This window comes from Vicugna pacos, chromosome 17 (assembly GCF_048564905.1).
Source record: "Vicugna pacos chromosome 17, VicPac4, whole genome shotgun sequence".
Lineage (NCBI taxonomy): Eukaryota > Metazoa > Chordata > Mammalia > Artiodactyla > Camelidae > Vicugna > Vicugna pacos.
Genome location: NC_133003.1, coordinates 3,043,326 through 3,187,504, shown reverse-complemented (window position 1 = coordinate 3,187,504; position 144,179 = coordinate 3,043,326). Strand labels below are relative to the sequence as shown.

The following is a 144,179-nucleotide window of genomic DNA, read 5'->3' as shown; positions in this document are numbered from 1 at the left end:
CAGATGCAGCTTTCTGTGCAGCTGCACGTCAGGACTTGTGAGAGAGGAGCTGTGGGTGGGCCACAGGGCTACCGCTCCCATGTCCATTTCAACGGGGCCAAAGAGATTAATGAAAGGAAAAACAAAACTACCTCAGCCACTCTCAATCATTTGGCCCCATGGCTTCCTTAAACACAGCCCAGCCAAAGCATTCCTTGCAGTCTCAGGGGGCCATTTCTCCCCTCGTGCACACCCCTGAGAGGGCAGGAAAGCATTTCAGATGTGCCAGCAGGAGAGCCCAGGTGCTGATGTCTACTTACCGTTGGACGTGCGTGAGTCATCCATGGCCGGAGAGACACCCGTCCGGCACAGAGGCTGCTGGCCAAATGCTGAGTTCCCGGGAGCACGGGCCTTATCAAGGGATCGGGCACGCCCCGCCCCTATTTATGGAAATCGCTGCCTCGGGATCTCAGCCCCCCCTTCCACCTTGAGAACGTTGAAGTCTTCCCATTTCCCATGTTTCCACGTTAGGGGACTTGGACTAAAAGGCCAATCCAGAGGCCAGCAAGGACCTTTATTTGGAAGCCTGGCATCCTCCGTTCCCCGGGCTGAATGGACTCCAGGGCTCTCTGGTTTTCCCACGTTTTCCCGTTCCACACAGTGTTTGCTCTCCCTGGCGTTCCCCGGCCCTGGCTTCGTGGTGACAAGGCTTGGCCCCACTCTTCTTTCCAGTGTGGAGGGACTAGCTTCCCGGTGCCTACTTCCCACTTCCCTCGGCATCTCCTGGACCTCATTGCATTCCAGGCCTGAGGCATTTCCTTGACTGGAGGCTGAGGTCCCGCTCATTCCAATAGGAAGGCTGAATGCGCCGACGGACACAGGATTCGACACACGGGTCATGCTCTTTGGTCACAAACTTGGGAAACTTTTCCAGCTGTCATGTGAAGCCCGCCCCCTTCCTCACGGGCCAGGGAGTGCCAGAAGACAGGGGCATACCCCACTACCACACAAGCTGGGCCACATGAGGTGGCTTCGACATGCGAAGCTTGTCCTGGGCGAATCCAACATGGCTAGTTGCCCCTCCTGTCTGCCAGCATCTTCAAAGCCTTTCCAGGGAGGCCTGATGAGGGTCCGGTCCCCTAAAGTCCATCCAGGCCAAAACGTGGCAGCTACACCCGGCTACGTCCAAGCAGTTCTCTTGGCAAGCCTGTCTCCCAGGGAAGCCAGGCCCAGTGCACCTTCCAACAGTGGGTGGGGGAGGGGAGAAGAGGGGGAGCGGTGGGGGAAGAGCGGGAGGGGGAGGGGAGCGGGGAGCAGCCCTCAGTCGCCTGGGGCCATCTCCCAGGTCAACCCAGGTCAGAAGCTCTCCAGCAGCCCCAAGGACGCATGCCCAACGGCATCGGGTGCTCCGCCGTCGGGAATCCGGCCCACGCAAACGGACGGAATGCATTCCTAAGCGAACTCCCCAGCCGATGCCACCAAACGGGAAGCAAGGCCAAATCGATTGATGGTGAAAAGACATGGAACCAGGCTACCTGCAGACCATCATTCCTTCTCTGGACGGCGCGAGTCCGGGAAAGTCAGGCAAGAAACCAGAGCTGAAAAGGAGGGCCCGGCACCAGCACTTGGGAGAAGAGACAGACAACGCAAATCATGTTGGGGAGTGCAACGGTAGGCCCGCCTCAGCCAAGATGGACCCAGTAGAATAGAGATGGCAAGCGAGGGTGTGTTTTCAAAAATCGAATACCTGGGCAGGAGGAGAGGGAAGGGAGGGGAGGGGGAGGGTTGGGACGTGGGGGAGGGGAGCGGGAACGGGGAGGGGAAGGGGAGTCGAGGACAAGCAGGAGGAGGAGGAGGAAGAGAAGGAGAAGGGGAATTCCAAAGCTTCCTTGAGAATGGTGGCAGAGCTGTGCTAGGAAGAAATATTTGGCTGGAACATACAAACCCATCTGACATTTGAGCTGAGCCTAGGCCCTAGATCCTTGAAACATGGAAACCCAAAACACATAATGGGCCATCTGAAGTGTACTGTTTTGCCACCCTTGATCATGAGACTCATCCATGTGCACTGAGATGGAGACTGCAAGCTTCTTCAGCAACAATTGGGGATGAGTCGAATTCTACCAGCACTTGGTTCAAACGATGCTTGTGTGTTTGTGTGTGTGTGTGTGTGTGTGTGTGCTGTAAGTATTTGTGGCCAAGAGACGATAAGAAAGGAAGAGAGAGCGAGAGTGAGAGAGAACAAGAGAGAGGCAGAAGGAGACACGCAATTGAGGGAGGTAGGGATGGAGGGCATGAGCGAGAGAGAGAGATTGATTGCCTGCCTGATATCCCCAGCACCTTGGTTAATTGGAGCCCTGCTGAGAATAATCTGTCTATAATCTGGGAACCAAGAGAAGTGCTAGGAGTGTTGAGTAACGGTGCTCCCCTGTACTGGCCCTAATGGAAGCTCTCTTGCTCCCAGAATCCCAGTGACGGTGGTTCATTGTTGTAGGAATTCCAAGAGAATCTAGTTTGCAAGTAGACGCTGGATTCTTATCAAGGGCCCCCAACCCCCTTCCCATCCATTCCCAGGCAACGGGGGACATGGTGAATCTCTGAGGAGTGGCATGGATGCTGGGGCCCAGACTACAAAGGGACCAAAATAGAGCCAAAGACTTTGCGTTGAGTTCAAAGCCAGGTTTATTGGATCAAGGAAATGTCAGAGAGAACCCGCAAATCCACCTCTAAGGCAAGAGGACTTGGGCCATCCTCTTGCTGGTTGGCATGCTAGCATCCCTTCCGACATCAGGGAGGATGCCCCTGCTAGTGCCCGTGCGTCCTGAGAGCGCCCGGGGAGCACGGCAGGGCTGAGGGAGGCCACGCAGTGGCGCCGGCAGTCTGGGCGCCTTGCCCTTGCTGCCGAGCCCTAGGAGTGTGGCTGGCTCCTCGTCCTTTGTTCTCAGCCGTGGCTCGGCATCCCAGGGAAAGAGGCCTGAATTGGGCTCGACCAAAGGCTTTCCTGAGGCCCTGGTGAGCCTGGCAGCATGTCCAGGAGGGCCTGGAATTCGTCATCACTGAGGGGTTCTTCCAGGGTTGGCCAGAGTCCCTCTTCCGGGGTGCCGTCGCTCAGGAAAGGTTGTGCCTTTTCCAGAAGGCTGGCGTCTGACAAGAGTTCATCTAAGAGGCTCCCTGAGCCTGTGGCGCCTGAGGGCTGGGGCTGCGGGTGGAGCGGAGGAGACGTGAGTTGATCCGATGGGGCCTGCTGCTGCCACAGGTGTGTCTCGGCCTGTTCGGGCTGCAGAATTGCCGCGTGGGGGCTGCGCGGCTGAGCCGGATGCTGCCCGGTCTGTGGAGGACCGCTGCGGGGGACAGGCTGAGGGGGTGCTGCCGCGCCAGGGTGCAGGCTGTCTTGCGGGCAGGGCCCTCCGTGGGCGGAGGGCGTGAGTGCCGCGTGCACGGGTGCGAGACCCCCTCCTGGACTCGGCCCTGCTGTGGTGCCGCTTGGGTCTGTTCCCGGATGTGGAGGGTTCTCAACTCCCTGCCAAGCCGGGGTGGGCTGGAGCACCAGGAGCATCAGTGGCTGGCCCACCCAGCCACCAGGGGGCGCACAAGGCACAAAGAAGCTGGGGGACAGAGGAGGGGCTGCCGCGGCAAGGGACCGGAAGCTGTCCAGTGGATCAGTTGGAGGCAAGTGATGAGCGCCGTGGTGGATGTTGGGCGGGGGCCGTTGGTCCGATGGGACAGTCGGGGCTGGTCTGGCATCGGGGTCTTCTGCCCGGGCCTTGGCAGGCGCCCCACTGCTCTGCTCCGGGTGCCGAGCTCTCCGGTTCTGAAACCATATCTAGGCAAGATGAGAGAAAGGGAGACAGGTTCATGAGAAGCAAGATCTTCCAAGTCGCCTAGCAACCGTCATGCCAGCACCCCTGGTCTAACAGGCTCCGGGCAAAAACACTGCCTTCGGCTATGTTTTGACCCAGGGTCATGTGACCTTTGCCGGTCTCCAGGTCCTTGCAAAATGAGGGGCAAAGTCAGGGCCACACTGGAAGCCTGGCTTCCATGAGAGATCCCTCGCCGACTGGCTAGAATGTCGGGACCCCTCCCAGGCTGTCCGGCACCTCCTCTGCCCCGTCCCCTTCAGGAAATGGATGCCTTCAGGTCAGGCACCTGAGTGAATGCCTATGGGGAAACTTACCCACCCCATCCCTCTCCCCAACCCCCCAATGACCCACCCACACATCCAAAACCATCTCAAGTGCCTACGTATATCCAGCACCAGCGCGGGAGGAAAACGGCCCTCCCACCTTGGGACAAACCGTCTTCCACCTGCTGAGACCTTACCTGGATCCGAGGTTCGGGAAGTCCCGTTTGACGAGCCAATTCTTCCCTGGTTGCAATGCCAGGAAAGCGGTCCCTCTCAAAGGCTTGCACGAGGATCCTTGTTTGAGAGGGTGAGATGAATGTGCGCTTTCTCCCGGCCTCTTTTGGGCGGCGATCTAAAGGAGCGCAAACAAACAAGAGAGGACAATGAAGCCCACTTCACATTCAGTGCACACAAAATCTGCCGTATGTAGGAAATGGCACATCAGATAGATACGTAGGTAGATAGAGAGATAGAGGGATTGATAGATAGATAGATTGATAGATAGATAGATAGATAGATCGATGATAGGTACAGAGAGAGACAGATAGATTGAGAGATAGGTAGGTATTGATTTTCATAGGTTGATAGATTGATAGATAGATTATAAATAGAGGGTTAGATAGATTATCTATACACATATATATTTATATACATATAACTATCTCGATGTCTATAGTGTATTATCATGTGTATGTATAATTATACACAGGCACAATGCATTCCCCCACCCACACAGACACATCCACACAGACACACCCACACAGACACACCCATACACACACACACACACACACACACACACACACACTCACGGTTTCCATTTTTCATTTTAATTATTCACTTTTAAAACTTTATTTATTGCTTGAATGTTTGTTTGCTTGTTTCTCTAGTTTGCTGTTTGGTTGTTTTCCCAGCATGTTTTCTGGTGTGCTCTGAAGCCCTGATGGGACAATGCTGGAACAAAGCTTGCTTAAGGACCAAAGGAGCCCGAGGATAATCTTTGTGAGTTGATAAGAGAAGGGAATTCTGCACTTCGGACAGCTTCAGGACCAGAGGATTTAAAGCCTTCCTGGCCATGCAAGACCCCACCCTCCACACAGGGCCACGATGCTCATGGTCTGAGCACCAGCAGTGCAAGGGCCAAGAAGGCTCGTTTCCTCTCCTAAGGCTTCTCTGCTGACTCCTTGTCACCCACGTTCAGAGATGAATCTGTCTCCAGGAACCCTTCTGGGAAAATGCCTTTGGAAAGCCAGGGACTCACCTTGAGTCAGAGCCTGAGGCTCGTGCATTGGATGCGATTGCCCGTCTGGTAAGATGTTCTCCGATGGCGGACGGCTCTGCCTTAGGCTTCTTCTTCGTTGGTTTTGGAACCAAACCTAAGTAGAAGGAGAAAAACCCTTGTCACTCAAATGCTTAGGGATAGATCTCAAGAGCTATCACAGTGATTCACAACGGAACAAACAGACAAGCCAAGAATGGACAAACTGTAGACTCCATGTGCCCCCAGGGGAAGGATTTAGCCCCCAAAGGGACTGAACTTGCCACAGATTATGGCTTTCACCTCGGAAGAACTGCACAGGAGTCCAGAAAACACAATCCGCACGGAAGAAAATCAGCATTTCCCCTGCCATCCTCCCTCTGGAATCCAAAGACTAAAACCCGTGAGGCAGGAGGCAATGTTTCCCTTCCCAATGTCAGTCTGAAGGAGCTTGCTAATATTCTCTCTCTCTCTCCTCCTCTCACTTTCCCTCATTTCCTCCCCCGACCCACTCTCCCTGATCATCTCTCTCTCTCTCTCTGTTTCTTTCTCCCTCTGGTTAGCTCTCTGTCTCTCTTGACATTTTCCATTCTTGTCAAACCTGCCACGGTCCCTGTTGGCCTGGTAGCCTCACTCTCCGCTCCTATCAGTCTACCTGTTTATGCCTGTTTGTCTTTTCCTTTGTCTCAGTCCCTGTCTCTGACCCTGTGTCCATTTCTCTCTCTTGTTTCTCTCACTTGCTTCCTCTGAGTCTTTGTGCCTCCTTTTTGGCCATGCTCAGTGCCCGAGGAATGTTCCTCTGTTCTCCCTTCTAGCCCCATGGACAGCACGCTTTCCTAACACACCACGCATAGGTGAGTGCTCTTATCCAAAATTCACTGAACGCGGGCGACCTCGTGAAAACCCCATGCTGCCTGGAAATGACTCCTTGCCAGGGAGCTCTTAGGAGCACAAGGTCCTGCCACTTCCAGGTCTGGAGGCTCTTAGGTACCCGATCCCCACCTTTGAAATCTGTGTCACTGTCTTCAACTGTGAAGCCACATGTTGCCTTCCTCGTTCCCCAAGAAACAAGTGCAGAGTTAGGTGTGGATGGAGTGAAGTGGAGTGGAGTGGAGTGGCGTGGAGAAGGGTAGGGTGCAGCGGAGTGAGGTTGGGTGAGGTCGGGTGAGGCTTGGGGGATGGCCGGGTGGCAGGGGGATGGGGTTAGGGATAGTGAAGATGAGGCCATCGGGGTAGGTATGGTGTCGGTGAGAGTGTTGGCGTGTGTGTTTGCATTTTTAGGCAACTCTGATGGGGCTGGGTGGGCAGTTTGTTGAACCTGCCAGTCAGTTCAGTAAGGGAAGCCTGCGCGTGTTATTGCCCCTTGAAATATCACAGGCACTGTGCTCCTGCTCCTGCGGTTCTCCCCTTTCAGAACTCCTCTCCCAGCTGACCAGGCAGGATGTCTTGAGCAGCGGTAGTGCCTCGGGGGTGAGACACAAGGGACCGAACTCCCTGGCACAAGCAGCCTCACGCACCCTCGTTCCCTGGGCTTGGATTCCTGCCCACACGTTGGCATAGGACCCAGGGCCACTCAGCTCCCCCTGGCCCTGTTCTCCCAAGGGACAGCCATTCCTTCTCGGGAGTGGAGTCCAGGCTTGCCTCAAGCACCCAGACCAGGAGCACCAAGGGTAGGAGACGGGTCCTCTCCCTAGCGTGCCCTCCACCACCAAGTGTCTGTAGCCAATTGCATATTGGGCTCGGAAGCCACGTACAAACCCTGCAGCACAGACGCTCATTAGAGGACCCCCCTTTTCCTGATGCTGGCTGGCTTATCTTCGGGTCCCTCCCAACGTACGAGAGACAAAGCCAGGCTAAGCCTCGGCAGCCAGCTTCCCGACCTGGAAGTGGGACTCCACACGGCTCGGGTCGGGGTGGGGGGCGTCCGGACACAGACCCCGAGAGAGGAGGAATTCAGAGACTGAGATTTACCTGAATTCTGCTTTCGGGAATGCCCAGGTCTCGGGCCAGGCTTTCTCGGGCCTTGATGCCAGGGTAGGGGTTCCGTTGAAAGAGGGCTTGCAGAGCGTCCTTTTGACTGAGCTTCAGAACCAGCCTCCTTCTCCGCTGTCCACTTGGGCGTGGGCCTGCCAAAGACAAGAGGAGGAAACGTCTGAGAGGGAATCCGTTCAGCCGCACCAACGGTGGTGCCGGGTGGTTACGGGTGGGGCCACGCCAGCCTGCCTTTTGTGTCCGGGAGGCCGGGGGGAGTAGACCCAAGTGTACAGATGAACATCCCTTTCTATCTAACGGAAGCACACACAAAGCCCTGCTGAAGGGGAGACCCTCGGCCTTCCATCTTTGCCAAGTAGCAAAGATGAGAAGGTGCATGCTCTTGGGATCTACCCCCACCCAGCGGCAGCCCACAGAGCTACGAAGCATGCAGCTGGGAAGGCCTAGGACAACAGGCTCACGTTCCAAATGGGTGGAAGTTAATCCCACCCAGGGGACGCGGCCGCCGTCTGCCGGCCGTGGAATGTGTGGATGGCCCCTGGCAGGATGGACCTCGAACTTTAGGCCAGCTAGAAGAGCCCGCCTTGCGGCTCCTCACACATCCATGGCACACCTGCTTGAACTACCTGAAAATCAAGCCAAGCACGGCCACATGTGGGTAGGTTGTGTCGGATACCAACATTGCGGCCCTCGTGCCCCGACCCTGATTCTGACGGTGCCCGCGCTGGGACACCACAGAGGAGGAGCACCCCATCCTGGACGTCAACATGTCATGTGGACTGGCTGCGTACATGCAATTCTTTCTCTGTGGAAAGCTTGGTGTGATGGAGCCCTGTCCTAGTGGACACTTGTTTTTGTGATGCAGAGGAATAGGACTGTGCTTGTTTCACACGTTCTGTGGAAAGCCCGACGTGGTATCGGGCACGTCCCGGGCTTCGGGACGACTTGGATTTCCTGAAGTGTATTCAAACTCTAGAACATCAGCCCTCCTGAGAAAGGAATTCCCTGCTAGCCGCTGTCAGATGCCAAACTAGGGTGTCAAGATGTCTGCCTGGAAGGACGCAAGGCATGGCTTGCGCACAGCAAGCGACGCTTCCTTCACGAGCACCCTTTCTGCTTGCCTGCTCCAGTGAGATTTCTTCGGACAGAAGTCATGGAGCACACGGTAGCCTGGCCTTGGGGGCTTCCCCTTCAGAAAGCCCCACCCCCACAAGTGCCCCCAGTCGCCCCTACCCCCAGGCCCCACTCCCTACTTTGGAGTCGAGTGGGAGGCAATTCAAGGGCTTCTGGAATCAGTGCCTCCCGAGCCCTAGTGTGGAGTTTGGTGGCAAGGGAACCTATGCTCCTGCTGTGCTTCTTGGGAATTCTGCGTGTGGATTATTTCCTGGGACAGCAGAGAAACGGACCCTTTCCCATGGAACTCAAGCCGAGAGAGAGCTGCTAAACCACCATGAGAAAGAACCAGCGACACCAACTCAAATGTCCAAACGTGGTCCACTAGAAATGCGCTTCCTGCAGTCGGAAGCCTTGGACAACAGATGCAGCTTTCTGTGCAGCTGCACGTCAGGACTTGTGAGAGAGGAGCTGTGGGTGGGCCACAGGGCTACCGCTCCCATGTCCATTTCAACGGGGCCAAAGAGATTAATGAAAGGAAAAACAAAACTACCTCAGCCACTCTCAATCATTTGGCCCCATGGCTTCCTTAAACACAGCCCAGCCAAAGCATTCCTTGCAGTCTCAGGGGGCCGTTTCTCCCCTCGTGCACACCCAGGAGAGGGCAGGAAAGCATTTCAGATGTGCCAGCAGGAGAGCCCAGGTGCTGATGTCTACTTACCGTTGGACGTGCGTGAGTCATCCATGGCCGGAGAGACACCCGTCCGGAACAGAGGCTGCTGGCCAAATGCTGAGTTCCCGGGAGCACGGGCCTTATCAAGGGATCGGGCACGCCCCGCCCCTATTTATGGAAATCGCTGCCTCGGGATCTCAGCCCCCCCTTCCACCTTGAGAACGTTGAAGTCTTCCCATTTCCCATGTTTCCACGTTAGGGGACTTGGACTAAAAGGCCAATCCAGAGGCCAGCAAGGACCTTTATTTGGAAGCCTGGCATCCTCCGTTCCCCGGGCTGAATGGACTCCAGGGCTCTCTGGTTTTCCCACGTTTTCCCGTTCCACACAGTGTTTGCTCTCCCTGGCGTTCCCCGGCCCTGGCTTCGTGGTGACAAGGCTTGGCCCCACACTTCTTTCCAGTGTGGAGGGACTAGCTTCCTGGTGCCTACTTCCCACTTCCCTCGGCATCTCCTGGACCTCATTGCATTCCAGGCCTGAGGCATTTCCTTGACTGGAGGCTGAGGTCCCGCTCATTCCAATAGGAAGGCTGAATGCGCCGACGGACACAGGATTCGACACACGGGTCATGCTCTTTGGTCACAAACTTGGGAAACTTTTCCAGCTGTCATGTGAAGCCCGCCCCCTTCCTCACGGGCCAGGGAGTGCCAGAAGACAGGGGCATACCCCACTACCACACAAGCTGGGCCACATGAGGTGGCTTCGACATGCGAAGCTTGTCCTGGGCGAATCCAACATGGCTAGTTGCCCCTCCTGTCTGCCAGCATCTTCAAAGCCTTTCCAGGGAGGCCTGATGAGGGTCCGGTCCCCTAAAGTCCATCCAGGCCAAAACGTGGCAGCTACACCCGGCTACGTCCAAGCAGTTCTCTTGGCAAGCCTGTCTCCCAGGGAAGCCAGGCCCAGTGCACCTTCCAACAGTGGGTGGGGGAGGGGAGAAGAGGGGGAGCGGTGGGGGAAGAGCGGGAGGGGGAGGGGAGCGGGGAGCAGCCCTCAGTCGCCTGGGGCCATCTCCCAGGTCAACCCAGGTCAGAAGCTCTCCAGCAGCCCCAAGGACGCATGCCCAACGGCATCGGGTGCTCCGCCGTCGGGAATCCGGCCCACGCAAACGGACGGAATGCATTCCTAAGCGAACTCCCCAGCCGATGCCACCAAACGGGAAGCAAGGCCAAATCGATTGATGGTGAAAAGACATGGAACCAGGCTACCTGCAGACCATCATTCCTTCTCTGGACGGCGCGAGTCCGGGAAAGTCAGGCAAGAAACCAGAGCTGAAAAGGAGGGCCCGGCACCAGCACTTGGGAGAAGAGACAGACAACGCAAATCATGTTGGGGAGTGCAACGGTAGGCCCGCCTCAGCCAAGATGGACCCAGTAGAATAGAGATGGCAAGCGAGGGTGTGTTTTCAAAAATCGAATACCTGGGCAGGAGGAGAGGGAAGGGAGGGGAGGGGGAGGGTTGGGACGTGGGGGAGGGGAGCGGGAACGGGGAGGGGAAGGGGAGTCGAGGACAAGCAGGAGGAGGAGGAGGAAGAGAAGGAGAAGGGGAATTCCAAAGCTTCCTTGAGAATGGTGGCAGAGCTGTGCTAGGAAGAAATATTTGGCTGGAACATACAAACCCATCTGACATTTGAGCTGAGCCTAGGCCCTAGATCCTTGAAACATGGAAACCCAAAACACATAATGGGCCATCTGAAGTGTACTGTTTTGCCACCCTTGATCATGAGACTCATCCATGTGCACTGAGACGGAGACTGCAAGCTTCTTCAGCAACAATTGGGGATGAGTCGAATTCTACCAGCACTTGGTTCAAACGATGCTTGTGTGTTTGTGTGTGTGTGTGTGTGTGTGTGTGCTGTAAGTATTTGTGGCCAAGAGACCATAAGAAAGGAAGAGAGAGCGAGAGTGAGAGAGAACAAGAAAGAGGCAGAAGGAGACACGCAATTGAGGGAGGTAGGGATGGAGGGCATGAGCGAGAGAGAGAGATTGATTGCCTGCCTGATATCCCCAGCACCTTGGTTAATTGGAGCCCTGCTGAGAATAATCTGTCTATAATCTGGGAACCAAGAGAAGTGCTAGGAGTGTTGAGTAACGGTGCTCCCCTGTACTGGCCCTAATGGAAGCTCTCTTGCTCCCAGAATCCCAGTGACGGTGGTTCATTGTTGTAGGAATTCCAAGAGAATCTAGTTTGCAAGTAGACGCTGGATTCTTATCAAGGGCCCCCGACCCCCTTCCCATCCATTCCCAGGCAACGGGGGACATGGTGAATCTCTGAGGAGTGGCATGGATGCTGGGGCCCAGACTACAAAGGGACCAAAACAGAGCCAAAGACTTTGCGTTGAGTTCAAAGCCAGGTTTATTGGATCAAGGAAATGTCAGAGAGAACCCGCAAATCCACCTCTAAGGCAAGAGGACTTGGGCCATCCTCTTGCTGGTTGGCATGCTAGCATCCCTTCCGACATCAGGGAGGATGCCCCTGCTAGTGCCCGTGCGTCCTGAGAGCGCCCGGGGAGCACGGCAGGGCTGAGGGAGGCCACGCAGTGGCGCCGGCAGTCTGGGCGCCTTGCCCTTGCTGCCGAGCCCTAGGAGTGTGGCTGGCTCCTCGTCCTTTGTTCTCAGCCGTGGCTCGGCATCCCAGGGAAAGAGGCCTGAATTGGGCTCGACCAAAGGCTTTCCTGAGGCCCTGGTGAGCCTGGCAGCATGTCCAGGAGGGCCTGGAATTCGTCATCACTGAGGGGTTCTTCCAGGGTTGGCCAGAGTCCCTCTTCCGGGGTGCCGTCGCTCAGGAAAGGTTGTGCCTTTTCCAGAAGGCTGGCGTCTGACAAGAGTTCATCTAAGAGGCTCCCTGAGCCTGTGGCGCCTGAGGGCTGGGGCTGCGGGTGGAGCGGAGGAGACGTGAGTTGATCGGATGGGGCCTGCTGCTGCCACAGGTGTGTCTCGGCCTGTTCGGGCTGCAGAATTGCCGCGTGGGGGCTGCGCGGCTGAGCCGGATGCTGCCCGGTCTGTGGAGGACCGCTGCGGGGGACAGGCTGAGGGGGTGCTGCCGCGCCAGGGTGCAGGCTGTCGTGCGGGCAGGGCCCTCCGTGGGCGGAGGGCGTGAGTGCCGCGTGCACGGGTGCGAGACCCCCTCTTGGACTCGGCCCTGCTGTGGTGCCGCTTGGGTCTGTTCCCGGATGTGGAGGGTTCTCAACTCCCTGCCAAGCCGGGGTGGGCTGGAGCACCAGGAGCATCAGTGGCTGGCCCACCCAGCCACCAGGGGGCGCACAAGGCACAAAGAAGCTGGGGGACAGAGGAGGGGCTGCCGCGGCAAGGGACCGGAAGCTGTCCAGTGGATCAGTTGGAGGCAAGTGATGAGCGCCGTGGTGGATGTTGGGCGGGGGCCGTTGGTCCGATGGGACAGTCGGGGCTGGTCTGGCATCGGGGTCTTCTGCCCGGGCCTTGGCAGGCGCCCCACTGCTCTGCTCCGGGTGCCGAGCTCTCCGGTTCTGAAACCATATCTAGGCAAGATGAGAGAAAGGGAGACAGGTTCATGAGAAGCAAGATCTTCCAAGTCGCCTAGCAACCGTCATGCCAGCACCCCTGGTCTAACAGGCTCCGGGCAAAAACACTGCCTTCGGCTATGTTTTGACCCAGGGTCATGTGACCTTTGCCGGTCTCCAGGTCCTTGCAAAATGAGGGGCAAAGTCAGGGCCACACTGGAAGCCTGGCTTCCATGAGAGATCCCTCGCCGACTGGCTAGAATGTCGGGACCCCTCCCAGGCTGTCCGGCACCTCCTCTGCCCCGTCCCCTTCAGGAAATGGATGCCTTCAGGTCAGGCACCTGAGTGAATGCCTATGGGGAAACTTACCCACCCCATCCCTCTCCCCAACCCCCCAATGACCCACCCACACATCCAAAACCATCTCAAGTGCCTACGTATATCCAGCACCAGCGCGGGAGGAAAACGGCCCTCCCACCTTGGGACAAACCGTCTTCCACCTGCTGAGACCTTACCTGGATCCGAGGTTCGGGAAGTCCCGTTTGACGAGCCAATTCTTCCCTGGTTGCAATGCCAGGAAAGCGGTCCCTCTCAAAGGCTTGCACGAGGATCCTTGTTTGAGAGGGTGAGATGAATGTGCGCTTTCTCCCGGCCTCTTTTGGGCGGCGATCTAAAGGAGCGCAAACAAACAAGAGAGGACAATGAAGCCCACTTCACATTCAGTGCACACAAAATCTGCCGTATGTAGGAAATGGCACATCAGATAGATACGTAGGTAGATAGAGAGATAGAGGGATTGATAGATAGATAGATTGATAGATAGATAGATAGATAGATCGATGATAGGTACAGAGAGAGACAGATAGATTGAGAGATAGGTAGGTATTGATTTTCATAGGTTGATAGATTGATAGATAGATTATAAATAGAGGGTTAGATAGATTATCTATACACATATATATTTATATACATATAACTATCTCGATGTCTATAGTGTATTATCATGTGTATGTATAATTATACACAGGCACAATGCATTCCCCCACCCACACAGACACATCCACACAGACACACCCACACAGACACACCCATACACACACACACACACACACACACTCACGGTTTCCATTTTTCATTTTAATTATTCACTTTTAAAACTTTATTTATTGCTTGAATGTTTGTTTGCTTGTTTCTCTAGTTTGCTGTTTGGTTGTTTTCCCAGCATGTTTTCTGGTGTGCTCTGAAGCCCTGATGGGACAATGCTGGAACAAAGCTTGCTTAAGGACCAAAGGAGCCCGAGGATAATCTTTGTGAGTTGATAAGAGAAGGGAATTCTGCACTTCGGACAGCTTCAGGACCAGAGGATTTAAAGCCTTCCTGGCCATGCAAGACCCCACCCTCCACACAGGGCCACGATGCTCATGGTCTGAGCACCAGCAGTGCAAGGGCCAAGAAGGCTCGTTTCCTCTCCTAAGGCTTCTCTGCTGACTCCTTGTCACCCACGTTCAGAGATGAATCTGTCTCCAGGAACCCTTCTGGGAAAATGCCTTTGGAAAGCCAGGGACTCACCTTGAGTCAGAGCCTGAGGCTCGTGCATTGGATGCGATTGCCCGTCTGGTAAGATGTTCTCCGATGGCGGACGGCTCTGCCTTAGGCTTCTTCTTCGTTGGTTTTGGAACCAAACCTAAGTAGAAGGAGAAAAACCCTTGTCACTCAAATGCTTAGGGATAGATCTCAAGAGCTATCACAGTGATTCACAACGGAACAAACAGACAAGCCAAGAATGGACAAACTGTAGACTCCATGTGCCCCCAGGGGAAGGATTTAGCCCCCAAAGGGACTGAACTTGCCACAGATTATGGCTTTCACCTCGGAAGAACTGCACAGGAGTCCAGAAAACACAATCCGCACGGAAGAAAATCAGCATTTCCCCTGCCATCCTCCCTCTGGAATCCAAAGACTAAAACCCGTGAGGCAGGAGGCAATGTTTCCCTTCCCAATGTCAGTCTGAAGGAGCTTGCTAATATTCTCTCTCTCTCTCCTCCTCTCACTTTCCCTCATTTCCTCCCCCGACCCACTCTCCCTGATCATCTCTCTCTCTCTCTCTGTTTCTTTCTCCCTCTGGTTAGCTCTCTGTCTCTCTTGACATTTTCCATTCTTGTCAAACCTGCCACGGTCCCTGTTGGCCTGGTAGCCTCACTCTCCGCTCCTATCAGTCTACCTGTTTATGCCTGTTTGTCTTTTCCTTTGTCTCAGTCCCTGTCTCTGACCCTGTGTCCATTTCTCTCTCTTGTTTCTCTCACTTGCTTCCTCTGAGTCTTTGTGCCTCCTTTTTGGCCATGCTCAGTGCCCGAGGAATGTTCCTCTGTTCTCCCTTCTAGCCCCATGGACAGCACGCTTTCCTAACACACCACGCATAGGTGAGTGCTCTTATCCAAAATTCACTGAACGCGGGCGACCTCGTGAAAACCCCATGCTGCCTGGAAATGACTCCTTGCCAGGGAGCTCTTAGGAGCACAAGGTCCTGCCACTTCCAGGTCTGGAGGCTCTTAGGTACCCGATCCCCACCTTTGAAATCTGTGTCACTGTCTTCAACTGTGAAGCCACATGTTGCCTTCCTCGTTCCCCAAGAAACAAGTGCAGAGTTAGGTGTGGATGGAGTGAAGTGGAGTGGAGTGGAGTGGCGTGGAGAAGGGTAGGGTGCAGCGGAGTGAGGTTGGGTGAGGTCGGGTGAGGCTTGGGGGATGGCCGGGTGGCAGGGGGATGGGGTTAGGGATAGTGAAGATGAGGCCATCGGGGTAGGTATGGTGTCGGTGAGAGTGTTGGCGTGTGTGTTTGCATTTTTAGGCAACTCTGATGGGGCTGGGTGGGCAGTTTGTTGAACCTGCCAGTCAGTTCAGTAAGGGAAGCCTGCGCGTGTTATTGCCCCTTGAAATATCACAGGCACTGTGCTCCTGCTCCTGCGGTTCTCCCCTTTCAGAACTCCTCTCCCAGCTGACCAGGCAGGATGTCTTGAGCAGCGGTAGTGCCTCGGGGGTGAGACACAAGGGACCGAACTCCCTGGCACAAGCAGCCTCACGCACCCTCGTTCCCTGGGCTTGGATTCCTGCCCACACGTTGGCATAGGACCCAGGGCCACTCAGCTCCCCCTGGCCCTGTTCTCCCAAGGGACAGCCATTCCTTCTCGGGAGTGGAGTCCAGGCTGGCCTCAAGCACCCAGACCAGGAGCACCAAGGGTAGGAGACGGGTCCTCTCCCTAGCGTGCCCTCCACCACCAAGTGTCTGTAGCCAATTGCATATTGGGCTCGGAAGCCACGTACAAACCCTGCAGCACAGACGCTCATTAGAGGACCCCCCTTTTCCTGATGCTGGCTGGCTTATCTTCGGGTCCCTCCCAACGTACGAGAGACAAAGCCAGGCTAAGCCTCGGCAGCCAGCTTCCCGACCTGGAAGTGGGACTCCACACGGCTCGGGTCGGGGTGGGGGGCGTCCGGACACAGACCCCGAGAGAGGAGGAATTCAGAGACTGAGATTTACCTGAATTCTGCTTTCGGGAATGCCCAGGTCTCGGGCCAGGCTTTCTCGGGCCTTGATGCCAGGGTAGGGGTTCCGTTGAAAGAGGGCTTGCAGAGCGTCCTTTTGACTGAGCTTCAGAACCAGCCTCCTTCTCCGCTGTCCACTTGGGCGTGGGCCTGCCAAAGACAAGAGGAGGAAACGTCTGAGAGGGAATCCGTTCAGCCGCACCAACGGTGGTGCCGGGTGGTTACGGGTGGGGCCACGCCAGCCTGCCTTTTGTGTCCGGGAGGCCGGGGGGAGTAGACCCAAGTGTACAGATGAACATCCCTTTCTATCTAACGGAAGCACACACAAAGCCCTGCTGAAGGGGAGACCCTCGGCCTTCCATCTTTGCCAAGTAGCAAAGATGAGAAGGTGCATGCTCTTGGGATCTACCCCCACCCAGCGGCAGCCCACAGAGCTACGAAGCATGCAGCTGGGAAGGCCTAGGACAACAGGCTCACGTTCCAAATGGGTGGAAGTTAATCCCACCCAGGGGACGCGGCCGCCGTCTGCCGGCCGTGGAATGTGTGGATGGCCCCTGGCAGGATGGACCTCGAACTTTAGGCCAGCTAGAAGAGCCCGCCTTGCGGCTCCTCACACATCCATGGCACACCTGCTTGAACTACCTGAAAATCAAGCCAAGCACGGCCACATGTGGGTAGGTTGTGTCGGATACCAACATTGCGGCCCTCGTGCCCCGACCCTGATTCTGACGGTGCCCGCGCTGGGACACCACAGAGGAGGAGCACCCCATCCTGGACGTCAACATGTCATGTGGACTGGCTGCGTACATGCAATTCTTTCTCTGTGGAAAGCTTGGTGTGATGGAGCCCTGTCCTAGTGGACACTTGTTTTTGTGATGCAGAGGAATAGGACTGTGCTTGTTTCACACGTTCTGTGGAAAGCCCGACGTGGTATCGAGCACGTCCCGGGCTTCGGGACGACTTGGATTTCCTGAAGTGTATTCAAACTCTAGAACATCAGCCCTCCTGAGAAAGGAATTCCCTGCTAGCCGCTGTCAGATGCCAAACTAGGGTGTCAAGATGTCTGCCTGGAAGGACGCAAGGCATGGCTTGCGCACCGCAAGCGACGCTTCCTTCACGAGCACCCTTTCTGCTTGCCTGCTCCAGTGAGATTTCTTCGGACAGAAGTCATGGAGCACACGGTAGCCTGGCCTTGGGGGCTTCCCCTTCAGAAAGCCCCACCCCCACATGTGCCCCCAGCCGCCCCTGCCCCCAGGCCCCACTCCCTACTTTGGAGTCGAGTGGGAGGCAATTCAAGGGCTTCTGGGATCAGTGCCTCCCGAGCCCTAGTGTGGAGTTTGGTGGCAAGGGAACCTATGCTCCTGCTGTGCTTCTTGGGAATTCTGCGTGTGGATTATTTCCTGGGACAGCAGAGAAACGGACCCTTTCCCATGGAACTCAAGCCGAGAGAGAGCTGCTAAACCACCATGAGAAAGAACCAGCGACACCAACTCAAATGTCCAAACGTGGTCCACTAGAAATGCGCTTCCTGCAGTCGGAAGCCTTGGACAACAGATGCAGCTTTCTGTGCAGCTGCACGTCAGGACTTGTGAGAGAGGAGCTGTGGGTGGGCCACAGGGCTACCGCTCCCATGTCCATTTCAACGGGGCCAAAGAGATTAATGAAAGGAAAAACAAAACTACCTCAGCCACTCTCAATCATTTGGCCCCATGGCTTCCTTAAACACAGCCCAGCCAAAGCATTCCTTGCAGTCTCAGGGGGCCATTTCTCCCCTCGTGCACACCCCTGAGAGGGCAGGAAAGCATTTCAGATGTGCCAGCAGGAGAGCCCAGGTGCTGATGTCTACTTACCGTTGGACGTGCGTGAGTCATCCATGGCCGGAGAGACACCCGTCCGGCACAGAGGCTGCTGGCCAAATGCTGAGTTCCCGGGAGCACGGGCCTTATCAAGGGATCGGGCACGCCCCGCCCCTATTTATGGAAATCGCTGCCTCGGGATCTCAGCCCCCCCTTCCACCTTGAGAACGTTGAAGTCTTCCCATTTCCCATGTTTCCACGTTAGGGGACTTGGACTAAAAGGCCAATCCAGAGGCCAGCAAGGACCTTTATTTGGAAGCCTGGCATCCTCCGTTCCCCGGGCTGAATGGACTCCAGGGCTCTCTGGTTTTCCCACGTTTTCCCGTTCCACACAGTGTTTGCTCTCCCTGGCGTTCCCCGGCCCTGGCTTCGTGGTGACAAGGCTTGGCCCCACTCTTCTTTCCAGTGTGGAGGGACTAGCTTCCCGGTGCCTACTTCCCACTTCCCTCGGCATCTCCTGGACCTCATTGCATTCCAGGCCTGAGGCATTTCCTTGACTGGAGGCTGAGGTCCCGCTCATTCCAATAGGAAGGCTGAATGCGCCGACGGACACAGGATTCGACACACGGGTCATGCTCTTTGGTCACAAACTTGGGAAACTTTTCCAGCTGTCATGTGAAGCCCGCCCCCTTCCTCACGGGCCAGGGAGTGCCAGAAGACAGGGGCATACCCCACTACCACACAAGCTGGGCCACATGAGGTGGCTTCGACATGCGAAGCTTGTCCTGGGCGAATCCAACATGGCTAGTTGCCCCTCCTGTCTGCCAGCATCTTCAAAGCCTTTCCAGGGAGGCCTGATGAGGGTCCGGTCCCCTAAAGTCCATCCAGGCCAAAACGTGGCAGCTACACCCGGCTACGTCCAAGCAGTTCTCTTGGCAAGCCTGTCTCCCAGGGAAGCCAGGCCCAGTGCACCTTCCAACAGTGGGTGGGGGAGGGGAGAAGAGGGGGAGCGGTGGGGGAAGAGCGGGAGGGGGAGGGGAGCGGGGAGCAGCCCTCAGTCGCCTGGGGCCATCTCCCAGGTCAACCCAGGTCAGAAGCTCTCCAGCAGCCCCAAGGACGCATGCCCAACGGCATCGGGTGCTCCGCCGTCGGGAATCCGGCCCACGCAAACGGACGGAATGCATTCCTAAGCGAACTCCCCAGCCGATGCCACCAAACGGGAAGCAAGGCCAAATCGATTGATGGTGAAAAGACATGGAACCAGGCTACCTGCAGACCATCATTCCTTCTCTGGACGGCGCGAGTCCGGGAAAGTCAGGCAAGAAACCAGAGCTGAAAAGGAGGGCCCGGCACCAGCACTTGGGAGAAGAGACAGACAACGCAAATCATGTTGGGGAGTGCAACGGTAGGCCCGCCTCAGCCAAGATGGACCCAGTAGAATAGAGATGGCAAGCGAGGGTGTGTTTTCAAAAATCGAATACCTGGGCAGGAGGAGAGGGAAGGGAGGGGAGGGGGAGGGTTGGGACGTGGGGGAGGGGAGCGGGAACGGGGAGGGGAAGGGGAGTCGAGGACAAGCAGGAGGAGGAGGAGGAAGAGAAGGAGAAGGGGAATTCCAAAGCTTCCTTGAGAATGGTGGCAGAGCTGTGCTAGGAAGAAATATTTGGCTGGAACATACAAACCCATCTGACATTTGAGCTGAGCCTAGGCCCTAGATCCTTGAAACATGGAAACCCAAAACACATAATGGGCCATCTGAAGTGTACTGTTTTGCCACCCTTGATCATGAGACTCATCCATGTGCACTGAGATGGAGACTGCAAGCTTCTTCAGCAACAATTGGGGATGAGTCGAATTCTACCAGCACTTGGTTCAAACGATGCTTGTGTGTTTGTGTGTGTGTGTGTGTGTGTGTGTGCTGTAAGTATTTGTGGCCAAGAGACCATAAGAAAGGAAGAGAGAGCGAGAGTGAGAGAGAACAAGAGAGAGGCAGAAGGAGACACGCAATTGAGGGAGGTAGGGATGGAGGGCATGAGCGAGAGAGAGAGATTGATTGCCTGCCTGATATCCCCAGCACCTTGGTTAATTGGAGCCCTGCTGAGAATAATCTGTCTATAATCTGGGAACCAAGAGAAGTGCTAGGAGTGTTGAGTAACGGTGCTCCCCTGTACTGGCCCTAATGGAAGCTCTCTTGCTCCCAGAATCCCAGTGACGGTGGTTCATTGTTGTAGGAATTCCAAGAGAATCTAGTTTGCAAGTAGACGCTGGATTCTTATCAAGGGCCCCCGACCCCCTTCCCATCCATTCCCAGGCAACGGGGGACATGGTGAATCTCTGAGGAGTGGCATGGATGCTGGGGCCCAGACTACAAAGGGACCAAAATAGAGCCAAAGACTTTGCGTTGAGTTCAAAGCCAGGTTTATTGGATCAAGGAAATGTCAGAGAGAACCCGCAAATCCACCTCTAAGGCAAGAGGACTTGGGCCATCCTCTTGCTGGTTGGCATGCTAGCATCCCTTCCGACATCAGGGAGGATGCCCCTGCTAGTGCCCGTGCGTCCTGAGAGCGCCCGGGGAGCACGGCAGGGCTGAGGGAGGCCACGCAGTGGCGCCGGCAGTCTGGGCGCCTTGCCCTTGCTGCCGAGCCCTAGGAGTGTGGCTGGCTCCTCGTCCTTTGTTCTCAGCCGTGGCTCGGCATCCCAGGGAAAGAGGCCTGAATTGGGCTCGACCAAAGGCTTTCCTGAGGCCCTGGTGAGCCTGGCAGCATGTCCAGGAGGGCCTGGAATTCGTCATCACTGAGGGGTTCTTCCAGGGTTGGCCAGAGTCCCTCTTCCGGGGTGCCGTCGCTCAGGAAAGGTTGTGCCTTTTCCAGAAGGCTGGCGTCTGACAAGAGTTCATCTAAGAGGCTCCCTGAGCCTGTGGCGCCTGAGGGCTGGGGCTGCGGGTGGAGCGGAGGAGACGTGAGTTGATCCGATGGGGCCTGCTGCTGCCACAGGTGTGTCTCGGCCTGTTCGGGCTGCAGAATTGCCGCGTGGGGGCTGCGCGGCTGAGCCGGATGCTGCCCGGTCTGTGGAGGACCGCTGCGGGGGACAGGCTGAGGGGGTGCTGCCGCGCCAGGGTGCAGGCTGTCTTGCGGGCAGGGCCCTCCGTGGGCGGAGGGCGTGAGTGCCGCGTGCACGGGTGCGAGACCCCCTCCTGGACTCGGCCCTGCTGTGGTGCCGCTTGGGTCTGTTCCCGGATGTGGAGGGTTCTCAACTCCCTGCCAAGCCGGGGTGGGCTGGAGCACCAGGAGCATCAGTGGCTGGCCCACCCAGCCACCAGGGGGCGCACAAGGCACAAAGAAGCTGGGGGACAGAGGAGGGGCTGCCGCGGCAAGGGACCGGAAGCTGTCCAGTGGATCAGTTGGAGGCAAGTGATGAGCGCCGTGGTGGATGTTGGGCGGGGGCCGTTGGTCCGATGGGACAGTCGGGGCTGGTCTGGCATCGGGGTCTTCTGCCCGGGCCTTGGCAGGCGCCCCACTGCTCTGCTCCGGGTGCCGAGCTCTCCGGTTCTGAAACCATATCTAGGCAAGATGAGAGAAAGGGAGACAGGTTCATGAGAAGCAAGATCTTCCAAGTCGCCTAGCAACCGTCATGCCAGCACCCCTGGTCTAACAGGCTCCGGGCAAAAACACTGCCTTCGGCTATGTTTTGACCCAGGGTCATGTGACCTTTGCCGGTCTCCAGGTCCTTGCAAAATGAGGGGCAAAGTCAGGGCCACACTGGAAGCCTGGCTTCCATGAGAGATCCCTCGCCGACTGGCTAGAATGTCGGGACCCCTCCCAGGCTGTCCGGCACCTCCTCTGCCCCGTCCCCTTCAGGAAATGGATGCCTTCAGGTCAGGCACCTGAGTGAATGCCTATGGGGAAACTTACCCACCCCATCCCTCTCCCCAACCCCCCAATGACCCACCCACACATCCAAAACCATCTCAAGTGCCTACGTATATCCAGCACCAGCGCGGGAGGAAAACGGCCCTCCCACCTTGGGACAAACCGTCTTCCACCTGCTGAGACCTTACCTGGATCCGAGGTTCGGGAAGTCCCGTTTGACGAGCCAATTCTTCCCTGGTTGCAATGCCAGGAAAGCGGTCCCTCTCAAAGGCTTGCACGAGGATCCTTGTTTGAGAGGGTGAGATGAATGTGCGCTTTCTCCCGGCCTCTTTTGGGCGGCGATCTAAAGGAGCGCAAACAAACAAGAGAGGACAATGAAGCCCACTTCACATTCAGTGCACACAAAATCTGCCGTATGTAGGAAATGGCACATCAGATAGATACGTAGGTAGATAGAGAGATAGAGGGATTGATAGATAGATAGATTGATAGATAGATAGATAGATAGATCGATGATAGGTACAGAGAGAGACAGATAGATTGAGAGATAGGTAGGTATTGATTTTCATAGGTTGATAGATTGATAGATAGATTATAAATAGAGGGTTAGATAGATTATCTATACACATATATATTTATATACATATAACTATCTCGATGTCTATAGTGTATTATCATGTGTATGTATAATTATACACAGGCACAATGCATTCCCCCACCCACACAGACACATCCACACAGACACACCCACACAGACACACCCATACACACACACACACACACACACACACACACACACTCACGGTTTCCATTTTTCATTTTAATTATTCACTTTTAAAACTTTATTTATTGCTTGAATGTTTGTTTGCTTGTTTCTCTAGTTTGCTGTTTGGTTGTTTTCCCAGCATGTTTTCTGGTGTGCTCTGAAGCCCTGATGGGACAATGCTGGAACAAAGCTTGCTTAAGGACCAAAGGAGCCCGAGGATAATCTTTGTGAGTTGATAAGAGAAGGGAATTCTGCACTTCGGACAGCTTCAGGACCAGAGGATTTAAAGCCTTCCTGGCCATGCAAGACCCCACCCTCCACACAGGGCCACGATGCTCATGGTCTGAGCACCAGCAGTGCAAGGGCCAAGAAGGCTCGTTTCCTCTCCTAAGGCTTCTCTGCTGACTCCTTGTCACCCACGTTCAGAGATGAATCTGTCTCCAGGAACCCTTCTGGGAAAATGCCTTTGGAAAGCCAGGGACTCACCTTGAGTCAGAGCCTGAGGCTCGTGCATTGGATGCGATTGCCCGTCTGGTAAGATGTTCTCCGATGGCGGACGGCTCTGCCTTAGGCTTCTTCTTCGTTGGTTTTGGAACCAAACCTAAGTAGAAGGAGAAAAACCCTTGTCACTCAAATGCTTAGGGATAGATCTCAAGAGCTATCACAGTGATTCACAACGGAACAAACAGACAAGCCAAGAATGGACAAACTGTAGACTCCATGTGCCCCCAGGGGAAGGATTTAGCCCCCAAAGGGACTGAACTTGCCACAGATTATGGCTTTCACCTCGGAAGAACTGCACAGGAGTCCAGAAAACACAATCCGCACGGAAGAAAATCAGCATTTCCCCTGCCATCCTCCCTCTGGAATCCAAAGACTAAAACCCGTGAGGCAGGAGGCAATGTTTCCCTTCCCAATGTCAGTCTGAAGGAGCTTGCTAATATTCTCTCTCTCTCTCCTCCTCTCACTTTCCCTCATTTCCTCCCCCGACCCACTCTCCCTGATCATCTCTCTCTCTCTCTCTGTTTCTTTCTCCCTCTGGTTAGCTCTCTGTCTCTCTTGACATTTTCCATTCTTGTCAAACCTGCCACGGTCCCTGTTGGCCTGGTAGCCTCACTCTCCGCTCCTATCAGTCTACCTGTTTATGCCTGTTTGTCTTTTCCTTTGTCTCAGTCCCTGTCTCTGACCCTGTGTCCATTTCTCTCTCTTGTTTCTCTCACTTGCTTCCTCTGAGTCTTTGTGCCTCCTTTTTGGCCATGCTCAGTGCCCGAGGAATGTTCCTCTGTTCTCCCTTCTAGCCCCATGGACAGCACGCTTTCCTAACACACCACGCATAGGTGAGTGCTCTTATCCAAAATTCACTGAACGCGGGCGACCTCGTGAAAACCCCATGCTGCCTGGAAATGACTCCTTGCCAGGGAGCTCTTAGGAGCACAAGGTCCTGCCACTTCCAGGTCTGGAGGCTCTTAGGTACCCGATCCCCACCTTTGAAATCTGTGTCACTGTCTTCAACTGTGAAGCCACATGTTGCCTTCCTCGTTCCCCAAGAAACAAGTGCAGAGTTAGGTGTGGATGGAGTGAAGTGGAGTGGAGTGGAGTGGCGTGGAGAAGGGTAGGGTGCAGCGGAGTGAGGTCGAGTGAGGTCGGGTGAGGCTTAGGGGAGGGCAGGGTGGCGGGGGTTGGGGTTGGGATTGGTGAAGGTGTGGCCATTGGGGTGGGTATGGGTGTCGGTGAGGGTGTGGGCGTGTTTGTTTGCATTTTTAGGCATCTCTGATGGGGCTGGGTGGGCAGTTTGTTGAACCTGCCAGTCAGTTCAGTAAGGGAAGCCTGCGCGTGTTAGTGCCCCTTGAAATGTCGCAGGCACTGTGCTCCTGCTCCTGCGGTTCTCCCCTTTCAGGACTCCTCTCCCAGCTGACCAGAAAGGACGCCTTGAGCAGTGGTAGTGCCTCGGGGGTGAGCCACAAAGGACCGAACTCCCTGGCACAAGCAGCCTCACGCACCCACGTTCCCTGGGCTTGGATTCCTGCCCACACGTTGGCATAGGACCCAGGGCCACTCAGCTCCCCCTGGCCCTGTTCTCCCAAGGGACAGCCATTCCTTCTCGGGAGTGGAGTCCAGGCTGGCCTCAAGCACCCAGACCAGGAGCACCAAGGCTAGGAGACGGGTCCTCTCCCTAGCGTGCCCTCCACCACCAAGTGTCTGTAGCCAATTGCATATTGGGCTCGGAAGCCACGTACAAACCCTGCAGCACAGACGCTCATTAGAGGACCCCCCTTTTCCTGATGCTGGCTGGCTTATCTTCGGGTCCCTCCCAACGTACGAGAGACAAAGCCAGGCTAAGCCTCGGCAGCCAGCTTCCCGACCTGGAAGTGGGACTCCACACGGCTCGGGTCGGGGTGGGGGGCGTCCGGACACAGACCCCGAGAGAGGAGGAATTCAGAGACTGAGATTTACCTGAATTCTGCTTTCGGGAATGCCCAGGTCTCGGGCCAGGCTTTCTCGGGCCTTGATGCCAGGGTAGGGGTTCCGTTGAAAGAGGGCTTGCAGAGCGTCCTTTTGACTGAGCTTCAGAACCAGCCTCCTTCTCCGCTGTCCACTTGGGCGTGGGCCTGCCAAAGACAAGAGGAGGAAACGTCTGAGAGGGAATCCGTTCAGCCGCACCAACGGTGGTGCCGGGTGGTTACGGGTGGGGCCACGCCAGCCTGCCTTTTGTGTCCGGGAGGCCGGGGGGAGTAGACCCAAGTGTACAGATGAACATCCCTTTCTATCTAACGGAAGCACACACAAAGCCCTGCTGAAGGGGAGACCCTCGGCCTTCCATCTTTGCCAAGTAGCAAAGATGAGAAGGTGCATGCTCTTGGGATCTACCCCCACCCAGCGGCAGCCCACAGAGCTACGAAGCATGCAGCTGGGAAGGCCTAGGACAACAGGCTCACGTTCCAAATGGGTGGAAGTTAATCCCACCCAGGGGACGCGGCCGCCGTCTGCCGGCCGTGGAATGTGTGGATGGCCCCTGGCAGGATGGACCTCGAACTTTAGGCCAGCTAGAAGAGCCCGCCTTGCGGCTCCTCACACATCCATGGCACACCTGCTTGAACTACCTGAAAATCAAGCCAAGCACGGCCACATGTGGGTAGGTTGTGTCGGATACCAACATTGCGGCCCTCGTGCCCCGACCCTGATTCTGACGGTGCCCGCGCTGGGACACCACAGAGGAGGAGCACCCCATCCTGGACGTCAACATGTCATGTGGACTGGCTGCGTACATGCAATTCTTTCTCTGTGGAAAGCTTGGTGTGATGGAGCCCTGTCCTAGTGGACACTTGTTTTTGTGATGCAGAGGAATAGGACTGTGCTTGTTTCACACGTTCTGTGGAAAGCCCGACGTGGTATCGGGCACGTCCCGGGCTTCGGGACGACTTGGATTTCCTGAAGTGTATTCAAACTCTAGAACATCAGCCCTCCTGAGAAAGGAATTCCCTGCTAGCCGCTGTCAGATGCCAAACTAGGGTGTCAAGATGTCTGCCTGGAAGGACGCAAGGCATGGCTTGCGCACAGCAAGCGACGCTTCCTTCACGAGCACCCTTTCTGCTTGCCTGCTCCAGTGAGATTTCTTCGGACAGAAGTCATGGAGCACACGGTAGCCTGGCCTTGGGGGCTTCCCCTTCAGAAAGCCCCACCCCCACAAGTGCCCCCAGCCGCCCCTACCCCCAGGCCCCACTCCCTACTTTGGAGTCGAGTGGGAGGCAATTCAAGGGCTTCTGGAATCAGTGCCTCCCGAGCCCTAGTGTGGAGTTTGGTGGCAAGGGAACCTATGCTCCTGCTGTGCTTCTTGGGAATTCTGCGTGTGGATTATTTCCTGGGACAGCAGAGAAACGGACCCTTTCCCATGGAACTCAAGCCGAGAGAGAGCTGCTAAACCACCATGAGAAAGAACCAGCGACACCAACTCAAATGTCCAAACGTGGTCCACTAGAAATGCGCTTCCTGCAGTCGGAAGCCTTGGACAACAGATGCAGCTTTCTGTGCAGCTGCACGTCAGGACTTGTGAGAGAGGAGCTGTGGGTGGGCCACAGGGCTACCGCTCCCATGTCCATTTCAACGGGGCCAAAGAGATTAATGAAAGGAAAAACAAAACTACCTCAGCCACTCTCAATCATTTGGCCCCATGGCTTCCTTAAACACAGCCCAGCCAAAGCATTCCTTGCAGTCTCAGGGGGCCGTTTCTCCCCTCGTGCACACCCAGGAGAGGGCAGGAAAGCATTTCAGATGTGCCAGCAGGAGAGCCCAGGTGCTGATGTCTACTTACCGTTGGACGTGCGTGAGTCATCCATGGCCGGAGAGACACCCGTCCGGAACAGAGGCTGCTGGCCAAATGCTGAGTTCCCGGGAGCACGGGCCTTATCAAGGGATCGGGCACGCCCCGCCCCTATTTATGGAAATCGCTGCCTCGGGATCTCAGCCCCCCCTTCCACCTTGAGAACGTTGAAGTCTTCCCATTTCCCATGTTTCCACGTTAGGGGACTTGGACTAAAAGGCCAATCCAGAGGCCAGCAAGGACCTTTATTTGGAAGCCTGGCATCCTCCGTTCCCCGGGCTGAATGGACTCCAGGGCTCTCTGGTTTTCCCACGTTTTCCCGTTCCACACAGTGTTTGCTCTCCCTGGCGTTCCCCGGCCCTGGCTTCGTGGTGACAAGGCTTGGCCCCACACTTCTTTCCAGTGTGGAGGGACTAGCTTCCTGGTGCCTACTTCCCACTTCCCTCGGCATCTCCTGGACCTCATTGCATTCCAGGCCTGAGGCATTTCCTTGACTGGAGGCTGAGGTCCCGCTCATTCCAATAGGAAGGCTGAATGCGCCGACGGACACAGGATTCGACACACGGGTCATGCTCTTTGGTCACAAACTTGGGAAACTTTTCCAGCTGTCATGTGAAGCCCGCCCCCTTCCTCACGGGCCAGGGAGTGCCAGAAGACAGGGGCATACCCCACTACCACACAAGCTGGGCCACATGAGGTGGCTTCGACATGCGAAGCTTGTCCTGGGCGAATCCAACATGGCTAGTTGCCCCTCCTGTCTGCCAGCATCTTCAAAGCCTTTCCAGGGAGGCCTGATGAGGGTCCGGTCCCCTAAAGTCCATCCAGGCCAAAACGTGGCAGCTACACCCGGCTACGTCCAAGCAGTTCTCTTGGCAAGCCTGTCTCCCAGGGAAGCCTGGCCCAGTGCACCTTCCAACAGTGGGTGGGGGAGGGGAGAAGAGGGGGAGCGGTGGGGGAAGAGCGGGAGGGGGAGGGGAGCGGGGAGCAGCCCTCAGTCGCCTGGGGCCATCTCCCAGGTCAACCCAGGTCAGAAGCTCTCCAGCAGCCCCAAGGACGCATGCCCAACGGCATCGGGTGCTCCGCCGTCGGGAATCCGGCCCACGCAAACGGACGGAATGCATTCCTAAGCGAACTCCCCAGCCGATGCCACCAAACGGGAAGCAAGGCCAAATCGATTGATGGTGAAAAGACATGGAACCAGGCTACCTGCAGACCATCATTCCTTCTCTGGACGGCGCGAGTCCGGGAAAGTCAGGCAAGAAACCAGAGCTGAAAAGGAGGGCCCGGCACCAGCACTTGGGAGAAGAGACAGACAACGCAAATCATGTTGGGGAGTGCAACGGTAGGCCCGCCTCAGCCAAGATGGACCCAGTAGAATAGAGATGGCAAGCGAGGGTGTGTTTTCAAAAATCGAATACCTGGGCAGGAGGAGAGGGAAGGGAGGGGAGGGGGAGGGTTGGGACGTGGGGGAGGGGAGCGGGAACGGGGAGGGGAAGGGGAGTCGAGGACAAGCAGGAGGAGGAGGAGGAAGAGAAGGAGAAGGGGAATTCCAAAGCTTCCTTGAGAATGGTGGCAGAGCTGTGCTAGGAAGAAATATTTGGCTGGAACATACAAACCCATCTGACATTTGAGCTGAGCCTAGGCCCTAGATCCTTGAAACATGGAAACCCAAAACACATAATGGGCCATCTGAAGTGTACTGTTTTGCCACCCTTGATCATGAGACTCATCCATGTGCACTGAGACGGAGACTGCAAGCTTCTTCAGCAACAATTGGGGATGAGTCGAATTCTACCAGCACTTGGTTCAAACGATGCTTGTGTGTTTGTGTGTGTGTGTGTGTGTGTGTGTGCTGTAAGTATTTGTGGCCAAGAGACCATAAGAAAGGAAGAGAGAGCGAGAGTGAGAGAGAACAAGAGAGAGGCAGAAGGAGACACGCAATTGAGGGAGGTAGGGATGGAGGGCATGAGCGAGAGAGAGAGATTGATTGCCTGCCTGATATCCCCAGCACCTTGGTTAATTGGAGCCCTGCTGAGAATAATCTGTCTATAATCTGGGAACCAAGAGAAGTGCTAGGAGTGTTGAGTAACGGTGCTCCCCTGTACTGGCCCTAATGGAAGCTCTCTTGCTCCCAGAATCCCAGTGACGGTGGTTCATTGTTGTAGGAATTCCAAGAGAATCTAGTTTGCAAGTAGACGCTGGATTCTTATCAAGGGCCCCCGACCCCCTTCCCATCCATTCCCAGGCAACGGGGGACATGGTGAATCTCTGAGGAGTGGCATGGATGCTGGGGCCCAGACTACAAAGGGACCAAAACAGAGCCAAAGACTTTGCGTTGAGTTCAAAGCCAGGTTTATTGGATCAAGGAAATGTCAGAGAGAACCCGCAAATCCACCTCTAAGGCAAGAGGACTTGGGCCATCCTCTTGCTGGTTGGCATGCTAGCATCCCTTCCGACATCAGGGAGGATGCCCCTGCTAGTGCCCGTGCGTCCTGAGAGCGCCCGGGGAGCACGGCAGGGCTGAGGGAGGCCACGCAGTGGCGCCGGCAGTCTGGGCGCCTTGCCCTTGCTGCCGAGCCCTAGGAGTGTGGCTGGCTCCTCGTCCTTTGTTCTCAGCCGTGGCTCGGCATCCCAGGGAAAGAGGCCTGAATTGGGCTCGACCAAAGGCTTTCCTGAGGCCCTGGTGAGCCTGGCAGCATGTCCAGGAGGGCCTGGAATTCGTCATCACTGAGGGGTTCTTCCAGGGTTGGCCAGAGTCCCTCTTCCGGGGTGCCGTCGCTCAGGAAAGGTTGTGCCTTTTCCAGAAGGCTGGCGTCTGACAAGAGTTCATCTAAGAGGCTCCCTGAGCCTGTGGCGCCTGAGGGCTGGGGCTGCGGGTGGAGCGGAGGAGACGTGAGTTGATCGGATGGGGCCTGCTGCTGCCACAGGTGTGTCTCGGCCTGTTCGGGCTGCAGAATTGCCGCGTGGGGGCTGCGCGGCTGAGCCGGATGCTGCCCGGTCTGTGGAGGACCGCTGCGGGGGACAGGCTGAGGGGGTGCTGCCGCGCCAGGGTGCAGGCTGTCGTGCGGGCAGGGCCCTCCGTGGGCAGAGGGCGTGAGTGCCGCGTGCACGGGTGCGAGACCCCCTCTTGGACTCGGCCCTGCTGTGGTGCCGCTTGGGTCTGTTCCCGGATGTGGAGGGTTCTCAACTCCCTGCCAAGCCGGGGTGGGCTGGAGCACCAGGAGCATCAGTGGCTGGCCCACCCAGCCACCAGGGGGCGCACAAGGCACAAAGAAGCTGGGGGACAGAGGAGGGGCTGCCGCGGCAAGGGACCGGAAGCTGTCCAGTGGATCAGTTGGAGGCAAGTGATGAGCGCCGTGGTGGATGTTGGGCGGGGGCCGTTGGTCCGATGGGACAGTCGGGGCTGGTCTGGCATCGGGGTCTTCTGCCCGGGCCTTGGCAGGCGCCCCACTGCTCTGCTCTGGGTGCCGAGCTCTCCGGTTCTGAAACCATATCTAGGCAAGATGAGAGAAAGGGAGACAGGTTCATGAGAAGCAAGATCTTCCAAGTCGCCTAGCAACCGTCATGCCAGCACCCCTGGTCTAACAGGCTCCGGGCAAAAACACTGCCTTCGGCTATGTTTTGACCCAGGGTCATGTGACCTTTGCCGGTCTCCAGGTCCTTGCAAAATGAGGGGCAAAGTCAGGGCCACACTGGAAGCCTGGCTTCCATGAGAGATCCCTCGCCGACTGGCTAGAATGTCGGGACCCCTCCCAGGCTGTCCGGCACCTCCTCTGCCCCGTCCCCTTCAGGAAATGGATGCCTTCAGGTCAGGCACCTGAGTGAATGCCTATGGGGAAACTTACCCACCCCATCCCTCTCCCCAACCCCCCAATGACCCACCCACACATCCAAAACCATCTCAAGTGCCTACGTATATCCAGCACCAGCGCGGGAGGAAAACGGCCCTCCCACCTTGGGACAAACCGTCTTCCACCTGCTGAGACCTTACCTGGATCCGAGGTTCGGGAAGTCCCGTTTGACGAGCCAATTCTTCCCTGGTTGCAATGCCAGGAAAGCGGTCCCTCTCAAAGGCTTGCACGAGGATCCTTGTTTGAGAGGGTGAGATGAATGTGCGCTTTCTCCCGGCCTCTTTTGGGCGGCGATCTAAAGGAGCGCAAACAAACAAGAGAGGACAATGAAGCCCACTTCACATTCAGTGCACACAAAATCTGCCGTATGTAGGAAATGGCACATCAGATAGATACGTAGGTAGATAGAGAGATAGAGGGATTGATAGATAGATAGATTGATAGATAGATAGATAGATAGATCGATGATAGGTACAGAGAGAGACAGATAGATTGAGAGATAGGTAGGTATTGATTTTCATAGGTTGATAGATTGATAGATAGATTATAAATAGAGGGTTAGATAGATTATCTATACACATATATATTTATATACATATAACTATCTCGATGTCTATAGTGTATTATCATGTGTATGTATAATTATACACAGGCACAATGCATTCCCCCACCCACACAGACACATCCACACAGACACACCCACACAGACACACCCATACACACACACACACACACACACACTCACGGTTTCCATTTTTCATTTTAATTATTCACTTTTAAAACTTTATTTATTGCTTGAATGTTTGTTTGCTTGTTTCTCTAGTTTGCTGTTTGGTTGTTTTCCCAGCATGTTTTCTGGTGTGCTCTGAAGCCCTGATGGGACAATGCTGGAACAAAGCTTGCTTAAGGACCAAAGGAGCCCGAGGATAATCTTTGTGAGTTGATAAGAGAAGGGAATTCTGCACTTCGGACAGTTTCAGGACCAGAGGATTTAAAGCCTTCCTGGCCATGCAAGACCCCACCCTCCACACAGGGCCACGATGCTCATGGTCTGAGCACCAGCAGTGCAAGGGCCAAGAAGGCTCGTTTCCTCTCCTAAGGCTTCTCTGCTGACTCCTTGTCACCCACGTTCAGAGATGAATCTGTCTCCAGGAACCCTTCTGGGAAAATGCCTTTGGAAAGCCAGGGACTCACCTTGAGTCAGAGCCTGAGGCTCGTGCATTGGATGCGATTGCCCGTCTGGTAAGATGTTCTCCGATGGCGGACGGCTCTGCCTTAGGCTTCTTCTTCGTTGGTTTTGGAACCAAACCTAAGTAGAAGGAGAAAAACCCTTGTCACTCAAATGCTTAGGGATAGATCTCAAGAGCTATCACAGTGATTCACAACGGAACAAACAGACAAGCCAAGAATGGACAAACTGTAGACTCCATGTGCCCCCAGGGGAAGGATTTAGCCCCCAAAGGGACTGAACTTGCCACAGATTATGGCTTTCACCTCGGAAGAACTGCACAGGAGTCCAGAAAACACAATCCGCACGGAAGAAAATCAGCATTTCCCCTGCCATCCTCCCTCTGGAATCCAAAGACTAAAACCCGTGAGGCAGGAGGCAATGTTTCCCTTCCCAATGTCAGTCTGAAGGAGCTTGCTAATATTCTCTCTCTCTCTCCTCCTCTCACTTTCCCTCATTTCCTCCCCCGACCCACTCTCCCTGATCATCTCTCTCTCTCTCTCTGTTTCTTTCTCCCTCTGGTTAGCTCTCTGTCTCTCTTGACATTTTCCATTCTTGTCAAACCTGCCACGGTCCCTGTTGGCCTGGTAGCCTCACTCTCCGCTCCTATCAGTCTACCTGTTTATGCCTGTTTGTCTTTTCCTTTGTCTCAGTCCCTGTCTCTGACCCTGTGTCCATTTCTCTCTCTTGTTTCTCTCACTTGCTTCCTCTGAGTCTTTGTGCCTCCTTTTTGGCCATGCTCAGTGCCCGAGGAATGTTCCTCTGTTCTCCCTTCTAGCCCCATGGACAGCACGCTTTCCTAACACACCACGCATAGGTGAGTGCTCTTATCCAAAATTCACTGAACGCGGGTGACCTCGTGAAAACCCCATGCTGCCTGGAAATGACTCCTTGCCAGGGAGCTCTTAGGAGCACAAGGTCCTGCCACTTCCAGGTCTGGAGGCTCTTAGGTACCCGATCCCCACCTTTGAAATCTGTGTCACTGTCTTCAACTGTGAAGCCACATGTTGCCTTCCTCGTTCCCCAAGAAACAAGTGCAGAGTTAGGTTTGGATGGAGTGGAGTGGAGTGGAGTGGCGTGGAGAAGGGTAGGGTGCAGTGGAGTGAGGTCGAGTGAGGTCGGGTGAGGCTTAGGGGAGGGCAGGGTGGCGGGGGTTGGGGTTGGGATTGGTGAAGGTGTGGCCATTGGGGTGGGTATGGGTGTCGGTGAGGGTGTGGGCATGTTTGTTTGCATTTTTAGGCATCTCTGATGGGGCTGGGTGGGCAGTTTGTTGAACCTGCCAGTCAGTTCAGTAAGGGAAGCCTGCGCGTGTTAGTGCCCCTTGAAATGTCGCAGGCACTGTGCTCCTGCTCCTGCGGTTCTCCCCTTTCAGGACTCCTCTCCCAGCTGACCAGACAGGACGCCTTGAGCAGCGGTAGTGCCTCGGGGGTGAGCCACAAAGGACCGAACTCCCTGGCACAAGCAGCCTCACGCAGCCTCGTTCCCTGGGCTTGGATTCCTGCCCACCCGTTGGCATAGGACCCAGGGCCACTCAGCTCCCCCTGGCCCTGTTCTCCCAAGGGACAGCCATTCCTTCTCGGGAGTGGAGTCCAGGCTTGCCTCAAGCACCCAGACCAGGAGCACCAAGGGGAGGAGACGGGTCCTCTCCCTAGCGTGCCCTCCACCACCAAGTGTCTGTAGCCAATTGCATATTGGGCTCAGAAGCCACGTACAAACCCTGCAGCACAGAGGCTCATTAGAGGACCCCCCTTTTCCTGATGCTGGCTGGCTTATCTTCGGGTCCCTCCCAACGTACGAGAGACAAAGCCAGGCTAAGCCTCGGCAGCCAGCTTCCCGACCTGGAAGTGGGACTCCACACGGCTTGGGCCGGGGTGGGGGGCGTCCGGACACGGACCCCGAGAGAGGAGGAATTCAGAGACTGAGATTTACCTGAATTCTGCTTTCGGGAATGCCCAGATCTCGGGCCAGGCTTTCTCGGGCCTTGATGCCAGGGTAGGGGTTCCGTTGAAAGAGGGCTTGCAGAGCGTCCTTTTGACTGAGCTTCAGAACCAGCCTCCTTCTCCGCTGTCCACTTGGGCGTGGGCCTGCCAAAGACAAGAGGAGGAAACGTCTGAGAGGGAATCCGTTCAGCCGCACCAACGGTGGTGCTGGGTGGTTACGGGTGGGGCCACGCCAGCCTGCCTTTTGTGTCCGGGAGGCCGGGGGGAGTAGACCCAAGTGTACAGATGAACATCCCTTTCTATCTAACGGAAGCACACACAAAGCCCTGCTGAATGGGAGACCCTGGGCCTTCCATCTTTCCCAAGTAGCAAAGATGAGAAGGTGCATGCTCTTGGGATCTACCCCCACCCAGCGGCAGCCCACAGAGCTACGAAGCATGCAGCTGGGAAGGCCTAGGACAACAGGCTCACGTTCCAAATGGGTGGAAGTTAATCCCACCCAGGGGACGCGGCCGCCGTCTGCCGGCCGTGGAATGTGTGGATGGCCCATGGCAGGATGGACCTCGAACTTTAGGCCAGCTAGAAGAGCCCGCCTTGCGGCTCCTCACACATCCATGGCACACCTGCTTGAACTACCTGAAAATCAAGCCAAGCACGGCCACATGTGGGTAGGTTGTGTCGGATACCAACATTGCGGCCCTCGTGCCCCGACCCTGATTCTGACGGTGCCCGCGCTGGGACACCACAGAGGAGGAGCACCCCATCCTGGACGTCAACATGTCATGTGGACTGGCTGCGTACTTGCAATTCTTTCTCTGTGGAAAGCTTGGTGTGATGGAGCCCTGTCCTAATGGACACTTGTTTTTGTGATGCAGAGGAATAGGACTGTGCTTGTTTCACACGTTCTGTGGAAAGCCCGACGTGGTATCGGGCACGTCCCGGGCTTCGGGACGACTTGGATTTCCTGAAGTGTATTCAAACTCTAGAACATCAGCCCTCCTGAGAAAGGAATTCCCTGCTAGCCGCTGTCAGATGCCAAACTAGGGTGTCAAGGTGTCTGCCTGGAAGGACGCAAGGCATGGCTTGCGCACCGCAAGCGACGCTTCCTTCATAAGCACCCTTTCTGCTTGCCTGCTCCAGTGAGATTTCTTCGGACAGAAGTCATGGAGCACACGGTAGCCTGGCCTTGGGGGCTTCCCCTTCAGAAAGCCCCACCCCCACAAGTGCCCCCAGTCGCCCCTGCCCCCAGGCCCCACTCCCTACTTTGGAGTCAAGTGGGAGGCAATTCAAGGGCTTCTGGGATCAGTGCCTCCCGAGCCCTAGTGTGGAGTTTGGTGGCAAGGGAACCTATGCTCCTGCCGCGCTTCTTGGGAATTCTGCGTGTGGACTATTTCCTGGGACAGCAGAGAAACGGACCCTTTCCCATGGAACTCAAGCCGAAAGAGAGCTGCTAAACCACCATGAGAATGAACCAGCGACACCAACTCAAATGTCCAAACGTGGTCCAGTAGAAATGCGCTTCCTGCAGTCGGAAGCCTTGGACAACAGATGCAGCTTTCTGTGCAGCTGCACGTCAGGACTTGTGAGAGAGGAGCTGTGGGTGGGCCACAGGGCTACCGCTTCCATGTCCATTTCAACGGGGCCAAAGAAATTAATGAAAGGAAAAACAAAACTACCTCAGCCACTCTCAATCATTTGGCCCCATGGCTTCCTTAAACACAGCCCAGCCAAAGCCTTCCCTGCAGTCTCAGGGGGCCGTTTCTCCCCTCGTCCACACCCCTGAGAGGGCAGGAAAGCATTTCAGATGAGCCAGCAGGTGAGCCCAGATGCTGATGTCTACTTACCGTTGGACGTGCGTGAGTCATCCATGGCCGGAGAGACACCCGTCCAGCACAGAGGCTGCTGGCCAAATGCTGAGTTCCCGGGAGCACGGGCCTTATCAAGGGATCGGGCACGCCCCGCCCCTATTTATGGAAATCGCTGTCTCGGATCCCAGCCCCCTCTTCCACCTTGAGAACGTTGAATTGTTCCCATTTCCCATGTTTCCACGTTAGGGGACTTGGACTAAAAGGCCAATCCAGAGGCCAGCAAGGACCTTTATTTGGAAGCCTGGCATCCTCCGTTCCCCGGGCTGAATGGACTCCAGGGCTCTCTGGTTTTCCCACGTTTTCCCGTTCCACACAGTGTTTGCTCTCCCTGGCGTTCCCCGGCCCTGGCTTCGTGGTGACAAGGCTTGGCCCCACTCTTCTTTCCAGTGTGGAGGGACTAGCTTCCCGGTGCCTACTTCCCACTTCCCTCGGCATCTCCTGGACCTCATTGCATTCCAGGCCTGAGGCATTTCCTTGACTGGAGGCTGAGGTCCCGCTCATTCCAATAGGAAGGCTGAATGCGCCGACGGACACAGGATTAGACACACGGGTCATGCTCTTTGGTCACAAACTTGGGAAACTTTTCCAGCTGTCATGTGAAGCCCGCCCCCTTCCTCACGGGCCAGGGAGTGCCAGAAGACAGGGGCAGACCCCACTACCACACAAGCTGGGCCACATGTGGTGGCTTCGACGTACGAGGCTTGTCCTGGGCGAATCCAACATGGCTAGTTGCCCCTCCTGTCTGCCAGCATCTTCAAAGCCTTTCCAGGGAGGCCTGATGAGGGTCCGGTCCCCTAAAGTACATCCAGGCCAAAACGTGGCAGCTACACCCGGCTACGTCCAAGCAGTTCTCTTGGCAAGCCTGTCTCCCAGGGAAGCCTGGCCCAGTGCACCTTCCAACAGTGGGTGGGGGAGGGGAGAAGAGGGGGAGCGGTGGGGGAAGAGCGGGAGGGGGAGGGGAGCAGGGAGCAGCCCTCAGTCGCCTGGGGCCATCTCCCAGGTCAACCCAGGTCAGAAGCTCTCCAGCAGCCCCAAGGACGCATGCCCAACGGCATCGGGTGCTCCGCCGTCGGGAATCCGGCCCACGCAAACGGACGGAATGCATTCCTAAGCGAACTCCCCAGCCGAAGCCGCCAAACGGGAAGCAAGGCCAAATCGTTTGATGGTGAAAAGACATGGAACCAGGCTACCTGCAGACCATCATTCCTTCTCTGGACGGCGCGAGTCCGGGAAAGTCAGGCAAGAAACCAGAGCTGAAAAGGAGGGCCCGGCACCAGCACTTGGGAAAAGAGACAGACAACTCAAATCACGTTGGGGAGTGCAACGGTAGCCCCGCCTCAGCCAAGATGGACCCAGTAGGACAGAGATGGAAAGCGAGGGTGTGTTTTCAAAAATCGAATACCTGGGGAGGAGGAGAGGGAATGGAGGGGGAGGGGAGGTGGAACGGGAGGTTTGGGGTGTGGGGGAGGTGTAAGGTGAGGGGCGGCGGAAGGGGAATCGAGGACAAGCAGGAGGAGGGTGAGGAAGAGAAGGATAAGGGGAATTCCAAAGCTTCCTAGAGAATGGTGGCAGAGCTGTGCTAGGAAGGAATATTGGCTGCAACATACAAACCCATCTGACATTTGAGCTGAGCCTAGGCCCTAGACCCTTGAAACATGGAAACCCCAAACACATAATGGGCCGTCTTTAGTGTACTCTTTACAACCCTTGTTCATGAGACTCAGCCATGTGCACTGAAATCGAGACTGCGAACTTCTTCAGCAACAACTGGGGTGAGCCTAATTCAACCAGCACTTGGTTCAAACGATGCTTCTGTGTTTCTGTGTGTGTGTGTGTGCGCGCTGTATGTATTTGTGGCCAAGAGACCATAAGAAAGGGAGAGAGAGAGAGAGAGAGGGAGAGAGAGAGAACAAGAGAGAGGCAGAAGGAGACACGTGAGAGAGGGAGGTTGGGATGGAGGGCGTGAGGGAGAGAGAGAGATTGATTGCCTGCCTGATATCCCCAGCACCTTGGTTAATTGGAGCCCTGCTGAGAATAATCTGGCTATAATCTGGGAACCAAGAGAAGTGCTAGGAGTGTTGAGTAACAGTGCTCCCCTGTACTGGCCCTAATGGAAGCTCTCTTGCTCCCAGAATCCCCGTGACGGTGGTTCATTGTTGTAGGAATTCCAAGAGAATCTAGTTTGCAAGTAGACGCTGGATTCTTATCAAGGGCCCCCGACCCCCTTCCCATCCATTCCCAGGCAACGGGGGACATGGTGAATCTCTGAGGAGTGGCATGGATGCTGGGGCCCAGACTACAAAGGGACCAAAACAGAGCCAAAGACTTTGCGTTGAGTTCAAAGCCAGGTTTATTGGATCAAGGAAATGTCAGAGAGAACCCGCAAATCCACCTCTAAGGCAAGAGGACTTGGGCCATCCTCTTGCTGGTTGGCATGCTAGCATCCCTTCCGACATCAGGGAGGATGCCCCTGCTAGTGCCCGTGCGTCCTGAGAGCGCCCGGGGAGCACGGCAGGGCTGAGGGAGGCCACGCAGTGGCGCCGGCAGTCTGGGCGCCTTGCCCTTGCTGCCGAGCCCTAGGAGTGTGGCTGGCTCCTCGTCCTTTGTTCTCAGCCGTGGCTCGGCATCCCAGGGAAAGAGGCCTGAATTGGGCTCGACCAAAGGCTTTCCTGAGGCCCTGGTGAGCCTGGCAGCATGTCCAGGAGGGCCTGGAATTCGTCATCACTGAGGGGTTCTTCCAGGGTTGGCCAGAGTCCCTCTTCCGGGGTGCCGTCGCTCAGGAAAGGTTGTGCCTTTTCCAGAAGGCTGGCGTCTGACAAGAGTTCATCTAAGAGGCTCCCTGAGCCTGTGGCGCCTGAGGGCTGGGGCTGCGGGTGGAGCGGAGGAGATGTGAGTTGATCCGATGGGGCCTGCTGCTGCCACAGGTGTGTCTCGGCCTGTTCGGGCTGCAGAATTGCCGCGTGGGGGCTGCGCGGCTGAGCCGGATGCTGCCCGGTCTGTGGAGGACCGCTGCGGGGGACAGGCTGAGGGGGTGCTGCTGCGCAGGGTGTAGGCTGTGGTGCGGGCAGGGCCCTCCGTGGGCAGAGGGCGTGAGTGCCGCGTGCACGGGTGCGAGACTCCCTCTTGGACTCGGCCCTGCTGTGGTGCCGCTTGGGTCTGTTCCCGGATGTGGAGGGTTCTCAACTCCCTGCCAAGCCGGGGTGGGCTGGAGCACCAGGAGCATCAGTGGCTGGCCCACCCAGCCACCAGGGGGCTCACAAGGCACAAAGAAGCTGCGGGACAGAGGAGGGGCTGCCGCGGCAAGGGACCGGAAGCTGTCCAGTGGATCAGTTGGTGGCAAGTGATGAGCGCCGTGGTGGATGTTGGGCGGGGCCCGTTGTTCCGATGGAACAGTCGGGGCTGGTCTGGCATCGGGGTCTTCTGCCCGGGCCATTGCAGGCGCCCCACTGCTCTGCTCCGGGTGCCGAGCTCTCCGGTTCTGAAACCATGTCTAGGCAAGATGAGAGAAAGTGAGACTGGTATATCAGAAGCAAGATCTTCCAAGTCGCCTTGCAACCGCCATGCCAGCACCTTTGGTTTGACAGGCTCCGGGGAAATACACTGCCTTCGGCTAGGCCTTGTCCCAGGCTGATGTGACCTTTGCCGGTCCCCAGGTCCTTTCAACATGAGGGGCAACGTGAGGGCAACACTGGAAGCCTGGCTTCCATGAGACATCCCTCGCCATCTGGCTAGACTGTCGGGACCCTTCCCAGGCTGTCCAGCACCTCCTCTGTCCCGTCCCCTTCAGGAAATGTATGCCTTCAGGTCAGGCACCTGAGTGAATTCGTATAATTAAACTTAAAATCGCACATTCCTCACCCCTAACCCCTCAATGAACTCTCACACTTCCAAAATCTTCATAAGTGCCAAGGAATCTGAACTCCTAGTCGGGGAATTGTAAAATGTCCAAGGGAGAAGCAGGGAGAACAGTGAAGTATTGTCCAAGAAAGATGAGAGCATGTTAGTTGGGGTGAGAATGAAAGGTTCTAGACATGGACCAGCACATGCTATGATGAAGGCTAGGCAAATTGGGGGGGAACGGGAGTTCTGGGAAACAGCAATGGTCCTTTTCCCTGCTGTGCTCCTGTCCATCACTGATGGCTCCTCTTATCTATATGAAAGGGTCGTTTCCCCTGCTGTGACACCGTGGACTCTAGGCCAGCTCCGAAGGGCGGAGACTGGAACACCCACTCCCCTCAGCCTGGATCTCATGTCCTACCCACTCCTGGGGAACACAGATATCTCACCAAATGCTGTCGCTACAGGGCGAGCTGTTCTTGAGAAAAAGGCTCATGTTAGCAAGAACTCTTAGGCGAGAATGCAAATCAGGGGGTATACCAGTTCGCACACGTGTCTTGGCCCTGAGCGCGCAACCCCGCCCCCTGTCGGAAGGAGCCGCTCCCCATGCACGCAGCCCGTCCCTGCCCCCATGCCCTCCTCGGCCACGCCCTTGGCCCGAGCGCCGGCCCGCCCCTTTATCAGGCAGGCAGGCAGGCAGGAGGCAGTCCTTCCCAGCAGCCCGGGGCTCATCTGAGCGCCTTTGTCCCTCCTCAGCCTGCCAGCGGCAGTGGCTGCACAGGCAGCGGCGCGGTCCCTTTAGCAGGCGCAGCTTGAGCCTAGTGACAGCCGCGGAGGGGCCAGCCAAGAGCGTTGGCGGCGCCGGTGGCGTCGGCGTCGGTTTCCATTGAGGAGGTATCGGTGGTTGCGGTGGTGGCGGCGGCGGCGGCGAAGGCGACGGTGTTGGCTGCGGAGGGGGACACGGTCTCCGACATGGTCCGCGGGCAGGCGTGCGACGTGGGGCCGCCCTACAGCAACCTCTGGTACATCGGGGAAGGATCCTGAGGCATGATGTCGTGATTGTCCGCCCCCCGTGTGCCGGCCGTGCACCCCCGCGTAGCTTCCCACCCGACCTAGGTGTTCGCAGCCACGGCCTTGGCCTAGGACCCTCGACCCTGATTCCAGCGCAGACCCCGACCCCGCCAAGCTGACCCGTCTTCTTTGCACCAGGAGTCTGGGGCAGGGCCTGGCCACTCTTGCTGGGGCTTTGTTCCCGCAGCTTCCAGGTCGGCCCTCGCTCTGCGTGGGGAGTTGGGGAGGGGCTCAGGTCGTGGGAGCCGCGCCCCCGTGGGGCCCTTCGTGACCCCCAGGAAGGGAACTTGAGCCACCGCCCCAGGGTTCACCCGTCGCGGCCTTCCCTTTACCACCCCGAGTGAAGCCGCCAATTCCTTCAGATGTTCAAGGCGGTTGCGGCCATCGTAAGGAAATTGGTTGTCAGAGGCGTGTGTGTAGAAACCCGGGATCATCGTCTCGTTTCGGCCCCTCGCTTGTGTTTCCCGCTGACGGCTTAGCTTCAGCATCTTCTGAGGTGTCAGTGGTGCACTCCTGAGTAAGCTTCCTTGAAAGCATGAAGTGGCAGCAGTGTTGGTGTGGAAAGATTCAAACCTGAAGTTCCTAAATGGATTCTGCTATGGTACTGTTCGCAGTTCAGGAAGGGTAAGTCAGCAACCCTGTCTTGATTTCTTCAAGAGTCATTTGGTTTTCGACCTCAGTTGACGCTCCCCCCGCCACCGCCCCGCTTTGAGCCAGACTCAGCATTCCTAGTAGCAGATAGGTATGCAGATGTCTTTGCACAATGACTGCGGGCTTTTCCTTCTAAGGCTTTTGCGCTCACTGTGTATGCAGCCCAGATGGAGTTTTTGGAGAAGTAAGTACAGGATCCCAGGTCTGGCTTGAGATACCTCAGTAGAGTCCATGGAATGGGGGTGACGGTGTTGTTATTGATTTGTTGTTTTAAGTAGAACCAAGCACCTGTCGTCTTATGTGATGACGGAGACTTGTGGATTTGGAGGCTCCCTTCCACAACAGCCTTCATGGGAGTCTGTGTCTTGTGTTGAATGAAGGAAGCAAACCATTTGTGAACACTGTATGTTAGATACTGTGCTTGGTAAGTTATCTCATGTTACCTGAACTTCCACCTGCATAGAAGAAAGGAGCGAGACAGCTGTCTTTCAGAGAAGAAGCTTTTGCAAGGTGAAGCCAGTATTTATCGTCATCCAAATACTCAGACTTGAGATTGGAGGTTGAGATCCTCTTTTGGTTGCTGTAGCCCTTTTGATTGCTCCCTGTTTTCCTTAAATAGTGTTGGCAATAATTTTGGAATTGTAGCCTATTTTACCCTTACAAGCAAATTGATTTCAGAAATGTATTCAAATTTGAATGTTCAAAACTTTAGGAATGCATAGTGGTAATGTTTTACCGTGTTTGCTAGATAAGTACGAAGAGAATATATAATGTGTAAGAAAAACTTTTTAATATGTCCTTCCAGTTTGTGTAACCTTTTGTTAATGAATATCTGGACTTGAAAACCATTCTAAGTGAAAGAAGACAAGCATTGGTAATCACATTCTCTATGAATCCATTGAATTGGAAGTCAAGAATATGCAAAACTCAATTTCATAGACATGAAATCCATCCCAGTTCACAGGTTAGTGGCTGTCCATTTTCTCTCAGTCCTATTTTTGCTTACAACATCTTTATATGAATATGAACTTCATACTGGTCATATTCCTTAATATGTCATGCATTCATTCTTTATGTATGGCATGTAAGAGTGTATCAGAAACTATTTATCCCTTCTTATAATAATAGACATTTGGTTTAGTACATTTTCCATTAGTATGAATTCACATTTTGAACATTTATGCATGCATCTTTTTTGTAATAATCTGTTGTTTTAACATGTGTGAAGAATATTTGCTAGCAGTGATACTGGGTTGTTGTGTCTTAAATACACCTTAACTGCCTTTTGAGTATTTCCTTTTTTATTACCTTGGTTTCTGTTTGGTTTTTGTGAGTCCATTGTGTGCTTTTGGTCTGTGGTCACCCTGATTCTCAAATACATTAACCCATTTCTCTCTCTGTTGTCTTTAAACAGATGATTATATAATTTCAAACACTTCCTGAAAAGAATGGAAACAAATCCGTATATCCTGGCTTCCCTCTCCCATCCTTAATGATTTTGATGCTGTGTTTTACAACTTTATGTTTATTCTTTTGCAAATTCTTGCCGTTATTGCCTTTCCAATGATGGTTTTCTCATTTCTAGATCATCCTGCTTCTTTTCTCATCAGGGTCTAAAATTCTCAATCTTTCTTGCAGGGTAAGTTTCTTCTTGCAATATTCTTTCCGTGTTTGCATGTCTGTGAAACTTTTGATCTCTCCGGATATTCTAACTTATTGTCTTGTGGCATAGGTTATGCTAGATTGCACGTTCTTCTCATTCATGGATTTGTCTCTCTCTGTGAAGTCCCTTCTTGGCCTGCAAGGTTTGTGTTGAGAAATCTGCTGAAAGCCTGATGGAGATTCTCTTGTGATTGACGTGTTTTAATTTTGGTGTAATTAGAATCGTTTCTTTATCATGAAATTAGGTCCTTTTCATGACAACATGTCTTGTTTTAGGTCTCTTTGTGTTTATCTTGTTTGGATCCCACTGTGTTTCCTGTAATGGTAGAGCTGATTCTTTCTTCAGTTTGGGAAATTTTAGTCAGATTCCTTCAGTTCCCGTTTCCAAACCCTTTTCTCTTTTTTTTTTTTTTTATCTGGGGCCCCTTTGATTCATAGAATGGCATACTTCTTATTATCTCAGGATTGAAATACATGGCTTCCATTGGTTTTCACTTGCTTCTGTAAGTCATGTTCAGATTGTGTGATTTCCCTTATCCTGTCTTTGTTTTTTTAGCCTTTTTTATTGATTCATAATCATTTTCCAATATCCTGTCAAATTCGAGTGTAGAGCATAATTTTTCAGTTATACGTGAACATGCATATATTCATTGTCACATTTGTATTCTCTGTGAGCTAAGACCTTGTATATATTTCCCTGTGCTATACAGTATACAATCTTGTTTATCTATTCTACAGTTCTGAAATCCCAGTCTATGTTTTCCCACCCCCCACCCCCTTGGGAACCACAAGTTTATATTCTATGTCTGTGAATGTATTTCGATTTTGTATTTATGCTTTGTTTGTTTGTTTGTTTGTTTGTTTGTTTAGATTCCACATATGAGCGATCTCATATGGTATTTTTTTTTGTCTTTCTGGCTTACTTCACTTAGAATGACATTCTCCAGGAGCATCCATGTTGCTGGAAATGGCATTATGTTGTTGGTTTTTAAGGCTGAGTAGTATTCCATTGTATAAAAATACCAGTTCTTCATGCAGTCATCTATTGATGGACATTTAAGCTGTTTCCATGTCTTGTCTATTGTAAATAATACTGCTACGGACATTGGGGTTCAGGTGTCCTCCTGAAGTAGGTTTCCTTCTGGATATATGCCCAGGAGCGGGGTTCCTGGGTCATATGGTAAGTCTATTCCTAGTCTTTTGAGGATTCTCCATACTGTTTTCCACAGTGGCTGCACCAAACTGCAATCCCACAACCAGTGTAGGAGGGTTCCCTTTTCTCCACAGCCTCTCCAGCATTTGTCATTTGTGGACGTTTGAATGATGGCCATTCTGCCTGATGTGAGGTGATACCTGATTGTAATTTTGATTCACATTTCTCTGATAATTAGTGATACTGAGCATTTTTTCATGATCATTGATCATTTGTATGTCTTCTTCGGAGAATTGCTTGCTTAGGTCTTTTGCCCACTTTTGGATTGGATTGCTTCTTTGTTTCTTATTAATTCATATGAGTTGCTTCTATATTCTGGAGATCAAGCCTTTGTCAGTTTCACTTGTAAAAATTTTCTCCCATTATGTATGTTGCCGTTTCATTCTCCTTATGTTTTCCTTTGCTGTGCAGAAGCTTGTAAGTTTCATTAGGTCCCATTTGTTTATTCTTGCTTTTATTTGTTTTGCTTGAGTCGAGTGCCATAGGAGAACAGTTTTGAGATGTATGTCAGATAAAGTTTTGCCTATATTTTCTTCTAGGGATTTTATTGTGTCTTGTCTTATGTTTAAGTCTTTGATCCATTTGGAATTTGTTTCTGTGTATAGTGTGATGGACTGTTTTAGCTTCATTGATTTACAGGCTGCTGTCTAGTATTCCCAACACCATTTGCTGAAGAGACTGTCTTTATTCCATTGTCTTTTCTTGCCTCCTTTTTTGAAGATTTGTTGACCAAAACTTTGTGGGATCATTTCTGAGCTCTTTATTTTTTCCATTGGTCCATATGTGTGATTTTGAATGAATACCATGCTCTTTTGATGCCTGTAACTCTATAGGATTGTCTGAAGTCTGGGAGGAGTTTTCTTCCATCCTCTTACTTTTTCTTAAGTAATTCTTTGGAAATTCTAGGTTTTCTATGGTTCCATATAAATTTGATTATGATTTGTTCTACTTCTATGAACTATGTCCTAGGTAATTTGATAGGGATTGCATTAAATCTGTAGATTGCCCTCTGTAGTACAGGTCTGGGGGTGGGGCTCAGCACCCCATGGCAAGGGCATGGAGCAGGGGCCAGCCAGCTTCCACACTGGTACAAGGCTGTCAGGGTCTGAGGGCCACAGGAGGATGGGGAGCGAGTCCAGGCACTGCAGAAGCGGGAGGCTTCCAGATGTGCAGTCTGTGCAGGGGCTCTGGTTTCTGGGAGGGGGCGGGGTTGAGGGCGCGCTGGTGGGTGGCACTGCAGACAGGTGATCGCCAGCTGAGGCTGCTGAGTGGCTTAGGCACAGCGTTCTGGGCCTGTGGCTGGGACAGGCGCCACAGGCTAGTCTCACGAATACTATACTGCCTCCCTGTGGCCTATGGCCAAAATTGCAGGATAACTCTTCCTCCCGCCGTGTTTCCACAGGACTCTCTCAGCTTAACATGGTACTCACTTTAGAAGAGAAATACTTAAAGAAATTGTGTTGTTTGTTGAATGGTCCCTGGGGAGCTAGGAGGCGTTAAATTGCTAAGTGACAGAGTTTGGCGTAGCAGCGCAAGAACGATGCTTTGGCAAAACGGCCACACCACTGCGGTCAGGAGGCCAGTGCCCTCATTTCCTCCACTCAGTGTTTTATTTCTCTGCCCACACATTGGTACATCTTCAGAGTGCCCTTCTGAACTGTGAGAATGTAATCTTCCCTCAGTTCAGTTCTGAGTAGACTCAGCATGCTTAAGGGAGAGCAGGAGCTGTAGTTTGGCTGTGTGGGGATTTACACTGGGATCATGGGAGACCTGGAGTTTTCCCCTCAGTACTACCGAGCCCTGGGTATCCCTCAGCCTGGCAGTCACTGAATGGAAGTGCTGTTTTTCAGAAATCTGCAGAATGAAGCCAGGGAAAGGGAAGGGAAGAGAGACATATGTGCTCACCCGTTTACCTGTCCCTGGCTTAGATGTCCCAGCACCTAGCTGTCAGGTGGCTAAGTTGACTTGGTCCTTTTCCATGAGGATAATTCAGCTGAATTTGGGGAGACACAGACAGCAATCAAGGGTAGAAGGATCAAGGGTTGGAAAACCTTGTGATAACTTATAAGAGCCTCCACCAGGAGCATATAGACAGGGCCTGCCTGTGCTGCTGAACTCGAGGGAGAGGCCCACGGGGGTGGGCTGGCATGGCACCTGTCCACATAGTGGTTGTGCCACGCCCTGTGGACCGTGTAAACCATACGGAGTGGCATCTATTTCTCCCATCAGACATTATGACGGTACTTGCTTGGAAGTGCATCTTGCTGACTGACGGTCAGAAGGGAAGAAGAGATGACAGTGATGAGGACAGACAGAGAAAGGAAAGAGTAGGGGAATTCAGAGAATTGATTCTTTAATTTTTAATTAATTTTTTTGTTTTTATTTATTTGTTTTGTTTTGGGGGATAGGTAATGAGGTTTATTTATTTATTTTTCGATGGAGGAACTGGGGATTGAACCCAGGACCTCGTGGATGCTAAGCATGTGCTGTACCCCTGAGCTGTACCCTGCCCCCTTGATCATTTAAACAGCTGGGAAATATGAAGGCCGAGTTACTCTATCAGAAGTGGAGGAATTAAGGAAGCATTTTGTTATTCAGCTTAACTCTTAGGAATGTTACCCCAGTGACCCTACCAATCTCACATCCTTTGCATCAATTTATTTCATAACTCCTTCAGCTGATATTAACACTCTACACTATTTTTCGTTTTTTAAACTTAATTTTAATTATTCATTTTTTAATCTGGTGTTTTGGAATATACGTAGCAGTCCTAGGAGAGACAGTGGCACGATGCCAATAAAAGAAAACCTTTTCTGAGATACTGTTTTCTCTATAATAGTAACATAAGAGTTACGAGTCCTATACTCTGAAATTCAAGCTGCCCTTTGGGGGAAGATTTCCTAAAAATGCACGTAAAAACAGAACTTCATAATAAAGCTGTGGCAATATTGTGATCTGTAATAAACTGCCAAAATAATGATTTGAAAATGTGACTTTGATACACATTGTATCGTATGTAACTTTGTAGGTAACTTTGAGACACATTGGCAACAGTCAACTGGTACAAAACCTTCATTTTCACAGAAAGGGATACTAACCACGTTTGGTGGTTATATTCTGCAGATTTTGTATATAGTACCTCACCTCCTCTTAGTGCCTTAGGGATTCAAGAGGGCTTTGCTCCTCAAAATGTACGTGCCTCTTGGTCTAACCAGCTCCCCTCACCTCCTTCCTCTGAATCTGTCTCCAGTTTTTATGACAGCCTGCTTCATCCCTAAGCTTAGCAAGCAGTGCCCCAAACATTAGCAGTGAGGGAAGTTTTGAAATGTCACTGGGTTTGCCAGCAGGGCCGTCCCTTATGTTCCCATATGACACAGTGCAGACTCGAGAACTGGACAGCCTGGGTTTGTTCCTGGCTCTCCACGTAACTGTCTGAATTTGGGCAAGTACTTTAGTCTTTATGAGCTTCTATTTACTTATCTGAAATGTGAGAGCTGATGGTAATAATGGTACAGTTCTTGCCTCATAGGGTTGTTATGAGTATTAGAAAGATAGATGGATAGATGTAGATGGATGGATGGATGGATGGATGGATAGATGATAGATTAGATAGATGGGTGGATGATAGATTGATTAGATAGACAGACAGACTGACAGATGATGGATGATAGAGACAGGTAGACAGACAGACAGACAGGTAGATGGATGACCCACTATTGCAATTGCACCTGGAGTATAGCAGGGATTCAATAAAGATTAATTGCTATTATGCAGGGAGCAATGGCCTCATTCCTTAGGAAAATCCCTCTTCCCCTCCTCTGCTCCGAGTGAGTCCCATGCTTGAGAGACCTTGTCTCCCGGGTCATGTTTGCTCTGGCCGGAGTTGGCGCTTGTCCCCAGACTGGCCAGTCCTAGCATTCCTGCTCCAGTTGGCAGAAGTGATTGGAGCGTTTCCTTCATTCAAGCTGCTCTAATTAGAATTCTTCCCTGGGGATGCGGACTCAGTGGGGACTCAGTAAACAGATGAAGCTGGGAGGTGAAAGGCCCAGGGCGCTGGGTGGTCATGCTTGTAGCCAGGAAGAGGTCGGTCTGAGAGGATGAGTCTGGCCCCCGGAGGGAATGTGACAGGGAGTCTGGCCACGTGCAGCCCTCGATTCCATTCTCCCAGAGACCCCTCTGCAGCTTGCTGCTTCCCACGGACAGATTCCTCTATTTGCCTGACCTTGCTGGGTTCCTTCTACTTGTCTCTTAGTTCGGGTTGCTCCTAAAAGCACACCCTGAGACAAAGATTCAGGAGCAAGTGCTTTATTTTGGAGGAGATCCTAGGGAACAAGGGTAGGGGAGTGGGAACGTGAGACAGGGAAGGGAAGGCAGCGGGCAAAGATCTCTCCGGGTGAGCTGCACTGGAGTGCCAACCTGTGGCCAGTTTTAATGCATCACTCAGTGAACCCACCTATTAGGAGAAAGTGGGGTGATTATACGACAGCTCATAGCCCCTCCCTGGTGAAGGGCTGTTCCTGGGGTACATGAATTTACTGATACCTCAGGCCAGTCGCACTGCAGGCAGAGAAGGTCCAAGGGATCAAAGAAACTCCTCAGGCAAAAATGCAAATGGCTGGAATTCAGGCCAGAGTGCTCTGAAGAAGTAAGGGTAGGGGATGTGGGCAGGACACCTGCAGCATCTGCATCGACTGACAGGGTAAAAAGCTCTGATCGGGTGCAGTACAGTCACCCTGACAGCGTGGCCTGATCCTCTTCTGTTCTCTGAAATGTTTTTTTCTTTTTCTGGAGATGCTGGGGATTGAACCTGGGATGTTGTACATGTTAGGCGTGTGCTCTATCACTGAGCTGTACCCACCCCTACAGAATACACAGTTTTGTGTGACTATACTCAGAGAAAGGCACTTGTATAATGATGTAATTGAGGTATTGTATTCCATGAAATAACCATAATTGTATATTTATGTACTTGAATTTTAAAAGCTGGTGATATTTGGCTAGAATACAAATACAAAATGTGAAATGTCAACTATAGGCCAGCTATTTTTTTAAACATCAGTAGAGAAAAAGCAAATAGCAGTTAATGAACCATGAGAAATTTCAAGGCTGTTCTATGTGAATTTGTCTTTGTGATTCAAAGTAGGCAGTGCTTAATAATCCTTTGATGGCTATAGCATCATAACTGGGTGAACTTTATCCATTTCTTTTTTTTAAATTGAAGTGTAGTTGATTTATAATGATATATTAGTTTCAGGTGTACAACATAGTGATTCAGTGTTTTTATAGATTACACTCCATTGAAACTTACTATAAGGTATTTGCTATATTCCCTGTGTGGTGTATTGCATATTTATATATTTATTTGTTTTATACTTAGCAGTTTGTACTGATTAATCACCTAGCTGAATCTTTCCCCTTCACTGACCCCTCTCACCACTGGTGAAAACTAGTTTGTTCTGTGTCTGTCAATCTGTCTCTGCTTTGTTATATTCATTTTTAAAATTTTTTCTAGATTTCACATATAAGTGAAGACATACAATATCTATTTTTCTCTGTCTCACTTGTTTGACTAAGCATAATACCCTCCAGGTGAATCACGTTGTTACAAATGGCAGATTTTCATTTTTATGGCCGAGTAATATTCCATTATATATATATATATATATGTATATGTGTATATATATACACACACACACACATACATACTTACACCATATGTTTATCCATTCATCTGTTGATGGACACTTATGTTCCTTTTATATCTTGTCTTTGGAAATAATGCTGCTGTTAACACTGATGTGCATGTAGTTCTTCAAATTCAAATTTTCATTTTCTTCTGGTATAAACCGAAATGGGCTTGTGCTGGATCATATTGTAGTTGTATTTTTAACTTTTTGAGGAACCTCCATCATAGTTTCCATAGTGGTCGTAACAACTTACCTTCCCACCATGTTCTTGGGCTCCCTTTTCTCCACATCTTTGCCAACATGTATTATTTTTTGTCTTGTTGACAATAGCCATTCTAACAGGTTTGAGGGGATTTCTCATTGTGGACTTGGTGTGCATTTCCCTAATGATTAGAGATGTTGAGCATCATTTTTCATATGCCTGTTGGCCATCTGTGTGCCTTGTTTTGAAAACTGCCGGTTGTGATCTTCTGCCCATTTTTTGATTGGGTTGTTTGTTTTGTTGTTACTGCTATATGAGCTCTTTATGTATTTTCATATCAAGCCCTTATCAGACATGTCATTTGCAAACATATTCTCTCATTCCGTAGGTTGTCTTTTCAATTTGTTGAGTATTTCCTTCACTGTGTGAAAGCTTTTAGGTTTAATTAGGTCTGATTTGTTTATTTTTTTCTTACTGTTTCTGTCTCCTGAGGTGACAAATTTAAAAAATATTGCTAAGACTTACGTCAAAGAGGATACTGCCTATGTTTTCTTCTAGGAATATTATGGTTTCTGGTCTTACATTTAGGTCTTTAAACTATTTTTGTTTATTTTTGAATATAGTGTAAGAAAATATTCTAATTTTATTCTTTCACACCTAACCAGTATTCCCAGCACCACTTATTGAAAAGACTTTCCCCCATTGTGTGTTCTTGCCTACTTTGTCATAGATTAATTGCCCATACATACATAGGTTTATTTCTGGGCTCTCTGCTCTGTTCCATTGATCTGTGTGTCTGTTTTTGTGCCAGTACCATACTGTTTTGATTACTGTAGCTTTGTAGTATAGTGTGAAGTTAGCACGTGTCATACCTCCAGCTTTGTTCTTTTTTCACAAGATTGTTTTGGCTTTTTGGGGTCTTTTGTGGTTCCATGCAAATTTTAGGATTATTTGTTCTAGTTCTATGAAAAATGTCATTGGTATTTTGATGGGTATTACACTTAATCTGTAGATTGCTTTGGATAGAATGAACATTTAAAACATGTTAATTCTTCCAATCCATGAACATGTGATCTCTTTCCATTTATTTGGTTCAGATTCCTTCATCAGTTTTAGTTTTCAGAGTGTGAATCTTTCATCTCCTTGGTTAAGTTTATTCCTGGTATTTTATTCTTTTTGATGCAATTGTAAATGGCATTATTTGTTTATTTTCTCTTTATACTAGTTCCTTATTAGTTAGTGTTATTAATAGTTCTGTGTATACAAAAGCAACAGATTTCTGTCTATTAATCTTTTATCCTGCAATTTCATTGAATTCATTTATTAGCTCTAATACTTTTCTGCTGGAGACTTCATGGTTTGCTAGGTATAATACCATGTTATCTGAAAATAGTGACAGTTTTCCTTCTTCCCTTCCAACTGGGATGCCTTTTATTTCTTTTTCTTTTCTATTTGCTGTAGCTAGGACATCCAATATTATGCTAAATAGAAATGGTGAAATAGAAATACTTGTCTTGTTTCAGTTTTTCACCATTATGCTTGATGTTAGCTGTGGGTTCTTCATAAATGGATTTATTATGTTGTGGTATGTTCTCTTTATCTCAATTTTGTTCAGAGTTTTTATCATAAATAGGTGTTAAATTTTTTTCAGATACTTTTTCTGCATCTGGTGAGATGATTATGTGATTTTTACTCCTTCAGTTTGTTAATATGGTGTGTAACACTGATTAATTTGTAGATGTTGAACCATCCTTGCATCCCTGCTCTAAATCATGTCGGATCATGGTGAATGGCCTTCTTTATGTTGTGTTGAATTCTATTTGCTAATAATTTGTTGAGGATCATTGCATCTTTATTAATCAGAGATATTGGTTTTAATTTTTTTTTGTAGTGTCTGTATGGTTTTTGTATCAGGCTAATGGTGGCCTTGAAGAATGAATTTGGGAATGTTCCCTCCTCTTAAAATTTTTTGAATAGTTTGAGAGGATACATGTTAACTCTTCTTTATATGTTTGTAGAATAACCCTGTGAAGCTTTTGGTCCTGGACTTTTGTTTGGTGGGAGTTTTTTTAAATTACATATTTAATTTCACTACTACTGATTGATCTTGTTCAGATTGTCTGTTTTCCCCTGATTCAATCTTGGAAGGCTGTATGTTCCTAGAAATTTTTCCATTTATTCTAGTTGTCCAGTTTGTTGGCATATAACTGACCATAATATTCTTTTATAATTTCTTTTTAATCTCTGTGGTATTGGCTGCCATTTCTCCTCTTTCAGTTCTTATTTTCTTTATTTGGGTCCTTGCTCTTTTGTTCTTAATGAACATGGCTAATGGCTTATGAATTTTGTTTGTCTTTTAAAACAATTAGCCCTTTGTTTCTTATATGGATTTTTTTTGTCTCAATTTTGTTTCCATTTTGATCTTTTTAAGTCCTTTCTTTTGCTGACTTTGGACTTAGTTTGTTCTTCTTTTGCTAAGATTAGGCTGTTAATACTTGAAATTTTTCTTATTTCTTGATGTAGGCCTGTATTATTATAGACTTCCCTCTGAGAACTGCTTTTGTTGCTTCCCAGAGATGTTGGAAAGTTTTGTTTTTATTTTCATTTGTTTCATTTGTTTTCTTATTTTCTATTTGAATTCTTCATTGACCCATTTTATTTTGGTTTTTGATTTTTTTCAGAAGCACGTTGTTTAGTCACCACATGCTTGTTTTTCCTACATTCCTCCTGTAACTGATTTCTAGTTTCATATCACTGTGTTTAGAAAAATGCTTGACATGAATTCCAAACACTTAAATTTGTTGAGGCTTGTTTTGCAGGCTAGCATGTTATCTATCCTGGAGCACATTCTGTGTGCACTTGAAAAGAATGTGTATTCTGCCTTTTTTGGGTGCAGTGTCCTGTGGATATGTATTAAGTCCAGCTGATCTAATGTGCCATGTAAGGCCAGTGTTTCCTTACTGACTTTCTGTCTGGATGATCTGTCCCTTGATGTAAGTGGAGTGTTAAAGTCCCCCGTTATTAATGTATTAGTGTTGTTTTCTCCTTTAATGTCCGTTAGCACTTGCTTAATACATTTAGGTGCTCCTGTACTAGGAGCATACATCTTATGCATGTTCTGTTCTCTTCTTGTGTCGATCCTTTCTCATTATGTAATGCCCTTCTTTGTCCTTTATTACAGACTTTAAAAAAATTTTTAAAGTCTCCTTTGTCTGATACGAGTATTGTTGCACAGCTTTCTTTTTGTTCCCATTTGCATGGAATATCTTCTTTCATCCTCTCTCTTTCACTCTGCATGTGTCTTTAGCTCTGAAGTGAGTTTCTTGTAGGCATCATATAAAGGTCTTGTTTTTTATCCAATCAGCCATCCTATGTACTTGGATTGGATCATTTAGTCCAAGTGATTATTGATAATTATGTACTTATTTCCATTTTGTTAATCGTCTTCTTATCTTTCTGTAGTTCTTCTCTTTTTTCATCATCTCTTAGTCTCTTATGTTGTATTTTGATAATTTTCATTAGTTTTAAGTTTCTATTCTTTCCTCTCTGTTTGTGTTACTATTGTAGGTTTTGATTTGTGGTTACCATGGAGTTCATTTTTATTGATCTGTAAACTATATCTACTTATTTTAAACTGATGGTCATTTAAAATCAAACACAGTCTAAAAGCTTTACATTTTGTACTCCCCCTCACAAAATTTGTGTTTTTCATGTCATATTTAAAATCATCGTGTCTATCACTTAATTATTTATTGTAGTTATATTTTGATTTTACACTTTTTGTCTTTTAATATTTTAACCTATGTATTAGGTTATTTAATAGTTGATCCACAGCCTTTACCAGTGGGATTTTTCCCTTCTTATACTATATTCATTCTTACTGTAGCCTTTTCTTTTTCACTTAAAGAATATCCATTAATATTTCTTATAAGCTCTGTTTAGTAGTCATGAACTCTTTTAGCTTTGGTCTGACAACCTCTATCTCTCCATCAGTTGTGCATAATAGCCTTGCTGGGTAGAGTATTCAACTTTGCAGGGCTTTTCCCCACTTTCAGCATTTTAAACATATCATGCCGCCCTCTTCTGGCCTGCGATGTTTCTGCAGAAAAATCAGCTGACAGTCTTATGGGGATTCCCTGTAACTGACTCTTTGTTTTCCTCTTTCTGCCTTTAGAAGTCTCTCTTTATCTTTAACTTCTGCCGTTTCACTTATGGGACGTCCGGGTGTGAGTCTCTTTGTATTCGCTTGTTTGGAACCCTCTGTGCTTCCTGAATGTCTGTTTCCTTCTTCAGCATTAGGGAGTTTTCAGTCATCATTTCATCAAATATGTTTTGACCCCTTTCTCTCTCTCCTCTTCTTCTGGGGTCCCTATAATTTGAATGTTGGTATGCACGATGTCCTAGAGGTCCCTTAAACTACTCTCCTTTTTAAAAATTTGTTGGTTGTTTTGTTTTGTTTTTGCTGTTCTGATAGGGTGGTTTCCATTACTGTACCACCCACATCACTGATACATTCTCCCGTGTCACCAAATCTGCTATTATTTCCGTCCACCGTATTTTTCATTTCAGTTATTTTATTCTTTAGCTCTGTTGGGTCCTTTTTACTATTTCCCAGTTCCTTCTTAAAGTTCTCACTGTGTTCATTTATTCTTTTACCAAGTTCAGTTAGAATTCTCTTACCATTGCTTTCAACTCTTTATCAGGTAAATGATTTATCTGGGTCATTAGGATTTTTTTCAGGGTGTATCCTTGATATTTCTTTTGAAACATATTCTCCTCTTCTCATTTTGTTTACCTTTCTCTGTCTCTCTGAATTTAGGACTAACAGTTACCTGCTCTGGTCTTGCATGCGTGCCTTGTTTGGGAACAACCCTGTGCAACTGCGTGTGCTCAGGGGCCTTGGTGGGAGCTGGATCTGACAGCAGCACCGGCCGTATCTTCTCCCACGTGTGCTGGTGGCCGCCACCCTGGTGGGAGGTAGGGGTGGAGCTGGAGGCGCCAGAGCCAGGGCCAGGGCCAAGCTGGGGCTTCTCTGCTCAGTGGCTGTCACTGCCCTGTCAAAGGAGGGATCAGGGCCACAGGGGCTGGAGCAGGAGCCCTGAGGGAAGTAGGTTTCTCTCAGGGGTGCAGGCAGTCTCCGCCTTGGTGGGGGTGTGGGCTCAGGGCCTGAGGCCAGGGGGCTGCACTTCTGTGCTGGTGTCACTGTGTCCCCGGTGTGCTCGCGCGGCTAGAGGCTGGGCGTGACGGGAGGGGTAGCGCCGCGCAGCCGAGCTATCTTTGCTCCCTCCCACGGGTGAGCAGTGACACGCGCTGGCGGTGGTGCCTGCGCCCTGGTCCGAGGCAGGGGTGGGGTCCAAGCCGGCTCCGTCCCCTCCAGGCGTGCACGCTGTCGTGGGCAGTGGCCGCCTCTGCCTCAGTGGGGAGCAGCGCCGGAGCCGGGGTTGCTGGGGCAGGAGCCCGGTGGGGGCCGGGGGGCGGGGATGCAGCAGTCCCGGCGGGCCAGCCGGAGCCCCTGGCAGTTCTCAGCCTGCTGCCTCCACACTGCGGCTGGAAGAGAGCCGGTCCGGGCCCTTCAGGAGCAGAGTCTCAGTTTCTTACAGCCCCCTGGTGAGCCTCACTGGTTTTCACACAGGCTGAGGGGTCTCTCTTCCCGGTGTCTTCCCCCAGGGCTGGGGTGCCCAGTGCGGAGCCTGGACCCCTCGCTCCCCAAGGAGACGCTGAGCCTGTGATGTCCCCTCCTCTTCTGTGTGCGGGTCCCGACCAGGTCCCTTCCCCCTTCCTTCCAGACTCCGTGTGGACCTTTCTTCACAGCCCCAGCTGCAGGGGAGCTGTTCTGCGGGTCCCCAGGCTGATGTCAGTGAGAGTCCCTCTGTGTAGTTGTAGTTTCGATGTGTTCATGAGGGGAGGGGAGCCAGTGTCCTCTGAATACTTCGTCTCGATCCCACCTCCCATTATCCATTTGTTTAATTACCCAGGCTCCTCAGTGTGTTTATATTTAATGGGTCCCCATTATTGGCTGCTTAATAGAATCCAGAAAGTATTAGAATTAGAGAATCCTGAAATAGACCATGTAATGTGTGCCCTTTCTTGAAGCCAAGAACTGTAAGTGCTTATCTCTTTTATTTTTCATCATGTTCATGACAGGTTAAGAGGAAAACAGCCTTTAAAAAAGGTGGTTTATAATTTCTTTACTTTTTGTTACTGGAAATTTCTATACCCAGAAAGACAAAAGCCAAAGTGTTCTTATGCCAAGTTGAAGTTCTTTTCTTATGACTTGAAATTCTTTTCGGGTTTTAGTGGCCATGTGACACACCTCGCCAGTACTTACCATTTAATAATTTAATAATTCTTCATATAGTGAAAGATTCTTTTCAGTCTTTTCTTCTAAATTTGTTTCCTATTTATTCATACTTATAACCCTTTTAATCAGACATACAGATGTTCCACGAAAGAATCTGTTCATTCAAAACTTCCATGTCTAGGAAGGTTGTATGAGTTAATCTGATAAGGAGGAATCTCAGTTCTTTTTTTAAAGTGCAGTCTCAGTGTAGCATTTTTCACTTAAATATATATTTTTCCTTGAAGACTGATGAAGCATGTAAAATTCTAGACGCCCTTCCAAGGATTTTCCTGTCTTCTTTCTTTTCTCTTCCTCCTTCCTGTGACTCCCCTGTCCTCAAAACCTGGGGTTCCCTACATCACTTGGGCTTAGGCAATGTAGAAAGAATTTGGATGAATGTAAATTGGCTGTGGTGATAATATGATCAAAATAAAGGAATTACTATAAATGAAACTTTTTCTTCACTGATTTTTAAAAAATTTACTGGTAATTTTCAGGAATTTTTACATTGGTTTTTGTTTGTACAAGCATTTTAACATATTTAAAATTTTTTCCTTTTGTTCCCCTGTTTATTTGATATTTTATTTAATTCATTCTCAGCTATTGTAGCTATTTTACAGTAAAATGGGGCTGGTTAGGTTGTTTAGGTAAATAATAGTAAGTGGTGGTACAGTAATTGTTGACCTAGAAGCATATCTCCAGTATGGTAAATAAAAAGTTAATTACTATATATATATACACACACACACACACACACACACACACACACATACACACACATATATATAACGATCCTATTCAAAATAGAATATCTGAAAAAATTGTCAAATTGGGCAAGCTTCGTGGACTAAAAATTAACTAGAGATTCAAGGATGGTGAAGAGAGATAAACAAAAAAACCACAACAAAACCCCTTATCTTGGAAGATTTCAAAACTTGTGTGTTGTTTTGCTTTTTTTTTATTGTAGTATAGTCTATTTACAATGTGTTAGTTTCTGGTGTACAATGTAGTGATTCCGTTATACATATATATGTATATGTATATATTCTTTTCATATTCTTTTTAAAAAGCTTACTGATTAAAGTTTTCTTCTTTTTTTCTTTATTACAAAAGCAGTGTGTTCTGTTGACTTGAAATAGACTGCCAGATATTAAAGTTTTCTTCTATTGTTTCTTTATTACAAAAGCAGTGTGTTCTGTTGACCTGAAATAGACTGCCAGATATTTCTGCATCAAAGATGTGTTTATTCTGGATCAGCAGAGAATTGCACTTTTGGGTCCACAAGCATGGTGGGTCACGTGCTAGTCCCAGCATACCAAGGGAAGGAGAATGCTTTTACAGAGTGGAAAGGGAGGTGGGAGGGCTGTGGTATACAGAGCCCAGGGCTTTTCATGGGCTGAGTCCTTGCCTGGAAGGAGGAGAAGTCTTTCTTCCTCCTGTTGGGCTCTGCTGTCCTCACAGGGTGTGAGAGCTCACCCTTGTGATCGCTCAGCTCTATTTAATTATGGTTTCTGTATATTAATTTTTACATTTTTCCCTTTTGATCAAAGTACCATTGTGGTCCTGAAAGTACCACTAATTGAGTCAGGTTTTCTAGTTTCACTTTTTTATTTGGCCCTCAAAGTCAGGAAGGACTTTTCTTGGTGTGATTTCTCATGTCAGAGGGAAAGTACACAGATCGGAAACTCATTAAGTTCGTGTTCGAGTAACAAGGAGGGGCAGGAAGGAGAATTTGCAGCCACCTTTTAGTCTAAAGCCCGTATGTCATCAAGACCATGGACACTGGAGATAATCTGATACATGTTGATTTTCAGTATCCTCTGTGTATGCTTTTGTTATATGAGTAAAATTACTGTATTTCCTTAGCTATGGTATCACTTAGTGATGTATATTTTCAAGTTTTGTACTGTCGACTAAGAAAAGACGCACAACCTGAAAGTTGACAATTATGTTTTATTCGGCAGACAAAAACTGAGGACTTTAACCCAAGAGACAGCCTCTAAGACAGCTCTGAGGAACTGCTCCAAAGATTTAAGGGGGAGTCAGGGTCTGTGGGGGTTTTTGTGGCAAAGACCAGGTAGTGGGGACATCAAAAGATGACTGTTAATTAAAGCAAACCAGACACCTCAAATTAAGGAATTCAGCACTTTTCTATGTATGGGAGGATGAAAGAGTCTGCGCTCATTGAAATCATTCCTTTGACATGCACCGTAGCTGTCTAGGGCCAGTGTCCTGTCCTTTCCCATCCTGCCTCCCCTCGGGGAACACTGTTGGGGGTGGTGCAGTGGCTGAGGGCTTGGCAGTGGCAACCTGTTTGCCTCCATCCCTCAGGGCTCCCGTGGGGTGGGAGGGCAAGGATAGTGGCTGATGACTTGATGACCACAGCATCCTTTGTTTGCTGATGTGGCTGCAACATCTTTCATTCATAATTAACACATTTTGGTGGAATCCAGTGTTTATCATGACTCCCTCTGCTGCCCCTCGGTGGGGTACAGCAGGGCAAGCCTGGTGAAGGACACAGGTCGTTGAAGGGGTGTCAAGAGATTAGTGAAGTGGGGGATCAGTGTCTGCGGAGGCTTGTGTAGAGGAGGTGTTTGAGTAAGGTTTGGGTTAATAGCAAGAGTTTGATCTCCATCTTCTACAACAGCGACTCTGCTGCCTGCTTCCCTGAGAAACTAGGAGCCATCATGGAGGCACTTCCACAAGCTTTGCTTCCATGTCTTCCCAGCTCCCTGTGCTCCAGGAGAAGGGGGTGCAAGAGGATGGTCATGCCCCAAGTCTTGGACGAGTCCCTGGGATAGGCCGCCGAGTCAGGGTCCTTGGCTATGTCCAGGAAAGAATTCAAGAGCGGGCCACAGGAGAGCGAAAGTAGCTTTATTCAGGGAGAGGCACACTCCGTACACAGAGTGTGGGCCATTTCAGAAGGTCAGAGAGGCTGCCCCCGTGTATGGGGTGGTTAGTTTTCATGGGCTGGGTAATTTCATGGGCTGACACGTGGGAGGATTACTCCAACTATTTGGGGGAAAGAGTGGGTGGATTTCCAGGAATTGGACCACCGTCCATCTTTTGGCCTTCGGGCACCCTCGGAACTGTCATGGCACCTGTGGGAGTGTCATTTAGCATGTTAATGTACTACAGTGAGTGTCTAATGAGGCTCAAGGTCACTCAGAGTCAAATCTTCCACCATCTTGGGCCCGGTTGGTTCTGGCCAGTGTTCGTCGTGTCCTCAATGGCTGTGTCGTTCCTTTAGTGATCGTGCCCTGCCCCCTTCCCCCGTCCCACCTGCACCCATGACCCTGTATGACGTGTGCTCCTGCAGTCCTCATGGAGGCCAGTCCCCTGCTGTGTCTCCATGTCCTGCAGGCCAGCCCTCTTCATGCTGCATCACTAGTTTCTCCACCTCCACTGACTCATGCCTGTGCATCAGCCATTTGTCCCTATCTTAAAAAACAAGCACACTCAACATTCTTCTCTTTCTTTTCCAGCTACTAACCCACTTTTCTCTGTTCTTTCATAGCAAAACTGTCTGGAAGATAGGACTTGGCACATAGTAGATGCTCAGGAAATAGTTGCTCAGTAACTGAACATGTGAAGGCACTTAACAGAAGAAGGCTTCTGTGATAATCCGGGGGTGGGCTGATACGAGCCTTGCATTAACGACAATAAAAAAGAAAGGGGCTGTGGAGGGGAAGGGGGTATATGGAAAATCTCCATAATTTCCTCAGTGTTGCTGTAAACTTAAAGGGCTCTAAAAAACGAATAAGTCTTCAAAATGTGAGAGGTAGTCTATAAACTTCAAAGGAAAACTTAAATTCTTGGTGACTTCGTTCACATACAGCTGACCCTTGAACAACACGTGTTTGAACTGTGTGAGTCCACTTACAGTCAGGTTTTATTCACTCCATGCATACCCCAGTACTGCCCACCTGGTACGCTGAGCCCCAGTGTGCGGACCTGCGGGTACTGAGGACTGACTATAAATTAAATACAGATTTTGGACTGTGCAGAGGGCTGTACTCCTAAGCCCTGTGTTGTTCAAGGGACACCAGTATGAGTAACATAAGAGAGGAAGTAGCCTGTAATTGTAATTGATGGGACAATGGATGGATATACTTAATAGAAGTGATTCATTGTCTTGCTTCAGATATTTTAATTTTCAATCTATCATGTATCTTTTCTTCTAAGAAAAAGAGACTCTGTCATCTGAGTATTACATCTCCTTGTTGACGGGGTAATTGTCTAAGATTTCCTCCTGAGGGTTGATGAGTAATACTAGGCTTGAGTAGAACTTGTTCATGTTCACTTTGAGTTCTAATTACAATGGCAAGTTGTCTGAGGGCTAGAAAGAGGCGACCCCGAGTATAAGCTTGTGTAGAGGAGAACCCCAGTGCTATGGTGGCCCCAGCAGCAGCTCACAAAACAGCGTGAGCTCCCCCCAGGCCCTAAGCATCACAGATGACCTGGACACGAGGCACACTTTTCAGGAATCCCCTCAGTAGGTAGGTTGTAAATCCAGCCCTCCCTTCTTATTCTTTCTTTTTAATTTGGAACCGTATTTTATTTGATTTGGGTTGATTCCTCAAACAGCTTTGGAGTGGGCATTTGTCATATTTTTGGCTGTCCTGAAGACCTTTGAATGCCTTTTCTGTATTTGGGGAGCTTCCTACTTTTTGAATGTCCTCTCATTAAAGAAGGCACCAGAAAGAAAAGTGCTCTTTTAGCTGCCCTTGCAGCTGTACCAGGTGGCTACCATGTGGCCTCAGCAAGTCTTGGATCTGCAGGTGGTGAATGGGAGACAGCATGCACTTGGCAGAGTCCAGTTTGGAGGCAGGGCAAGGGCGGTGGTGGAAGACGGTATTGGCGTCCTGGTGTCTGCTGTCCAGTGTCAGTGGTGAAGGCTGTGCCGGGGAGACGTTCTCACTGAAAAGCCCCCAAGGCTGGCTCTTGGGTCCTCCCAGAAACCCTGTGAGTCTCCTAACGGCATTTAGTAAGTGCCTTTTCTGCATACATGAGCTTCCATGCCTCTGTGGCATAAGGTGCAGTAGTAATAGCTTTTAATTACAAAAAGAACAAAAGAAAAGAAGATGCATCAGGAATACACACAGTCTCTGACTCCCTCCTCCCCAACCCCAGTGGGAGGGAAATGCAGAAATGCTGGTGGCTCTCTCTGTATTTATTACTAATTTTAACAAGTAGTGTTTTCTGAGCATGAGACCTCCTCTGACATAATACTTTCAGTAGTCGTATGAGAAGGACTGTCATTGTCCCATCTGTTAGATGGGACAGAAGGAAGTTAAATACCTAGTCTTATCCTGAGTTCCACAGAAAATGGAGCATAAATGCTAGCCCTTTTGTGGGAGGTGGTGGTCCCAGGGCATTGAGAGTGAGATGAATTGAGAAACACGGAAGGGAAGGGAGGTCAAAATACAGTGTGGTGCGTTGCCAAGCTGGCCACAGCTTCAGTAGAAACCACCAGTTACTTGGTCAAGGGGCATGTCTCTGGGTGGATCTTAAGGCACCTGTGTGCATTAGAAGAGTCCATTGGGGGAAATAAGGGGGGAGAATTCATCTCTGTTTCTCATTGGTCAGAGTTTGTCCGTAGGCCCTAACTTCTCCATACTTCCGGGTTGTGTTCCCCACCCCTCCTGGTAGTGTTATGGGGCAGGGTCACCTATGGCCAGAGTCACCCTGTAGAGCAGGTGGCCTCCACCTGGGTGCAGAAGCTGCTGGAGCTTTCATCAGGGCTACCAAGAGGAAATCCAGAATTCACCCCGGGGAGTCAGACAGCTGTCCTTGTTAGGAAACGGGGCTCTCTACTGGATAAGCTGGGGGGCATCCAGGAGGCAGCTGGACCAGGACAGATCGGGAATGGACATGCAGGTACATCCCTCTCATCTCTGTCTCCATCACCATACGGTATTTTCCCCACTTGTCTATGGCTGTGACTCTGTTTCCTCTTCTCATTAAGACACTGGTCATCTGATTAGGGCCCACCTCAATCAAGTATGAACTCTTCTTAACCCAATTACATCTGCAAAGACCCTATCTCCAAATGAGGACACATTCATAGGTATCAGGGTTAAGGACTTCAACATATATTATGGGTCCCAGTTCAACCCACAGCAGCATCTCCATAACGTTCGGGTTGTTTTCGAGGCAATAAGGCTGTCATGCCCAATAAGCAACCCAAATATGTTGTGGGAGCCCCGGGGTAGGGAGGCTCGTGGGCGTCTAGGCGGGACTGGCTGTGAAGCAGACAAGTACTGAGCTAGGGGCCACAGCGCTTCAGGGGCAGACTCAGAGGGAGCAAGCCCTGCGGAAATTTGGGAGGAGCAGGCAAAGAGGAGGGAGAAGAAAGAGAGCCAAGAGAAACTAGAGTCAAACAAGACATGAGAAAGTGTCCGAGGAGGAGCACAGTGCTTTTCCTAGGTCACAGCATCCTGTATGCAGAAGGGCCAAGCATTGAGAATTGTTGCTTCCATGGGATGATTTCATGACTCAATGGAAAGGACCAAAGGACACCCCTTAGATCTGCAGATAGGCAGTGATTACTAGGAGTGGTTTTGGGGGAATGGTAAGGGCTTTGGGGTGGGGGGGAGGTGACAAGCTGTCACAGGTAGAACCAGCAACAGCTCGTGGAGAAGTGTGCTGTGAACTGTGAGAATGAGGGTGGTGGTGAGAGGCCAGCAGAGCTGAGGATGCTGGTGTCCAGAGCAGAAGAAGCCACTGATGGGGAGAGGTAAAGAGGGGAGAGAGGGCATGTATCTGTGGAGCAAGTGAGAAATCAAGACCCCTGCTTCAACAAAGTGCCTTCGTTCTGATGTCGTCTGAACAGTGAGGGGGCTTTTACACATTATTTAATATGAAGAGAGTTTTAGAATATTTTTGAAAACTATTGAATTATATATTCCAGCTCTTTTAAAAAATCTGTTATTAGCTGTAGCTCTACACAGAGTTATTTTTAGGAAAAGATTGAATAAACACATTCAGAGAATCCAGATTTATTTAGAGTCATGTTTTCAAAAGGACATCGACAGGAATAATGATTATAGCTGTAATTTATTTGCATTTCAGGTTCCTAAGTATCCCTTAAAATTTGGATACATCTAAATTTCGCCTTTAAATATTGACTTGCATTAGAAAAAGTTTCTCAGCACTGGCCTAGTAAAAACACTTGTTTAGGGTTTTTACACCAAAATGAGATTTTTAATACTGGTTAGTTTTTTCAAGCTCTCTGCGTAAGTAAATTTACTGATCATGATAGATTTTTGAAAAAATACATGTGCTGTTTATCATTATGAAATAAATTCATGACGGTTGGAAGAATTTGAAAAATATATAAATGTATCACGAATTTAGAATCATATTATTCTGCCACCTATCCCTAACCATTATTTTGGTTTTTTTTTAATTCTTTTTTATTGTGAAATATTTCATTAGTTAATAAACATCCATTTATACACACTGGTTTCAATATATTCTAGCTATATTATATCTACTTAGGAAAAATGTTTTGAAGAAGTTATGCTATGTATTCATTCAATTGAAGACCCCTCCCCATTCTATTTCCTCTTCCTCCCCAGAGGTGATCACTACCCTGAAGTTGACGTATACCATTTCTGTCTGGGTTTTCATGCTTCTGTAATGTGCGTAACCATTCATTAACAGCACGCAGAAGTGTCACCAGCAGTTGAATGGTCTGCCTCAGCCAGAACCTCACAAGTTGGTCTCAGCCCAGGCTGTGGCGGGTGGCCCTGCCAAGGCCTCCAGGCACCGATCGGAGGTGCCTGGTCTGGGAGCGCAGCTGTGACTGTGCACGTGGCTGACTGGGGTTGACGGGGAAGCCGAGTTCGTTACTGCAACTCCCTCTGGGACCTGTGGGACACTGGTAGAGTGCCACGTCTGGTGTGGAGAGGGCAGGTCCCTCCCGGGAGATCTGCCAGGCAAAGCCTGTGGTTGGACCCGAAAGATCACACACAGGATTTGGCCCGGAGCTGTATCCCTTAATATGGCAACTCTGTGTTCAACTTTTTAAGAACTGCCTAACTGTTTTCCAATAGGCTGCACCATTTTACATTCCCATCAGCAGTGTATGAGGATTCCAATCTCTCATCTTTTTTTTTAAACAACTTTATTCTGGTATGATTCCTGTACAGTAAACTACACATATTTCAGATGTACAGCTTGATGAATTTTGATAGATGTCTACACCTATGAAACCATTGCCACAATCAAGATAGTTAACATTTCCATCACTCCTCTAGAGGTGTTTATGAAGTTCATTTTTATTTGTGGCTTAAAATAAAATTGCTTAGTTGTGCTGCTCAACTCATCTAGTCTGAGAGTATTCAAAGACACTTTTTAGTATGTTATTTGAATTAGTGACCCAGAGTTTTTTTTTTTTTTGCGTCTCCAACTATAGCTTGAAAGTGGAACTTTTTCCCGTGCTGACTTCTTCCTTTTTCACTGTTCATGACCATCGTCATTTTCCTGCAGCCCCAAGGTGCTGAAGAGTGAGCTGTATGGGGAGAAGGCGGACATCTGGGCAGCAGGCTGCATCCTTTATCAGATGGCGACTCTGAGCCCTCCCTTCTACAGCACCAACATGCTCTCCCTGGCTACAAAGGTAAGCAACGTTGGGAGGCAGGCAGGATCTCATGTTGCCAAATCTACCATTCCTTTTCTTCTCAGATAGAACCTTTGTGATTTGAATGCAACTGTCGATGAAAAGAGGCATTGTTTTATTAGCCGCTTGACCCAGTTTATTTTTTGTTTCTTCCAAATCTGCATCTTGTGCTGTGGCCCACATTCCCCTATAATTGTCTTCAATTTATCCTAGAAAATTATCAAAATAAATATACCACTTTGCTTTTATTCTTAATTGTGTTTTGGACTACCCTCAACCCAGCATATTATATTATCCTGCACATCATTATGAACGTGAATTTAACTTTAAGTCAGCTTGAAAAATCCAATTTTTTGCTCAGAAACTTTCAATTTATGTGAATTTTTCTGTTTTGTTTCTGATGAAAATGTGTGCATGAGTTTATGATGCTTGTTGAGTAACTCTAGTTTTGTGGCCATAGAGGCACCGTAGGTCCTTTACGTACATCACTCTCCTCTGTTTGGCAGATCGTGGAGGCGGTGTATGAACCAGTGCCGGAAGGCATCTACTCTGAAAAGGTGACCACCACCATCAGCAGGTAATTTTGTCTCACAACTGCGAACCTGTCGGGATTACCAAGAAATACCTCACAAAGTCACTATGTAAATATTTACAAAGAGGAAGGGATCCCAAAGAACCCAAGCCTAGAAAAACATTTGTGCATCACCAGTCACGGGGACCAATTGGAAGTCACCTAAGTGTCCAAGAAGATGTAGGACATTGACTTGACATACTGCGACCATTAGATTGATGATTCAGAAGACTTTGTATCAGCCTGTGAAACAAGTGTGATCTGAAGCTTAGGAAAACAAACAAAGACAAAAATACGTGTAGATGTGAAAAAAGGCTGGGCAAGAACACTGGAAACTAAAAAAGACCACGTCAGATGATAAAATTACAAGCATTTTTTTTATTCCTTTTTTTAAGTTGGTAATATTCTATTTTGAAGTTGATAATGTTATATAATAATTTCTCAAAGAAAGTCAGAAAGAAGTGCTCCAGCTAGCCAGGTAGGAGGAGTGTAATGAAAGTCCTTATCCCTTTGGAATCTCAAAGTTCTGTCCCCACAGGGCTTGTCCCAGCTGACCTCTCCCGTGCTCTCTGCCCCCTCTGCCCCATCCAAAGGGAGCCCCTGTGCGTCTCAGTAAGCACCCTCCATTTGGCCCGTCTCTCCTCCCCTTCCCCTCCACCCCATTCTCTTCCCTCTGATACACGTGTGGCAGAGGCCCTCCCTTCCTCTGGGTCACTGCTGAGATTGGAGCTCTGTGTTACCGGGGCACCCTGAGGCCCCCCAGCCTCCCAGCACTTGCCCGCTTTGCAGAGTTCATGGACCTCACCACCCCTAACATAATGCATGTGCCTGCGGCCTTGTTTCTTTGTTGTCTCTCTTCCCCACCAAAAGGAAAACTCCACAAAAGTAGGGGCTTTTTAAGCTAACTTTACAGCTGTTCAGTGCCCATAGCGATGCCCAGTGCAAAGCAGACGCTTAACAATTGTCTGGTTGTATGCATAAGTGACCTTTACCTGTCTGACTGTTACTTCTGGACCATCTTCTGTTCTAAAGTTGGCCCCAGAGTATTACTCCGCCCCATCAAGCCGAGTCAGATCCTTATTATTGTAATAGAAATCTGAGGGTCGCCTCAGATAGAATCTTCATCGTCCCCCTGGCCAGTTCCCTTCAGACTCAGTTCTGTGTCTTTCCTCGCTCAGCGCCGTCTCTGACGGAATGGAATAGACACGCTGCCATGACTGCGCCCCTTCTCTCTGGCTTCCCCTCCCAGCCCATTGTTCAGGCATAATGGATACTCCTCATGTGTTTGTAGGATTGTATCTTGAATCCTTCCTCACTCAGCACGATGCTGCCCTACGTCCTAAGCACCTCAGGCCCAGCAGTGGCTGAGTTTCACTAACTGTGGACTCTGAGCAAACAGTCTGACTATTTTCTCTGCACCTGTTTCCTCATCTGATAAAGTGGGGATCACAGCAGTACCAGCCTCATCAGGCTGGTGTGGTGATTATACAAAGTAACACGTGCAAATCACTTAGCACAGAGCGTGGCTGCGGATAATCTGGAGCCATGCTGGCAGTTCTCATTGTTAATGTCCCGGCCAGTGAGCTCACATCCCTTTCTAAATCATCTGAATTCCATGTTTACCAGATCTGCCCTCTTGCTGATGAATCCAGACAAACGTATTTAAAATGCTCATCTGCTGTTCTCTGCTATTTGCTTTCTGGGAAATGCCTTAAAAATTCAGGAAGTCTCCAGAGATGTCAAAACAGGAGAACCAAACTGACTCATTGAAGCTCTCCTTTTCTTAGGTATTTGATTGCCACAAAGTCTGGGGGACGTAGTGTGGAGAAAAAGTACAGAGACTTTGTTCTGACCTTGTAGCACTGGGCAGACAGGGACTTCACTTGCTCCTGATCGTCCCCTTGGCTGTTGGTATCCACACCTCTTAGTAGCAGAGTCAGCGTTAGATCCCAGCATTATCATGAAAAGCTTAAGAACCTTAGTAGGTTCTAGAATCAAGTGGATTCTAATCCCCTCGTCCACTCACCTTAACCTTCCCGAGCCCCACTCTTCCCGTCTGTCATGTATGGGTAGCAGTAGTAACCACTCACAGGCTTGCTTTGAAGCTGGAATAAGATCGGGCTTCTGATGCTCTTAGCACGGTACCCAGCACATAGTAAGTCCTCCATAAAATTAGGTATTGGCATTATTAATAATATTATTTATGGAATGAAGCATATAAAAATTAAGATGTATTTGATGAAGGATGGTAAAGGGGGAAATGAGATTACAGAAGGACTTGGTCTAGTCTGGGGATCGGGGAAAGTTTCTCTGAAGAAAGGACATATAATCTGAGAGCCAGACATTCAGTAACTTTCAGTGAGCAGAGCAGAGAAAGCACTTCACAGACCCGCGTCTCTGAAGGCTTCCCTCAGCGGGACAGCTTGTTGGTCTGAAGAACTGGAAGAAACTGGAGATGCAGCACAGCAAGCAAAGGAGAAAACAGACAGTGAGTGGGTCTGGGAAGCTGCCAGGGGCCAGGGTTGACTATCTGCTGTAGGCCACATCGAGGGCTTGAATTTTTATCTCCAGCACTGAGAAGTGGACTGAAGGGCTATTAATGGGTTGAGACATAGTGAAGATTTCTTCTTCAGCAAGGACCATTCCTCTAGGGAATAGAGCAGGGGGTGTGAGAAGGGAGGGAAAAGCAGGTCCACCTGTGCTGAGTGGTGACGGTGGCTTTGACTGGACTGGTGGTGGTGTTGATGGAGAGAAGTGGGGTTGTTTCGCTGTGTGTTGAAAGTTGAGTCAACAAATGTTGGAGTTCAGTTATACGAGGATGAAAAAATACTTAAGTTAACTGGGAAAATGGAATGACACTGAGAATATTAAAACAACTGGATTTGTGATGTGGAACTTCAGCAAATGGAACCAAGCCCATGGAGTAGAAGTTCTGGGGAGGCCAGGGTTAGCTCACCGTTAGGAAGTGTGTGTCAGAATTAGAGAGTTTCCACAGTGGAGCAGGCTGCTGGGTGGGTGGTGAGTCCCCTGTCAACCAGGTTGTTTAAGAGGATGGACGATCACCAGTAGGGGACAATGCAGTATATGTTTTGAGTACACTTCTAATTCAAAATATTAGGAAGCCCATAATTAGTAGGAACTGAGCCTGAAATTTTATGACTGACTACAAATTCAGATTGCAGCATGCAGCCTGTAACAGATACAGTGTTCACTGAAAGTTGTTCAAGACTCAGTGCCTGGGTTCATATCCCAAATTTTATCTTTAGAAAATTTGACATACAACCAAAATCCATTGTGAGTTGCATGCAGTTACATATTCCAATTGCTTTGGATTTGTAGTCTTTAAAAATTAAATTTAAAAAGAACTAGGGAACAAATTCAATATCCTGTTTTCTTAGTTTCTAAGCAGGCTTTTAAATTGGGAGAATAGCTTGGTAGCCCAGAAGAGTCTGGGGCAGAAAATACGATTTTTGTTGCTCTACCCAACACCAGCATTGCTGTTTTTGCCTTCCAGTCCACTGTTAAGAGAGTGTTTACTTTTTAAAAAGGAAGAACATTTCCTTTTATGCACAAAATATCCCAGTTGCCTAAGTTTTCTCTTTCTACGCCTGGTTGCATAAGCTGTCTGGTGCTTTGTGTCAAAGGCAATCATAATGACAAGGCAGTGAATGCCTTCAGCTTGTTCTAAGGACACGTGGATCTTTACATTTTCACCCTCCCCTCAACTCTTTGTTTCTTAGAATATGAAATGTTTACAGTTGAACATTATTTCCACCTGGTCTCTCACCACAGAGCGGAGACAAAGTGGGTAGGATGAGTGCAACATCCCAGATTTTTTTTTAGAACATGACATTTTATTTGATTAGAGCGTCATTAAAGCATTCGGTTGCTCCTCAGAATTCCTCTGAAATATCCAAGCAGGGAGGCATTTCAGAACAATGAGGCTGAACTGGACCTTTCGGTAGGAGATGCCCTGAGATTCCAAAACGGTGTGCCCAAATATTTTAGATTAGGGACAGGTAAATTCTTAGATGCTCACTCATCGGTTTGTTCATTTGTTCATTCATTCATTCACTTGCTGAATACCCATCAGGACCCAGACTCCATTTTACATGCTGGGGGGTCCACGGTGAAGGAGACAGGCCCCTCCTCTCCAGAAGTTTCCAGTTTCTGATGGTGAAACAGACCAAACTATACAATGATTGTAGTAGTTTTAAGGACTTAAATATACACAGACAATGAGAACGTGAAAGGGGGACAGTAAGTCTGTCTGAAGATGGTCCAAGAAGCCTTCCTGATGAGGTTTGGAAGAGAGGGATGAGCAGATATGGCATGTCTTTTGTGAAAGAATAGATACAGTCAGCAAAACACAAATTTAAGCAGAGGTGGGCACACAGGGCGGTGCTAGGCTGGTCGGCAAAGGACGTGGAGGAGCTTTCGGTGTGTTGCTGGTAGGGGGAAGCGGGGCTCAGGCTGTGGAAGGAGGTCAGGCCAGCTGAAGAGGGGCTGAGATGGCATGCCAGGAATTTTCTTTTTGTCCTCTTGGGCCCTGAGGGGCTGCTGAGGAGTTCTGAGTTGAGGAGTATGGTGGTCAGTTTTGGAGTATTCAGTTTACAGTATGAGTCAGAGGTGGACAAGAGGCGTGTCTGTCATCTAGCAGATGGTGTCAGTGTTCCAAACAGGTGATGATGAAATGGGCCATAGCTGTGGGATCAGAGGGAAGGACCCGGATCCCAGAAACACTGAGGAGGCAGAAGCGACCGAAGCTGGTGTGGGTTCAGTGAGGGATGGGATGGAAGAGAAAGGAAGTTATGTATTTTCTTTTTAACTTATTGAGTGTTTACAGCGTGCCAGCACTTTACAGAGATGACTTGATGTTGTAGATACTACGATTATCCCATTTTGCTGATAGGCTCTCTGAGACACAGAAGCTAAAGCTTCCCCAAGATCAGAGTGAATAAAGGGGAACTGAGATTTAACCCCCAGCTCTCTGGCTCAGAGCCTGCAGGCCTAACTGTGAGCTAACCTGTATCTCTTGGGTGGCGCCTTTTCCAACGCCAGTGACTGCAAACACAGGAAGGGAGTGACTTTGGGAGGGGAGATGACTGAATGCCAGAACAGAGGTCATTCTGGTTCCCATTTACCATAATATGTAACTGCATAATGTGTAACACTAGCTTACATTTCCTTTTTTATTAACAAAATAAAGCTCAGATGATAATTCAACTGATATGTCCACGAATCAGTTTAAAAACTCACGGACTAAGACTTGAGAATATCTGCACTGATGAAGGCTTACATGCTGGGCTTTTTGCTCACATGTTATTCATGTGCAACACTTGGGCAGCCAGGCATTTTTTATCAGTTTTCTTCTTCTTTTTTTTTATCAGCTTTAATCTCTTTTGCCCATAAGTGAAGGTAGATGAGGAACCTGATTTAATTCGAAAGTGAAGTTCAACACTTAGCTTATCTTGAGATTATGAGCAAAAAATAAGAAGCTTGAATACTCGAAATTCTTAGTAGGATTGTCTTTGAATGTGTGAATATGTGGGAAGTGAAGTCTGATGGGGGAGGAACTTACAAGTTGGGGGCTTGGACCCTAGCTCATGTATGGTCTGGCCAGATCCCTGCACTCAGCTTAGACTCAGCAATCTGCCCACAGCCCTCCGGGCCTCCGCCTGGCCTCCAGTTCCACCTCCCTCTCCCTGTCCCATCGCTGCTGCCCTCTGCCCAGGGTGGGTATTGGATGTGTCAGCACGGGAGGACTGTGCCATTTGCTTCCTGTTGGCATGGAGGTTGCAATCTCGTCGGGGTCTCTTGTCTACCAGCAGTTCGGATGCTGGACTGTGGGAAGGGTGATTGACCTCTCCACTCCAGAAGTTAAAGATAAAGAGAGACTTCTAAAGGCAGCAAGAGGAAAACAAAGAGTCAGTTATAGGGAATCCCCATAAGATTGTCAGCTGATTTTTCTGCAGAAACATCGCAGGCCAGAAGAGGGCGGCATGATATGTTTAAAATGCTGAAAGGGGGAAAATACCCTACAAAGTTGAATACTCTACCCAGCAAGGCTGTTATGCACAATTGAAGGAGAGATAGAGGTTCTCAGACAAAAGCTAAAAGAGTTTGTGTCTACTAAAAAGACTTTACAAAAAGTATTAAAGGATCTTCTTTAAGTGGAAAGAAAAGGCTACAATAAGAAGGAAGAAATTATAAGAAGGGGAAAATCCCACTGGTAAAGGCTGTAGATCAAATGCAGAAAAGCTTTTGAAAAATTCAACACCCATTCATATTAAATAATCTAAAGAAGAATGATTTATAGAGGGTGCGTATCTCAACCTAATACAGGTGATTTATAATAAACCCACAGCTAACATCATATACAATGTTGGAAAACTGAAAACTTTTCCTCTAAAATCAGGTACAAGTATCTGCACCTTCTACATTTCTACTTAACATAGCATTGGAAGTCCTAGCCACAGCAATCAGAAAAGAAAAAGAAATAAAAGGAATCTATATCAGAAGGAAAAAAGTAAAATTGTCACTATTTGCAGATGACATGACACTGTACTTAGAAAACCCTGAAATCTCCACCAAAAGACTGTTAGAACCAATAGCTTGCTATTGAGTTGCTAATAGTTGCTTTCAGTTATAGTTGCTATTTGCATCTTGGCTTCAGGTCAGATCAAATTACATGTACATATATACATAACTTTATATAAACAAGCACACATAATTGTATCCAATGAGAACAAATGCAGAGCATCTGTTAGGAAACCATAATGGAGCCACATAGATTATGCAGCGCCTGCCCATGGCTCTGTTACCATGGAGACACGTGCACATTCGCACCTGATTTGCAGAGCAAGAGGACCGCGCGCTTCTCGTTACATGGGCTGTAGTGATGTGTAGCTCCAGAGATCCGTCTGGTTTGCATTTCTGGATTTCTGAAGTAAGCACTTTGTGGTGGTTATTTCAGAAAAACACGCCACGCCTAGAATTTGAAATTAAATCAGCGAGAACCAACTGTTTGCATTCTCCATCTTTCCTTTGCTCTACCCTCTTTAAATTGTTAACCCGAATAATTTCAAAGTGCATCCAGTGAAGAAATGAACATTAAAATACTCTGAAATCTCCAAAAAGATGAATACACAGGACTCTGTTGCTTTTCTATACACAGCAAATACTAATGAACTATCAGAAAGAGAATGTAAGAAAACGATGCTCTTTACAATTGCATCAGAAAGAGTCAAATAGCTAGGAATAATCTCAGCCATCGAAAAGAATGAAATTTTGCCATTAGCACGCACGAGGATGGACCTGGACCTGTAATGCTTAGTGAAATAAGTCAGAGAAAGACAAATACTGTATGTTATCACTTATAGGTAGAATTTAAAAAGTAAAACGAAGGAATATAATAAAATAGGACAGACTCACAGATACAGTGAACAAACTAGTGGTTACCAGTGGGTAGAGGGGTGAAGAGGTACGGACTGTAAATATGTGTATACAAATATACAAGAATGTATTGTACAGCATGTGGACTATAGCTGATACTTTGTAATAACTTTACATGGAATATAATCTATAAAAAAATCAGTATGTTGTATACCTGAAGCTATTTTAACATCGTAAATCATCTATCATTTAAAATAGAAAAAGAAAAGAAAAAAAACCTCAAATAAATAAATACAAGAAAGAATAATAAGGAAAATTATAAATTAGAGTGTTATTTTTACTTCTGTTACTGATAGCAATTTTGTGTAGTAATTCCTGTGCATTGCCTGGAGACATCGTTATAGGTGAAAGTTGTGTTAACTATGGGTTGCTAAATCAAATACAAGGTGTGAAAATTAGATCTTTTTCTCCAAGTCCAAATAAGTTAAAATTTATTGAGAAGTACACATGATTCAGTGAAATTAGAGCTTTTGATTTTTTAAAAAATAGACTAAATAGTACAGTGAGTGCCAGAAGGATTTAAATTATGCTAAGCAGTGATCTTGATAACCGGTTCCCTGGGCATCTGGAGTAGCCTTCTGCTGGGGGTTGGCTGTGACGGGAGCAGTCCTCACTTTAGTGGGCTGATTGGTGTTTCCTACCTCCAAAATCTGAGAAAGTTTCGGCATGCAGTGTGTCAGATTAGCTGCTTTAAAAAAGAGCACTCCACACACCTTAAACCACCAAGTAACTTGGTTGAATTTTGTTTTTATGAAGTCGTGTTTTGTAAGACTCACTCATCAAGACGTGTTGACATTACCCCCACACAGCTGGGAAAGTCACTAAGCTGTGACGCCCCACCCCACCCCACCACCAGAATCCTTCCTTCCTTGTGGTGCATCACGTGTGATGTTATTGGGACCCCTGTTTGTTTCACTGGCCAGCGAGGCTGTGTGGTTTTGGAAAAGAGCCACTTACCCAGGAAAAGCAGACCCCGCCCACCCCTCCTGAGACCGAGGAGCAGCTTCCTGTGTGTCCTCTGACCCTTGCCCACCAGCCCCCCTGCAAGGAGAACAGTGCTGTCCCCTTCTCCTTCCCAGACTTTCCAGATGTCTTCTGAGAAGTCTCAGACTGAACGCTGTGCTCGAGGTCTGTCTCACCCCAGGTTCTCTTGGGTGCAGACGCCGTGGTGGACACACAGCGGCATTTACCCTTGACCCTCCAGACCCCGCGGCCTGGTCCTGACTGTGATTAGCTTATGTTTTCTTAGATGCCTCACGCTGGATGTAGAAGCCCGCCCAGATATTGTAGAAGTCAGCTCCATGATAGCCGATGTCATGATGAAATATTTAGACAGTTTATCCACATCCCAGCTGGCCCTGGAGAAGAAGCTGGAACGGGAACGGAGGCGCACACAGCGGTATTTTATGGAAGCCAACCGGAACGCCGTCACCTGTCAGCCTGAGCCTGCCCTGCTGTCTCACGTAAGTGACAAACTTTCACTCTCTTCAGGATGCTTTCTGCTACACTCTTTGAGGCCTATCATGCTTGTGCTAAGGAAGATTCGTCTTAAGTTAGAAAAATATTCATTGCTACATATAATATTTCACCATTATATAGTTATATATTTGCATATATTTTGATACCTTAAAATAAGTCACTATAATTGATGTTCCAAAGGTGTAATGCATAATTTGTTGTAAATTATAAAACCAGAGTTATCAAAAAGATCTCTTAGAAATTCTTCATTTATAATCTTTATATAAATAGCAGAGACTGCTTATAATTAACTTCTTCAGCAATCTGGAAATATGGATGAAAATGCTGTATGTTGATTTAGAGAAGGAAATCGTATTTGTCTTAAAATGTTTTTTATTAGTCTATGTAATTGCTTTCATTAGTCTTGGTGATGGTAATAATTTTGCCATGGTATAAATCAGAATGTGCGCTGTTATTTGACTTGCCAGTAATCTTTAAATTATTTACATACATAAGTTTATTTCTGAGTGTTGTTTGAAAAGGGATGCCAGAGCTACAAATACCCAGAAGGGCAAGTGGTGGTGCCGGTGACCCCCTTGTTGGTGTCCCTTATCTTCCTTCCTCTGTGCCTTTGTTCTGTCATGACCTGTAATCCATCCTTCGCTCATGCTCTGGGGTCCCCGAAAGTAGGGGTTTAGTAAGGGACCCTTCAACCTGTAAGTGTTCTTTAATACCCTCCTGGAGGTGGGCCCAGCTCAGTAGGGTCATAAGGCATCCTTGATCAGGATACCTGGCCATCCAATTCCTTTCCAGAGTCCAAAGGACCTGCTGTGCCTCAGCTGGGAAAATGAAGTGGCAAATCCATCTCAAGGAAGAGACAATTTTGGTTTCTCAAATAACAGCATTTCCAGCAAACTCTTTTGTTTATTTTTTTCCCACAAGAAGGAAAGCACTGCTGTTTGATGGGTTTCTCTTTCCATACTTGGTATCCAGAAGTTAAACTTCCATTGTTGGTTTCTTTTTTATGGATTTTATTTTATTTTTAAATTTTTCTTAGTACAGCCATGCCTTTCATTTTCACTTTTCATGTTTTTATATAATTGAGGTATAGTTGATTTACAATATTATATTGGTTTCAGGTGTACAACTAAGTGATTTGGTATTTTTATAGATTGTGGTCCATTTAAAGTTGTTATAAAATCCTGGCTGTAGTCTCTGTGCTTTACATTACATTCTTGTGTCTTACTCAAATTATACCTAGTAGTTTGTGCCTTCTAATTCCCCACCCTATCTTGCCCCTCCTCCTTCTGTCTCCCCATTGGAAACCACTGGTTTGTTCTCTATATTTGTGAGTCTGTTTCTATTTATTATATTCATTTGTTTGTTTAATTTTTTGAGATTCCACATGTAAGTGATGACATACAATACTTGTCTTTCTCTGTCTGGGTCATTTCACTAAGCATAATACCCCCGGGTCCATCCATGTGGTTGCAAATGGCAGGATTTCATTCTTTGTTTATGTCTGAGTAGTATTTCATTGTGTATATATACCACCTCTTCTTTACAATTCTGCTTATGTTATCCTCTAGGAGTTTTATGGATTCCAGTGTTAGATTTAGATCTTTCATCCATTTTGATTTTATTTTTGTATATGATGTGGGAAAATGTTCTAGTCTCATTGTTTTTTGACATGGAGCTGTCCTGTATTTCCAGCACCACTTATTGAAGACAGTATCTTTTTCCCTTTGTTGTAGAGTAATTGACAATAAGTGCATGGGTTTATTTCCTTGCTCGATTCTGTTCCATTAATTTATGTGTCTGTTTTTGTGGCAAAACATAATGTTTTGGTGACTGTAGTTTTTCATTATAGCCTGAAGGAAACATGAGTGCTCTGACCTTCTTTCTCAAGGTTGCGTTAGCTACTTGAGGTCTTTTGTGTTTCCATACAAACTTCAGAATTATCTCTTCTGCCTCTGTGACAAATGCCGCTGGTATTTTAATAGGGATTGCATTGCATGTGTAGACTGCCTTGAGTTGGTATGGTCATTTTCACAATATTAATTCTTCCAATCCATGAATGCTGTATATTTGTCCATTGTTTTGTGTCCTCTTCAATTTTTGTTTATTATTTTGTTATTTTATTTTAGTGAAGAGAGGAGGTAATTAGGTTTATTTATTTTTATAAGAGGGGCTGAGAACTGAACCCAAGACGTCATACATGCTAAGCATATACTCTACCACTGAGTTACACCCTCCTCTCTCTCAATTCTTTTCATCAGTATCTTATAGTTTTCCAAGTACAGGTTTTTTTGCCATCTTAATTAGATTTATTCCTAGGTATTCTATTCTTTTTGATGGATGATAAATGGATTTGATTTCTTAATTTCTCCTTCTGATAGTTTGTTCTTAATGTACAGAAATGTAACAGATTTTTGAATATTAATTTTGCATCCTGAAACTTTACTGAATTCATTGATGAGTTATAGTAGTCTTTTGGTGGCATCTTTATGATTTTCTATTTTTAATATCATCTGCAAGTAGTGAGTTTTACTTCTTTCTTTCTAATTTGGATTTCTTATATTTCTTTTTGTGATCAGTGTGGGTAGGACTTCCAACATTATGTTGGATAAAAAGGATAAGACTGGACATTCTTCTCTTGTTCCTGATCCAAGAGGAGATGCTTTTAGCTTTTCACTGTTCAGTAGGATGTGAACTGTGGATTTATTATATATGGCCTTTATTTTGATGAAGTATGTTCCCCCTTATACCCACATTCTGAAGGTTTTTTTTATTATAAATATATGTTTTTAATATATGTTTATTGAAGTATAGTCAGTTTGCAATGTTGTGTCAATTTCTGGTGTACAACACAATCCTTCAGTCATACAGGAACATACATATATTCCTTTTCATATTCTTTTTAATCTTAAGTTACTACAAGATATTGAATATAGTTCCCTATGCTATATGGTATAAACTTGTTGTTTATCTATTTTGTATAATACTAGATAGTATTTGCAAATTTCAAACTCCCAATTTACCCCTTTCTACCCCCTTTATCCCCTGGTAACTATGTTTATTTTCTGTCAGTGAGTCTGTTTCTGTTTTATAAATAGGTTTGTTTGTCTTTTTTTTTTTTAGATTCCACATATAAGTGATATCATATGATATTTTCTGTTCTCTTTCTGGCTTACTTCACTTAGAATGACATTCTTCAGGAACATCCATGTTGCTGCAAATAGCATATTCATTATTTTTTATGGCCGATTAATATTCCATTGTATAAATATACCACATCTTCTTTATCCAGTCCTCAGTCAATGGACATTTAGGTTGTTTCCATGTCTTGACTACTGCAAATAGTGCTTCTATGAACATTGGGAGTCCATGAATCTTTTTGAATTAAGGTTCCCTCTGGATACAAGCCCAGGAGTGGGATTCCTGGGTCATATGATAAGTCTATTCCTAGTATTTTGAGGAATCTCCATACTGCTTTCCACAGTGGTTGCAGCAAACTGCGTTCCCACCAGCAGTGTAGGAGGGTTCCCCTTTCTCCACAGCCTCTCCAGCATTTATCATTTGTGGACTTTTGAATGATGGGCATTCTGACTGGTGTGAGGTGATACCTCATTGTAGTTTTGTTCTGCATTTCTCTGATAATTAGCAATATTGAGCATTTTTCATCTGCCTATTGGCCATTTGTATGTCTTCACTGGAAAATTGTTTGTTTAGGTCTTCTGCCCATTTTTGGACTGGGTTGTTTCCTTTTTTTTATTAAGATGCGTGAGCTATTTATATATTCTGGAAATTAAGCCCTTGTCAGTCTCATCTTTTGCAAATATTTTCTCCCATTCCATAGGTTGTCTTTTTGTTTCACTTATGATTTCCTTCGCTGTGCAAAAGCTTATACATTTAATTAGGTCCCATTTGTTTATATTTGCCTTTATTTCTATTGCTTGAGGAGACGGCCCTAGGAGAACATTGCTGAGATTTGTGTCCAATAATGTTTTGCCTGTATTTTCTTCTAAGAGGTTTATAGTATCTTGTCTTATATTTAGGTCTTTAAGCCATTTCGAGTTTATTTTTGTGTATGGTGTAAGGGAGTATTCTAATTTCTTGATTTACATGCAGCTGTCCAGGTTTCCCAACACCATTTGCTGAAGAGACTGTCTTTATTCCATTGTATGTTCTTGCCTCCTTTGTCAAAGATTAGTTGACCAAAAGTTTGTGGGCTCATTTCTGGGCTCTCTATTCTGTTCCATTGGTCTATATGTCTGTTTTTGTACCAATACCATGCTGTCTTGATGACTGTAGCTCTGTACTATTGTCTGAAGTCTGGGAGAGTTATTCCTCCAGCCTCTTTCTTTCTCTTCAGGAATGCTTTGGCAATTCTAGGTCTTTGATTGTTCCATATAAATATTATTAAGATTTGTTCTAGTTCTGTGAAATATGCCCTGGGTAATTTGATAGGGATTGCATTAAATCTGTAGATTGCCTTGGGCAGTGTGACCATTTTAACAATATTGATGCTTCCAATCCAAGAGCATGGGATGTCTTTCCATTTCTTTAAGTCATCTTTAATTTTCTTAGTCAGTGTTTTGTAGTTCTCCACGTATAAATCTTTCACTTCCTTGGCCAGGTTTATTCCTAAGTATTTATTTTTGGGGATGTAATTTTAAAAGGGATTGTTTCTTTACTTTCTGTTCCTGCTATTTGTTAGTGTAAAGAGATATAGCTGATTTCTGTATGTTGATGTTGCATCCTTCTACCTTGCTGAATCCTTTATCAGCTCTAGTAGTTTCTGTGTGGAGCCTTTAGAGTTTTTTATTTATATAGTATCATGTCATCTGCATGTAATGACAGTTTTACCTCTTCTCTTCTAATTTGGATCCCTTTTATTTCTTTTTCTTGTCTAATTGCTATGGCTAGGACTTCTAGTACTATATTGAATAGAAGTGATGAGAATGGGCATCCTTGTCCCTTTCCAGATTTTAGTGGGAAGTCTTTCAGCTTTTCACCTTTGAGCATTATGATTGCTATAGGTTTTTAATAAATAGGTTTTATTATGTTGAGATATGTTCCCTCTATACCCACTTTGATAAGAGTTTTTATCTTAAATAGGTGTTGAATTTTATCAAATGCTTTTTCTGTGTCTATTGAGATGATCATGTGATTTTTGTCCTTTCTCTTGTTGATGTGGTGTATCACATTGATTCATTTGCATATGTTGAACCATCCTTGTGTCCCTGAGATGAACCCAACTTGATAATGATGTATAATTTTTTTATGTGTTTTTGGATTCTGTTTGCTAATATTTTGTTGAGGATTTTCCCCTTTAATTTCTTAATTTGTTTTTTGATTTCTCTTTCTCTTTTCTTCTTGGTGAACATGGCCGGAGGTTTTTTATTTTGTTTAGTCTTTAAAAAAACCAGCTCTTGATTTGATTGTTTTTTTATTTTCTATTTTATTTATTTCCTCTCTGATCTTTATTATTTCTTTCCTTTTACTAGCTTTAGGTTTTATTTGTTCTTTTTGTAATTGTTTTTGGTTGTAGGTTAGGTTGGTTATTTGAGTTTTTTCATGGTTTTTTAAGGAAGACCTGTATCACTGTTAACTTCCCTCTTAGGACTGCTTTTGCTGCATCTCATAGATCTTATGTGGTTGTGTTTTCATTGTCATTTGTTTTAAGGGATTTTTAAACTTCCTCTTTGATTTTATTGTTGACCCATTTGTTTTTTAGTAGCATGTTGTTTAGTCTCCAGGCAACTGTTTTTTTTTCTCACTCTAGTTGTTTTCTAATCTCATGTATTTGTGATCAGAAAAGATACTTGATGTAATTTCTGTCCTCTTAAATTTGTTGAGGCTTGTTTTGTGACCTAGTGTTTGTTCTAGTCTAAAGAATGTTCCATGTGCACTTGAAAAGAATGTGTGTTCTGGCTTTTTCTTTTTGAAATGTAATATCCTGAAAATTTCAATTAGTCTAAATGATCTGTTGTGTCATTTAGTATTCCATTGTGTTATTGTTTTTCTGTCTGGAAGATCTGTCCAGTGATGTTGGTGGGGTACTAAAGTCTCCTACTATTACTGTATTCACCTCAGTTTCTCCCTTTATGTCAGTTAGTATTTGCTTTATATATTTAGCTGTTCCTATATTGGGTGCATATATGTTAATGAGTGTAATATCCTCATATTGTTGTTCCTTTATCATTAGCTAGTGTCCATCCTTATCTTTCTTTATACAATTTGTTTTAAAGTCTGTTTTGTCTGATACAAGCATTGCTACCCCTGCTTTCTTTTCATTTCCATTTACATGACATATCTTTTTCCATCCCCTCATTTTCAATCTGTTGACTTTCACCCTAAACTGAGTGTCTTGTAAGCAGTATATTTTATATATTTTTTGTATTGAAGTATATAACAGCAGCATATTGTAGGCTCTTATTTTATTATCCATCTCCTACCCTTTGCTTTTTGATTGGAACATTAGTTCATTGACATTTAAAGTGGTTATTGATACGTATTTATTGCCATTTTAAACCATGTTTTCCTGTTGGTTTTATATTTCTTCTTTGTTTCTTTTTCTTTTGTGGTTTGATGTTTTTCATATTATACTTGAGTTTTCTTCTTTTGGGTTTTTGTGACTCTATTATATGGTTTTGGTTTGTGGTTACCATGTTTTTCATATATGTTAACCCATTACTATATATACTTGGTTTAGACTGGTCATCATGTAAGCTCAAATAAGTTATATAAAAAAAAGAAAAATCTGCATTTTATTATTCACCTCGTCCACATTTTGTGATTTGATGTTCTCTTTTACATCTTCATGTTTATCTTTTTGCTGTTCATGGTAGTTATCATTTGCTTTTCTAGTTACAGTTTTCTTTTCTATAGATTCTTGCTTCTTTTCTACTCAGAGAAGACCTTCCAATATTTATTTTAGGATAGGTTTAGTATTGTTCTATTTTAATTTTTAGTTGTCTGAGAAATTATCTGTCTCCCCTATTCTAAATATTCACCTTTCTGGGCATGGTATCCTAGGTTGCAGGTTTTTCTCTGCCAGGACTTTGGATGTACTGTGCCACTCCCTTCTGGCCTGCAACATTTCTGTAGAGAAATCAGCTGATAGCCTTATAGGAGGGGATCCCTTGTAGCTAACTCTTTGTTTTCCTCTTGCTGCCTTTGAATCCTCTCTTTAGCTTTGACTTTTGCCATTTAAATTTTAATATGCCTTAGTTCTCTTTGGGTTCATCTTGCTTGAGACCTTCTCCACTTCCTGTACCTGGATATCTGTTTCCTTCTACAGCGTCAGAAAGTTTTCAGTCATAATTCTTTCAAATATGTTTTGACCCCCTTTTCTCTTCTCCTTCTCGGGCCTCTATCATGTATAGATTGGCATGCTTTACATTTTCCCATGGGTCTCTTATATTGCCTTCATCTTTTTTCATTCTTTCTGCTGCAGTCAGTGTCCTGCCCCTCCCTTTGTGTGTGCTTGTTAACTGTGGGGCTCTTTATGGCAGATGCAGGCTCCCTTTCACACTCTCTCAGTTGTGGCCTGTACCACACTCCATCCCCTTCAGTCTGTCTCCACCCAGCCAACCCCACTTCTCTGCCTGGAGTCCTTCCTCTGAAGCCCAGGTCAGCACCTAGCCACCACACACTAGTGGACATGTGTCTTAGGCTGGAGAATGAGCAAGATGGCACACATCCTCTGTGCTGGGCCCCCTGTTCTGTCTGCTGCATATCGAGGACTGCTCTCTCCTCCGAGCCTCTGAAGTTCCCTTCTGTCCCAGCTAGTCTCCCGACTGGTGAATAGGCTTCCAAAGGTGAGGGAACCTTCCCTCTTCCATAGCTCCCTCCCAGGGGCACAGGTCCCATCCCAATTCTTTTTATTTGTCCCACCCAGTTACATGGTGATGTGTCTCATAGGAGAAGTTTTGATTTTATGAGATATTCTGTCAGAGTTAAGCATTCTGTGAGCACTGTATTCCACAAGTAGAAGTGTTTTTGATGTATTTGTTGGTGGAGATGAGTTCCACATCCTTCTAGTCTGTCGCCTTGATCCAACCGCCCCTTCTTTATACCTTTAGTTGTAGAACATATTTTCTTCTGGATTCCAGTCATTCCCACCACGAGTCACTCTGTAAGTGCTTGGTATTGTGCTATGCCTGAGGGAGGTGAGCTCAGCACCTTTCTTCTCTTGCATCTTGGCCACCTACCTCTAGAATTGTTCTGCACGTCTATTCCTTAGTGCTACCTTTTCTTTCACCAGACAGCGCAGACCTTTGCTACTAAACACTTTGCCACACCCATTCTTTTTTGTCCAGTGGTAGCTTGCAGACCCACTTTTTTTGTCATCATGGACTCCATGAACTTTATAGCATATGTGTCAGTGGACCCACTGATGTGACTTCAGCACCAATATTTGTAATGATACTTTAGTCCTTTTAAGATATATTCTAATGAGGTTTAGGTCCCGCAGAAAAAAGAAAGAAGTGGGTATTAAAAACTGAATTTCTCTTTCAGGAAACCTTTGAGAAGGCAAGCTTGAGTAGCAGCAGCAGCGGAGCAGGCAGCCTGAAAAGTGAGCTTTCAGAAAGCTCAGACCTGCCCCCTGAGGGGTTCCTGGCGCCCTGTGGGAAGGACGAAGTCAGGGCCTGTGACGGAATCTTGTCAGATGATACTTTCAACCTGTAAAATATTGACAAACGTATTTCTAGTGAAAGGGTTACAGCATGAATGCACCCTTGACTCCCTTCTATTTCAAGGTTCATTTACTTTTTATTTTTTATTACTGTGCAGATATATATGCAGAGCTCGATGATGAATTGGACATTTTGGATAACTCCAGCATCTCTAGTTCAAGCCCTTTGAAGGAATCTACATTCAGTAAGGCTTCTTTTTCTGTTTGTAGGGTTCCAGAAGGTAGTGGTTTGGGACTGGTACCCAGGAGTCAGGTAGTTGTCACCACACATATAACTGAGTGGTTTGCTTCCTAGGTGCAGTACACATTAATTAGGACATGTGTGTCTGTCACTCCGACAAAGCCCAGAGGCCAACAGCACTGTGGTCTTCCACTGCCTCCTGTCAAATGAATAGTTTCATTATTTCTTGCAGCAAATGCAGGTTCTAACTGGGGAGTGGAGATAACTTATTTGGAAACAGAATTAACAACCCAAGAAATAATGGAGGTGACCTTTTACGAGTCTGTTGATTGGAGGTTAGGAACCTGGAGAAGAAATTCGTCTTGGTGTAGACTGTTTCATACAACTTTATTTAAAGTAATGCAAAGGGATGTATTATACTTAAAACTCTAAAGTAAAATAAATGTTTTAATTGTGTAGAATTACAGGAAAATGCTAGGTAAATTCAGTAAAAATGAACCTTTACTCTTAATTCGAAACAGTAAAGAAAATAGTCAAGATACATTTAAATAAAATGTAAAGAATGTTCCTAATAGAAAGATAGGATTCAGTATAATAATCTCACCCAACAAATCTGAAACTGAAAGAAAAGACCAGCTAAAATAGTTAATGGAGAGATAAGAATGATTCTTTTAAAGAGTAAGTTGATGGAATATTAAAGAGGATAATTAGAAATACTCTGAAATTGATTAAGTGTAAATAATCCCATCTCATCAGTGACTATACTGCGAACATTTCGTAAAAGAAGGTTTAGGATGTTCTCTCTGAGGATCAGAATAAAAGCCTAAGGATTTTGTTTCATTCTTCATCCCTTTCCAAAATTAATTGGTTCATCAAAATGGAGAATAGATGTTCTGGGTTTTCTGGGACAGTTACGATTTCCAACACCCTGTTCTGTTTTCCCTATAAATTCCAGGCTGCTAAATAAAATATCTTGATTTCCAACTGGGAATACATAAATATTTTGCAATAAGAATACTCATGTATTTAAACATATGTAGCAAGACCTGGAAGCAATTAATCACTGACTGTTTTGAGATGAACTCAGGGTTGTCCATCCCCAGTAACAAGGACAAGGGGTCGGTGGGGAAGTGAGGAAGGGAAAGCTGGACCCTTAATTTGCATGTGGTTACTTATCGCTGCTTGGCAAGGGATTTAGGATGATTCTGACATAAATACTTTACTGTACTATGTTAGCTGATAATAATGGAGTTTCTTTGTTTAGCACCTTTTCTTTAGGGATAGACACTTAAAAAACCTGTCAAGTAAATAGTAATTTGCAACATGATATTTCAGCTGATGCTTTCCTAAGGGAGGACAGTCTTCACAGTAGGTACAGTTGCTTAGAGATTATTTAAACAAATGAATGAGGAAATAAATAAAACATTTGCAGCAGGAAAATGTGAAGATATTTTTATTTTCTTGTTTCAGGCACTTTAAAGATAAGTTTCAGTGCTTCAGGAGGAGAAGGACAATCCCAAACAAGGTAAGTATGTACACACTGAGCTCCTGGAAATATTTTTTTTATTTTTTAAATTTTTGTTAAAATTTTATGTTATTGAGTTATAGTCAGTTTACAACATTGTGTCAATTTCCTGTGTAGTGCACAATTTTCAGTTATACATGAACATACATATATTCATTGTCGCGTACTTTTTCACCATGAGCTACCCCAAGATCTTGTATATATTTCCCTGTGCTGTACAGTATAATCTTCTCTTGTTTATCTATTCTACATATACCTGTCAGTTTCTGCTTCTAGACTCTGCCAAGCTGAGGTTTTGGTGGCTAGACTGATACCCGATAGCAGAGGCTACCATGGGCATGCGATCCTGGAGGCTGTTGGAGCCCACCCTCCCAGAGCTGACTCTACCACAGAGCGTACTGGGAGCATACTGGGAGCGTACTGGGAGGGGTACTGAGCTGGGGCCTGGGGTTTGATCTGGCCCTGTGATCCTCAGCCCCTCAGTCAGTCTCGCTGAGCTCAGGGAGGTAGGGCAGTAGCGCTTCCTGAGATCACTGGGGCCCTGGCTCCTTATGTCTTGTTTTTCCGCATCCCCAGGGTGTAGGTCTCATGCTCATGGCAGATGTGTCAGAGGTGGACCGTGTCACAGCCACAACCCAGGTGGCAGGCAGTGGGATGTGGAAGTCAGGAAATGCCATTCCTTTTAGGGATGTGACCCAGATGTCATTCCCTTCCCTTCTGGTCACAGACCAGGACTTAGTCACGTGAACACATTTAGCTGCAAGGGAGAATGAGGACAGTTGGGGCATTCGGTTCTGAAAGATTTTTATTTTGCAGCAACTAAGCACTTTCTGCCACAGTTGTCTCTTAGGCTAAGGACTAAAATGAAACTCTCTGATCTGGCCTTTGTCATGTCCCTGGTGACCTTCACAAGAGCAATTCAGTGGCCTTAGGTGAGATTGGTGGGAGCAGAAGCCTGACTGGTGGTTTTTGTGAATTGCAGAGGCAGGGGTGAAGAGCAAGTTAGAGAAGGTGAGGTGTGAGCTGGACCGTGACCTGGTGGGGAATGTTTGATGGGAAAGGCCTTCTAGAATCAGGATGACTGTGGGTGAGTGGCCTGAGGGGAGACTGAAGACGGAGGGGAACTGAGCAGCTGGAGCCGGAGAGCAGGACTGGGAAGGCAGGAGGGACAACCCTTCATCTGTGTCTGAAGAAAGGGAGGCAAAGATAACAGTCAGCTCAGGAGGCAAAGAAGAGAATGATTACGCTTGGTGGTTTCTATTTATTACATGAAGTTCCAGGTCTGCTGCTGAGAGGATGATCTAGACTCAGGAGTTTGGTCAACTAGGAAGAGCTGGTATCGAGGTGGCAGGAGACTGAGCAGGGACAGGTGGAAGGGCTGCCCGCAGTTCCGGGTCTACGGCACCAGTGCAGGCCAGGTCCGTGTCAGTGGTGGTGACAGCCCGCAGGCGTGGAGCCGCGGGTGATGCTGGCCGAGGCAGTGGCTGAGGGCTGGTGACAAAAGGCTGAGGCTGTGGATCTGCTTTACCAGTCGGGCTTTGTGGGTGCAGCAGGAGACCCTGACTCGGGCTGACCTGTGTAACAGGCTTCATTAGAAGGCCATGGGGGACTTACAGAATTAGGATCCCACAGAATCAACCTACCAAGGGGCAGGAGCCAGTTTGGCCCTGGAAGTCTGTGGAGGAGGCACTCCTGGAAGAATTGTGAAGGCTGTGATGGTGGGCCGAACGGGCTCCCAGCCCATTTGTTCCATCTCTCTGTCACCTCTCTTAGGATCCAATGCAAGAGAGTCAGGTCAGCCTGGCTTGGATCAGGCCCTGTCACTGCTGTGGGGAGGGCCGAGTCCCTTCAGGTCCCTTCAGGGTCTGTGTGCATGCCGAGCAGTCCAGAAGGGTCCACAATCACTGCTGGGTTTGAGGGTGCTGGGAAGAGCATCGTGGAAATGAATTTCAGGATGGAGAACCTGCCTGGCAAAGTCCCGAGGCCTTCAGTTAGGCAGCAAAGGAAGGGGCACATGGCAAATCAATTCTGTTGAGTCAAAGATACTACCTCACTGATGACTTTATCTTTTCCAAGTGAGAGTCAGGAAGGGTTAGGGTGGAGCCTTTTTATTTCCTAAATCTTTTCCAGTGTTGCTAGTAGCAAAATTCAGAAAATGTATCAGAGTGTGAAATATACCAAGTACGTCATCAAGGAATCCCGTAGGAGCCCACAGTGTTCTTCAGTGCGCCAAGGTGCAGAGAAGCAGTGGTTAGAAGATAGAGAGCAGTGGGGAGAGAAACAGTCCAGCCCCTCAAGGGAACCAAAATAAATGTTTGTGGGAATGTGGGCCTGGGTTAGAAGAACCCCCATCTCTGGGTCCCCATCCCTGACCCAGCAGCTCTGCTTCCAGTTGCTGCAGACAAGGATGCCACACACAGGAGCCTGGAACATGGGAGCTGTTGCTGACTCAGCCCAGCAAGTAGGGGGACAGGAGTGGGAGATGGGAGCTTGGCCATGGAGCTGGGGGTCTGATTGGCACCATGGAGTAGCTGCGTCCTCAACTCTGGCACCAGAGTTTCTGTACCTCGACCACGTTGTGAGTTCAGTAGACTTCTGTGAGCTGGTCTGTCTGCACGTGAGAGAGGGTTCCATGTCCTCCCCTAAAAGAATTAACAAGCGCACTTTGGAATCTAACTATTCCCTTTTAAGTTTTGTGATTATATTTTTTAGAACATCTTCAAAAGACTTTTTTCTCTATTATTGGATACTTTACTCAGTGATACAAAGTTGCTTAAGTACATAGAAGAGATAGAAAACAAGTATTTTAGTACAAAAATAAATTATGACATATGGGTGCATTCCCCAGTTAAGAGAATTTTTATTAAGCTGGAAATTTTCAGTCAGGTGAATTTAGGAATCTTAGCATTGCCAAATAATTCTAGTCCTTTTTACCTGAAAGGATGAGTGCAATGTTGTCTTATTTACAAGATTTCAATTGAAGTCCAAACCTTCAAAAACAAAAGAAACATATGTAGTATGTATGTTAAAGCTTGAAACAGATATTAAAAGGTCATCATTGTCTAAACATTTCTAGCAAATTGAATAAACTAGAATTAACAGAAAGCAGAAGTATAATCTGAAGCTCATTGACATAGGGACACTATGAGTGGGCTTTAACTTGAGGTTAACAACTAAGTCAACAGGGGGAAATTGGCCCCAGTGTTGAGGCTGAAGTGTCAGAAGGCGTGTGCATACGTGAACCGGTGACTAGAATCTGAGCTAAAGCTGCGCCACGTGTGGGCCAGTGTGACACCCATCATGGACAACGAGCTGGTTTAAGGCACACTCTCGCCTCTCAGGGAACTCACAGTGTAGGGGAGATGGGTAGACTTTACAAGAAAATATGTGACAAGAAATAGCCTATACTTCATAACAAATAAGAGGAGAGAAAGTGAGTAACTTTTTGACTTCCTTCCAGGTTACCCCCAGAGCTTCTATGAATTAAAAGGAGACCACTCCAACATACATTTATAATTCTTTAAAAGGCATTAAATAAGGCTGAAGTTATTTGCAACCTAATTTGTTTGGAATTATCCTGGGTTTCTTGGTTTATTGGTATGAAATGTAAAACCCTCCCGCACTGTATTTAAAAGCTAAATGAAAAGTTAGAATCCAAAAGAAGATGGCAGAGCTACAAAATATAATAAAGATAAATGGAAAATAAAGCCTGTGGACACTTTTGGCTATTTTATGCCACGTATTCAGTGGGAAATGAGTTATGATGAGACCCTGGGCAGCTCTCCCCTTTGAGGAGCCTCATTGGCTCCTAGGACAAGGGAATTGGTCCCAATGAGAAGAAGCCACAGAGAGGAGCACACTTGATCTGAGCACAACTTCCAGGATTTAGAATTCAGTCTTGATTCAGGCTGAACAGTACGGAGAGAAAGTTTAAGCATATATGCTCAGCTTTGGTCATCTCAGATACCAGGAGCTAGATTTAAGCCAATTGCCTGCTAAAGAACCAAGGCACCTCCCTAGCCACTTGAGATAGACTCTCTTGAGCAAATGGACCAGGCAAATGGATACAACATTAGCAGATGGAACTAGGAAGGGGAACTCCTGCCTCCTCTGGGAAGTACTGGATTCTCAAGGCTGATGAAAGAAAAATTGATATTGAACTGGAAGGCACCCTGGTGATGCGATCCAAGACATTATCAGTTGGTAAAATTTTTTCAGGAATATAATTAATGCAAGACCCGGAAAGAGGCTCCAGCTCTTAGAAGTCCATATTCCTTCTATGAACTATTTAGCAGAAGTCACTTTAAACCAGAGAATGATTTCTTTGGGCTCCTTTTCTTGCCAGCCTCCTCCCAGATCTCAACTCTTCGTCCCTAAATCACCAAAAGTACTGGAAGCCATACGCAAATCTGAGGTATTGGATCAGTGGCAAGTGCCCCATTCCTTGGCTCTGGAATTGCAGCCTTTCACTCATTCAAAGCAGAGTCTCCAATCTCCATTCCCAGGGCTTCATGTACTAAGTCTCCTGTACCAGGATGTCATGTAGCAGCCCTTCCCAGAAGACCTGGAGGTGTCAGTGTAGCTTTTCTAATAGTATATGAGTAGCCCGTGGAGAACTTCCAGGTCACCCACGTTTCCTGACAATAAACAGGTCATTCAGTATTCACTCAGGATAATTTGCTTTTAGTTATGCCTTTGGTTTGCGAGAACAGAGATTTGATTTTGCATCTTTATTCCTCACATGTGATTGCAGAGTTGTAAATAGTTTTCCTTGTGATACTCCTACAAATTTTTATCAATTTGAGTTGTCACCAAGTAGCTGATTTAACTACAGTCACTCATACTCTCTCGAGGGCTAACTGGTTAGCACTCCTAAAGATGCAGAACTGTAAGATAACTTCATCCCCCTTACATTTAAGTTCCATCCATTAAGTAACAAAAGGCAGATGAAAATTAACTTAATGGTATGCTTCTCATAATACTGCTTTTAATGAATGCACACAGATCTTTTGATGGTCTTTTTGAATAAATTTTCTTGAATGAGAATGGGAGAAATTACTTGGTTTCAACAGCTTCAAAGAGGTAAAATTCACACAAAATAAACTACACTTATTTAAAGTGTGAAAATAGATGTTCTGAGTATGCACATCCTGTGAAATCACGATTAAGATAGTGAACATATCCATCCAACAGTGTCCTGGTGCCCATTTGTGCCCTTTGCTCCTGCTCCTCACCCCCCACCCCAGGCAATCACTAGTCTGCTTGCTGCACTGTGGATTGGTTTGTGATTTAGAATTTAATATACATGGGATTATATAGTACATACTGTTATTTGTCTGGAACTCTTGCAGTCAGGATGATTAATTCAAAATCTGTCTGTGTTGTTTTGTGTATCAACAGTTCATTTCTTTTCACTGTCAACTATTAGTCCATTGTATGGATATACCTTGGGTTGTTTATCTGTTCATCTGTTAATGGACATTTGAGTTCCAGTATTTGGCTATTACACATAAAGCTGCTATGAACCTTTGTGTTTGTATGGACATACACTTTTTTCCTTTGGGGTAAATACCTATAAGTGAAATGGCTGGGTCGTATGTAGGTGTGTGCTTAACTTTTTAAGAAACTCAAAGTATTTTCTTAAGCGGTTGTAGCATTTTCACATTCCCAGTTTGAGAGATTTGAACTCACATGTTGAAGTTAATTATAGTATTTGTGGAAATCGTCTCTTATTTTGATATGTACATCTCCAAAATTAGAAGAAGTTAAGAAGGAAAATGGAATTGACTTTTCATGGTCAAAGTCTTAATGAGCACAAAATATTATCTATTTTACAATAATTATGTGGAATAAATATCCTTATTGTTAATGTTTACTTGATTTTTATTTGCATATACACAGAGTTAACCAAAAGCTGAGTTGATGTCTGTGTCATGAAAAAAGTGCTTAAAAATTCAACAGTTAGGACGGTCTTTGAAATTTACAACTTTAATCATTTTCAATGATCTAAATGATGTAAAATTTCCTGCCTCAGTTTGCTGGGGGAAAATTACAAATGGGCTTGGCCTTTATCAGTTTGTCTGGGTTTTATAGTCTCACTTAGTTGATATATGTGTTGATAGTTCTAATTCAGTGTATCATAGCAGTTTATTTCAATTTACAAGAAATTATCCTACAGAGTAAAATTTGTTAATACGCACAGAGGCTGCAGCCTCTTTAATACATGCACTCAAGTCCCAGTAAGCTTTGGTCACTGTATTATGATCCTCTTAAAACATCAGTTGATTCATCAATTAGTGTTTATTACCATGTGCTGGCAGAAACCAGACTATGGCTGGCCCATCTTTGCATTCCCCAGGTCACAAATAATTGTCATTTAATAGATAAATGACTGTTATCTTAGCGTAAATTCTGTGTCTCTCTCTGTAATATGACTAAAACATTACCTACTGGCTTAAACCTACAGCCTTTGCCATAGTCACAGATTAAGACCTTTTTAAAGATCCTGTTGCTCAGGCAATAAGATTTTTCCACGCATGTTTGCATCCTGTTGCCAAGGAAACAGGGTAGCATGGGCAGGCTGGTTTGAGACATGGAATAGTTGAGGTATCAGAGATGCCTGCAGTTCACAGCTTCTTTGGCAAATCAGGGTATGCATAACTGTATTCAAGGGTGTGTGCCTGACTCCAGGCTTTGTGTATAAAGATGACTGTGAACGTTTGTGTCCATCCAGTATCATACATGTGACTCGAAAGTCCTTGTGTAACCTCAGGAACTTGGGATCTGGCCTCTCGGTAGCAGAAGCCTTGCTTATTTTGACTTGCTGCTGTTCTCTCCCCTCAACTGCTTTTTCATAACCCAGATCTAGTTTTGTTTAAGTTGAATAAATACTTGCCAGAATTGACCTGGCTTATCTGCCAATATCACAATCAAGCAGTTTTACAACAACAATTTACTGTCAGTAAGACCGTTGTATTCCTTTTCTGTGACAGTTCTAAAATTCCCTGGCTTATTGCTTATTAGTTTCTAGCTGTCAGTGGAGGACAGGTGGAGAGCCACAGGAGTGCCATACCCCTTCCTGTAGTGGTATCAGCTCCATTAACGTTATAGGTGGATAAGAGGCTCTTACTGAGCCGGAGAAGGCAACTCTCCATAGTGTCACTTCTTCACACGGGACATGTTTATGAGCGTCACCACCTGAAAGAGACTCTCCTGCTCTAAACCCTAGTTAGCTCAGATGGTGCAGTTGCATCATCTTAATGTGTAAGCCACGTCTCTCATTTCATAAGGTTAAATGTCTCTTCTTTTTATCAGCGTTAGTGTGTTGACTGCTTTACAAGATTGAATTAAATGATATGCTGCACTCACAATGCATGTGAAAATATTTCCTTTGTTCGGAGAGATATTTGAAAGAATTTATGAGGTATCAAGTTCTAGATTCCATCTCCTTTATGACCAAGACTCCCCTGACAAGATAATTATCCAAATTATTTACCTTCCATTGAAGCAATCATTGCAAACTTGGTTTTAAACATTACAAAGGTAGTACCTCCAATTGCCACCTTACATGGAGTGGTCTGGGGTGGGAGTCATAGGCTAACACTCATAGTCAGGGCTTCAGTTTCTGGTGTGGCTTATGAATTCTGCATAAGTCGCACCAGGGCTGAAGAGAGTTGGAAGTGATGACCTTTCAGAATTTTTTTAACCTTCCATTTCTCTGAAATTCTGTTTTATCAGTCTGAAGTGCTGTTGGTCAATGCCCATTTCAAAACTTTCAGAGGACACAAGCTTCATTATGATAAGCTTTTTCACCATAAAACATTTCTGGAATGTCTTCTTTGTGTTAAACCATTTCTATCTTTTCTAGCTTGCGTTGTCATGGAAACTACCCTCTACAGCCGTAATGTTATATTGGACATAAACATTCAATCTGGTCCAGTCTAGAGGCAGACTGTCCTCAGGCTGTGCATAATTTCCATCTTTTGTCCACCCTTGTGGACCAAACAACTTTATCGTTAAAAGTTGTCCTTTCTGATTAAGAGTTTGATCTATTTTGAAATGACAGATAACTGTTTTCTTGTGATCTGTGATATAATTCCCAGAGATATGAACAGTTTTTCTGCTCGACCTGTGCAATCTTGTAACTTCCAAGATTATAGAAACTATTTCTTTTCACCACCCCATCTCCAGTGTCTAGCACACTGCCTACACACAGTGGTTGCTTACTAAATATTTTTGAATGAATGAATGAATGAATATGTGATAGTTATTTTTAAAGATTCCCTGAAGTTTCTTAAAGAGTAACTTAGAATTCTATGAAGGGGCAGCAAAGTTGAAAGCAACTCAGCCTAGCCAGAGAGGTCTATTTCACACATACCCAGTAGCACATTTTTTCTTAAACAAAGTATCTTTTTAAGTGAAGTACACTTGATTTACAATATTGTGTTAGTTTCAGCTGTACAGCATAGTGATTCAGTATTTTTGTAGGTTGTACTACTTCTCAAGTTATTGCAAGATAATATCTGTAATTCCCTGTGCTATACAATATGTCCTTATTGTTTATTTTATACTTAGAGTTTTGTATCTCTTAATTCCATTCCCTTAATTTACCCCTCCCCTTTCCTTTTCCCCTTTGGTAACCACTAGTATGTTTTCCATATGTGTGAGTCTGTTTCTGTTTTACATAAATGTTTATATTATATTTTAGATCCCACGTAAAAGGATAGCATACAGTATTTGTCCCTCTGTATCTGACTTATTTCATTAAGCATAATATTTTCCACATCCATGCATGTTACTGAAAGTGGCAGAATTTCATTCTTTTCTATGGCTGAGTAATATTCATATATGTGAACACACACCCATACCCACACCCACACCCCATATCTTCTTTATCCATTCATCTGTTGATGGATTGCTTGGCTATTGTAAATAGTGTTCCTTTCAACATTGGGATGCATGTATCTTTTCAATGTTTTTTTCCTGGATACATACCCGAGAATGGAACTGTTGTATCATATGGTAGTTCTATTTTTAGCTTTTTGAGGAACCTCCATACTGTTTCCCATAGGGGCTGCACCAATTTACATTCCTATAAACATTGATGAAGTCTCCCTTTTCTCCACATCCTGTCCAACATTTGTTATTTGTAGACTTTTTGATAATGGCCATTCTGATAGGTGCGAGGTGATATCTCATGGTGGTTTTGACTTGCATTTGTCTGATGATTAACAGTGTTGAGCATCTGTTCATGTGCCTGTTGGCCATCTGAATATCTCCTTAGGAAAAATGTCTATTCTGGTCTCTTCCTGTTTTTAATTGGGCTGTTTGTGCTTTTTAAAAAATACTGAGTATTATGAGCTTTTTGTATATTTTGGATATTAACCCATTGTTGGTCATATCATTTGCAAATATTTTCTCCCATTTCATAGGCTGTCTTTTAATTTTGTCTGTCTGTGGTTTCCTTTGCTGGACAAAACTGTTTAAGTTTGATCATGTTCCTTGTTTATTTTTACTTGTCTTTGTTTTGCCTTAGAAGACAGATCCAAAAAGATATTGCTACAATTTATGTCAAAGAGTATTCTGCCTATGTTCTCTTCTAGGAATTTTTTTGGTATCATGTCTTATATTTATGTCTTTAAGTCACTTTGAGTTTATTTTTATGCATGGTCTGGGGGACTGTTCTGATTTCATTATTTTACATGTAGCTGTCCAGTTTTCCCAGCACCACTCTTTTCTCAATTGTGGATTTATTTATGGGCTCTCTATTCTGTTCCTTTGAGCTATATGTCTGTTTTTGTGCAAATTCCAAGCTGTTTTGATTACTGAAGTTTTGTAGTATTGTCTGGAGTCTAGAAAGATTATGCATCCAGCTTTCTTCTTTTCCCTCAGGATTGCGTTGATAATTCTGGGTCTTTTGTGATTCCACATAAATTTTAGATTTATTTGTTCTAGTTCCATGAAATACGTTCTGAGTATTTCAGAAGGGATCACAGTAAATATGTAGAATGCTTTGGGTAGTACAGCTCTTAGACAATATTAATTCTTCCAATCTAAGAACATAGGCTATCTTTCCATTTCTTTGTAGCATCTTGCATTTCCTTTATCAGTGCTTTATGGTTTTTAGCATATAGGTCTTTCACGTCCTTGGTTAAGTTTATACCTTGCTATTTTATTCTATTTTATAATCTGGTATGATTTTATTTTATTTTTATTGAAGTACAGTCAATTACAATGTGAATCTTTGGTGTACAGGACAATGTCCCAGTCATGCATATATGTACATATATTCATTTTAATTTTTTTTCCATTAAGGGTTATTACAAGATATTGAACATAGTTCCCTGTGCTGTACAAAAGAAACTTTTTAAAAGTATTTTTATATACAGTGGCTAGCATTTGTAAATCTCAAACCCTCAAATTTATCCCTTCCCACCTCCTTTCCCCAGTAACCATAAGATTGTTTACTAAGTCTGCAAGTCTGTTTCTGTTTTGTAGATGAGTTCGTAGTGTCCTTTTTTCTCTTTTTTTGTTTAGATTCCACGTATAAGTGATATCATACAGTATTTTTCTTTTCTCTTTCTGGCTTACTTCACTTAGAATGACATTATCCAGTCCATCCATGTTGCTGCAAATGGCATTATTTTATTCTTTTTTATTTCAGAGTAGTATTTCATTGCATAAATATACTACAACTTCTTTATCTGGTCATCTGTTGATGGACATTTAGATTGCTTCCGTGTCTTGACTGTTGTATACAGTGCTGCTATGAACATTGGTGTGCATGTATCTTTTTGCATTAGAGTTCCCTCCAGATATATACTCTGGTGTGATGTTAAGCGGTACTGTTATTTCACTTTCTCTTTCTGCTATTTTATTGTTAGTGTAAAGAAGTGCAACAGATTTCTGTATATTAATCTTGTACCTTACTGCATTGCTGAATTCATTTGTTCTAAAGATTTTTGTGTGGAGTCTTCAGGTTTCTCTATATAGAGTACCATGACACCCACAAATAGTGAGTTTTACCCCCTCCCTTCCAATTTGGATACATTTGTTTGTTTTTCTTGTCTGATTGGTGTGGCAAGGACTTTAAATGCTATATTGAGTAGAAGTGGTGAGAATGGGCATCCTCGTCTTGTTTCTTGAATTTAGTGATAGGCTTTCAACTTTTCACTGTTTAGTGTTGACTCTGGGTTTGTTGTAAATGGCTTTTTATTATGTTGAGATTTGTTCCCTCTATACCTGCTTTGGTGAGAGTTGTCATCAGCGGATATTGAATTTTATCAAATGCTTTTTCTGCATCTATTGAGATGATCATGTGGTTTTTGTCTTTTGTTAATGTGCTGTATCACATTGATTGATTTGTGTATGTTGAACCATCCTTGGAATGAATCCAACTTGATCATGGTGTATGATCCTCTTTATGTGTTGTTGGATTCAGTTTGCTAATACTTTATTGAGGATTTTTGTATCTATATTCATAAAAAAATACTGGCCTATAATTTTCTTTCTTTCGTAGTCTTTGTCTGGTTTTAGTATCAGAATGATGGTGGCTTCATGGCATGACTTTGGGAGTGTTCCCTCCTTTTCAATCTTTTGGAAAAGTTTCAGAAGGATAAGTTTAAGTTCTTCTTTGTTTATTTGGTAGAATTTCCCAGTGAAGCTGTTCAGCCCTGGATTTTGTTTTCAGGGAGTTTTGTTTTTGTTACAGATTCTATTTCGCTTCTACTGATCGGTCTATTCAAATTAATCTGTTTCTTTTTGACTCAGTTTTGGCAGGCTGTTTCTAAAAACGTACCCATTTCTTCTAGATTGTCTAATTTGTTGGCATGTAACTATTCATAGTATTCTCTTACAGTTTTTTTCCTATTTCTGTGGTATCAGTTGTTTCTCCTCTTTCATTTCTTATTTTATTTGGGTCCTCTCCCTTTTCTTCTAGGTGAGCTGGTCTAGAGGCTTGTTGATTTGGTTTGGCTTTTCAAAAACCTAGCTCTTGATTTTATTGATCCTTTCAATTTTTTTTAATCTCTATGTTGTTTATTTCCTCTTTGATCTTTACTATTTCCTTCCTTCTACTGACTTTGGGTTTTGTTTGTTCTTCTTTTTCTAATTCTTTTACATGGTATGTTAGGTGGTTTGTTTGAGATTTTTCCTTTTTTTTTTGTGGAAATCCTACATTACTATGAACTTCCCTCTTAGAACTGCTTTTGCTGCATCCCAGAGATTTTGTGAGCTTGTGTTTCGTTGTCATTTGTCTCGAGGTATTTTCTGATTTCTTCTTTGATTTCATCATTGACCCATTGGTTTTGTAGTAGAATGTTATCTAGTGTATATGTGTTCATTTTTTCCCGTTGTCTTTCTTTCTGTGGTTGATTTCTAGTTTCATACTGTTGTGGTCAGAAAAGATGCTTGCAATTTCTATCCTCTTAAATTTGTTGGGGCTTATTTTGTGACCTAGTATATTTGGTCTCTTCTAGAGAATGTTCCGTGCAGTCTTGAAAAGAATGTGTATTCTGGGCTTTTTTGGACATAGTGCCCTGAAGATATCAGTTAAGTCCAACTGGCTTATTTTGTCCTTTAGGCCCTCTGTTGCCTTATTGATTTTATGTCTGGAAGGTCTGTCTATTGATGTCAGTGGGGTGTTAAAGTCTTCTGTTATTGTTTTCTTGTCCTTTTCTCCCTTTATGTCTGTTAGTATTTGTTTTTAGTATTTGTATTTGGATGTTCTTTAATTGGGTCTATATATCATAACAAGTGTAATATCCTCTTCTTTTATTGACCCCTTATCATTGTGTAATATCCTTCTTTGCCTTTCTTTATGAACTTTGTTTTAAAGCCTGTTTTGTCTGATATAAGTATCGCTACCTTCACTGTCTTATAGTTTCTATTTGCATGAAATATCTTCTTCCATCCCCTCACTTTCAGTCTGTATGGTTTTCACCCTGAAGTGAGTCCCTTGTAGGCAGCATATTGTTGGTCCTTTTTTTAGAATCTAATCTGCCACTGTATATTTTTTGATTGAAGCATTTAATCAATTGACATTATAGTAATTGTTGATAGGTATGTGCTTTTTTCTCGTTAAACCCTGTTTTCAGTTTGACTTTGTAATTCTTCTTTCATCATTTCTTCATTTTGTTTTTCCTTTTATGGTTTGATGGTTTCATTTTGTATTATGCTTGTGTTCCTTTTTGGTTTTTGTGAATCTTCTGTATGTTTTCAGTTAGTGGTTACCCTGGTTTACAAGTTTGTTGACCCATAACTGTATCTACTTTTTTTAAACTGAGGGTCATGTGAATTCAAACACATTCTAAAAGATCTACATTTTTACCACCCTATCCCCAAATTATGTATTTTGTTGTCCTAGTTTACATATTGGTGTTTATCCTTTTGCTTAATTGTAGTTATAATTGCTTACACAAAAATAATTTATTTTTTTTGAAGCTGTGTTGTACTCTCTTATTTAAGTATCATCAATCCTTTTATTTATTTGCCTTCCCTATTGTGATTTTCCTTTTCCGGTGGATTCTTGCATCTTTTCCATTTAGAAATGACCCTTCAACATTTTTTTTAGGGTAGGTTTAGTATTGCTGAATTCTTATAGTTTTTGCTTGTCTGAGAAGTTTTTTATTTCTCCTTCTTTTCTAATTGATAATCTTGCTGGGCAGAGTACCCTAGGTTGCAGGTTTTTCCCTTTCAGTACATTTGATATATCATGCCACTCTCTTCTGGCCTGCAGAATTTCTGCAGAGAATTAGCTGATAGCCTTATGGGGATTCCCTTGTATACAACTGTTTTTCTCTTGCTACCTTTAGAAAACTCTATTTTTAACTTTTGCCATTTTAGTTATGCTATGTTTTGGTGTTTCGTTTCATTTTGTTTGAGACTCTGTGTGCTCCTGTACCTAAATATCTGTTCACTTTTTTAGTTTTCAGCTATAAGTTCCTCAAGTATTTTTTGATCCCCCCCCTTCCTTCTGGAGCCCCTATAATGTGAAAGTTGGAATCCTTAATTTTATACTAGAGATCTGTTAAAATTACACTCTTCTTTAAAATGTGTTTTTCTTCCTGCTGTCTGATTCAGTGATTTCCATTATTCTGTCTTCCAGATCATTTATGTGTCTTCTGTATCACTAAGTCTATTGTTTATTTCTTCTGGTGTGTTTTTTATTTAAGCTATTGAGTCATTCATTTCTGGTTGAGTCTTTTTTTTATATTTTCTAATTTCTTGTTAAAATGTTCAGTGTTGAAATCAATTATTTTCCTTTATTCAGTTAACTTTTTATTACCTACATATGAATTCTATATCTGATTTAGTGTTTATTTCTGTTTCATTATTTATTTTCACAGGGTTCCTTTTGCTTTTTAATCGAGAGTAGTTCCTCTGACTTTTTATTTTGCTTAACTTTCTGCCTCTACAAACTGAGATGAGACAGTTATCCACTGCAGTCTTGAAATGGGTGTTCTTGTGTGGGACCATCCCCATGCAAACTGCATGTGCCCAGGGCCTTTTGTGGGAGAGCTGGATTTGATGTTGTTGCAACTCACCCCTTTCCTCAGGGTGTATTGGTAGCTATCAGCTTGGTAGGAGGTGGGGCTGGAGATGGAGGAGCTAGAGCTGGCACCAGATCTGAGGCAGGACTTCCTCTTGGCTCAGTGGCCATCAGTGCCCTGCTAGGGGTGGGGTCTGCTCCAAAGTTGCTGGAGCAGAAGTCCCGAGAGTCAAGCTCAAGCTGGCTCTGTTCCTATAAGTGTGTTTTTTTCCCTCCTCCCTGAGCTGGCCCTTTGCCCCAGAGGAGTGGAGAGCCGAAGCAGATGTGGTCCGTATATGGACAGAGTTTCAGTGCACTGCCTGTGTAGGCATCTGCAACTCCACTCAGATATTTGATGCACCTTTGTTGTATTGCATTAAATTAAAGTATGGTTCTCATAACTTCTCAGGGCATAGATGGCTCTTCTTTCATTAAAAAAAAAACTAATAAGAAATTGGCTCTACCAGTCTGAAAAGGCTACAAACTGTATGATTCCAACCAAATCATATCCTAGAAAAGGCACAGCTACAGAAATGATAAAAAGATCATGGTTTCCAGGGGTTTGGGGAGAGGGAGGGAGGGAGGAATGAATAGATGGAGCACAAGGGATTTTAGGGCAATGAAATTATTCTGTATGATACTATAGTGGTGGCTACATGTGATTATGCATTTGTCAAAGCCCATAGAATGTACAACATCAAGAGTGAACTCTGATGTAAACTATGGACTTTGTTTGATAATAATGTACCCATGTTCATTCATCGACTGTACCAATTATGCCTCACTGATGAGGGATGTTGAGGGAAGGGGAGTATATACGTGTGGGTGGGGAGGGCTATGTGTGAGCTCTGTATTTTGTTCAATTCTGCTGTGAACCTGAAACTGCTCTAAAAGAATAAAGTCTATTAAAAATTTTAAAAAGAAATATAAACTGACTTGATTACAGTAGAGAAAAAAACAAGGTTGAAGTTTATTCATGGCTCCCCTTTGTAGGGTCTAATGCCTCTTCCACTAGGTGGAAGGCGCTGAGACCAAGTTGCAAAATGATCATTAAATCGAGAATTTTATGGTAGGGCAAACGAGTGATGTTAATAACACTGGGGAATTAAGGAAAAATATAGTCATCTTAAATGCAAAACTCATCTCATTTTATAGGAATAGTGATAATTTCTTCTTCAAGACAGCAGAACTAAAGCATGGAAGATATTACATGTAAAATTTTAAATGTCATTTCTTTCTAATACAAAATAAGTTGTTTTGATTTTAAATGTGACAAGAAAATCACTCAAGGTAGTAAGATTTAGGCTCAGAATCATTCTTAGAGCTTATAAACAACTGTGGCAGGAAGAGGCCTTGGTCATAGAGTGTCTGCTCTGCTCTGGTTTCAAATATGTTTATTTTCACTCTTTATTGAACTTTTGAGAGCATCCTCAGAGAAAAGTACCTTTATGTTCACACGTGAACCATAGTGGGGTATAGGTTTTCAGTAAATGTTAGTCACAATCCAAGTCGAATAAATCCTTCTAATTCTGTTTTCAGTGACTTCACTGGTGGAATAGGATCAAGACCAAGACCAGGTAATTTAGTGTTGGAGGCAGTAAAATCATCCATACCTCCCTGAAATTCAATGTATTGTATGTTAAAGTCTCATATCTTTCTCCCTTTTATTTCTTCAGCTTTGCTGCCTCTTGACCTGCTTCTGAAAGTGCCACCCCTCATGCTCAGGGCCCATGTTAAGGAGCTAGAGGCTGAGGTAGTGACAGGGTGGCAGGCCCACAGCCTCCCTGCTGTGATTCTTCGCAGTCTCAGACACCATGGTAGTACCCGTTAGGTCAAGTTGATGTCAGATGCACGTGGGTGGAGAAGGTTGATGGTTGGGCCTGAAATGTCTGAATGTTGCTTGGGAGGTAATTTTACTACAAACAGCAGGAGAGTTTTGTTTCATTTTCTACCATTATTAGTTTGGCAAGTTAACAGAGTCTAAATGCTTTCTGTGTTCACTTATTTAATGAGCTAGTGTAGGTTGTTTTTCTAAAAGCTGCATTTTTGCTTTGGTAGGAATGTTAGCCAGTTGAATTTTGAGGCTGACAGTGCATACCTACTAACAAAAAGTAGTAATTGTGTTTTACATACATACTTATGTGAGCCCTACACCTAATGATACAAGAGAGTAAAGTGTATCTTTTTCTTATCTCCTTTACTCTGACACAGATACTTCTTTACAGTTAGTAAATTTGATTAAAACAATATTATATATTGTTTCTCAAGGAATGTAAAAATTATGGATTCTTAAAATATAAAATTTTACAGTAATGGTTTGAGAAAAAAGTATGTGAATTAATATTTCTAATTTCTGTTAAAGAGGACCAAAGTTCAACAGTAATAGTAAGTTTTTAGCTAAACCTGGACAATTCAGGGAAAAAAATTAGTGATTGTGCTTTAAACATATGTATGAGTGTATGACCCCCGAGTATAATGTTCTATTTTACTACTTTGGCTAATTCAGAATTATTTCTGGGTACTGTTTTCACTTTGGCTTCCTTAATTCACATTTTTTTGTAGAGTTAACAGGTATAGTGAACATAGGAGATGTGAATTGATTTACTGTAATATTAGTCCGTGTCTCCACATTTATTAAATGTGCTTTGGAAGAGTTACTGACAGTTTGGGGCCATTTACACCATCAGCATAGATGCGAAAAAAAGATGGCTTTGTTATTAAGATGTTCAAAACTATCTGTTGACCATGCTGTACCCCTGCTATTTTGGCATAAGGTAAGTTCATAACATAATCATGAAGCTAAAATGATTGTTGATCGGCTTTATAATAGTGAGAACAGAACACATACCTAGATAAGCAATTTCAAGTTCTGTTGTGACTCCTAATAGAAATTGCTTTTCCTGAAGGGAGTGTTGGGTTTGAGACTTGGCTTGATGTCAGCGATCTCTGGATATTTAAACAAACCATTTAGCACTGTTCACATGTAATATACTTCTTAGACCTACAGTTTGTTATACTGTCTAATTTTTAAAAATTTACTGATGGATGTATTTTTATTTAAAATAACACATATATATAGCATCTTAATTGTTGTCAGTGAATGCTGAAGTTTCCCTATAAAGAATGATTAGTTTCTACTAATACTGGAGAATACACTGTGATGCATATGGGAAAATTTGGGTTACTATCTATGAGTTATCTCACTTTCAAATAAAAAAGCCAAAATCTTTGTTTTCTTTGATCTTAATGCAAAATGGTTTTCTCCATATTATAGAAGTCATACATTTTTAAATGCTGCAGGTAAACTTGGACTATTGGTTGCTTTATCAAGTCACAAAAAACTGGTACCAGCCCCATCCACTTCTATTACCTCATCTGCAAACCAGGCTTCATTCCATTATGCATAACCAACAACTAGGGTCGTGTATTGCCTGAATTTTCTGGGGGGAAAAAAGTGTCGGGGAGGAGAGAAACTTGTGAAAACCTGGGCATGCTCCCAAGAGCATGAGCATCATTTCCCATGGGAACTGTTATCTTAGAGGGCCAGGTGGCTGTGTTGGAACATGATCTTGCCTGTGTTGACCTGTAAATGCGCACTTCTGTCTCATGCTGTGGTGATACAGAAGTACCTTGTGCATCACCAAACTCCTGTAGCTTGGTTAGCTTTTGCATCTATAGCGCTGAACGTAGCATTTTCCCACCATAGTATTTTCTCCTGGAGAATTCTGAGCTTCTTCAAGAGAGCTGACTTTCAGAGAAAAAAGTTCCCTCTAGTAGGAATAAAGGGAGGCAGTATGACTCTGTTAGTGATGGTAGCATATCCCAGGAACAACTAGGCCTGGGAGGGGCCAGGTGATATGAACTAAACCAAATGCATATGTTCTTTTTTGATCACAAACTCAGGGGGGAAAAAATAAACCTGTCTGTAAAACATTTCCCCAAAACTGAACTTAATTTTTATATTGGGGCCCTATTTCACACATCAGAAAACATAATCAGTTAGCCTACAGGCAAATCACAGCCCACGTTTCCATTCGGGCCTGTGTCCCCTTTACATGAAGGCAGGACCTCTGTAGCACTTACTCTGTCCATTCACCTCCCCAGGGCCTGGGAGGGCTGGCCTGTTCTTCCCCACCTCTCCAGAGGTGGAGATGTGGGAGCTGAGCAGAGCCCTGCTGCTCTGACACCCCAGGAAGCCATCTTTACTGCCCTGTTCCATCCTGTGTCATATGGCACAGGGCACTTCTGCATGGCTGACCCCCCAGAGTTCCCTGTGGGACCAGGCCCCCAGACTTACCACCCTTGAACCCCCAGACCTAGAGAGAATCCCATCAGCCACTCTCCCCTTCTCACTGTCCCCACCCCAGGCTTGGCCCAAAGTGAGCTGGAACTTGAATCTTTTCTGACACTCTCTTTTCTTCTCCTTGTTTCTTCATCCTCCCTCCTCGGAGAAGCTTTCTCTTACCCAGAAGGGGCAGAAAGAAGAGTTTGTTCAGCTGTAGGTCTGTTGACTCTCTCTGCCTTTTGCTTAGACATAGCTTTTTAAAGCCCAGGAATGTACCCTCTCTGTTCCCTGGCTCCTCTCTCCTCCCCGTCTTGGGGAGGTGCTAGCCTCACGCTCTGCTTCTTGATGATGGGAGTCTCCTGAGGTCAAAAGTGAGTGTGAGAAATAATACAGCAGTGAATGTTCCACACAGCATCTTGCCATGTGTATTAGGTAGTCATTTTAAGGGACTTAACAACTTTAAAAATGCTCAGGTGATGTATTTTGAAAAAAAATAATGAAAGACACAGTTTGAAACTGGAGGAAACTGTAATCCGTACACACGCACAGATTCAGCCCATTGTATAAAGATGATTCTACCAGAATTCAAGATTGAAGGGCCTCAACGTAGCCTTGCTTCTTTGGCCTTTAAACGGCTTGTTCCTGAGGCTGGAATGAAAGGAGGTGTTACTCCCAAAGGGGCAGGGAAAAGACCACAGTTCTTGTCTTACTTGAAAGATAGAAATACAGACGGTAGATGGTGGTTTGTGCAGAAAAGATTGTAAAGGATTTATTTAGGGAAGGGAAAATACACCCCTAAGAACGGGAGGCGGGCTGATCCAAGGGCAGATAGCAATGGTCTTTGTCCCTCCTCTTTTACCCTCGCTTAGCAGTGGTCTTTTGATTGACAGCTCTTGCCCCTGGAATGCCCAGTCATATATGTCCCCTTTGCACATGTCCTTACACATGATGCACACAGAGAAACCCATGGGGGGTGCCTAAGCTGCAGTGCTAATTATATTACAGGGAGCACTGGGTCATGTCAGGTTAGGTCCTTGTCACTGCCATGCAGTTACACCATTGGGTTCTAACCGGTTCCTTGCTGGCACTCATTTAGAGGAAGTAAAACCCCTTTATGCTGGAGGTGGGCATAACACCATCTTCTGGACCATCCTCCCCTTCCCCACCCATCTGCCCGGTGCCCCCACTTGTCTAGATACCAAACAGAAGGGCTGAGGCTTTGATGCAGCTTCCTGTCATTCCATGGGAAGTTCTGCAGGGGAGCGGGCGGTGGGGGCACTGGGCCCAGACTGTCGAGTCTCTTGCTTATCATTTCTCCCTATTGTGGAGCTGTCTGGTGGTCCGTGTTGGGAAGGATTCCATGCCGCCCCCACCTCCACTCCCGCCATCACCTCTCTCACTTCCTCCCCACTCTCCTCCAAGAGAGTCGTTCTCTCAGTGACTCAGGTCGGAGCTTCAGCCCCTCCTGGGCTCCTGCTCCCCACAGTCACCATGTGCTGCTCTACATGGGCCTGGCTTCGGCTCCAGCCTCTACTCATGAGATCATCTTGCCTGACGTCACCGTCTCATATGGCCCCTGACTACCCCTTCAGCTCACCCAGGACTGTACCTCTCCATGGTCCTGAACGCAGGACAGACTGGGCACTTGGCTGACTCCTGTCCTTTGCTGGAACTTCCTCTCACTCAGAAGCTGCCACTCAAATAGACCTTCCCTCACACCAAACCCCAGTCATATGCCTATTGAAATCGTACTCATTCTTCATGGTCTTCTCAAATGGGACTTTGGCATCAACTCTCTGTCCCCCATCCTGTGGTTCTCCGGGTGGACCTCCCAAGAACCCCTTGTGAGTTCAGTGTTCTTGGTCTAGCGTCTAGTGCCTTCCACACTGCTGTGCAGAGATTCACTGCTGAGCATTTGTAGGTTTAAACTACAGTTGAGTTCCTTTATTGCATTTTACAAAAGGAAAAGAAAGGGGCCAGAGCAAATCTGTTCACCATCCTTAAGTTTACAAGGTTGTACTGTCTTTCAGGAGGGTGGTTGTTCCCATATAGAGAAACCCATGTATGTTTTGGCCCCATTCACAAAGGGAAAACATTTTTTACTTTTTCAAGGAGCTCCTGCTTGAAACTCTCTTCCCTAGTTGTTCAAAAATTCCCAACTCTCAGCAGAGAGAATTCAGAAATAGGCTGGTACTACACTTTGGTCAACTGGGGGAATGTATGTAATCCATCTTTTATTCAACTTATAGTACTTAACAGCTCCGGGCTTGTGTTGTGAATTGTAGTTTCAGGAGACGGGATATATAATATAAATCATGCCTCAAAGCACCAGGAATGGGCAACTAACTTGGCCACCTTAATGTGCCATGAGATGATAAGGCAGACTGGAGTGCACTGCACAGCTGCAGAGACCACACGCGTCCAGTTTATTACATGTACCTGCTTTCCAAAAAGATTTGACCATTAAATGTTCAAAGGTACAGGTAAAACATGTTAAACATAGCAACTCCTTTTAAGAAGAGGAATAGTATTTCAGGCCTGGGAAGGAGCATAAATATTATTTCATATTTGAAGTAACCAGAGGAAATGTCCATGATTTCACAGTCTCCCAGTGCTGAGTCAGGAGGATGAGTCAGGGTAGTGTTAAGGGGCCGCCTCATTTCATATCCCAGCTCTGCAGTCTTGGTTGGACAGTTTTCTTAATCTCAGTCATCTATAAAATGAGGATAAAAATGACTACCCTTCAGAACGGTTCTTAGGATGACATGAGACGAAATGTGTAAAACCCTCCCCCGCACCTTGCCCACGTCCATGCTACCAAAGCACTGGTCTTCCTCCGGGTCCTCCTGCCACCCCAGAGGGAAATGCTGGCTGTCTAATGTCATGCTTATGCTAGTAAATACAATTTTTGACACTTTAAGTAAATTGCCTCTTACAGTGAATTTTGTAGTTTCCTTCTAAGTTTTAAAAACGTAATAAGGTTCACTATTTTAACAAAACTATAAAAGGACCATGGAGTATTCCAATTTTAAACTTGGATCACATTTAAATTTTAATGAGACCAAATACTGTCTATCTTTTGCAATAGGAACCACATAGATATGAATCATGGACATACTCTGTAGATCTGACATTGCAATATGGTCAGCTTCTATGATGTCTTTTTAAGGGAAGTTTGTTTTAATAAAAATAGAATAATATTGTCTATTTAAACACGGCTTGCAATGTTTTTGAGTATTTAGGATGCATAGTAATTTCAGTGTGCTAAACTGAAAGATTGAGAGAATGCTTTAAAACTCAAAATGATGTGGCTAACGTTTGCTGCAATCTTGGTAGTTACTAATATTTAACTAAAGAACACAAATTTTAAAAGATATCTATTTGAATTTTTACCATTTTTGCTGTCCTAAAATTATTAAGACCTAAATAAATACACATTTTGGGATGGGGAATATAAAAAAGAGCAATGATTTAATAAGATAGAAAAGGAGGAATAATAATTCTCCTACCCAGTATTAGCTGAAGTTGTTCAGGAAATCAAGAGGACTTGCAAATGTTACAGCCAGACTCCCATCACTACCAGTCTCAGATTTAACTCTTTCTCCCCAACTCTAACCCCTGTGATCACTCACATCCCAGTAATCCTGCCAGAGCAGCCCAGAGTGCTGAAGTAGTCATGACATCCTGTCTTGTCACGAAATGGTTGCAGGAGGGACCTGAAACACTGTTTTGGTGGTGAGATTACAAATTGCCTGTAGTCTAGGTAATGGGGTTGGGAACTGCCCTTTAAGTTGAAAAGAAATAGCAGATTAGGTAAAAACACAGGTTAAGTGTAAAATACAATAAAGGGAGTAGTAATCAGACAATGTAAAGAGTATTTACAAATCAGTAAGAAAAAAGAAGCTTGGGACCCAAACAGAAAATTCACCAAAGTGCAGTAAACCTCATCAGCATTCAGATAAATGCAAAATAAAACAAAATCAGATTTGCAGAATCGAAGCATTTGATAATATATAGTGTTGATCAAGGTGTAGAAAAATGGATTGTCTTCTGGTCAGAGTGCAAATTGATTTATCCACTTCAGAATGTATTTGTTAAAATAGGAAATATCTATACTCAGCTATTTAATTTCTCCTCATTTACTCTAAAAGACTTCTTGTGCTCATGCACATTGTGGCATGTGCATGTATACTCACTGTAGCATCACTTAGAACACAATTGAAAGCAAGCTAAGTTCCCAGAAGTGGCTGAGAAACTATGATGCATTCAGAACATGTCATACTGCTCAGTAGCAGTTATAAATAATGAGCCGTAACTGCGTGTTGACAAGAAGAATCTTTGTGACAGACTGAAGATAAACACTGTAATGGGGGAGGGTATAGCTCTGTGGTAGAGTGCATGCCTCGCCTGCATTAGTCTTGGGTTCAATCCCCAGTACTTCTAGTAAGAAAATAAGTAAATAAATTAGCCTAATTACCCCCCCAAATATTTTTTTAAAAAATTGTAAAACGGTCTTATGATGTGTCACCATTTATTGCAAAAGAGGAAAGGAAAACATGAGGTAATACTATAGATTTTCTACAGCAGTGGCTTTCAAAGTCGTTTTGGAAATGACCCTCAGTAAGATACACAGTTTATATGACTGAGTGGGCCCTTACTTCATGCAGTGCACTCTGAATTTTTCTAACCTGTTCTATTTCTTTGCATCCCATTCCATTCCCTTTTTTTTTTTTCCAAAATACTGGTCATGACTCATTAAACTGATTTTAAGACTCAACCACAGACTGAAAAATACTGTTCTGAAGATACACACTTAAGTATGTCAATGGACAGAAGAGCAACCGGAAGGCAATGCACCACGCTAACAGCAGAGATTACTTCCAGGGGAGGTGGCTGGTGGGTGGTGGCTGCAGGGAGCCTCGAGGTGCTTCTGTGACACTTAACGTTGTTTCACATTTGTTTGGTCATTTTACAGTGGGCATGTGTAATTACATATTTTTCTAGAGACTAAGCAATCAAAACTGTTTTCAAAAGTCAAAGACTTACTGGGATTGACAGCGTAGTGGTCAAGGGCCTTAAGAAACATGATTTTAAGTTACATTGCATAACTGAGCAGTTCAGAAGGCAGGCGTTCCAGCTAACAATCTCTGTTTTTGCATGTAGGGCCACAGATGAGCACATTCCTGTGGCAAGGTAGAGTCAAAGCCATGTGACACCCCACTCAAAGTGTCATCACAAATCTGAGAACTCTCTGCCATGCTGTCAGATTTTAACTCATTACTTATGAACATTAAGTCCACATGCCAGGAACATAAACTAGTCAGCATAAAACTGATCAAAAACCAAGCCCTCTGGTTTCTGAAAATGCAGAGCTAATGTTCCTGTAGCAGCGTCAACTTGGCCACATTAGTTTTGGGTATCAGTCTAGACAATTACATTTTAAGAATTATTTCTGCAAAGAAGCACAACTGTGGGAAATACAATGTACGTACACTTTGCCATCTCTGCAGGCCAGAGCAGATACCTCTAGCTCTCTGCTTTCTATTTTTGAGCTACCTTAATCCTCTCTGGTTTACCATCACATTTTTACCCTAAGGGAAATTTATTAAACCTCTTCTTTTAAACGATCAAGTAGTTGATACTTAAAAGGAGTTAGATACAGTGCCTAGCAGAGGTAGATCCTTTAAATTTCAAACATTTAAACAGGGTATTAAATGTACACAAACTAGAGGTAGATTATTTCTTCAATGAATTTCTCAACAAACTCAGGAAAGATACCCATGAAGAAAATAACATTTCTTTAAATGTTCCATTTATTTTCTCTTTTGGAGTTTGTCTTCTAAATATAAATTTTCCTATGCTAATAAAAAAAAGTTGACTCTTTAAAATGACTACCTTAAATTTTCTCTTTAAATGTTTTGAAAACTAAAGTTTTTATGCAAGCTTTTCCAGAAAGCATTTCTATAAGAATCATTTTTTCAAAGTCCTAGCTGTTTCTGAAGCAATGATTGTATTCACATTTAATTTTATACAGACTGGTTGATTTCAAGGTTGTAATTTCAAGGTTGTGTGGAGGTAAGGAAAGAAAGATCTTGCACCTTTTCTTTGAATGAAGAGAAACTGGCAAGAAAAGCGTTGTTTCAGAAAGTGTGCAACTGGTTCTGGGGAGGAAGGGAAAGAGCATGAAGGTGGGGAGAAGACAGCCTACATCCATGTATCTGAAGTGTCTTCCACTTTCTCCAGTGTGGATCTGAGGGTGAGGGGAGGCAGAGGTGGCCTTGTGGCTGATCTAGGGGGCTAGGACATTCCTTTTAATAGCTTTACATTCCTCAAAGTTAAAAACAGGCCACGTGTGACTCTGACATTTGAATCTGGGAAAGCAGCTTATATGCAATTGGACACCAGGCTAGACTTGAACTGTGAACGTGATGTGGTGCTCTGATGAGAATTCAGGAAAAATTATATGTGTCTTATTTAGACCTGAAGAGAAATGAAGGTGAAAATTATACTTTGTGATAATCACAGGTTTGAAATAACATGATTTTCAAACCCTTGATTATTATAAATCAGAATTTTTTGGGTTTTTGTTTGCTAAGATTGCCTATTCAATATTTTCATTGGGTAGTTTCAATAAATTAGTTTTTTATGTTATTGAGGGCATAATGAATTTAAAAATTTTAAGTATGATAGTCTCTTAACTGCATATATGTGAAACCTAGCTTTTCAATGACCACAGTAGCCAAGACACCACTGACTCCTTGTGGCAGCATAATGTAATTGCAGGCAAAATTCCCAAGTGATAAAACAGTCTTTCAGATGTTATAAATGATGACATCATTATGTTACTTAGAAGTCTGAGAGATAGAGGGAAGGGATTACACCTCCAGTGTCGTAAGATATTGAAGTGTTACAAGGTCTCTACATACTGTCTCATTGGTAGGATGAAAGTTTTTACTTTAAAACTTTTATTTATTTATTTTTTTCAGAATTTTGCCCCATTTCCCACAAATGCCACTTTTGAAGGGGAAAACCAGGGTCTTAACTAACTGGAGAATTTGTCATCCACAGCATCTGCAGGAATTGCCGTGTCCCAGAGGAAAGTACGTCAGATCAGTGACCCCATCCAGGAGATCTTAATCCAGCTGCACAAAATCATCTACATCACTCAGGTCAGTGTGCTAACTTCTTCCTTCCTTTTCATTTTACGTACAAGTTCGGGGCACAACTGCTTTGTGGAACTTTCAGTTAGAGCCATGCTTGTTCTTAATCCCTCCAACTGCATATGACTGGGAACATTTTGGCTTAGCAAAACTGTTCCTAAATCTCAGTGACCCTTAGGCCTTGGGAAAGCAAGCACTGGCTACACATTATTTACATAAATCTGTGTCTTGATAAGCAACTTGAATGGTCATTTACCAAAGGTAATGTCCTGTTAATATGAAAATAAACTTTTAGAGACAAGTAAGTGTAGACATTTGGACAAGAAAGTGACTATTATTTTGAAGTTTAAGATTATACATCTTCACTCATTCATGTTTTTTAATTTGACATAAAATTATTAGGTGCCTGCTATGTACCAGCCACTGTTCTAGGCACTTGAGACATATCGATGAGCAAAACGTACAAACGTTGCCTCACACTAAGTTTCAGAGAACCAGTCTGGTGATTCTGTCTGTTGCCAATTGTGGCGACTCCAACTAAACATTCAAGTAGTAGAGAGAAATCCCGCCAGGCAAGTGGAACAGCTGGGCCCATTGTAAGTATAACTTGGGCTAATACGCCTACTGCCCCCCAAAAGCAAACATAACAAAACAAACAAGAAACTATTTGAATTAGTGTATTGCAGTGACATTATAAGACCGTAGAACTTAGAGTCACTTGATTGCTGGTGTCTGAGCTTCCCTAAAACCCTGTGGATTTCCTTGTTCTCAGTGAACAGTCACTCTGGTAAACATCTGGGGGTCTCTGGTAAACATTTGGGGAAGGCTTGGAGGAAAATTTATATTGCATACTTACAGCAGTGCTCAGGGCCCTTCCACAAGGGGCCGCAGCTTTCCCACCCATCGAGAGGCTCTAGGTCTTGGAACTGACTGAGGTCTGGAAACTGAGTGAGAGGCTGTGACTCTCCACTGAGGCAGCAGCCACTCACATCACATTTTTGTCTGGCAGACCTAGAGTTCCTTTTCTGTCATATGGATTAAGGAATGCTCTAGTAGGCAGACCACTGTTCCCTTCACAAGAACACCCCAACCAGTTAAGGACCATCAGAGATCTCTATGGGCCAGGCATTCTAGTTAACAGGATACATCCCTGCCACACTTTCTGGTAAATGCCCCCAACTTGTTACTGGTGATCAGGAGCCACCTCTTGGCCCCTGCTTCTCTGGGGTCACATCATCCCTGTTGGGATCACGTACTGACCGTGTCTTACCCAGCCTACAAAGGAGACCAGCCACAGTGGTGTTCAGGGATGCTGGTGCTGCCCTCCCGGATGTGTTTCTCAGTGCCTTCGTGCAGGGAGCAGCTTCTGAGTGTTCTTGCTGAATACTCAGAGAGTGAGTGTGCAGGTCACACGTGGTAAATCCACACCAAAATTCCTGTCTCTCCACGCTTTTGAATCCCCCTCCTCTACAAGCCAGGGAAACTGGCATTTTATCCTCATTAAACACAGACCACGACTGAGTCCAAGTCTTTGTGCCCCAGCCAATCAAGTTACCAACTCTGGCTTCACAAACTAACAGATTAAATCTGGACTCTCTTGTAAGTGCACATGTATGAATGAATTCGGCCTGATCGAGTCCTATATTTTGTCCTTCTCAGCCTAACACCCTTAGAATCCACTGCTGCACGTGGTCTCTGGGATGCTTCTGATACATAATAGCCAGGTCTTGCAATTTCCTTGATGTGCTAGCTGTTTCCTCCTGGGTCTTACTGTGCACCACTTCCCCTGGATCGTACTGAGCTGTGACCCTAGTTACTGACTGGACCCTCCCTGTTGTGCGTCTAAGAGGGATAAGCACCCCTTTTAAAGGCAGTACCCCTCATCTGTCCCAGGGGAGGTTAGTATAGAGTTTTCAAGCAAAAAGAAGGCTTGTCTTCTCAGATGCCAAGTTTCAAGCTACTTCCACTGGCAATGATGGCTCCCAGTGACTTGGGTTTTGACTTTGTCCATTTCACCTGGGTCCCACAACATGTCCTTACTTGGAGTTTTAGTATCCTAATCTTTTTTTTCTAACTGGCACATGAGAATCTTGGTGAAGTATGCATTCAGGTGACACTGTCATTTAGCAACCTGCTTAATTAAATTTTTGTCAGCCTTATCAGTGCTATGGTAGCAAGAAATATGTTCTGTTAGGGCTGTTGTGGAATCTTTCTAGGTCTTGGTCCATGACCTGAGCTGAGAGTTAAAGGACCCAAGCTGGTCATTTTCTTTCTGTAAGTGCCCCAGTGCATCTGAAGGGCACACCCCTCCACCCCATGTCCCCACGGCCTTCACATGTCCTGATGGCGGCGTGCAGCAGCCGCTCAAGCTTCCAGGGCAGTCGCTTAAGTTGGCTCTTCATCCAGGTGACAGCCTGATTAACCGTGATGCCGTGGATTAACTGTGACGCTGGGGATTACTCGCAGAAACCCCGGTAATGGGATCAGCTCCAAGGGTTCAGTCAAACCAGCTTCCACATGCAGCTGTGTGGCTCCTTCTCCTGGACATTCCTGGTACCAGATCTGTTCCAGTGAGGGTCCAGTTGGGGGACAGAAACCACACAGTGATTTCCACAGGGAATGTTTCATATAAAGGACTGTTTAGGAATTAATAATAATAACAGTGTATTATCTCCTAAGGAGAGGAAGAGAAATCTGAAGACTGTAAGAAGAGCAGACAAGGAAGTCACTACTTACAGGGCTGAGGTCCAGACCTCACCGGAAAGGTCAGAGAAATTTACTGAGGAGCTACTCTGTGGAACTTGCTGGAAATCAGCATGTGAGGGTGATGTGCTGGGGAGAGCACTCTGTGGGGCCAGGGGAGGCTGCCCACAGGTGGCTGCTGCTCCTTGGAACTCTGGGAAGCTGCCTGCAGGGTTCGTGGCACTGCATCTGGCTGGGGGTGAACATGGCTAGGGGTTCCTGTTGCTGCTGACCATTCAGTGCTGTCGTACTGAGGCCAGGCAGGAGCATCCCTGGAACCACAAAGAACCTCCGTCCTCCGCTAGCACCCTCTGCTGATGGAGCAGAACATCCTGCCAGCTGGCGAGGGAGAGATGTTCCAGTATCACAAGCAGGGCAAGGAAGGGTGGACTTGGAGCCAAGGGGAAACAAATTGACGAGTGGCACCAGTAGCCTGGGGGGCCAGGCAAGGGGCTCCCTTTTTGGGGGCCTGCGCATCTCTGACTTCTCACTGTTCCCCTTTGATTTCTGCCCAGCCTGGGGAGTAGCCAGGCTCTTATCTGTCGTGTCTGGGGCTTTATGTGTGTGTGTGTTTAGCAAATCTGCTATACTTTTCATTACTCTGAGGGCCAGCCTTTTTGAGACTCAAGAATCTAAAATTGATTACCTTTTCTCCATTTTCTGCTGTCAACCTCTTTCTTAGGCAATCCCACAGAATTGTCTCCCTGATTAAATGAAAGCAGGTGAAGGACATGTGATGGAGCAGAAAATTGGTCAATAAATCAAAATATAATCTGCCATGTCTGTACTGAGTAAGAGATTATGTTCAAAAATACATTTACATTTAAATACTGATATAGACGTAACGGGGAGCATGCTTAACTTCAGTGTTATGAAAATAACTTCAAATAGCTTATTGGTTACCTTAATGATTAACTACAAAGTTGGGAATAGATATCTTCTGAAATTTAGATATAGTTTCCATATCCATGTCTTGATCTTTTTTACGTAATAAAAAAACCCCTTTTTAATGGAAATGTTTCATTTCTTTATTGGATTTCGAAGTATTTTAAAGCCAGAATGAAGCAATCACAGATACTATGTTGCTTTTACAGTGCCAGCATAACACACAATTTCATATTTTTGGCTAGATGGCATTACTTGTTACAAGTTCAGCTAGAACCATGTTGGTTGTAAGAGTGTATTTCCAGAATACTTGAAAGTTTATGACATTGCACAAAGTAAGAAATGATGGCTCTTCGGGAGAACTCTAAGTTACAGTGCTAACCAAAGTCAGAGCCTTTCAAATAAAGGAGATAAGTACAAGTCTAATGGTCACACTCATATATTTCCTGAAGGTTGAAGACCATGGTCAGATTTCCCTCTCTGCTAATTGCAAAGGAAACTTCTGAAGTAAAACTGAAATGACAAAACAAAAAGCCCTTCTTGTTCACATGTTTATTTACTAGACAAACTCTCCCAAACTTAGGCTGAGGTAGCCATCCTGAATTGCAAGGCCAGATCCCTCCTGACAACCAGCAAGTAACCTTAAAAGGGAAACTGCTAAACTTGGGTTGGTGGTGGCCTTTCCTATCCAGTTTCCAGAGATAAGTCTGGAAATCATCTAAAAGCAACTGTAAAAGGATGTTAGAATCCTTACCCAACCTTCACTGATTGGATATCTGTTTTCATTAAAAATAAGACAGTAATCATTTTTTACATTTTTTATTTTATTGAGTTATAGTTTACAATGTTGTGTCAATTTCCAGTGTAGAGCACAATTTTTCAGTTATAAATGAACATACATTTATTCATTGTTGCATTCTTTCTCATTTTGAGCTAACATAAGATCTTGTATATATTTCCCTGTGCTCTACAGTATAATCTTGTTTATCTATTCTATATATACCTTTCAGTATCTACAAATTTTGAACTCCCAGTCTGTCCCTTCCCAACACCCTCCCCACTGGCAACCCCAAGTTTGTATTCTATGTCTATGAGTCTCTTTCTGTTTTGTATTTATATTCATTTGTCTCTTTCATTTCTTTTTTTAGATTCCACATATGAGTGATATCATATGGTATTTTTCTTTCTCTTCTGGCTTACTTCACTTAGAATGACATTCCCCAGGGACACCCATGTTCCTGCAAATGGCATTATGTTGTAATTTTTATGGCTGAATAGTATTCCATTGTATAAATATACCACCTTTTCTTTATCGAGTCATCTGTCGATGGACATTTAGGCTGTTTCCATCTCTTGGCTATTGTAAATAGTGCTACTGTGAACATTGGGGTACAGGTGTCTTTTTCAATTTGGGTTCTTTCTTGACATACACCCAGGAGTTAAATTGCTGGGTCATATGGTAAGTCTATTCCTAGTCTTTTGAGGAATCTCCATACTGTTTTCCACAGTGGCTGCACCAAACTGCATTCCCACCAGCAATGTAGGAGTGTTCCCCTTTCTCCACAGCCTCTCCAGCATTTGTCATTTGTGGATTTTTGAATGATGGCCATTCTGACTGGTGTGAGGGGATACCTCATTGTAGTTTTGATTTGCATTTCTCTGATAATTAGTGATATTGAGCATTTTTTCATGTGCTTTTTGATCATTTGTATGTCTTCCTTGGAGAATTGCTTGTTTAGGTCTTCTGCCCATTTTTGGATTGGGTTGTTTATTTTTTTCTTATTGAGTCGTATGAGCTGCTTATACATTCTGGAGATCAAGCCTTTGACAGTTTCATTGTTTGCAAAAATTTTCTCTCATTCCATAGGTTGTCATTTTCTTTTACTTATGGTTTCCTTTGCTGTGCAGAAGCTTGTAAGTTTCATTAGGTCCCATTTGTTTATTCTTACTTTTATTTCTGTTGCTTGAGTAGACTGTTCTAGGAGAACATTTTTGAGATGTATGTCAGATAATGTTTTGCCTATGTTTTCTTCTAGGAGGTTTATTGTATCTAGTGTTATGTGTAAGTTTTTGATCCATTTTGAGTTTATTTTTCTGTATGGTGTAAGGGATGTTTTAGCTTTATTGATTTACATGCAGCTGTCCAGTTTTCCCAACACCATTTGCTGAAGGGACTGTCTTTATTCCATTGTAAGTTCTTGCCTCCTTTGTCGAAGATTAGTTGACCAAAGGTTTGTGGGTTCATTTCTGGGCTCTCTGTTCTGTTCCATTGGTCTTCATGTCTGTTTTTGTACCAATACCATGCTGTCTTGATGACTGCAGCTCTATAGTATTGTCTGAAGTCTGGGAGGGTTATTCCTGCAACCTCTTTTTTTTCTTCAGTAATGTTTTGGCAATTCTAGGTCTTTTGTGGTTCCATATACATTGTATTATCATTTGTTCTAGTTTTGTGAATTATGTCCTGTAGATCACCTTGGAGGTGTGACCATTTTAACAATATTGATTCTTGCAATCCAGGAGCATGGGTTATCTTTCCATTTCTTAAAGTCTTCTTTAATTTCCTTAATGAATGTTTTATAGTTCTCTTTGTATAAGACTTTTACTTCCTTGGTTAGATTTGTTCCTAGGTATTTTACTAATTTGGGTGCTATTTTAAAGGGGATTGTTTCTTTACTTTGTTTTCCTGTTGATTCATTGTCAGCGTAAAGAAATGCAACTGATTTTTGTACGTTAATCTGTAACCTGCTGCCTTGCTGAATTCTTCGATTATTTCTAGTAGTTTTTGTGTGGACCTTTTAGAGTTTTCTATATATAGTATCATGTCATCTGTATTTAGTGACACTTTTACCTCTTCTTTTACAATTTGGATCCCTTTTATTTCTTTTTTATTTCTATTTTTATTTCTCTGTCTTGCCTGATTGCTGTGGCTAGGACTTCCAGGAATATGTTGAATAGGACTGGTGATAGTGGGCAGCCTTGTCTTGTCCCAGATTTTAGTGGGAAGCTTTTGAGTTTTTCACCATTGAGTGCTATGCTGACTGTAGGTTTGTCATATATAGCTTTTAGGTTTTGAGATATGTTCCCTCAGTACCCACTTTGGTGAGAATTTTTATCATAAATGAGTGTTGAATTTTATCAGAAGCTTTTCTGCATCTATTGGGATGACCTTGTGGTTTTTGTTCTTTCTCTTGTTGATGTAGTGTATCACATTGATTGATTTCTGTATGTTGAATCACCCTTTGGTGTTTGATTTAGGGAGGTGGCAACAGTAGGGAATTGTCAGATCAAAAAGTTGTCTTCAGGTACTTTTCCATGCCTTCTCCACTCTAACCTGTGACTTCCTACTACTTACTCCTCAAATCTAACTCATGCTGGCTGGGCCCTAATGTATACGAGTTCATTTCTCTTTCTTCCTGATAAGATTGGTCCCTGCCATCTGATTTCTCTCTCTGATCAGGTGCATATTCAGACACGCTCACAGGCAGGCTTCTGATGATGTGCTAACACAGATATGGGCTTCCTGGTCCATAGTATCAGGTCCTTCAGGACAAGGACCAAGATTAGCGTGTTTAGCATGGTTCTGGGCATGACACAAGAGTTGGAGCATCTCACAGAATGCATCTTTCTTTGTCAAGCCTGTTATTTGCAAACTTAATTCAATTCATATGTGCGACTAATATGTAATTGAGTTGTTTTATGAAAAATAATATCAATAAAATGAAAAAAGAGTAACATAAGTAGAACTAGCCTTTTGAAAGAGAACAGAGTAATATATTTGTTCTGGATTGTAGAATGAACAAGTGTAACACCAAGTCATGCAAGTTAGGGTAAAATTTTAATTCTTATTTAGTCCCATGCATTGAGTACTTTGACTGACCCTCAGTAATGCTTCCTGGGAGTCAGCTATGCATTGCTAATGACTTGCTAATAATGATTTTCTCATTTTATGCAGCTTCCTCCAGCTCTGCACCACAACTTGAAAAGAAGGGTTATAGAGAGATTCAAGAAAAACCTCTTCAGCCAGCAGAGTAACCCTTGCAACTTGAAATCTGAAATTAAAAATGTATGGTGCTCTACATACAGGAATTCTTTTTGGCTACCAAACAAAAACACATCGTAGGAATTAATTTGTCTGCCTCCTGAGCTTTCGTCATCTACTTAAGCTCTGCCCACTGAGAAAGGGAATTGTCCATGGTTGTCTTAGTCCATTTGGGCTGCTATAGTAAAAATACCATAAGATGACGTGTTTATAAACAGCAGAAATTTATTGCTCATGGTTCTGGAAGCTGGAAGCCCAAGATCAGGGTGCCGGCATGGTCGGATCTTGCGTGGACCTGCTTCTGGACTGCAGACAGCTGACTTCTTGCTGTGTTCTTACATGGGAGAGGAGGCAAGGGAGCTCTCCTAGGGCTCCTTTTACGGGCATTTTAAAGAATAAGAACACTTATATAAGGACTTTATCCTTCTGGCCCAATTTACCTCCCAAATGGCCCACCTCCCAATACCATCACCTCAGGGTTAGGTTTTAACATACAACTCCATGGGGGACACAGACATTCAGACTGTAGCATAACTTGAGATAGTAAATCAAGGCTATGCCTTTGCCTCTAATTTTCTGACCTTCATTTCTGAAGCCATCAGTCTCAGAAGAGTAATAGAAAGTTGTTTCAATATTATTGCATGTTTTCCTAAAAAATGTTATTAAATATCTCTAAGTGTGTATCTATATATACATTTAATATAAAATATATATAATTTAATATCCCATACACACACACACACACACACACACACACTAGATAGTTCTAGTCCAATCTTTATTAGGATACTCTTCAACAGACCCCTGAGTTGAGCTTTGCAACTTGGAACAAGTCAGCTAACATCTGAGGCCATGATTTTTCTCAGCTATGAGGATGGAATGAACCATTTCTAAGGTTCTTTCCATAATCGATGTTCTGCAGTCTCCTAGACTGTGGGAGCTGGTAGATATTTCTATTCTTAAATAAGGAAACCAAATCACCAGCAGGTTAAGCCAACCAGGCAGAAGGAGAATTGCTTATCTCTGGTTAGCACAACTTGGTGACAGAAGCCCCTTTGTCCTGTTTGACAGCTGTAGGGTCACAGGATCATCTTTGCTTTCAACCTGGCTGAGAGGCAGATTCAGTTACCCTCTGTAGGGTGCTCTGCCCCCTTGTCTGATATTTTAAGCTCATGGTGGTTGACACCCTTATGAAACTGTACGATCAGGGAGGCAGGCCTTGCATCCTGTGAGCTAAAGAAAGCTTCCACTTGGCGTATTAACCAGCTCCTCCACTAAAACTTTGTTTCTGCATCAAGAATTAATCTCCCCTTACTCTATGCGTTTTCACTCTTATTGTTGTTTTAAGTAGCTCATCATTCAAACAGACTTGCATTATTACGGTTTCTCCAAAGGCAGTGAGTGTGTCTTGTTCATCTTTGATTCCCCAGGGTTGTACCCAGTGCCTGGTAGGTGCCTGATGTTTAATATTGTTGAGTATCAAATAGATTCTATGTTGGTGCACCTGCACGCTGTCTAACATGGCCTATGTTGGTTCTATTGTTTATTGCACTGTAAGTATAGATACATTTATATACTTCTGCCTGAGAAGAAAGAGCCCACCTTGTCCCTAGTCTGAAAGATTAATGAGGCGTTTGTGACCTGTTTTTCCCCCTTTGTGATGTAGTCTTTAGCAGCGGGTTTTGTTCAGAAATGGCTTTTTCATCCACTGTGCCATCACAGAGGAGGGGCCCATTAGCTTGACTTCCACAGCCGTCCCACACCATGGCCGTGGAAACAGTGGTGACAATACACGAAGTGCTCTCAGTTTCCCCCTCCCCCTCTGAAGCTCCCCCTGAAATCTAGTGACTCTGCACCTGCAGTCTGAAGGTATTTTCATGGGATGACTGTGCCTTACTTATGAACCACCTAAGACCTGGGGTATACAGATGAGCCAAAACATGGATGAGCCCTTTTCTGAAAAATGAAGCTCTTTATTTTTTGACTCACCTGATGTGTCTTTGGTCCAGCCTGCTCAACCTTGGCTAGAATTGCAGGAGAAATAAAACATCTGAGTAACTGAATAGGTGTCTCTGAGGACCAGGATTTTCAGCATGGGAGAGAAAAGCAGCAGAGACAAAATAGAAGGTATTAATTCAAATCAGAATTGGAAAGATCAGTATGAATGAGTATGAATTCATGATAAATCTTATCTTTTAAAAAATGCTCATACTTCCAAAAATTTCACTAAGTTTGTTTACAAACTAAGCAAGCAGCAGTGTGCTCCCTCTGCACCCACAGCTTTGGAAATACAGCCACTGGCAGCTCTAGAGCAGAAACTGAATGAGACTAGGCTGGAATATCTTAACATCATAGGGTGCAGGGCAGGGATTCTGTCCAGGGCTCCCAAGGGTGTGTCAGAGGACTCAGGAGCCCCCTGCTCTCTGTTGCATAATTAGAGCATTGAAGAGAATGATATCCACAGTGGATCAAAGGCACCAACTAATGTTTAAATCTAAGGCTTCATGGTAGTGGAAAAAAAAAGAAAATCACTTACTGGTTACCTTTGAAAGACAGTGAGTGACCAACACCTTATTTCAAAAATTGTTTACAGAAGGAAAGTATCAAACATTTATTCTGCCTTTCCCTTGTGAATTCTGTCTCAGGGTAACTAAATTGATGAAAGGAAATTCTCTCATTATAGAACTCCCTCTGCTAATAAGTACCGAAGGTGTAAAAACACTATCATTTTGCAGCCCCTTTAAAGAAGTGATGGGTCTTGACATGCGCCTTCTTGGCCACTGACATCTCGAAAGAGGGACAGCCGGGCATCCCATGCTTCCTCATGGGCGTGAGTAGCACCATCTGTGAAGTTTACTGTAAAGTAAACTCTTGAACCTGCATCCAATGAGCCGCTAAGATTTAATTATTAGAAAATAGTGAGTGTAAATACTGACATTTGTGTAACAAAATGGCCTCAAAAGCCTAATAAAACCTTATAGAAAGGAGCTGTAGGTTAGAAGAAATGAAAAAAAAAAAGGTAATACTTTGTGACTTAATATGTTAACATAATTCAGTGAAAGAAGACAAGGAAAACCTAAAGAAAGAAAGACCAGAGGCCTGGCGAGTGAAGTGTGATGCAAAAAGTGCTGAAACTTTTCTCACTTCTGACACCTAATCTCATTCATTTTGGCTTAATTTCCTTCCGAGTCCTTCCTCAGTTGATTAGCTTCGAACTTGTTTATGTAGTTGTCCCACAGCAAAGATAACCTTATTTTATTATATGAAAAGAAGATACAGTTTGGGGAATTTAATGAGGATTACACTTGTAGTTTCTTACTGTTTTCTTCTTTTTAGTTTTTTGCCCAGAAAGTAACTGTGTTCTCAGTTGACCAATAAGGCGGTAAAATTGTTCAATATTTGCTCAACATCAGTGTGTTTGGGGAGGGGGAGGGTAGTGACAGTGATAGAGCTTTTCCTCTTTAATAGCGACTTGTTTAGTTTAATAGTACACACAGCCATTTGCCCTTTGGAACTGTAGGTGTTTGTTCAGAGCAGAAGAGCCCTTTTATATCAGTTCAGAAGGAGGATCGTACACGTTCTTCCAAGCAGAGCATAATGCCAAAGAGAGCAGGTATCCCTCAACTCAATATTCATGAGCCAAGAGAGGGCCCCACGGTGCTGGTCTGGGACTGGTGATCCACCTCGTGACATCAGCCGGCCGGAGAGGCCACTGCTCAGAAAGCTTCTGTCGTATCACCCAGATTTCCACCTGCTGGGCGAAGATTTACTTGCCATCTGGTATGTCCAGGCTTGAACTCACCATCTTCCTACTTTCTTTGCATCAGATATCACTGGCAGTATCCATTTTCCTTCTGCTTGGTCTTCAAACCATGCAGTCACCTCCAGCTGTTCCACTTTATCTCTTGCATCTCCTACCTCATTAACACCTGAGGAGTCTTCATTGTGCACGTGGTTTTGCTTGGCCTTTGATATTATAGCCCTGGTCCTGCCAGTTGGAAGCGAATTACATTACATCTCAGTTTCCTCACCTGTAAAATGGGCATAATGCCTACCTTACAGGGTAGTTGTAAGAACCAAATAGAACATCAAATGTATCTAGAATGCAGTAAGCACCAACTAGTGGCTGTAGGTGCTCCTGTTATTAAGTAAGAATATTTGATCTTCAGTAGCCATTCCTTCCTTCTGGTTACCACCTAGTCTGAAGTTTTGGTACCCTTCTGATGCTGATTTCCTGTGTTTTTTAAAAAACAACTTTTATTGTGATATGGTTCCTATACAGTAAACTACACATATTTCAGATGTACACTTTGATGAATTTTGATAGATGTCTACACCCATGAAACTACTGCCACACTCAAGATAGTTAACATATCCAGCACTCCCCAAGAGGTGCAATTTTCAAAATCCCAATTTATCCCTTCCCACCCACTTTAACCCTTGGTAACTGTAAGTTTGTTCTCTATGTCTGTGAGTCTGTTTCTGTTTTGTAGAAAAGTTCATTCATGTCTTTTTTTTTTTTTAGATTCTACATATAAGTGATATCATGCAGCATTTTTCTTTCTCTTTCTGGCCTCACTTAGAATGACATTCTCCAGGTGCATCTATGTTGCTGCAAATGGCATTATTTTTCTTTTTATGGGTGCATAGTTTTCTGTTGTGTAAATATACCACAGCTTCTTTATCCAGTCATCTGTCGATGGACATTGGTGTTGTTTCCATGTCTTGGCTATTGTAAATAGTGGTGCTGTGAAAATTGGGGTGCACGTGTCTTTTTGAATTCTATTTTCCTCCAGATATATGCCCAGGAGTGGGATTAATACATCATATGGTAGGTCTATTCCTAGTCTTTTGAGGAATCTCCATACTGTTTTCCACAGTGGCTGCACCAATCCACATTCCCACCAGCAGTGAAGGAGCATTCCCTTTTCTCCACACCCTCTCCAGCATTTGTCATTTGTGAACTTTTGAACGATGGCCATTCTGACCGGTATGAGGTGATACCCCATCATAGTTTTGATATGCATTTCTCTATCAATTGGTTATGCTGAGCATCTTTTCATGCGCTTCCCGGCCATCTGGATTTCTTTTCCAGTCGGTTTTGCCAGACGTTGGCAGTGTTCTTAATCACTTGCTTCCAGTTTCCTGCCTCCCCATCTAACTCCGGGTTCAGCTGCCTCGGCCTCTGCTCTCTGCAGGTGCCTCCTCATGATCTGTCTGCATTCACCCCACGGCCCCAGCCCCATTCAGACTGTTACGTATATATTGCATCCAGAGTGATCCTTTTAAAACAGAATGTGCTCATGTCTCTCTCTCTCTCTCTCTATCTCACACACACACATGCACACACACAGACACACACACACACACACTTTTCATGGGTCTGAGTATAAAATGCTAAAATTCTCACCATGATGTTCATGTCCTGTTTGGTCCAAGCCTGAACCCCTCTCCCCACCCTCACCTTGTACCACTCTCGCCCTTTGCTGTCTCCTTCCTGGCCACAGGGCCCACCTACCATGCTGCTTCCATCCCAGCCTGCAGATGCTCTTTCCTCTGCCCGTGATGTTCTGCCCACTCCGTCCTTTACTCACTCTTGCTCATTATTCTGTCTCTCAGCAGAAGCATTATTTCAGGAAAGCCTTCTCTGTCTCAGTTATGTCTATCTGTGACCTCCTAGAACCACCGCCCTGGCCTTCAGTGCATTCAGCTCAGTTGCAATTTTACATATATCCAGGCGGGTATTTCACAGACACATTTTTCCCTAATTAGGCAGTCAGCTCCAAGAATACGGTTTGTGGCCACCATTGGTGGTTTTCGTAGCTTGGATCTATGCATGGGAACACAAGGGTTGGTTTAAAAAAATACTCCCTGAATGAATGAACAGCACTTGCCTTCCTCTCTTCAGCCTAAATCCCCGTGCCTCCAGAACATGGGGTTAACGTCCTAGCCCTGTATCACTCTGCCCCTAATGTGCAACGCCCAGCCTCTGCCCTCGAAGTCCTCCCACCTGGAACGTCCACTTGGCTTCCTTGTGTCCACCCAAATCCAGCCTTTGAAGTTCAGCTCCAGTGGGCCCTCTGCAGAGCTTCTGAAAACCATGCTGGTAAAGGGGGTGAGAAGGGATAAATTGGGAGTTGGAAGTTTGCCCCTCTCAGGGAGTGATGGGAATGGTAGGTGGTGACGGTTTCCTCGGTGTATCCATCTGTCAAAATTCATCAAAGTGTACGTTTGAAATATGTGTAGTTTACTGTACAGAAATGATACCACAATAAAGTTATTTTAAAAAATAATTTAAAAAACCACGTTGGTCTTCATAGCTTTAGCATCCTTCTATGTGCAAGTTTAGATCTCAGCACCTCATTTCAAACTTCCTTATTTAATGAACAGAGAATATGAATCCAAGGTAACTACTGTGGCATAGTCTAAATTGTTCCTTTTGATTCTGGTTTGTTAATATAAATCAACATTTTTAAAGTAATTGTATTACACAGACACAAAACTTGGCCAGCCCAAGTGCTGGTTAAAATGAAAGTTGAAAGGAAGTTGAAAATTTCATTAAAAAATTCAGCTATATAGAGGGGAATTAAATGATTGGAACTTTAATAAATTCTGGCTTTTAGTGAATTACTCTTTCCTTTGCAATGTTGAGAATTAATTTGTGGAGATTAAAATTAATTAATGGTGACTGAGAAAGATCCATTAAAAAACTTGTTTGCCTTGGCCAGGCAAGAAGGCATTTTCAAAGCAGATACATGACAAAGTATACATTTGCTCTATACATAATGTTCTGTTGAATAATTGGAGTTTATTCCTCCCACACCTGATAAAAATAACATTTTGGTATTGCAGACCCCACGCCATTATTTTTCTATCCATTTTAAGTTTATTCTCATAAGACTGTAAAGTGTAGGGTGTGTGTGTGTGTGTGTTTCACCTGACCAGCGAACTGTCTGCTTGCTTTCACTGTAATTTGCCTGCCTCTAATTTATAAGTCCTTTTTTCTGGACGGTGGGGAGGGTGGTTGGGGGAGGTAGTTTCATTTATTTACTTGCTTATACTTAGAGGAGTTACCAGGGCTTGAACCCAGGACCTCATGCATGCTTAGTATGCGCTCTACCCCCTGAGCTACACCCTCCCCTCTTAAAAGTCCTTTTGAAAGGAAGAAGATGGGTCTTTATCTGTGTCAGAGGGATTGACAGCCGAAGAGCCCCGGTCCCTCTTGCAGAGACACGCACGGAGATCTCATGTGACTTCACTCTGAATGTGAAATAAGATGCAGTTTTACTTTTTCTGTTTCAGTTATCTCAGGGATCTCCAGAACCAATTGAGCCCAGCTTTTTCACAGCGGATTACCATTTATTGCATCATTCTTCAAGGGAACACAGCCTGTCCCCAAATAACTCAACAGGTAATGGTCTTCAACACAGGAATCTGGCTTTCATGAAGAAACAGATTGTTTGGTATTTTTCTTTCTCTTTCTGGCTTACTTCACTTAGAATGACATTCTCTAGGGACATCCATGTTACTGCAAATGGCATTATGTTTTTTTATGGCTGAGTAGTATTTCATTGTATATAACACAAGGAAATACATTCAAGATCTTGTAGTAGCTTACAGTGAAAAAGAATATGAAAAGGAATAATATATATATATTCATGTATGACTGAAGAATTGTGCTGCACACCAGAAACTGACACAACTTTGTAAACTGACTATAACTCTATTAAAAAAAAAAGAAAGAAAAAAAAACAGTTTGGATCAACAGCTATCCTCAAAAGATTATATTCAATTTAAAATAAAAATAGATCTTATATCTATAATCCATGATGGTAGTTGAGAGGGACGTGCAGTAGGAGACTGGCAATTCCCTGAGATTTACTTTACCTACGTGGGACAGCTTCCATGATCATTAATTAATACCAGAAGCAAACAGAATCCATGTGGTTAAATTGTATTTCCTTTTATCTCTTCTTATCTGATGATGGTAAATCAAATGCCCAAGAGCATCCGGGGAGATAAAAAGCAGAAAGGGAAGAGTTTGAATAAAACAGAAAATTTGAAACATACCTGAAGAATCACATCAAACGTATTTAATTTTTTTTTCTTTTTTGGAGAAATTTCCCATAGGGAGGCAATGTAACTTAGGAATTAAATATGCACACTCTGTGAACCTAGAAGCCTAGGTTCAAATCTCAGCTCAGTCACATAGTAGCTGACCTTGAGCAAACCATTTGACCTCACTGAACCCCAGTTTCCTTGCCTGTAACATGGGGATAAAAATGTTACGTGCATTTTAGGATTACTGCAAGGATCAATGTAAATACATAACAAACGCTTAGCAAGTATGCCTACGGGCTGAGCATACTGTAACTCTCCTAATTACGTGTGACTCTCAGAAGAAATCTTCAGGCTACTCTGAAGCTGTAGAATTCCTGCATAATTTTTGAATCCCTGTAAACTACAGTTAGGTCCCTCAGTGGGGCAGAAACAGATGTGAACCTTTTAGGGTTAAATGAAAACCTGCCATTACCTCAGCCAAGAACATTGCTCATTGCTGCTGTGCTTTTGTTGGTGCCTACCTTAGGCAGATCATTTCATATAATAATTATCAGACTTTCCCCAAGACTTGGATTCCTGGGATAAAGCTAATCTGGGCAGGCAGATTTTCATTTAAAATAGCCCCTGAGAAATCTATAAGATCAGATATACTGTTGTCTAAACTCATTTGCTTTCATTTATTTCTTAATTGGAGTATCATTGATTTGCAATATTGTGTTAGTTTCAGGTGTACAGCAAAGTGATTCAGATATATATATATATATCTGAATATATATTATATATTCCTTTTCAGATTGTTTTCCTTTTATAGGTTTACAAGATATTGACTATAGTTCCCAATGTTGTACGGTAAATCCTTGTTGTTTATTTTATATACAGTAGTGTGTATGTGTTAATCCCATATTCCTAATTTATCCCTCCCCCCAGCCTTTCACCTTTGGTAACCATAAGTTTGTTTTCTGTGTCTGTGAGTCTGTTTCTGTTTTGCAAATATTTGTATAATTTTTTAGATTCCACATATAAATGATACCATACAACATTTGTCTTTCTCTGACTGACTTCACTTAATATAATGTGGCATACATACACAATGGAATACTACTCAGCCATAAAAAAGAATTTAAAATAATGCCATTTGTAGCATCATTGATGGAACTAGAGATTGTCATAATAAGTGAAGTAAGTCAGAGAGAGAAAGACAAATACCACATGACATCAAATGTATGTGGAATCTAAAAAGAAAATAAGACAGCTGAACTTATTTACAAAACAGAAACAGACTCAGAATGGAAAAGTCACTACTTTTAAAAGTATCTCCCAGGGCAAGTCAGTCAGTCACAGGCCAGAATTTTCACAGCAGCAGCTCCGTTGAGGGAAGAGCTCTGGTTAAAATCTCTCAGTGGTCAGAGAGGGACTTGACAGACTTTTGCAGAAGCTGGACACATCACCACAGAGCAGACTGAGTGTGTCCCTTGTCACAGCAGGCTGGGCAGAAGGGAAGACAGCAGAACCATGAAGTACTTTTGGCTTTAAGCCAGGCTTAAAAAGCACACTGCCAGGATTCACATCCTCACGCCTCCCCTCAGCCTTCAACCTGTTCTCTTCTCTCTCCTGAGTGTGAGGGGAGCTCCTGGCCTCTACGTGTTGATTGATTAGAGTGGAATATGGTCAACACTGCTTTGGGTGGCACCAGAGTAGGTTAAGCAGTGACATATCATACTCAGACTAAACAGGAAAAGAAATCTTGTCCTCTAGCTTTAAATGTATTTTATTTCCCTCCTGGCAGCCAATGGCAGGGGTCAGATCTTTGTTGTGGTTCACTGGCTATTCCTTCCTCTACTAAGAATTTATCCTTGCTAGTACATTTCCACTCTTTTTGTCTTGTGGATGAGGGAGAGTTTCTTAATCTTTTCTTTAACTTTCAGGTACTGTGTTTAGAGTCACTCCTTTCCTGTTCATAAGACACACACACACACACCCACACACACACACACACACACACACAAGTTAATTGACCAGTTTATCCAATGCCTTTATATCTTGAGAATTATTTTTTGATGGCCACCCCAAAAGTGGAAAGCTATTAAAGGAAGAGAAACAAAGCATCTGAGTATTCAAAGCCAAGATAATTTGGAATGTGTTTCTAAGTACTCATCTTCATCATTAAGAAATTGACCATTTTCACTGCCCGCTTATAATTGCCAATATAATCCAACTAAAAAAAAAAAATGAACCAAGTGCCAGACTTGCAATAATTTGTCTATTTCAGGTCTACCCACCAGCTTTGATCTGGAGGAGGCCATCACGTATGAACAGATGCAGGTGAGGTTTCTGCAGCGCCTCTAAATGTTTCTATTTTGTTGCTTTCAATTCAGTACTAACCTGATTTCTTTTTCCATTTTAGACTGTGATTGAAGAAGTCCTAGAGGAAAGTGGGTATTACAATTTTACTTCTAACAGGTGAGATCCAGGGTTTGCTTTCAAATATTAAAGTTCAGTTTAGAACTTAGAATTGATCCCCACCAACCTTAAGTGAAAACTGGCAGCCAGTGCTGGGCAGGGGACACATGGACAGAATCCCCAGGAGGAACATTTCCAGCAACTGCTTGGACTTTCCTGAGAACTCCCTTCTAGCCAGCTTGCCACAGGCGGCTGGCTCTTCACACTCGACCCTGTGTGTTTCCACCACCAGAAGCTGCAAGAAGGAAGCCCAGAGGACCCTGACCACCAAGAGAGTGCAGCTCCACTTTGGGCGTCAAAATCTGTTACCAAACTCAGGTCCAGCAGCTCGCCGCTCAAAAATCAGTACTTAGGAGTGACAAATGTTGGTAGAAAGGACAGTTGCCTTTTATTCGAATGCTGGCAGTCTGGGGCGATGGTGGACTTATTGTCTACAAAAAACAACTCCAAAGAGTCTGCTCGATCATGAATGTTCTCTAGGGAAAAAGAAAGTGACCTCAGTTAAATCATTGAGATGGGGGTCAGAGTCATTTCTCTCCCCTCCCCCCCCAATATGCAGGCTTGTCTACCTCTTGTGATTTTTTTTAGACGCCATCTTGTTCATATAGTTTGTTCATAAGATGACTGAAGCGGAAGCTAGGAAAGAGATCTTGTCATCTGTTGATTACTTTGTCTCCATTTCTACTTCTTTGATCTAGGAAGCAACCAACATGTTAGACAAGGTATTGTGTGATCAAAAGATTTGAAAGGTGCTCTAGGGCTGGGGTTGAGCAGGGCATGGGGGTGCCTGATTTAAGGTTACTGACCAGACAAAGGGACCTCCTGCAGAGAGCTCTTTCCTTCCAGAAGCTGCTTTTACATTAATCTATTTGAGAGGCAATCCCAGAAAACTCTGGTAGGTATTGAAGAACTCAGTGAAGATTTCATTTTCAAGCAAATTGCCATTTTGGTAATTGAACCACAATTGAACTTGATCCCACTGGGAATCTGTGTGCTCCAGGACTGAGGGAGCTGGGATCCTGATCTCTGATTCCCATCAGCCCTTGTTGGAGGCCTCTTTCCCCAGGGGACATTAGTTTCCTGGCATTTTGGCCTCCTCTAAGTGTGGGCAAAGCAGATTCTAGAGGCCAGTGAAATCCTCAGGAAATGGAATGCAGATGCTGGCGGTTAGAAATCAGCCCAGCATATTTTGAAGGGGTTTGAATGAGGGGATATGGGTGCTGCCAGTGTCTACTATAAATGAATTATCTCTGGACACTGTCGAGGAGCCCACTGGTAACTGAATTATCAGATTGACGGTGAGCCACCACTTACAAATCCTGTACGGCTAAAGTTGCTTTAGGAGGCCTGTAGATTCTGCTGTCCCAAAGTGGCCTTTTCTGCCTGGAGATACAACCTTTCTGTCCAGCAGATGAAGCTATCTGGTTACCACTATTTAAATTATTCACAAAGTCTTTCCCAGAGAAAGTGGTCTTGAAAACACCCTGTTATGGTCATTATATGGAAATTAGATTCTTCGGCATTAATTCAGTCTCCAGACTTTTTTTCTCTTCTGTTTCAACAAGTTATTCTTATGAATCGCACATAAGCATATTCAACTGCTTGTTCTTTTGGCTTGACAATGTATTTCCAAAATTCTACCTTTGTAAGTTTAGTTCTGCTGTGATCTGTAACTTCAGAGAAATGCAGGCATATTGTTAATAGAAATCACCCTCTCCATCATCACCTGCTCCCACAGTCCTGGATGGATTTGGATCATTCATTTTCTATTCTCGATCTGAATACATTCAGCCTTCCACGGATGGTGTGAGTGTCTCTGTTCTTGACTTTTGGCAACTTCTTATTTCAAGTGCCCTTGCTTGTAGTGGGGCAAAAATCATACTTACCACTGTTGCATCTGCATTTTCTCAGAGTCTTGGTATCATGTGCTATGACTGTCTTCAAATTTTTGCAGAGAATCAACTAAGTATCAGTGTAAGGAACTAAGAGAGGCTCTTACAAGAGGGCTTATTTTTCCTTTTTTAGAAATAATAATTTCAGTCTTTCTTTGAAATGTATGGTTATTCTTTTGAATTCTATTATTACTGAGATTTAAAAAAATCAAATACTACTACCACTTTCCAAGACACATTCCTGTATTAAAAGACATTGCAGATTTTCTTACTATGGTAAATAGACAATAAGATGCTTAATAATGAAGGTGAAATTATTTAGTTATATTCAGAATTGTGAATACAATGTGAAGACATGAATTTAATGATCAAGTTAAAGCAATATATGATGGTTATGACATGAAATTTTCTTAAAATGCTCCAAGTTAAAATGAATAATCCATTTAAAGAGCCACATGGCCGTGACATTCCCTCTTCAGTTTCTAATATCAAAGATAGGATATATCACTGGGAGTGAGTTTTCATGGTTTACTAGTAAAAATAACCCATGGTTGTGCTTAAAGCCATTACTTGTTCACTGGTGTTCCCAATTAATTTCCAAGAAGTAAATCAGGCTCTACATAGGCACCTAACACTTCCCAAGCTGAAAACACACATAATTCCAAATATGAATCAGATCAGCTGTGACAGTAATGATTTATCCATAGTCAAAGATAGAGGATGCTAAACATCACAGGACATATAGAGGTATTTAGAATTATTACTTAGTATCAGTAGAGTGTATTTTCCCAAATAGGTTTTGTAAATAGCCAATATCCTCGAAGATGTTAATAGATGCTCCCTGAAAAATAAAGTTCCGTGACCAAATATATTTGGGAAAATCTTGAGTGTATGTTGTTCCATTTTTGGAGAATGTTAACATTTATTAATATATTAAAGACTTTGAAGTGCACTGTAGGAAAGTTATCTGTTGACCTTGTTCACCCCAGTGATTCTTCATCCTTTACTTGGAACACAAAGTGAGAGTACCTGCCGAGAAATAACAGTTAGAAATAGGAAGCATTGTTTAGCTCCTGCACCAGTATTTATCCAGATCTGCTACTGTTCTCATCATCCTCTTAATCATCATTGTCATCATTGCAAAATATTATACTATGGTCTTGGTTCATCACCATGGCCAGAGAATTACATGCTAATTCCTGTATAACTCAAGTTTACAATTTAAGACTGTCCGTTCAAACTTAGACACATGTGTACAAAGCATTGAGGCAACAGCTAAAGCATTAAGCAAAGATATGGTGCATTTTCAGCTTAGATCGTGAAGTTTCTGTTTAGTTAGGGATAATGAGATGAGATTCTCAAACTAAGTCTCAGGACAAGGGCATTATCTAGCTATTAGCTGTCTTTAGGGAAGTTACTGAGAACTGTTTAAATAATGGTAAGATGGCTTGAGCAGATGTAGGAGAATGTCTCAAGCACAAACTGCTGCATTTGTTAAAAAAAATGGTAGCAGAAACAGAAACAGCAGTGAGGGACCCTAGCCAGAACGATGGCTTTGGGAAGAGGGGGTAGTATGGAGTTGAACTGAAGACAGCTGTGTAAGAAAATGAAACAAGGTTCAAACAAGCTGGGACAGCCCCAAGAGGGTTCTATTCCTGATCATTTGCAGGCTTGTCTGATTAATTACATCTGTTACACACATAACAGTTCGCTTCCTTACCGGAAGTTTACTGCCTGGCACACCTGAATTGATCAGCGTTGTTTGTGAGAGTAAAAGCGTTTTGTAAGTGAAGAGATGACCTGCATATCATCCTTGTATACTTAGGGGTATGCATTAACATTTAATTTTGTGACAATGAAATATTTGTTGAGATTTTTTAATAAGTATATTGAATCAGCTTGCATTGATTTTTCCTGTAATTAACTGTTGAACATGTGAAATAGGCATTTAAGATACAGGCTACTTTGGAGAGGTGATTTTTCCACTCTAAAAGGTTATTAGTTCCCACTGAGTTTATAGTTGGAGAAACACAGTGTTAGCAGTGAACTTCAGCAAAAGGCAGCTGTCTGACAATCTCCCCTTTCTGTCCTGTTTAGAATCACATTTTGATTCCATGTGATTTGTTTGCTTATATACCTGAGCTGCTGCTTTTGAAATTGAATGTGTGAACTAAAACATTTGAGGCTGTAGCTAACTCTTTCCACTTCTGACTCTTGCAGTTATCACTCCTATCCCTGGGGCACCAAGAATCACCCAACCAACAGATGAAAATCCTGCATTTTGAAATTGATGTGGTTTTCCCAGTCAAGTTCATGTTCTCAACGTGAGACACTACTGCAAGCTGCCTAGGGATGGGGAACTGCTAGAGGAGTGTGGAAGAGAGAAGACTAGCCTGCCTTGGTGCCGGCATGGCCCCTTCCAAGAGGCCATCCCGGGGGTAAATTAGATGCAGGATGACGGAGCTGTCAGCGTGCTCCTGGGGGAAGATGCTGCAAAATTCATCTGTGAGAAGGAAACCCACTCCTCGCTGAACTGTTCTCCATTTTCAAAACAAAACAAAATTTTTCCTATTTTTCAAAGGAATATTTTGTATTTTTAGAATTGCTGGAACTATTTATGTAAAGGCATCAAGCCTTCCACGTATGAAAAATAGTTTTAGATAAAAATATAGGACCCAGAAGAGTTAATATATTGGGTGATTCACTGAGCCCTCAATTTTTCTGCTCTTAAAAGAAATACACACTTTAAGACTTTGTAGCTTTTTGTTTGCTTTAATTAAATGATTAGTTTTCTCTTAAGCACTTGGGTGCTTGTGGTCTTGAACTCTAAGACAGCATAGACAGTTTTTGTAACCTTGCACAGTCTCTGAGAATAATTGTCGCATTGAAGTCGGACCGATAGAAGATACTGACCTATAGTTTGTGTATACGTACATACACATGTAAGGGGAGGAGGGAGGTTTCCATCAGGCTAATTCTTTGCTGCTAATCAAACTCATAGTGCTTTTAGAGCACTTTCAAGTGTCACAGTCTATGAAAGAGATGCGGTATTCTTTATTCTGAGTCCCTCGTAACTAACATTGCCTACATTGACGTTAAGTTTTTGTTGTTTAAGAACTTGAAATGAAAATAAGTTATATAATAAAAATATAAATTTCTTCTTTATTCACTGAGACTTCTCTAGAAAAGAGAACTAGGAATGCCAAAACAGCACCCCATTCCTGTGTAGGGACAATTTATGATGAAAATTCTCTTGATTCGTGTTGGGCTAAAATCTCTCAAGTTGGCTTCTTATAACTGGTGTAATATCAAGAAATTATTGTGAAATCAGACTACTTCTAGCTATTTTAAGAACATTTTAATTCTATGTAAGTCATCTGAAAGCTGAAATTATGCTTTTTATTTACTTCTCACTAAATTCTATATTTACACTGTCGTACGATGATCAAGTAGTATTTTTTTACTATGATCAAATAGAATTTAGTTCAGTATATTTACAGTGCTTGAAACACAACATTTTGTATAGGATGGGAAAATCTCAGTGTGAATTCATACTATTTTTACAATGAGTATGTTTAATAAATAAATTAAATATTCAAAATCCCTTCAACTAATGCCTTTGAAAACTGCCAGTGAATCTTTGTCTTTAAGCCAAATTAATAATTACAAATACACTGTAATTTAAAGTAACAGATGAGAATATAGAAATGAAAATTTCAGTTTGGGCCTTCAACCAAATACATTCATGTAAATTGTACATGTGAAATCGTAAAGCTGTGATGCTTTTGATTAAAGCCAGGAAAAATTTGGTTTCTGTTCTGGCTTCATTTGAACCTGCAGAGTTATATTTTTATCTCTTTTTCATGTGTGGAATGGCCACGTCTTTATTGTACACAGGCCTAGGATCACACATTTTCATTGTTACAGAAGCCAATACCTAGGAATAAACCAAGCATTAGGGAGAAAAGCTTGAACCATCTCAAATGGTGTAGAAAAGAATAGTATTCAGAGGTGACACCTTGGTTAGAAAAGAGAAATTATTTATTTGAAGGTATTTTTAAATGTGTACAGTTAACCCTATTAACCAAAAATGGAGCAAAAATTTTAACCCTTTTAGAACTTACAAATGGCATTTATTATGCTAGAAGTTAGGAAGAACTAACAGAAATTAGCAAATGAATGTCTTTTTCAACAGCAGCTTTAGGCCCATCAACTCTAAGCTGACAGATGCATTCTTTCACCAAAATAATATTCATTAAACTAACCAATGAGCCAAAATAAAAGTAACTTGCCAGTCAGTGAATGAGCACTCTCTCAGTGTAAGAGCTGGCATTTAAGAGAAGACTGGGCACTGGGAAGGGAAGAATGTTGTGCCTGGAGTCATGTCCCAACAGGCATGTTAACTTTCCCAAAGCGCTCACTTCTGAGCTTCCTGCAGGGAGCCCTCCCCTCACAGTGAAGCCAGAACCATTATTATGTTCTCACTGTCTGAACTGTCTCAGAGCAAAGAATTTGTACCTTACACTGAGTCTTGTTTTGTTTTGTTTTTTGGTTTTTTTTTTTTTTTGGTCTTTTCTTGATTGCATTTAAATACTCTTTCTTGGTATACTTCTTAAATTATTTGTTGAAACCATGTCTAGGCAAGATGAGAGAAAGGGAGACAGGTACATCAGAACCAAATCTTCCACGTCCCCTTGCAACCCCCATGCCAGCACCCCTGGTCTGAGAGGCTCCAGGCAAAAACACTGCCTTCGGCTAGGCCTTGACCAGGGTGATTTGACCTTTGCCGGTCCCCAGGACCTTGCAAAATGAGGGGCAAAGTCAGGGCCACACTGGAACCCTGGCTTCCATGAGAGATGCCTCGGTGACTTGCTAGACTCTACGGACCCCTCACAGGCTGTCCGGCACCTCCTCTGCCCCGTCCCCTTCAGGAAATGGATGCCTTCAGGTCAGGCACCTGAGTGAAATCCTATAGTGAATCTTAAAAGCCCACATTCCTCACCCCGTAGCCCTCAGTGACCCACTCACCCAACCAAAACCTTTATAATTGCCTGGGAATCTGAACTCCGAGACTAGAAAATGCACAATGTCCAGGGGGCATACAGGGATAACAGCCAAGCAATGTCCAAGAAATATCAGAGTATGTGATTTGGGGTGAGATGGAAAGGCTGCAGAGGTGGGACAGCACACCCTGTGATGAAGGTTAGGCAGATTGGGGGGGAGGGGAGTTCTGGGACACAGCAGTGGTCTGCTTCCCTGCTGGGCTCCTGTCCCTCAATGATGGCTCATCTGAACTATATGAGCGGGTCAGTTCCCCTGCTCTGACACCATGGGCTCTAGGCCAGCCCCCAAGTAGGGAGACTGAAGCATCCACACCCATAAGCTTGGATACCGGCTCCTACCCACTGCAGGGGAACACAGACATCTCATCCAATGATGTCGCTGCTGAGCGAGCTCTTCTTGTGAATACTGCTCAAGTTTGTCAGGAAGAAATCTTAGGGGACAATGCAAATCAGAGTGGATACCAGTTCACACAAGTGTCTTGCCCTTGAGAGTGCAGCCCCGCCCCCTGGATGAAGGAGCCACTCCCCGTGCACGCAGCCCGGCCCCGCCCCCGTGCCCTCCTCGGCCACGCCCCTGCCCCGGCCGCCGGCCCGCCCCTTGCTCAGTCAGGCTGGCAGGAGGCAGTTGTTCCCATCGGCCCCGGGCTCTTCTGAGCGCCGCTGTCCCTCCTCCCGCCTGCCAGCGGCGGCGGCTGCACAGGCAGCGGCGCGGTCCCTTTGGCGGTCGCAGCTTGAGCCGAGCGGCGGCCGCGGAGGGTCCAGCCCAGCGGGTTGGCGGCGCCGGTGGCGTCCGCGTCGGTTTCCATGGAGGCGGCAGTGGCGGTTGTGGTCGTGGCGGTGGCGGCGGCGAAGGCGACGGAGATGCCGGCGGAGGGGTACACGGTCTCCGACATGGTCCGCGGGCAGGCGTGCGACGTGGGGCCGCCCTACAGCAACCTCTGGTTCATCGGGGAAGGATCCTGAGGCATGATGTGGTGATTGTCCGCACCCCGTGTGCCGGCCGTGCACCCCCACGCAGCTTCTCACCCGACCTCTGCGTTCACAGCTCCGGCCTTGGCCAAGGACCCTCGACCCTGATTCCAGCGCCGACCCCGACCCCTGCCAAGCCGCCCAGTTTTCTGCGTGTCCGGGGTCTGGAGCAGGGCCTGGCCGCTCTTGCTGGGGCTTTGCTCCCGCAGCTTCCAGGTCGGCCCTCGCTCAGCGCGGGGAGTCGGGGAGGGGCTCAGGGCGTGGGGGCCGCGCCCCGCCGGGACCCTTCGTGACCCCCAGGACGGGAACTTGTGTCCGCGCCCCAGGGTGCACCCGTCGCGGCCTTCCCTTGACCACCCCGAGTAAAGCCGCCAATTTCTTCAGATGTTCAAGGCGGTTGCGGACATCGTCAGGCAATTGGTTGGCAGTGGCCTGTGTGCAGAAACCAAGGATGATTGTCTCGTTTCGTCCCCTCACCTGTGTTTCCTGCTGACGGCTTATCTTCAGAACCTTCCGAGGTGCCAGTGGTTCTCTCCTGAGTAAGATTTCTTGAAAGCATGAAGTGGCAGCAGTGTTGGTGTGGAAAGTTTCAAACCTGAACTTCCCAAATGGATTCTGCTGTGGTACTGTTCGCGGTTCAGGAAGGGTAAGTCAGCATCACTGTCTTGATTTCATCAAGAGTCATTTGGTTTTCGACCTCAGTTAACGCTCCCCCCGCCACCGCCCCACTTTGAGCCCGACTGAACTTTCCTACTAGCAGAAAGGCATCTAGATGTCTTAGGATATTGTCTGCGGGCTTTTCCTTCTAAGGCTTCAGCGCTCAGTGTGTATGCAGCCCAGATGGAGTTCTTGAAGGAGCAAGTGCAGGCTCCTGGGTCTGGTTTGAGACCACTCAGAAGCGTCCATGGAATGGTGGTGATAGTGAAGTTATTGATTTGTTGTTTTAAGTAGAACCAAGCACCTGTCGTCTTTTGTGCTGATGGAGACTTGTGGACTTGGAGGCTCCCTTCCACCTCAGCCTTCATGGGAGTGTGTCTCTTGTGTTGAATGAAGGAAGCAAACCATTTGTGAACACTGCATGTCAGATACTGTGCTTGGTAAGTTATCTCATGTTACCTGAACTGCCACCTGTAGAGAGGGAAAGGCCAGAGACAGCTGTCTTTATGATGCGAAGCTGTTTGGAGGTGAAGCCAGTACTTATTGTCGCCCAAAGAGTCAGACTTGAGATTGGAGCTTGAGATCCTGTTTCGGTTGCTGTAGACCTTTTGATTGCTCCCTGTTTTCCTTAATTAGTGTTGGCAATAATTTTGGAATTTTAGCCTATTTTACCCTTACAAGCAAATTGATTTCAGAAATGTATTCAAATTTGAATGTTCAAAATTTTAGGAATGCATAGTGGTAATGTTTTACCATGTTTGCTAGATAAGTACAAAGAGAACATATAATGTGTAAGAAAATTTTTTTGAATATTTCCTTCCAGTTTATGTAACCTTCTGTTAATGAATATCCGGACTTGAGAACAATTCTAAATAAAAGAAGACAAACATTGATGATCACATATTCCATGAATCCATTGAATTGGAAGTCAAGAATATACAAATCTCAATTTCATAGACAGGAAATCCATCCCGGTTCACAGGTTAGTGGCTGCCCGTTTTCTCTCAGTCCTATTTTTGCATGCAACATCTTCTTTATATGAATATGACCTTCATACTAGTCATATTGCTTAATATGCCATGCATTCATTCTTTATGTATGGCCTGTAAGAGTGTATCAGAAACTATTTATCCCTTCTTATAATAATAGACATTTGGGTTAGTACATTATTCGTTAGTATGAATTCACATTTTGAACATTTATACATACATTTTTTTGTAATAATCTGTTGTTTTAACATGTGTGAAGAATATTTGCTAGCAGTGATATTGGGTCGCTGTGTCTTAAATACACCTTAACTGCCTTTTGAGTATTTCCTTTTTTATTACCTTGGTTTCTCTTTGGTTTTTGTGAGTCCATTGTGTGCTTTTATTCTGTGGTCACCATGATTCTCAAATACATTAACCCATTTCTCTCTCTGTTGTCTTTAAACAGATGATTATATAATCTCAAACACATCCTGAAAAGAATGGAAACAAATCTCTATATCTTGGCTTCCCTCTCCCATCCTTAATGATTTTGATGCTGTGTTTTACAACTTTATGTTTATTCTTTTGCAAATTCTTGCCGTTATTGCCTTTCCAATGATGGTTTTCTCATTTCTATGTCATCCTGATTCTTTTCTCATCAGGGTCTAAAATTCTCAATATTTCTTGCAGGGTAAGTTTCCTATTGCAAGATTGTTTCCGTGTTTGCGTGTCTGTGAAACTTTTGATCTCTCCGGTTATTGTAAAGTATTGTCTTGTGGCATAGGTTATGCTAGATTGCATGTTCTTCTCATTCAGGGATTTGTCTCTCTCTATGAACTCCCTTCTTGGCCTGCGACATTTGTGTTGAGAAATCTGCTGAAAGCCTGATGGAGGTTCTCTTATGATTGACTTGTTTTAACTTTGGTGTACTTAGAATCATTTCTTTATCATGAAATTAGGTCCTTTTCATGACAACATGTGTTGTTGTAGGTCTCTTTGTGTTTCTCTTGTTTGGATCCCACTGTGTTTCCTGTATTAGGAGAGCTGATTCTTTATTCAGTTTGGGAAATGTTATTCTGATTCCTTCAATTCCCTTTTCCAAACCCTTTTCTCTTCCTTTTCCATCTGGGGTCCCTTTGATTCATAGAATGGCATACTTCTTATTATCTCAGGTTTGAAATACATGGCTTCCATTGGTTTCCACTTGCTTCTCTATGTCATGTTCAGATTGTGGGATTTCCCTTATCCTGTCTTTGTTTTTTTAGCCTTTTTTTATTGATTCATAATCATTTTCCAATATCCTGTCAAATTCGTGTGTAGAGCATAATTTTTCATTTATACGTGAACATGCATATATTCATTGTCACATTTGTTTTTTCTGTGAGCTACCATAAGACCTTGTATATATTTCCCTGTGCTATACAGTATATAATCTTGTTTATCTATTCTACAATTCTGAAATCCCAGTCTATGTTTTCCCACCCCCCACCCCCGTGGGAACCACAAGATTACATTCTATGTCTGTGAGTGTATTTCTATTTTGTATTTATGCTTTGTTTGTTTGTTTGTTTGTTTGTATAGATTCCACATATGAGTGATCGCATACGGTATTTTTACTTCTCTTTCTGGCTTACTTCACTTAGAATGACATTCTCCAGGAGCATCCATGTTGCTGGAAATGGCATGATGTTGTTGGTTTTTAAGTCTGAGTAGTATTCCATTGTATAAATAAACCAGTTCTTCATCCAGTCATCTGTTGATGGACCTTTAGGCTGTTACCATATCTTGGGTTTTGTAAATAATGCTGCTATGAACATTGGGGTGCAGGTGTCATCCTGAAGTAGGTTTCCTTCTGGATATATGCCCAGGAGCGGGGTTCCTGGTTCATACAGTAACACTATTCCTAGTCTTTTGAGGATTCTCCATACTGTTTTCCACAGTGGTTGCACCAAGATGCATTCCCACAACCACTGTAGGACTGTTCCCTTTTCTCCACAGCTTCTCCAGCATTTGTTATTTGTGGACATTTGAATAATGGCCATTCTGCCTGATGTGAGGTGATACCTGATTGTAATTTTGTTTCATATTTCTCTGATAATTAGTGATACTGTGCATTTTTTCATGATCATTGATCATTTGTATGTCTTCCTCGGATAATTGCTTGCTTAGGTCTTTTGCCAAGTTTTGGATTGGATTGCTTGTTTTTTTCTTATTAATTCATATGGGTTGCTTCTATATTCTGGAGATCAAGCCTTTGTCGGTTTCATTTGCAAAAATTTTCTCCCGTTCTGTAGGTTGTCGTTTCATTTTCCTTATGATTTCCTTTGTTGTGCAGAAGCTTGTATGTTTCATTAGGTCCCATTTGTTTATTCTTGCTTTTATTTCTGTTGCTTGAGTCGAGTGCCGTAGGAGAACAGTTTTGAGATGTATGTCAGATAACGTTTTGCCTATATTTTCTTCTTGGAGTTTTATTGTGTCTTGTCTTATGTTTAAGTCTTTGATCCATTTTGAATTTGTTTCTGTGTATAGTGTGAGGGACTCTTTTAGCTTCACTGATTTACAGGCTGCTGTCCAGTATTCCCAACACCATTTGCTGAAGAGACTGTCTTTATTCCATTGTCTATTCTTGCCTCCTTTGTCAAAAATTAGTTGACCAAAAGGTAGTGGGTTCATTTCTGAGCTCTTTATTCTTTTCCATTGGTCCATAAGTCTGATTTTGTACCAATACCATGCTGTTTTGGTGCCTGTAATTCTATAGGATTGTCTGAAATCTGGAAGGGTTATTCCTCCATCCTCTTACTTTTTCTTAAGTAATTCTTTGTAAATTCTAGGTCTTCTATGGTTCCATATAAGTTTGATTATGATTTGTTCTACTTCTATGAACTATGTCCTAGGTAATTTGATACGGATTGCATTAAATCTGTAGATTGCCTTGGGCAGTGTGACTATTTTATCAAAATGGAAAGACATCCCATGCTCCTGGATTGGAAGAATCAATATTTTAAAATAGTCTTCTTTAATTTCCTTAATCAGTGTTTTCTAGTTCTCCATGTGTAAGTCTTTCACCTCCTTGGTTAGTTTAATGACTAGGTGTTTTATTAATTTGGGTGCTATTTTAAAGGGGATTGTTTATTTACTTTCTTTTCCTTTTGGTTAATCATTAGTGTAAAGAAATGTAACTCATTTTTGTACGTTAATCTTGTAACCTGCTACCTTGCTGAATTCTTCATTTATTCTAGGAGTTTTTGTGTGGACCTTTTAGATTTTTCTATTTATATTATCATGTCATCTGCATATAGTTGACACTTTTACCTCTTCTTCTCTGATTTTGATCCCTTTAACCTCTCTCTCATGCCTGATTGCTGTGGCTAGGACTTCCAAGACTATGTTGAATAGGAGTGATGACGGTGGGCAGCCTTGTCTTGTCCCAGACTTTAGTGGGAAGCTTTTGAGGTTTTTACTGTTGAGTATTATGCTGTCTGTCGGTTTGTCATATATAGCTTTTATAATGTTGAGATATGTTCCCCTATACCCACTTTGCTGAGAGTTTTTATCATAAATGGGTGTTGAATTTTATCAAATGCTTTTTCTGCATCTATTGAGATGACCATGTGGTTTTTGTCCTTTCTCTTGTTGATTTGATGTATTACATTGATTGATTTGTGTATGTTGAACCACCCTTTTTTGTTTGAATTAGAGAGGTGGCAACTTGTGTTGGGTAACAGTAGGGAATTGTTAGAGCAAAAATGTGTCTGGAAGAACTTTTCCATCCCTTCTCCACTCTTACCTATGTCTTCCCACTACTTACTCTTCAAATGTAAGTCATCCTGGCTGTGCCCTAATGTATATGAGTTCATTTGTATTTCTTCCTGATAAGATTAGTCCCTGCCATGTGATCTCTCTCTCTGATCAGTTGCACATTCAGACATGCTCACAAGCAGGCCTCTGAGGATGTGATAATAGAGATATGGGCTTCCTGGTCCATAGTATCAGGTCCTTCAGGACAAAGACCAAGTTAGAGCATTTAGCATGGTTTTGGGAATGATACAAGCACTCCAGCATCTCAAGGAATGTATCTTTCTTTGTCAAGCCTGTTATTTGCATACTTAATTCAATTCATATGTGCAACTAATATATAATTCAGTTGTTCTATGAAAAATAGTATCAGTAAAATGTAAGAAGAGTACATAAGTAAAAATAGCCTTTTGAAAGAGAACAGAGTAATATATTTGTTCTGGATTGTAGAATGAACAAGTGTAAACTCAAGTCATGCTATTTAGGGTAAAATTTTAATTCTTATTTAGTCCCATGCAGGGAGTAATGTGACTGACCCTCACTAATTCTTGCTGGGAATCAGTTATGGATTGCTACTGACTTGCTGATAACGATTTTCTCATTTTATGCAGCTTCCTCCAGCTCTGCAGCACAATTTGAAAAGAAGGGTTATAGAGAGATTCAAGAAAAACCTCTTCAGCCAGCAGATAAACACTTGCAACTTGAAATTTGAAATTAAAAAGGTATGGTGCTCTACATACAGGAATTCTTCTTTAGCTACCAAACAAAAACACATCGTAGGAATTAATTTGTCTGCCTCCTGAGCTTTTGTCCTCTGTTTAAGCTCTGCCCACTATGAAAGGGCATTGTCCATGGTTGTCTTAGTCCATTTGGGCTGCTATAGTAAAAATACCATAAGATGATGTGTTTAGAAACAGCAGAAACTTATTGCTAACAGTTCTGGGAACTGGAAGCCCAAGATCAGGGTGCCAGCATGGTCGGGTCTGGCATGGACCCTCTTCTGGGTTGCAGACTGCTGACTTCTTGCTGTGTCCTTACATGGGAGAGGAGGCAAGGGAGCTCTCCCAGGCCTCCTTTTATGGGTATTTTTAAAAATAGGACCACTTATATAAGGACTTTATCCTTCTGGCCCAATTTACCTCCCAAAGGGCCCACCTCCCAAAACCATCACCTCAGGGGTTAGGTTTCAATATACAACTTCGGGGAGGACACAAACATTCAGACTGTATCATCGCTTAAGATAGTAAATCAAGGCTATGCCTTTTCCTCTAATTTTCTCACCTTGATTTCTGAAGCCATCAGTCTCAGAAGAGTAATAGAAATTTCTTTAAATATGATTGCATGTTTTCCTAAAAAATGTTATTAAATATCTCTAAGTGTGTGTGTATATATATACATTTTATATATTATATATGTAATTTAATATCTCATACACAAACACACACAGACACACACACACACATATTAGACTGTTCTAGTCCAAGCTTTATTAGGATATTCTTCAACAAACCCCTGAGTTGAGCTTTGCAACTTGCAACAAGACAGCTAACATCTGAGGCCATGATTTTTCTCAGCTATGAGGATGGAATGAACCATTTCTAAGGTTCTTTCCATAATCGACATTCTGCAGTCTCCTAGACTGTGGGT

The 144,179-nt window shown here is 45.0% G+C and overlaps 1 protein-coding gene across 1 annotated transcript; it reads left to right on the top strand.

Annotated features, from left to right (window-relative positions):
* Window positions 1–55,649: 55,649 nt before the first annotated feature.
* LOC140686645 (serine/threonine-protein kinase Nek10-like) lies at window positions 55,650–133,349 on the top strand. The gene is given in 18 exon segments (XM_072940848.1): window positions 55,650–55,776; window positions 62,162–62,389; window positions 64,093–64,150; window positions 65,006–65,135; window positions 65,642–65,712; window positions 74,411–74,624; window positions 83,146–83,329; window positions 83,422–83,508; window positions 84,975–85,029; window positions 101,096–101,133; window positions 101,233–101,373; window positions 109,005–109,034; window positions 110,910–111,010; window positions 118,581–118,691; window positions 125,970–126,078; window positions 128,998–129,050; window positions 129,133–129,188; window positions 133,301–133,349. Coding segments are annotated over 18 exon segments (1,842 nt in total).
* Window positions 133,350–144,179: the final 10,830 nt, after the last annotated feature.